At 43.7% G+C, this 138,351-nt stretch overlaps 3 protein-coding genes across 6 annotated transcripts; 2 read left to right on the top strand and 1 right to left on the bottom strand.

Annotated features, from left to right (window-relative positions):
• The first annotated feature begins 40,453 nt into the window (after positions 1-40,453).
• PGAM2 (phosphoglycerate mutase 2) lies at positions 40,454-43,666 on the top strand. Its single transcript, XM_082632865.1, has 3 exons — positions 40,454-41,011; positions 41,103-41,298; positions 42,728-43,666. Exons 1-3 carry the CDS (start codon positions 40,598-40,600, stop codon positions 42,892-42,894), a joined length of 777 nt encoding a protein of 258 aa, XP_082488991.1. The 5' UTR covers positions 40,454-40,597; the 3' UTR covers positions 42,895-43,666.
• Positions 43,667-43,771: 105 nt separating this feature from the next.
• On the bottom strand, positions 43,772-56,478 carry DBNL (drebrin like). Of its 2 annotated transcripts, none has more exons than XM_082632863.1 (13): positions 56,321-56,478; positions 52,598-52,653; positions 50,383-50,495; positions 49,695-49,769; positions 48,549-48,695; positions 47,675-47,752; positions 47,220-47,371; positions 47,064-47,112; positions 46,549-46,642; positions 45,851-45,946; positions 45,636-45,748; positions 45,306-45,402; positions 43,772-44,826 (listed from the first exon to the last, which is right to left on the bottom strand). In XM_082632863.1, exons 1-13 carry the CDS (start codon positions 56,401-56,403, stop codon positions 44,687-44,689), a joined length of 1,293 nt encoding a protein of 430 aa, XP_082488989.1. In that variant the 5' UTR covers positions 56,404-56,478; the 3' UTR covers positions 43,772-44,686. The 2 variants fall into 2 exon arrangements, with proteins under 2 accessions (XP_082488989.1, XP_082488990.1); XM_082632864.1 differs by having other exon boundaries at positions 47,064-47,109.
• An 11,163-nt stretch (positions 56,479-67,641) lies between these two features.
• On the top strand, positions 67,642-137,181 carry LOC309810035 (up-regulator of cell proliferation). 3 transcript variants are annotated; one of them, XM_082631723.1, is made up of 6 exons: positions 67,642-68,270; positions 78,910-79,033; positions 119,067-119,137; positions 131,818-131,850; positions 132,069-132,107; positions 133,856-137,181. In XM_082631723.1, exons 4-6 carry the CDS (start codon positions 131,835-131,837, stop codon positions 136,447-136,449), a joined length of 2,649 nt encoding a protein of 882 aa, XP_082487849.1. In that variant the 5' UTR covers positions 67,642-68,270; positions 78,910-79,033; positions 119,067-119,137; positions 131,818-131,834; the 3' UTR covers positions 136,450-137,181. The 3 variants fall into 3 exon arrangements, with proteins under 3 accessions (XP_082487849.1, XP_082487850.1, XP_082487848.1); XM_082631724.1 differs by lacking the exon at positions 78,910-79,033 and having other exon boundaries at positions 68,112-68,270; XM_082631722.1 differs by lacking the exons at positions 67,642-68,270; positions 78,910-79,033 and adding an exon at positions 103,983-104,135.
• The last annotated feature ends 1,170 nt before the right edge of the window (positions 137,182-138,351 follow it).

Genomic DNA, 138,351 nt, shown 5'->3' with positions numbered 1-138,351 from the left:
TTATTTTGAAGAGAGGCCATTTTAGACCACTGATAACCTTGGGAAGACTCAAAATACCAATCAAAATAAGCATTCCACTCAGTTCTGGAAAACTTTAATCTATTGTAGTCCAGTTTTTTTTTTAAGGAAATTAAGGTTGGAGATTTCAAAAGTTTCCCATATGGCCACTGATATTCTAAATTGCCTTTGGTCCCATCAGTCCATTTAGTTAGAAATGCACATGAAGAAGGGCCACGTTTTTTTTTTTTTCAAATAGTGTGTGCATAACTAAGATTCAGTTTCAAGCCAACTGGAACATAGAATCCGAATATTAATAACTCTTTTTTTAAAAACATCTTTATTGGAGTATAATTGCTTTACAATGGTGTGTTAGTTTCTGCTTTATAACAAAGTGAATCAGCTATACATATACATATATCCCCATATCTCCTCCCTCTTGCGTCTCACTCCCACCCTCTTTATCCCACGCCTCTAGGTGGTCACAAAGCACCGAGCTGATCTCCCTGTGCTGTGTGGCTGCTTCCCACTAGCTATCTATTTCACATTTGGTAGTGTATATATGTCCATGCCACTCTCTTCACTTTGTCCCAGCTTACCCTTCCGTCTCCCCATGTCCTCAAGTCCATTCTCTAGTCTGCATCTTTATTCCTGTCCTGCCCCTAGGTTCTTCAGAACCTTTTTTTTTTTTTTAGATTCCATATATATGTGTAAGCATACAGTATTTGTTCTTCTCTTTCTGACTTATTTCACTCTGTATGACTCTAGGTCCATTCACCTCACTACAAATAACTCAATTTTGTTTCTTTTTATGGCTGAGTAATATTCCATTGTATATATGTGCCACATCTTCTTTATCCATTCATCTGTCGATGGACACTTAGGTTGCTTCCATGTCCTGGCTATTGTAAATAGAGCTGCAATGAATATTGTGGTACATGACTCTTTTTGAATTATGGTTTTCTCAGGGTCTGTGCCCAGTAGTGGGATTGCTGGGTCATATGGTAGTACTATTTTTAGTTTTTTAAGGAACCTCCATACTGTTCTCCATAGTGGCTGTATCAACTTACATTCCCACCAACAGTGCAAGAGTGTTCCCTTTTCTCCACACCCTCTCCAGCATTTATTGTTTCTAGATTTTTTTGATGATGGCCATTCTGACTGGTGTGAGATGATATCTCATTGTAGTTTTGATTTGCATTTCTCTAATGAGTAAAGATGTTGAGCATCCTTTCATGTGTTTGTTGGCAATCTGTATATATTCTTTGGAGAAATGTCTATTTAGGTCTTCTGCTCATTTTTTGATTGGGTTGTTTCTTTTTTTTGATAGTGAGCTTCATGAACTCCTTGTAAATTTTGGAGATTAATCCTTTGTCAGTTGCTTCATTTGAAAATACTTTCTCCCATTCTGGGGGTTGTCTTTTCATCTTGTTTAAGTTTTCCTTTGCTGGGCAAAAGCTTTTAAGTTTCATTAGGTCCCATTTGTTTATTTTTGTTTTTATTTCCATTTCTCTAGGAGGTGGTCAAAAGGATCTTGCTGTGATTTATGTCATAGAGTGTTCTGCCTATGTTTTCCTCTAAGAGTTTTATAGTGTCTGGCCTTACATTTAGGTCTTTAATCCATTTTGAGTTTATTTTTGTGTATGGTGTTAGCAAGTGTTCTAATTTCACTCTTTTACATGTAGCTCTCCAGTTGTCCCAGCACCACTTATTGAAGAGGCTGTCTTTTCTCCATTGTATATTCTTATCTTCTATATCAAAAATAAGGTGACCATATATGCATGGGTTTATCTCTGGGCTTTCTATCCTGTTCCATTGATCTATATTTCTGTTTTTGTGCCAGTACCATACTGTCTTTTTTTAAAAATGATATTTTATTTATTTATTTATTTATTTAATTTATTTTTGGCTACTTTGGGTCTTCGTTGCAGCGCACAGGCTTTCTCTAGTTGCGGCGAGAGGGGGCTACTGTTCATTGTGGAACATGGGCTCCAGGCGTGCGGGCTCAGTAGTTGTGGCTCACGGGCTCAGTAGTTGTGGCTCATGGGCTCTGTAGTTGTGGCTCGCTGGCTCTGGAGCGCAGGCTCAGTAGTTGTGGCACACGGGCCCAGGTGCTCCATGGCATGTGGGATCCTCCCAGACCAGGGCTTGAACCCGTGTCCCCTGCATTGGCAGTTGGATTCCCAACCACTGTGCCACCAGGGAAGCCCCATACTGTCTTGATTACTGTAGCGTTGTAGTATAGTCTGAAGTCCAGAAGCCTGATTCCTCCAGCTCTGTTTTCCTTTCAAAGATTGCTTTGGCTATTCAGGGTTTTTGTGTTTCCATACAAATTGTGAATTTTTTTGTTCTAGTTCTGTGAAAAATGCCATTGGTAGTTGGATAGGGATTGCATTGAATCTGTAGATTGCTTTGGGTAGTATAGTCATTTTAACAATGTTGATTCTTCCAATCCAAGAACATGATATATCTCTCCATCTGTCTTTGTCATCTTTAATTTCTTTCATCAGTGTCTTATAGTTTTCTGCATACAGGTCTTTTGTTTCCTAAGGTAGGTTTATTCCTAGGTATTTATTCTTTTTGTTGCAATGGTGAATGGGAGTGTTTCCTTAATTTCTCTTTCAGATTTTTCATCATTAGTGTATAGGAATGCAAGAGACTTCTGTGCATTAATTTTGTATCCTAATACTTTACCAAATTCATTGATTAGCTCTAGTAGTTTTCTGGTAGCATCTTTAGTATTCTCTATGTATAGTATCATGTCATCTGCAAACAGTGACAGCTTTACTTCTTTTCTGATTTGTATGCCTTTTATTATTTCTTTTTCTTCTCTGATTGCTGTGGATAAAACTTCCAAAACTATGTTGAATAATAGTGGTGAGAGTGGACAACCCTGTCTTGTTCCTGATCTTAGAGGAAATGGTTTCAGTTTTTCACCATTGAGAATGATGTTGGCTGTGGGTTTGTCATATATGGTCTTTGTTATGTTGAGGTAAGTTTCCTCTTTGCCTACTTTCTGGAGAGTTTTTATCATAAATGGGTGTTGAATTTTGTTGAAAGCTTTTTCTGCATCTATTGAGATGATCATATGGTTTTTCTCCTTCAGTTTGTTAGTATGCTTTATCACACTGATTGATTTGCATGTATTGAAGAATCCTTGCATTCCTGGAATAAACCCCACTTGATCATTACCATGATCCTTTTAATGTGCTGTTGGATTCTGTTTGCTACTAGTTTGTTGAGGATTTTTGCATCTATGTTCATCAGTGATATTGGCCTGTAGTTTTTTTTTTTATGATCTTTCTCTGATTTTGGTATCAGGGTGATGGTGGCCTCGTAGAATGAGTTTGGGAGTGTTCCTCCCTCTGCTATATTTTGGAAGAGTTTGAGAAGGATAGGAGTTAGCTCTTCTCTAAATGTTTGATAGAATTCGCCTGTGAAGCCATCTGGTCCTGGGCTTTTGTTTGTTGGAAGATTTTTAATCACAGTCTCAATTTCAGTGCTTGTGATAGGTCTGTTTATATTTTCTATTTCTTCCTGGTTCAGTCTTGGAAGGTTGTGCTTTTCTAAGTATGTGTCCTTTTCTTCCAGGTTGTCCATTTTATTGGCATATAGTTGCTTGTAGTAATCTCTCATGATCCTTTGTATTTCTGCAGTGTCAGTTGTTACTTCTTTTTCATTTCTAATTCTATTGATTTGAGAATTCTACCTTTTTTTCTTGATGAGTCTGGCTAATGGTTTATCAATTTTGTTTATCTTCTCAAAGAACCAGCTTTTAGTTTTATTGATCTTTGCTATTGTTTCCTTCATTTCTTTTTCATTTCTTTTTGATCTGATCTTTATGATTTCTTTCCTTCTGCTAACTTTGTGTTTTTTTTTTTTTTTTTCGGTATGTGGGCCTCTCACTGCTGTGGCCTCTCCCGCTGTGGAGCACAGGCTCCGGACGCACAGGCCCAGCGACCATGGCTCACGGGCCCAGACACTCTGCGGTATGTGGGATCCTCCCAGAACAGGGCACGATCCTGTGTCCCCTGCATTGGCAGGCGGACTCTCAACCACTGCGCCACCAGGGAAGCCCACTTGGGGTTTTTTTGTTCTTCTTTCTCTAATTGCTTTAGGTGTAAGGTTAGGTTGTTTATTTGATATTTCTTGTTTCTTGAGGTAGGATTGTATTGCTATAAACTTCCCTCTTAGAACTGCTTTTGCTGCATCGCATAGGTTTTGGGTTGTTGTGTTTTCATTGTCATTTGTTTCTAGGTATTTTTTCATTTCCTCTTTGATTTCTTCAGTGATCTCTTGGCTATTTAGTAGTGTATTGTTTAGCCTCCGTATCTTTGTATTTTTTACAGATTTTTTTCCTGTAATTGATATCTAGTCTCATAGCATTGTGGTCAGAAAAGATACTTGATACAATTTCAATTTTCTTAAATTTACCATGGCTTAATTTGTAACCCAGTATATGATCTATCCTGGAGAATGTTCCATGAGCACTTGAGAAGAAAGTGTATTCTGTTGTTTTTGGATGGAATGTCCTATAAATAGCAATTAAGTCCATCTTATTTAATGTATCATTTAAAGCTTGTGTTTCCTTATTTATTTTCATTTTTGATGATCTGTCCATTGGTGAAAGTGGGGTGTGAAAGTCCCCTACTATTATTGTGGTACTGTCGAGTTCCCCTTTTATGGCTGTTAGCATTTGCCTTATGTATTGAGGTGTTCCTATGTTGGGTGCATAAAGGTTTACAATTGTTATATCTTCTTCTTGGATTGATCCCTTGATCATTATGTAGTGTCCTTCTTTGTCTCTTGTAATACTCTTTATTTTAAAGTCTATTTTGTCTCATATGAGAATTGCTACTCCAGCTTTGTTTTGGTTTCCATTTGCATGGAATATCTTTTTCCATCCCCTCACTTTCAGTCTGTATGTGTCCCTAGGTCTGAAGTGGGCCTCTTGTAGACAGCATATATATGGGTCTTGTTTTTGTATCCATTCAGCCAGTCTATATATTTTGGTTGGAGCATTTAATCCATTTACATTTAAGGTAGTTATCAATATGTATGTTCCTATTCCCATTTTCTTATTTGTTTTGGGTTTGTTATTGTAGGTCTTTTCCTTCTCTTGTGTTTCCTGCCTAAAGAAGTTCCTTTAGCATTTGTAGTAAAGCTGGTTTGGTGGTGCTGAATTCTGTTAGTTTTGCTTGTCTGTGAAGTTTTAAATTTCTCCGTCAAATCTGAATGTGATCCTTGCTGGGTAGAGTAATCTTGGTTGTGTGTTTTGTTTTTTTTTTCCCTTTCATCACTTTAACTATGTCCTGCCACTCCCTTCTGGCTTGCAGAGTTTCTGCTGAAAGATCATCTGTTAGCCTTATGGGGATTCCCGTGTATGTTGTTTTTCCCTTGCTGCTTTTAATATTTTTAATTTGTATTTAATTTTTGATAGTTTGGTTAATATGTGTCTTGGAGTGTTCCTTCTTGAATTGATCCTGTATGGGACTCTGTGAGCTTCCTGTACTTGACTATTTCCTTTCCCATATTAGGGAAGTTTTCAACTATAATCTCTTCAAATATTTTCTCAGTCCCTTTCTTTTCTTTTCTTCTTTTGGGACCCCTATAATTTGAATGTTGGTGCATTTAATGTTGTCCCAGAGGTCTCTTAGACGGTCTTCAGTTCTTTTCATTCTTTTTTCTTTATTCTTCTCTGCAGTAGTTATTTCCACTATTTTATCTTCCAGGTCACTTATCCGTTCTTCTGCCTCACTTATTCTGCTCTTGATTCCTTCTAGAGAATTTTTAATTTCATTTATTGTGTTGTTCATCATTGTTTGTTTGCTCTTTAGTTCTTCTAGGTCCCTGTTGCACGTTTCTTGTATTTTCTTCATTCTATTTCCAAGATTTTGGATCATCTTTACTATCATTACTCTGAATTCTCTTTCAGGTAGACTGCCTAATTCCTCTTCATTTGTTTGGTCTGGTGGGTTTTTACCTTACTTCTTCATCTGCTGTGTGTTTCTCTGTCTTCTCATTTTGCTTAACTTACCGTATTTGGGGTTTCCTTTTCACAGGCTGCAGGTTCGTAGTCCCCATTGTTTTTGGTGTCTGCCCCCAGTGGGTAAGGTTGGTTCAGTGGGTTGTGTAGGCTTCCTCGTGGAGGGGACTGGTGCCTGTGTTCTGGCGGATGAGCCTGGATCTTGTCTTTCTGGTGGGCAGGACTGTATCTGGTGGTGTGTTTTGGGGTGTCTGTGAACTTATTATGATTTTAGGCAGCCTCTCTGCTAATGGGTGGTGTTGTGTTCCTGTCTTGCTAGTTGTTTGGAATAGGGTGTCCAGCACTGTAGCTTGCTGGTCGTTGAGTGGAGCTGGGTCTTAGCGTTGAGATGGAGATGTCTGGGAGAGCTTTTGCCGTTTGATATTATATGAAGCTGGGAGGTCTCTGGTGGACCAATGTCCTGGAGTCAGCTCTCCCACCTCAGAGGCACAGGCCTGACACCTAGCCAGAGCACCAAGACCCTGTCAGCCACACGGCTCAGAAGAAAAGCGAGAAAAAAAGAAAGAAAGAAAAAATAAATTAAATTAAATTAAAAAGTTACTAAAATAAAAAAATTATTAAAAAGAAAGAAGAGAGCAACCAAACCAAACAACAAATCCAACAATGATAACAAGCACTAAAAACTATAGTAAAAGAAAGAAAGAAAGAAAGAAAGAGACAGACAGAACCTTAGGATAAATGGTAAAAGCAAAGCTATACAGACAAAATCACACAAAGAAGCATACACATACACACTCACAAAAAGAGAAAAAGGAAATATATATATATATATATATATATATATATATAAAAAATAAAAAGAGAGCAACCAAATCAGTAAACAAATCTCCCAATGATAATACACTCTAAATACTAAACAAAGATAAACATAAAACCAGAAACAAATTAGATGCAGAAACCAAACCCCAATTCTACAGTTATTCCCAAAGTCCACCGCCTCAATTTTGGGATGATTCGTTGTCTATTCAGGTATTCCAGAAATGCAGGGTACATCAAGTTGATTGTGGAGATTTAATCTGCTGCTCCTGTGGCTGCTGGGAGAGATTTCCCTTTCTCTTCGTTGTTTGCACAGCTCTTGGGGTTCAGCTTTGTATTTGGCCCTGCCTTTGTATGTGGGTTGCCCTCTGGTGTGTGTTCTTCACCCAGACAGGAGGGGGTTAAAGGAGCAATTGATTAGGGGGCTCTGGCTCACTCAGGCCTGGGGGAGGGAGGGGTACGGAATGCGGGGCGAGCCTGCAGCGGCAGAGGCTGGCGTGACATTGCAACAGCCTGAGGTGCGCCATGTATTCTCCCGGGTAAGTTGTCCCTGAATCCCAGGACCCTGGCAGTGGCAGGCTGCACAGGCTCTCAGGAGGGGAGGTGTGGATAGTGACCTGTGCTTGCACACAGGATTGTTGGTGGCTGCAGCAGCAGTGTTAGCGTTTGATGCCTGTCTCTGGTGTCTGCGCTGAGAGCCACAGTTCGTGGTTCGTGCCCATCTCTGGAACTCGTTTAGGCAGTTCCCTGAATCCCCTCTCCTTGCACACCCCGAAACAATGTTCTCTTGCCTTTTAGGAAGGTCCAGACTTTTCCCAGGACTCACTCCCGGCTAGCTGTGGCACACTAGCCCCCTTCAGGCTGTGTTCACGCAGCCAACCCCAGTCCTCTCCCTGCGATCTGACTGAAGCCCGAGTCTCAGCTCCCAGCCCCCGCCCGCCCCCGCGGGTGAGCAGACAAGCCTCTCTGGCAGGTGAGTGCTGGTCGGCACTGATCCTCTGTGCAGGAATCTCTCTGCTCTGCCCTCTGCAACCCTGTTGCTGCTCTCTCCTCTGTGGCTCTGAAGCTTCCCCCCTGCTACCTCCTGTCTCTGCCAGTGAAGGGGCTTCTAGTGTGTGGAAACCTTTCCTCTTTCATGGCTCCCTCCCAGAGATGCAGGTCCTGTCCCTATTCTTTTGTCTCTGTTTATTCTTTTTTCTTTTGACCTACCCAGGTATGTGGGGAGTTTCTTGCCTTTTGGGAAGTCTGAGGTCTTCTACCAGCATCCAGTAGGTGTCCTGTAGGAGTTGTGCCACGTGTAGATGTATCTCTGATGTATTTGTGAGGAGGAAGGTGATCTCCATGTCTTACTCCTCTGCCATCTTGAAGGTCTCTCCAACATTTTGTTAATTGTTTTGAGGTTATTTTTCTAGTTCTTTGTTGTTCCTTCTTCTTTTACTCTCTTCACTTGTGATTTGATGATTATCTTTTGTGTTATGTTTCAATTTCTTTCTCTTTTTTGTGTTTATCTATTATAGATTCTTGGTTTGTCGTTACCATAAGATTTATACATATAGAAAAACAAAAAATATAAATATATACATTATATTTATTATATATGTGATTATTTTTAGTTGCTGATCCCTTAAGTTCAAACATAGTTCAACAGTCTGCATTTTTACTCCATTTCTCACCACACGTTTACTGTTTCTAACATCATATTTTACATCTTTTTGTTTTGTGTATTCCTTAACTACTTATTCTTGATAAAGATGATTTGACCAGTTTTTAACTTTCCTACTAGTTTTGTAAGTGTCTGATCTACTACCTTTACTATATGTTTGCCTTTACAAATGAGATTTTTCCTTTTGTAATTTTCATATTTCTTGTTGTAATCTTTTCTGTTTAGAGAAGTCTCTTTAACATATCTTGTAAAGCTGGTTTTGTGGTACCAAACTCTTTTAGCTTTTGCTTCTTTGTAAAACTTTTGATCTCCCAATCAAATCTGAATGAGAGCCTTGCTGGGTAGAGTATTCTTGGTTGTAGATCCTTTCCTTTCATATTGTGTCACTCCCTTTTGGGGTCCAGAGTTTCTGCTGAAAAGTCAGCTGATGGTCTTTTGGGAGTTTCCTTGTAAGTAGCTAGTTGCTTTGCCCTTGCTGATTTTAATATTCTCTATTTATGTTTATTTTTTTGCCATTTAAATTACAGTGTCTTATGGTGTGGTCATCTTTGGGTTGATCTTGTTTGGGATTCTGTGTGATTCCTGAACATGGAGTGTGTGTTTTCTTTTCCAGGATAGTGAAGTTTTCATCTATTACATCATCACATATCTTCTCTGCTCTTTTCTCTTTTCTTTCTTCTTTTTTTTGGGATCCCTATAATGTGAATGTTAGTACACTTGATGTTGTCCCACAGGTGTCTTAAACTGTTCTCACTTAAAAAAATTATTTTCTGTTCAGCTTGAGTGAGATCCACTACTCTGTCTTCAGTTCACTGATTCATTCCTCTGTATCATCTAATCTACTGTTGATTCCTTCTAGTGAATTTTTAACTTCGTTATTGTATTCTTCATCTATATTTGGTTCTTCCTTATAGTTTCTAACACTTTGTTAGAAACTTCTAACTTCTCACTGTGTTATCCATTCTTCTCCCACATTCTTTGATCATCTTTATGATCATTACATTGAATTCTTTGTAGGGTAGATTGCTTATCTCTACTTAACTTAGCTCTTTTTCTGGGGTTTTACCTTGTTCCTTTGAAACATATTCCTCTGTCACCTCATTTTACCTAATTCTGTTTTTATTTCTATGTATTTGGTAGGTTGGTTATGATTCCTGAACTTGGAGAAGTGGCCTTATGTAGGAGACATCCTATGAGGCCCAGCAGCACTCTCCCCTTTAGTCACCAGAGCTATATGCTCTAGGTGTGTCCTCTATGTGAGCTGCACAGGCCCTTCTGTTATGATAGGCTGACTACTGTGGGCATGCTGGTTGGTGTGGCTGGTCTCTAGTCCTGTTGGTTGCCAGACCCTGATTAGTATGAAGTTTGTTGGTTGCTGGTGGGTGGGGGCAGGTCCTTTCACAGCTGTCTGCATGGTCTAGGGAGTCTCAGTCCTGGCACCAGCATGCTGATGGATGGTACCATAGCCTGGGGGGTCCTGAGGCAGTGTCAGCCTGCTGGTGGATGGAATCATGGCCTGAGGGTGTCACAGGGCTGGTGTTGGCCTTCTGGTAGGTAGGTCCAGATCCTGGGGTGGCTGTTTGTGGGGCCCCATGGGTCCTGGAACTTGTGCCAGCCCCATTGTGCATGGGGGCGGGTCCTGGGCCCTGTGGTGGGTGTGGCTCGGTCTCAGTGCAGCATGGGGCTTAGAGGTTCATACAGCAGCTAGTCTGCTGGTGGGTGGGGCTGTGTCACTGTCTGCCTAGTTGCTTGGCCTGGAGCATCCCATGACTAGTGCCAACAGGCTGATGGGCAGCACTGGGTCATGATGTTAATAAGCTAGAGGGAGGATTGCAAAATGGTGCTTGCTAACACCAGTGTCCTTGTGGTAGAATGAGTTCCCAATAATGACTCTCACCAGTATCTATGTCCCCAGGGTGAGTTCCAGTTGCCTCCTGCCTCTATGGGAGGCTTTTAAAGGTCAGCAGGTGAGTCTGAGCCAGGCTCCTTTCAAATTACTGTTTCTGTCTTGGGTCCTGGAGCATGTGAGATTTTGTGTTGCCTTTTAAGAGTGGAGTCTCTATTTCCCACAGCCCTCTAGTTCTCCTGAAAGTAAGACCTGCCAGCCTAACAACCAAATGTTCCGGGGACTCACCTTCCCAGTGAAGTACTGTTATTCCTGATTTTTCCTTGCTCTGAAATCTACTTTGTTTGATATTAATAAAGTCATTTCAAATTTATTTTGACTAGTGTTTGCATGATATATATCCCTTTCTTTCTAATCTATATATATTACTTTTTAAAAACAGCTTTATTGATAAATTAATTCGTATACTATATAATCCACTCATTTAAAGGGCACAATTCAATGGTAGTATCTTCACAAAGTCGTGTAACCATCATCACAATTTTAGAACATTTTTATTACCCCCCCCAAAACCACTTTGGCCATTATCTCTCAACCTCCCCAGCCTCCTCCAACCCCCCAGCCCTAGGCAACCACTAACCTACTTTCTGTTCCTACAGATTTGCCTATTCTGGACATTCTACATAAAGAATATACAACATGTGGTCTTTTGTGTCTGGCTTCTTTCACTTAGCATAACTTTTTCAAAGATTCATCCATAATGTAGCATATGTCAGGACTTCATTTCTTTTTTATAACTGAATAATATTCCATTGTATGGATGGACCACATTTAATTTATTCATTTACCAGTTGATTGACATTTAGGTTATTTTCACCTTTTGGCTATTATGAATAATGTTGCTATGAATATTTATGTACAAGTTTTTGTGTGTGACATCTTTTTATTTCTCTCAGGTATATATACCTACGGGTGGAATTACTAGGTTATATGGTAACTCTAATGTTTGCCTTTTTTGAGGAACACCCAGACTGTTTTCCAAAGTAGTTGCACCATTTTATATTCCCACCATCAATGTAGAATGGTTCCACTTTTTTCACATCCTTGTCAATACTTATTTTTTGCCTTTTTTATTATAACTGCTTTAGTAAGTGTAATGTATCTGGTGGTTTTCACCTGTATTTCCCTAATAACTAATACTGTTGAGCATATTTTCATGTGGTTATTGGCCATGTGTATCCATTCTTTGCATAAATTTCTATTTCAGCCCTTTGTCCATTTAAAAATGAATTAATTTTTATTATTCATTCATAATTTTTTTATTATATTCTGGGTAGTAGACTTATCAGATAATAATTTACAAGTATTTTTCTCCTATTCCATGGGTTGCATTTTCACTTTTTTTTTTGGCTGTGCCATGTAGCTTATGGGCTCTTAGTTCCCGACCAGGGATTGAACCCAGGCCCTCAGCAGTGAAAGTGTGAAGTTCTAACAACTGGTCTGCCAGGGAATTCCCATATTTTCACTTTCTTAATGGTGTCCTTTGAAGCTCAAATGTTTTAATTTTGATGAAGTCCGATTTATCTCATTCTTCTTTGGTTGCCTGTGTTTTGGGTGTCATATTTAATAAACCATTGCCATGATGACAAGAGTTTACCCCTAAGTTTTCTTCTAAAAGTTTTATAGTTTTAGCTCTTACATTTAGGTTCTTGACTTACTTTGAGTTAATTTTTTAAAATAAATTTATTTTATTTATTTTTGGCTGTGTTGGGTCTTCATTGCTGCGTGTGTGCTTTCTCTAGTTGTGGCAAGCGGGGCCTACTCTTCATTGCAGTGCACGGGCTTCTCATTGCAGTGGCTTCTCTTGTTGCGGAGCATGGGTTCTAGGTGCACGGGCTTCAGTAGTTGCAGCACGTGGGCTCAGTAGTTGTGGCTCACGGGCTCTAGAGCGCAGGCTCAGCAGTTGTGGCGCATGGGCTTAGTTGCTCCGCGGCATGTGGAATCTTCCCGGACCAGGGATTGAACCCATGTCCCCTGCATTGGCAGGCAGATTCTCAACCACTGCGCCACCAGGGAAGCCCGAGTTAATTTTTAATATGATGTGAAGTAGGGGGTCCCACTTCAGTATTTTCCATGTAGATATCCAGTTGTCCCAGCACCATTTGTTAAAGAGATTACATTTTCCCCATTGAATTTTTCTGGCACTCTTGTCAGAAATCAGTTGACCATAAATGTGGTTTATTCCTGTACTCTCAATTCTGTTCCATTGATCTATATGTCTATATCTATCCTTATCCTAGGACCATGACCAACTTGGTTACTGTAACTTTGTACAAAGTTTTGAAATTGGGAAGTGTGAGTCCTCCAACTTTATACTTTTTCAAAAATATTTTAAACTATTCTGGGTCCCTTGATTTTTCTATGAATTTTCGGATCAGCTTGGCAATATCTACAAAGAAGCCGCTTGGGATTGCCAACTACAAATTGGCACTTGCCATGGGCACTTGCCATCTACCTCTACAAAGATTAAATTGGTTGCCGCTGCACCTGATTACTTTCAAAACCCCGTGAAAGGAATTCAGGGTGGAGATCAGGAATGAGGCACTCTGTGCTCTGAGAAAAACTGGCAGAACATGTCTTCAGATAGTTAGATATTTTCAGGAGCTGATTTTATGAACCCAATTCTTGAATCTCCTCATATCTAGAAAAGCACTAAATTCCTTCATGGTGACATCTGCTTCTTGTGACTAGCAGTAACCCTCATGAGACCTTCTGCAAAAACTATGTGCTTGGGCTTCCCTGGTGGCGTAGTGGTTGAGAGTCCACCTGCCGATGCAGGGGACACGGGTTCGTGCCCCGGTTCGGGAAGATCCCACATGCCATGGAGCGTCTGGGCCCGTGAGCCATGGCCGCTGAGCCTGCGCGTCCGGAGCCTGTGCTCCGCAACAGGAGAGGCCACAGCAGTGAGAGGCCTGCATACCGCAAAACATACAAACAAACAAACAAAAAGAACTATGTGCTTGACTGCATGTACTCCCTCTTCACCAAAATCACATATGTACTGACCTTCCCCCCTACCTCTTTGGAGCAGTTTCTCAGAGCTATCTGAAATGCCATCTCCTGGGCTGTAGTCCTCATTTTGCCCCAAATAAAACTTAACTTGCAACTCTCATGCTGTGTATTTTTTTAAGGACTTTGGAAGATTTCATTGAATCTGTAGGTCAATTTGAGGAGTACTGCCATCTTAACAATATTGCCTTCCAATTCATAAACTTTTCATTTACTTATATCTCCTTTAGTTCCTTTCAGTGATGTTTTATAATTTTCAGAATATAGGTATCCCCTGCTTTTCAAGTTTGCTTTACACCACTGCACTTTTACAAAAGACATACATTAGTACCTGCTTTTGCTGACTAAAAGAAATTAAAGAGAATTTTTGCTTTTATTAAAAAAGGCAAAAAACAAAAAATAGTGTTCAACGTTTATTTTGCAGTGAGCTGTTATAGAAGCAACCTGAGCAGTCGGAGTAGCACTTCCAAGCTCCTCTCCCAGGAACTACACCCAGCATCTCAGCATCAAGCTACCACCATAGCTTTGATTATGTCTGTGAGCATCTGAGCTTTATCTCAATTTATTTTGTGCATCCACTAGCAAGACGTGTCCTAATGGATTGCTTCTTTGCTTTATGCAATTTCAGCTTATGAAAGGTTTCTACTTTTGGACAGTAGGGAAAATGTGTAAGTTTTGCATATTTATTAAATTTATTTATAAATATTTTATTCTGATGTTATTGTAAGTGGAATTCTTTTGTTGATTTCATTTTCTGATTGTTCATTGCTAGTGTATAGAGATTCGATCGATTTTTGTATTCTGCAACCTTGCTGAACTTATTAGTTCTTTTGGTGGATTCCTTAGGATTTTCTATACATAAGACCATGCCATCTGTGAAGATAGTGTTTTACTTCTACCTTTCCAAACTGGATGCCTTTTATGTCTTTTTCTTGCCCAGCTGTCCTGGTTAGAACCTCCAGTCCTATGTTGAATAGACTTGGCAAGAACAAATGTTTGTCTTGTTCCTGGTCTCAGCCTTTCACTATTAAATGTAATGTTAGCTACGGGACTGTTTTGTAGATGCCCTTTATCAGATTAAGGAGGTTTCCTTCTTTTCCTAATGTTGAGTATTTTTTTATCATGAAAGTGTGTTTGATTTTGACTGATGCCTTTCCTGCATCTATTAATTGTGTGTTGTTCTTGTCAAAGGACAAAATATTCTATTAATATAGGGTATTATATTGACCTTCAGGTGTTAAACCAACATTGCATTCCTGGCACAAATTCCACTTGGTCATGGTCATGGTGTATAATCCTTTTTATTTGTTGCTAGATGCTGTTTTCTAGTATTCTATTTGTTGAAGATATTGGTGTGTGTATTTATAAGAGATATTGGTCTGTAGTTTTCTTGTGATGTCTTTCACAGGGTGTGGTATTAGGATAACACTGACCTCATAGAATGAGTTATTAACTTTTACTTTAACCTAAATATATAATCATATTTAAAGTGAGTTTCTTGAAGAAAGTATGGAATTGGGCCACTTTAAAGTCCAAACGGGGGGCTTCCTTGGTGGTGGCACAGTGGTTAAGAATCCGCCTGCCAACACAGGGGACATGGGTTCTAGCCCTGCTCGGGGAAGATCCCACATGCCACGGAGCAACTAAGCCTGTGCGCCACAACTACTGAGCCTGGGCTCTAAAGCCCGTGAGACACAACTACTGAGCCCATATGCCACAACTACTGATCCTGTGCTCTAGAGCCCACGCACCACTACTACTGAGCCTGCACTCTACAGCCTGTGAGCCACAACTACTGAGCCCGTGTGCCTCAACTACTGAAGCCTGCGCACTTGGAGCCCATGCTCCGCAACGAGGAGCCACCGCAATGAGAAGCCCTCGCACCACAACAAAGAGTAGCCCCCGCTCACCACTAGAGAAAGCCCGTGTGCAGCCACGAGGACCCAATGCAGCCAAATATAAATAAATAAGTTTATTTTTTAAAAAAGTCCAAACGGATCATTTATCTTTTAATTGGTGTGTTTAGACCTGTGATACTGTGATATAATAATAAATAGATATTTTGGTCTTCATGCCCATCTCCTGGCAAGAACTCCTAAAGCCTTTGTAATTTACTAAGCAATAAAGGTGCTAGGAGTGCCTTTTGTTCTAATATTTGGTTTTTGACCCTGTTTCCTAATACAGAGCTCCTAAATCCCATGGAATTTCCTGGGTGAAAGGAGGGTCTTTTGTTCCAATAAAGCACTTTGGTGGGCTCCTGGATAGCTTCAGGATGGGGTCTGGTCACCAGAAAGACCAAGCCATGATTAGAAGCTTGGAACTTATGGCCCCACCCTTCATTCTCCAGGGAGGGGAGAGGAGCTGGAGATTGAGTTAATAATCAATCATGCAAATGTGATAAAGCCTCCATAAAAATCTCTAAAGTACTGCATTAAGAGAACTTCTGGGTTGGTGAACACAACCACATGCCAGGAGGGTGGATCATCCCAAATGAAGCTCCTGCACTTGGGACACTTCTAGATCTCACCTTATGTACCTCTTCATTTGGCTGTTTATTCGTATCTTTATCATATCCTTTACTATATAATAAACCAGTAAATGAAAGTATGTGTTTCCATGAGTTCTGTTTCTCTTGCAAATTATCAAACCCAAGGAGGGGGCCATGGGAGCCCTGATTTACAGCTGGTCCATCAGAGGTACAGGTACCTGGGACTTGTGATTAGTGTCTGAAGTGGGAGCAGTTTTGTGGTTCTGAGCTCTTAACTGGTTCTGATGCTATGTCCAGGTAGATGGTGTCAGAATTCTGTTAAATTGTAGGACACCCTGTCAGTGTCTACTGATAATTGGAGAATAGCTTGATGGAGAAAACCCCACATCTTTTGTGTTAGAAGTGGTGTGAGTAGATTAGTATAGCAGAGAGGAAACATAGTTCCTACTGTTGGTATACAGAAAATCATTCATTTTTCCTAGGCAAGACCATTTCTGTTTAAAGAAACTATTGACATGTTTTAGTTTAGGTCCACTGTTATGTCATTTGTTTTCTGGGTTTTGTTCTCTGTTTCTTCTTCCCTGACCTTCTTTTCTCCTGATTATATTTCTTTGTATATATACTATTTAGTGGTTGTTCTAGCAATTATAATATACAATATAGTGACTTTTCAAAGTCTACTTAGGATTAATATTTTACTACTTCAAGTAGAATGTAAAAACCTCACCACCATATAGGTACATTTACCTTTTTCCCTTCATGTTGTAGTTGTATTACATCTACATACATTGAAATCCCCATCAGACAATGTTATAATTATATATATGTGTGTGTGTATATACACACACACACACACACACATATATGAAGAGGCAAATAATAGTTTCATATTTACCCAGATTTTTTTTTTTTTTTACCATTTATGGTGTTCTTCCTGCATTCCTGGTGTTCTGAGTTTCCTTCTAGTATCATTTCTTTTATGCCTGAAGAGCCTCCTTTAACATTTCTTTTACAGCAAGTGCTCTGGTCATGAATTCTCTTAATTTGTCTTAATCTGAGAATGTCTTTATCTCACCTTCACTCCTGAAGGGTATTTTTGCTGGATATAAAATTCATGGACCACAATTCTTTCATTTCAACAATTAAAAATGTTCCACTTCCTTCTGGCCTCCACAGCTTCTGGTAATAAATCCATAGCCTTTTGAAGAATTGTTCTCCTACATGAAATGCATCATTTTCCTCTAGCTGATTTTAGAATTTTTCTTGGTGTTTAGTTTTCAGAAGTTTAATTATGATGTTTCTGGGCTTCTTTTTTTTTGGTTGTTTATCCTGATTGTGATTCACTGAACTTCATGAATTTATAAGTTTCTATCTTTTCCCAAACTATTGTTAAGTTTACTGACTCTATTTTCTGTCATTTCCATTCTGTTATTGAGCCTATCAAGTGGATTTTAAATTTTGGTTACTTTTATTTTTCAGTTCTAAAATTTCCATTTGTTCACCTTTTTATCTTGTTTCTTGGCTGATACTGTCTGTATTTCCATTCAATTTAAGAATGTTCTCCAATACTTGTCACAGCATGGTTACGAGATGCTGTAAACTCTTTATCTGATAATACCAATATCTATGTCATCTCAGGGTGGACATCTGTTGTCTATTTTCTTACATGTTGAAGTGTCCTTGATTTTCATATACTGGATAACTTTGGACTGTATCCTAGAGATAGAAAGACAGATATGTATCTATATATATTCATCTACAAACTTTTGTGAAGTATATCCATAGGTACCTTCCAGCTGTCAGGATACAAAGATAAAACATAATTCCTGATGTTAGGGAGATTACAGCTACAGTTTGTGAAACACTCAGACTGCTACAGTAGAATTAATCAGTGCTCTCAAGACACAGACTGGACATAGAATGGACAGCAATGCCAGATGAGCAGATGAGTTAGAGAAGCAGAGGTTTGGAAGAAGTAATATCAGGATTGAAATATGAGAGCTGAGCAGGGAATAGCCAGGAAGGGACAAGAAGTAAAAGAAAGGGTAGCATGGAAGTTAGAAAGTGGAGTGCTTCCTGGGGCCTGATACAAAGTTTATTTGTTTTGTGAAAACATTTAAGTTATACTTTCTAAGCAAACTTCAATTGTACAATACAGTGCTGTCAACTGTAACCACCATCTTTTACCTAAGATCCTCAGATCGTATTCATCTTATAGCTGGAAGTTTGTACCATTTTATCAAACTCTCCCTAATTCTCCAGCCTCTGGCAACCAATTTTCTACTCTCTGTTTCTATGAGTTTGGTTGTTGTTCTTTAAGTTCCCCAAATAAATGATACTATGCAGTATTTGTCTTTCTCTTACTTTTTTTGTTTAGCATAATGCCTTCAAGGTCCATCCACATTGTTGCAAGTGGCAGGATTTTTTTTTCTCATGGCTGAATTTTATACACACACACACACAAACACACCTTCTTTATCCATTGATCCACTGATGAACACATTTCTTTTGGCTATATACCCAGAAGGAGGACTGCTGGATCATATGGTTCTATTTTTAATTTTTCAAGGAAACTCCATACTGTTTTCCATTCTGGCTGCACCAATTTGCAATCCCACCACAGTGCACAAGGGTGTGAAAAATCTTCACATCCTCACTGACACTTGTTATCCCATGTCTTTTTGATGATAGCCATTCTAACATATGTGAGGTAATATGGTGATTTTGACTTGCATTTCCCTGATGATTAGTGTTGTTGAGCATCTTTTCATGTACCTATTGGGCATGTGTATGTCTTCTCTAGAAAAATGTCTATTCACTTCCTCTGTCTATTTTTAATCAGATTGTTTGGGTTTTGCTATTGAGTTCATGAGTTCCTTACATATTTTGGTATTAATCCCTTATCAGATACATGGTTTGCAAATATTTTCTCCCATTTCATAAGCTAACTTTTCCTTTTGTTGATTGTTTCCTTGGCTGTGTAGAAGCTTTTTAGTTTGAGGTAGTCTCACTTGTCTATTTTTGCTTTTGTTTCCTTTGCTTTTGATGTAGAATCCAAAATATCATCGCTAAGACAAATATGAAGGAGATTTCCCCCTGTGTTTTCTTCTAGGAGTTTTATGGTTTCAGTTCTTATGTTCAAATCTTTAATCTATTTGAATTTATTTTTGTAAAAGCTTTCTCAGACGGCTGGGGAAACTTAAGCACCTACCAAGACTTCCTTCTCAACAGTCAGGACTGAGGTATAGGCTTTCAGATAAACTTGACTACAACATCTTACAACTTCTAAGCCCTTGACTATGGTATCCTTGGCATCTCCTTGGCCAAAGCTGACTAGTTCTGACTTCCGGTCCAAGATAGTAACATAGGAGGTTCCTGAACTCAATTCCTCCTCTGAGTACACTCAATCTACAACTACACAAGAAGCAACTCCCTCTAAAAGAAATCCAGAAAGTAGCTAAGCAATTCCCACATCTCAGATGAACAAGAAAATACCCACATCGAAACTGCTCACCAGTCTCCCTGGAAAGAGTTTGTGCACACATCTGGCTCCCTAGTTTTGGCAGCTGCCAACCAAAGGACACACCCTTTGATCATCTGTCTCTGGTGGCCAGTGAGGCTTGCATTTGTGGGGTCCCACAGGTCTGTTAAAAGAAACAGGTTTTAACCAGCTATCTTCCCAAGGTTCAGCACAGAGAACGCAGATAGAAATTCCATCTTACAGTCTTTCCTTGAAAGAGGTTTATTTGCCTACTTTAAAATCTGCTGCCTGAGGGTCAGGCTTCTAAGTCAGCACATATCTAGGGCTGATCTTGGTACACTCTCAACTACTAGGAGCCACTAAGAACATAAGAAGATAGCTTGGACAATCACAAAGGTTTGAGAGAAAGCCAAGAGCTCAGGATAGGCTAAATGATAAGGTTCATCCCCTTCATGAGACCATTCTGTCAAGACTGGGAGAGATAACTATTTCATCTAATGCACAGACACCAACATAAAGAATGAAGGAAAATGAAGAAACGGAGGAATATGTTCCAAAAAAAAGTAAGATGTAACTCCAGAAACAGATCTAAATGAAATGGATGTAACTGACTTACCTGATAAAGAGTTCAAAATAATGGTCATAAAGATGCTCAGCAAACTCAGAAGAACAATGCATGAACTAAGCAAGAATTTCAACAGAGACAGAAAACATAAGTAAGTCATGAACAAAAATCACAAAGCTGAAGAATATAATAACTGAACTGAAAAATTCAGTAGAAAGATTCAACATCACACTAAATCAAACAGAAAAAAAATTAGCTAACTCAAATACAGGGAAGTGGAATTCATCTAATCAGAAAAGAAAGAAGAAAAAAAATGAAAACAAGTGAAGATAGTTTAAGTGACTTATGGGACAGTATCAACTGGGCCAATATAGGCATTATAAGAGTCCTAGAAAGAAGAGAGAAAGGGACAGAAAGATTATTCAAAGAAATAACGGCTGAAAATTTCCCTAAGCTGGGGAAACAAACAGACATCCAGATGCGGGAAGCCCATAAAGTTACAAGTAAGATGAATCCAAAATGACTCATACCAAGACATATTATAATTAAATTGTCAAAAATTAAAAACAAGGGGAGAATCTTAAAGGCAGCAAGAGGAAAAACAAAACAAAACAAAAAAACCTGTTACTACAAGGGAACCCCCATAAGATTACCAGCAGATTTTCATCAGAAACTACTGCTGGAAACCAAACAAAACAAAAAAGCCCTGACAGCCAAGAATATTCTACTTGTCAAAGCTGTCCTTCAGAATTGAATGAGAGATAAAGAATTTTCTAGATAAGCAAAAGCAGAGAGTTCACTACCATTAGACTAGCCTTACAAAAACTATTAAAGGGACTTCAAACTGAAATGCAAGGACGTTAATTAGTAACAAAAAAATCTGAAAATATAAATCTCACTGGTAAAGTTAAATACAAAGTTAAATTCAGAATACTCTAATGTTGTAATGGTTAAGGATAAATCAGTTAGAAATCTATAAATCACCTTTAAACCTAATGAAGGTTAAAAGACAAAAGTACTTAAAATAACCAAATACAATAATTTGTTAGTGAATACAAAATACAAAAAAAAAATTGTAACATTAAAAACAAAAACATAGCGGTGGGGGGGTATGAAAATGTAGAGCTTGGTCTGGAGGATCAAGATGGCAGAGTAGGGACTTCCCTGGTGGTGCAGTGGTTAAGAATCCGCCTGCCAATGCAGGGGACATGGGTTCAATCCCTGGTCCGGGAAGATCCCACATGCTGCGGAGCAACTAAGTCCCTTAGCCACAACTACTGAGCCCACATGCCACAACTACTGAAGCCCGCATGCCTCGAGCCCATGCTCCGCAACAAGAGAAGCCACCACAATGAGAAGCCCGTGCACTGCAACAAAGAGTAGACTCTGCTCGCTGCAACTAGAGAAAGCGTGCACAAAGCAACGAAGACCCAATGCAGCCAAATATAAATTAATTAATTAATTCTCAAAGAAATTAACTGGAAACTGGTAGAAGATCTCTTATACGACCAAAGCTGCAAGAAAGATGTCCATGTTAGTGGCTAGGACGGGAAAAAAAAAAAAAAAAAAAAGGCATCAGAATGGGACCAGTGCCCCTGGGAGGGATGTGTGAAGAAAGGAAGGTCCACACTAGCAGACCCTCGCCTGGAGAGCCCCCTTGCCTGCTGGGAGGTCCGTTGGGACAGACAGAGGGGCTGGAGGACCCTGGATTTTGCTTGCAAGGAGTGCACTCATGCTGGCTTGCTTGCAAGCAGGCCAGAGAGACGGGTGCTGGCAGCTGCCACCTCACTGCAATTTCCAGTCTGAAACATGCAAGGTGAGGGGGGCTGCTAGTACTTGCAGTGGCTAGACACTAAATCTTGGGTGGTTGGTCCCCGGGAGAGGACGTAGTCTAGTTGTGCAGAGACAGCCCAGAGGGTCTGGGGTGTGTTCCAGGCTGAACTGAGGAGCCCATTAGCATGGGCGTAGCAGGGATGCGTCTGGCCTCCAGCCCACTGTCAGCACTTGCACTGCGGGGGGCGGGTCCAGCTGTGGTGGGCTTTGTAGGAGCACATACCTGGTGCTCCTATAGAAACGTATATCTCCGTGGACAGGCCCTGGAGAGGAATACACAGCAGTTTGCTTCCCTATGGGAGCACTCCAGCTCCACCCACTATGCACTGCAACTTGGAGCCAGATCTGGGGCAGATAGGTCCTGGGAGAGGTCTGCCACAGAGTTAGCCCAGGCCCCAGGTGGAAGCAAAATCTCGTCTCTTAGAGCCACAGCCCTCAGCACCAGCCCACTCCACACCACAGCCTAATACTAGGCTTAGGACAAACACAACAGAGAAAGGGACTCAACCTTGGACTGCTTCTGGGCAGGACCGCAGATGCCTGCACAGGTTGTGCATAGGGTTTGCTGTGACCATATGGCCTTCACTTGCTTCAGCAGTCACCTCCTTTGGGACAGGGCATGCAGTCAAGGGCAATGGAGCCTTATCGAACCCAACCCTCAGGGCTTCTACTGCAGCAACTGCAGAGCAGACCCCACCCCCAACAGGGCTGTAGCAGCCACAGAGCAAAGAGGAGGCCCTGCCCAACATCCAACACAGTTTCTAGACTTCACAACAGCAATCACCCCTCTATCAAGGGGATAACAGCCAACACAGTCTGAGGAAAGACACGACTGGCAACCATGCCAAAAACAGCCTTTACACCAAAAATACTGGACTCACACAGTCTACACAGGGATGCTCCCACATAAGAAAACCCCTTCAAGAACACAGAAGATAACTGTTTCTCCTAAATTCATAGAGACTGAGAAAGTTACATAAAATGAAAAAGCAAAGGAACTACTCGCACCTAAAAGAACAAGAGAAATCCTCTGAAAGAACAAATAATAAAACAGACCTCACTAGTCTATGAAAACCCAAGTTCAAAAAGGAGGTATTAAAATGCTAATGGAATCAACAAAGATTATCAATAGAAATGCAGATCACTGTAACAAGGAACTAGAAATTATAAAGATGAACCAATCAAAATTAGACAATTCAACTGCCAAGATAAAAACCAAGTAGAAGCAATGAACAGCAGACTAAATAAGAAATAAGTGATCTGGAAAATAGAATAATGGAAATCACCCAACCAGAACAGCAGAGAGACAAATAAAAAAAGTGAAAGCAACATATGAGATCCATGGGATAAGTTAAAGCATGTCAACCTATGCATAATAGAGGTTCCAGGAGGATAAGAGAGAGAGAAGGGGGTCAAAAATGTATTTAAAGAAATTATGGCTGAAAACTTCCCAAACCTAAAAAAGAACACAGATACCCAGGTACGGGAAGCACAAAAGGTCCCAAACAAGATGAACCCAAACAGACCCACACCAAGACATATCAGAATTAAAACAGCAACATTTACAGATAGAGGATTCTAAAGGCAGCAAGAGAAAAACAGAGTCAGTTACAGGGTACCCCCCTAAGGCTATCAGCTGATTTCTCTGCAGAAACTTTTTAGGGCAGAAGGGAGTGGCATATATTGAAAGTCCTGAAAGGGAAAAACCTGCAACCTAGGATATTCTACCAAGCAGATTATCATTAAGACTAGGAGAGATAATTTAGAGATAAAGTCCTCAGACAAGCAAAAATGAAAAGAGAATTTAGCAATAGAAAACCTTAAAAGAAATATTGAAGGGTCTTCTCCAAATAGAAAAGAAGCAACAATCTGTAGGAAGGGGAAAATCACAATAGAAAAGGCAAATATATAAAGGGATTGAAAATCATTTAAATAAGTTAGTACATAGATTAAAAAACAACCAAAAAATTTTGTAAAGGTGATTATAACAACTATTAACAGAAAAGTATACATATGAAGATGTAAAATAGGACATCAAAATCTCAAAATGTGGGGGAGGGAAGTAAAAAAAAAATTAGATCTTTTAGAATGTGTTTGAACTTTTAAGACTATCAGTTTAAAGCAAGTAGATATAGTTATTGGTCAACATACTTGAAAACCAAGGTAATCACAAATCAAAAACATACAATAGATTCACAAGAACCAAAAGGAAATGAATTCAAGTATAATACAAAAGAAAATCATCAAACCAGAAAGGAAAAACAAAAAGAAGTCATAAACAAGGAAAAACTACAAAATCAACTGGAAAACGAGACTTTAAATGGAAATAAGTACATACCTATCAATAATTACTTTAAATGTCAATGGACTAAACACTCTGATCAAAAGACATAGAGTGGCAGACTAGATTAAAAAAACAAGAACCTACAATATGCTGCCTACAAGAGACTCACTTCAGGGCAAAAGACACACACACAGATTGAAAATGAGGGGATGGAAAAAGATATTTCATGCAAATGGAAACGACAAGAAAGTGGGGGTAGAAATACTCATGTCAGACAAAATAGACTTTGAAACAGAATCCATAAAGAAAGACAAATGAGGACATTATATAATGATAAAGAGATAAAAACAAAAAGAGGATATTACACTTGTTAACATATGAGCACCCAATATAGAAACACTTAAATATATAAAACAAATACTAACAGACAGAAAGGGAGAAATGGACAACTGTACAATAATAGTAGGAGACTTTAACACTCCACTAGCATCAATGGATAAATCTTCCAGACAGAAAATCAATAAGGCAACAAAGGTCCTAAATGACACTATAGACCAGTTGGACCTAATTGATATCTACAGGACACCACAAGCAAATACACATTGTTTTCAAGCCCACATAAAAAATTCTCTAGGATAAACCACATATGAGGTCACAAATCAAGCCTCAACAAATTTAAGAGGATGGAAATCATATCAAGCATCTTTTCTGACCACAATGGTATGAAACTAGAAATCAACCACCACCAAAAGAAAAACGGGGAAAGAACAAACACATGGAGCCTAAATAATATGCTACTAGAAAAAACAATGGGTCAATGATGAAATCAAAAAGGAAATCAGAAAATACCTCAAGACAAATGACAATGAAAATATAACCTTACAAAATCTGTGGGATGCAGCAAAAGCAGTTCTAAGAGGGTAGTTCATACAGGCCTTCTCCAAGAAACAAGAAAAATCTCAAACAACCTAACCTACCAGCTAAAAGAAAATACCTACCACCTACCACCTAGAAAAATAAGAAAAAACAAAAACCAAAAGGGAAGAAATAACACAGATCAGGAAATAAATAAAGTAGAGACCAAAAGACAATAGAAAAGATTAATAAAGCTAAGACCTTGTTTTTTTGAAAAGAGAAACAAAATTGACAAACCTCTGGCCAGGCTCACCAAGGAGAAAAGAGAGAGGACCAACTAAACAAAATAAGAAATGAACAAGGATAAATAGCAACTGATATCATGCAATACACAAAGAAATCAAAAGAGAATACTATGAACAGTTTTATGACAGCAAATTGGACAACCTAGAAAAAATGGACAAGTTTCTAAAAACATACAGCCTGCCAAAACTGAGTCAAGAAGAAACATAATTTGAATGTCCCAATCACTAGAAGTGAAATGGAGTCTGTAATTAAAACAAACAAATAAAACAAACAAACAAACAAAAACTCCCTGCAAACAAAAGTCCAGGATGAAATGGTTTTACTGGGGAATTCTACAAAACATATAAAGAAAAGCTTATACCTATCTTTCTCAAACTATTGCAAAAGATTGAAGAGGAGGAAACATTCCCAAATTCATTCTATGAAGCCACCATCACCCTGATACCAAAATCAGATAAAGACATTACCAAAAAAAAAAAAAATTACAGGCAAATATCTTTGATGAATATAGATGCAAAAATCCTCATCAAAATATTAGCAAACGAAATCCTACAATACATAAAAGGGATCATACTCCATCAAGTTGGATTCACTCAAGGTTTGCAAAGATGGTTCAACATACAGAAATCAATCATTATGATACAGTAACAAAAGAAAAGACAAAACCCACATGATTATCTCAACAGATGCAGAGAAAGCACTTGACAAAATTAAACATCCATTCATGATAAAAACTCTCACCAAAGTGGGTACAGAGGGAACATATCTCAACATAATAAAAGCCATTTATGAAAACCCACAACCAACATAATACTCAAGGATGAAAAGCTGAAAGCCTTCCCATTAAAATCTGAAAGAAGACAAGGATGCTCACTGTCACCAGTTCTATTAAACATAGTATTGGAAGTCCTGGCCACAGCAATCAGACAAGAAAAAGGAATAAAATGTATACAGATTGGAAGGGAAGAGGTAAAACTGCAACTATTTGCAGATGACATGATACTCCATATAAAGAACCCTAAAGTCTCCACACAAAAACCATTAGAAAAATGAATTCATCAAGGTAGCAAGGTATAAGATTAATAGGCAGAAATCTGTTGCATTTCTTTACACTAACAATGAAATATCAGAAAGAGAAAGCAAAAAAAAAAAATCCCATTAAAAATAATGTCCAAGGGCTTCCTTGGTGGTGCAGTGGTTAAGAATCCGCCTGCCAATGCAGGGGATACAGGTTTGAGCCCTGGTCCAGGAAGGTCCCACACGCCACAGAGCAACTAAGCCCATGTACCACAACTACTGAGCCTGCACTCTATAGAGCCTGTGAGCCACAACTACTGAAGCCCATGCACCTAGAGCCCGTGCTCTGCAACGAGAAGCCACTGCAATGAGAAGCCCATGCACTGCCACTAAGAGTAGGCCCCGCTCACTGCAACTAAAGAAAGCCCACACGCAGCAATGAAGACCCAATGAAGCCAAAAATAAATTAAAAAAAAAAAGGAACAACAACAACAAAAAATCGTGTCCAAAAAGAAAAGTACCTAGGAATAAACTTAACCAAGGAGGTGAAAGAACTATAAACCTAAGACTTTAAAACATTGATAAGGAGACCGTTCAAAGAAATGGAAAGATACCCCATGCTCTTGGATGGGAAGAATATTGTTAAAATGGCAACACTACCCAAAATACCCATGACATTTTTCACAGAAATAGAACAAATCATCCTAAAATTTATCTGGAACCACAAAAGACTCAGAATTGTCAAAGCAATCCTGAGGAAAAAGAATAAAACTGGAGGCAGAACCCTTCCAGACTTCAGACTATACTTTAAAGCTCTAGTAATCAAAACATTGTGTTACTAGCACAAACACAGACACATAGATCAATGGAACAGAATAGAGAGCCCAGAAAGAAACCCACACACCTTTGTTCAATTAATCTATAACAAAGGAGGCAAGAATATACAATGAAAAAGAGACACCAACAAGTGGCGCTAGGAAAGCTGGACAGCTCCATGTAAATCAATTAAATTCGAACACTCCCTTATACCATACACAAGAATAAACTCAAAATGGTTTAAAGACCTAAATATAAGACATGACACCAACAAATTCCTAGACAAAAACATGTGTAAAACTTTCTCTGACATAAATTGTAGCAATATTTTCTTAGATCAGTCTCCCAAGTCAAAAGAAATAAAAGGAAAAATAAACAAATGGGACTACATCAAACTTAAAAAAGCTTTTGCACAGCAATGGAAACCATCAACAAAATGAAAAGACAACCTACAGAATGGGAGGAAATATTTGCAAACGATGTGACTGACAAGGGAGTTAATATCCAAAATACACAAACAGCTAATACAATATCAAAAAAAAAAAACCTCAAGAAATGGGCAGAAGACCCAAATAGACATGTCTCCAAAGAAGACATATAGATGGCCAACAGGCACATCACTAATTATTAGAGAAAAGCAAATCAAAACCACAGTGAGGTATCATCTCACACCTGTCAGAATGGCTATCTTTAAAAACCTACAATAATAAATGCTGGAGAGGGTACAGAGAAAAGGGAACCCTCCTACACTGTTGCTGGGAATGTAAACTGGTGCAGCCACGATGGAAAACTATGGAGGCTCCTTTAAAAACTAAAAGGTTTTTAGAAAACTATGGAGGTTCCTTTAAAAACTAAGAATAGAGCTACCATATGATCCAGCAATCCCAGTCTTGGGCATATATCTGGAGAAAACCATAATTCAAGAAGAGTCATGCACCCCAATGTTCACTGCAGCACTACTGACAATGGCCAGGACATGGAAGCAAACTGAGTGTCGACAACAGATGAATGGATGAAAAAGATGTGGTACATATATAGAATGGAATATTACTTATCCATAAAAAAGAACGAAATAATGCCATTTGCAGCAACACGGATGGGCCAAGAGATTGTCATACTGAGTGAAGTAAGTCAGAGAAAGGCAAATATCATATAATATCCTTATATGTGGCATCTAAAGAAAGGGTACAAATGAACTTATCTACAAAACAGAAACAGAGTTACAGATGTAGAAAACAAACTTACGATTACTGGTCAGGGGGGAAGGAGGAAGAGGGGTAAATTAGGAGACTGGGATTGACGTGTACACACTACTGTATACAAAATAGATAACTAGGGAGATTGGATCAAGATGGCGGAGGAGTAGGAACTGGAGCTCACCTTCTCCCCACAGATACATCAGAAATACACCTACATGTTGAACAACTCTCACAGAACATCTACTGAACGATGGCAGAAGGCCTCAGACTTCCAAAAGGGCACAAAAATCTCCACATACCTGGGTAGGGCAAAAGTAAAAAAAGAGAGAAAGGAATCCAGACAGAATTTGCGTCTCTGGGAGGGAGCTGTGAAACAGGAAAGGTTTCTGCACACTGGGAAGTCCCCTCACTGGCAGGGATAGAGGGGGAGCTTCAGAGTCTCGGAGGAGAGTGCAGCAACAGGTGTGCTGAGGGCAAAGTGGAGAGAGACCTTCACAGAGGGTTGGTGCTGACCGGCACTCCCTAGCCTGAGACACTCATCTGCTCACCCACTGGGGCAGGTGGAGGCTGGGTACTGAGGTTCAGGCTTTGGAGGTCAGACCCCGGAGAGAGGATTGGGACTGGCTGTGTGAAGACAGCCTGAGGGGGCTAGGTTGTAGTGTGCCACAACTAAGGGAGTCCAGAAAAAGCCTGGGCCCGCCAGAGAGGCAAGGTGCCATTGTTGCGGGGCACACAAGGAGGGGGCGGGCCTGCCATAGGAGCTTCTTTCTCCAAGTTCACAGGCAGCAGGGCATCACCTACACGAGCTCCAGGGGCTGGCACAGACTGCTGCCGCTGCCACCGCCGAGGGTCCTGTGAGCAGGTGCAGGTCACTGCTCCACCTCCGTGGGGGCCGGGGCCAACCTCCCTGGGGGCGCATGACCCACCGTCACTGCCGCTGTGGAGGGACCTGTGACCGGGAGCCAACCACTGCCCCTGCCTTCCTGGGAGCCTACAGGAGCTGTGCACCTGCACACCCCCTATCAAGGGGATAACAGCCAGCACACACTGACGAAAGAGATGGCAAGCATCCAAACCAAAAACAGCCCTCATGCCAAAAAACATTAAACCCATACAAGCTACACAGGGACGTTCCCACTTATAAATAGCCCTCTAAGACTACAGTAGATAATTGTTTCTCCTAAACTCACAGACTAAGAGAAATATAAGTAAAATGAAGAAGCAGAGGAACCATCCTCAGTTAAAAGACCAAGAAAACTCCTCTGAAGGAACAATGAAACAGACCTCTTCAGTTTAATAGACACCAAGTTCAAAAAGGAGTTCAAATAAGAATACTGAAGGAATTAAGAAAGGCTATCAACAGAAATGCAGATTACTGTAAAAAGGAACTAGAAACCATAAGGAGGAGCCAAGAAACCTTAAAAAATTCATTTGCTGAGACAAAAGCTGAGCTCAAGGCAATGAACAGCAGAACGAATAATACAGAAGAAAGAATAAGTGATCTGGAAGATAGACTAATGGAAATTACCCAATCAACACAGCAGACAAAAACAAAAAAAAACAAAAAATGAAAAAAAAACCCAGCAGACAGAAAGCCAAATTAAAAAAAGAAATGAGAGCAAGATAAGATACCTGTGGGATAATATAAAGCGGGCCAATCTATACATAATAAGGATTCCAAAAGGAGAAGAAAGAGAAAAGGGGATGTAAATGTATTTGAAAGATTATGGCTAAAATTGTCCCCAAACTTAAAGAAGGAAACAGATGTCCAGATATAGGAAGCACAGAGGGTTCCAAAGAAGATGAACCGAAACAGACCTACACCAAGACATATTATAATAAAAATGGTCAAAGTTAAAGATAGAGAGAGGATTCTAAAGGTAACAAGAGAAAAACAAAGAGTTCTTTACAAGGGAACCCTCATAAGGCTATCAGCCGATTTCTCTACAGAAACACTGCAGGCCAGAAGGTAGTGGCAAAATATATTAAAAATCTTGAAAGAGAAAAATCTTCAACCTAGAATACTCTACCCACCAAGATTATCATTTAGAATAGGAGGAGAAATAAAGAATTTCTCAGACAAGCAAAAACTTCAAGAATACAGCAATACTAAACCTATCCTAAAAGAAATATTGAAAGGTCATCTCTAGATAGAAAAGCAGAAGAAACAGGAAGGAGGAAATCACAAATGGAAAGTAAATCACTTAAATTAGCCAGTATACAGATGAAAAAGAAAAAAACCTATTTGTGAAAGCAATGATAAACACAAGGAACAGCAAAAGGATAAACATGAAGATGTAAAAAGGGACATCAAAATCATAAAATGTGGGGAAGGAGGGTAAGAAAATGCAAATTCTTTTTCTTTTTTCTTCCTTTTTTTTAGAACATTTGAGCCTATATGGCTATCAGTCTAAAGCAAGCAGATATAGGAAGGGGTTAACATACTGAAAAACAGGGCAACCACAAACCAAAAACATACAATAGATTCACAAAAACCTAAAAGAAGAGAACACAAGCATAAAATAAAAGGGAATCATCAAACCACAAAAAAGAAAAACAAAAAGAAAAAGAAAGGAAGAAAGAAGAAACAAAGAATCAACTGGAAAACAAGGTTTGAAATGTCAATAAATACATATCTATCAATAAATACCTTAAATATCAAAGGACTGGATGCTCCAACTGAAAGACATAGAGTGGCAGACTGGATAAAAAAACAAGAGCCTACAATATGCTGCCTACAAGAGACCCACCTTAGGGCAAAGGACACACATAGATTGAAAGTGAGGGGATTGGGAAAGATATTTCATGCAAATGGAAATGACAAGAAAGTGGGAGTTGCAATACTCATATCACACAAGATAGACTTAAAGCAAAGGCTATCAGGAAAGATAAAGAAGGACACTATATAATGATAAAAGGATCAAAACAAGAAGAGGATTTTACACTAATCATCATATATGCACCTAATATAGAAGCACCCAAGTACATAAAACAAATACTAACAGACATAAAGGGAGAAATTGATGGTAATACAATAACAGTAGGAGACTTTAACACCCCACTCACATCAATGGACAGATTTTCCAGACAGAGAATCAATAAGGCAACAGAGGTCCTAATGATACAACAGAACAGTTAGAGTTAATTGGTCATTTTAATTAATTTATTTTTTTGCTGTGTTGGATCTTCGTTTCTGTGCGAGGGCTTTCTCTAGTTGTGGCAAGCGGGGGCCACTCTTCATCGCAGTGCACGGGCCTCTCACTGTCGCAGCCTCTCTTGTTGCAGAGCGCAGGCTTCAGATGCGCAGGCTCAGTAGTTGTGGCTCACGGGCCTAGTTGCTCTGCAGCATGTGGGATCCTCCCAGACCAGGGCTCGAACCCGTGTCCCCTGCATTAGCAGGCAGATTCTCAACCACTGCGCCACCAGGGAAGCCCCTAATTGTTCATTTTAAATAGTGATATTTTCAATCACTATTTTGTGTGTGTGTGTGTGTGGTACGTGGGTCTCTCATTGTTGTGGCCTCTCCCATTGCGGAGCACAGGCTCCGGACGTGCAGGCTCAGCGGCCATGGCTCACGGGCCCAGCCGCTCCACGGCATGTGGGATCTTCCCGGACCGGGGCACGAACCCACGTTCTCTGCATCGGCAGGCGGACTCTCAACCACTGCGCCACCAGGGAAGCCCTCAATCACTATTTTTGTAGTGACTTTTGGACACTACATCCAAAAAACCCAGAATATATATTATTTTCAAGTGCACATGGAACATTCTCTAGGACTGACCACATCCTAGGGCACAAAACTAACCTCAACAAATTTAAGAGTATAGAAATATTTCAAGCATCTTCTCTGACCACAATGTCATTAAACCAGCAATCAACCACAGGAAAAGAAATGAAAAAAAAAACCCAACAATTACATGGAGACTAAATAACATGCTACTAAGAAACCAATGGGTCAACGAGGGAATCAAAAAGGAAATTAAAAAATACCCTGAGACAAATGACAATGAAAACACAACCACACAAAATCTACGGAATGCGGCAAAAAAGCAGTTCTTAGAGGGATGTTCATAGAGATACAGGTCTTCATAAAACAAACAAACAAAAGAACCAAGAAAAATCTCAAGTAAACAACCTAACCTACCACCTGAAAGAATTAGAAGAATAAGGACAAACAAAACCTAAAATCAGCAGAAGGAAGGAAATAATAAAGATCAGGGAGAAAATAAATAAAATACAGATTAAAAAACAATAGAAAAAAATCAACAAAACCAAGAGCTGGTTCTTTGAAAGGGTAAACAAGATTGACAAACCTCTGGCCAGGCTCACCAAGAAGAAAAGAGAGAGAACCCAAATAAACAAAATAAGAAATGAAAAAGGAGAAATCTCAACAGATATCATAGGAATACAAAAAAACATAAGAGAATACTATGAACAATTATATGTCAACAAATTTGACAGCCTAGAAGAAATGGATAACTTTCTAGAAACATACACTAAAATTGAATCAAGAAGAAATAGATAATTTGAACAGATCCATCACTAGAAATGAAATAGAATCTGTAATTTAAAAAAACTTCCTACAAACAAAAGTCCAGGACCAGATGCCTTCACAAGAGAATTCTACCAAACATACAAAGAAGAACTTATACCTATTCTTCTCAAGTTCTTCCAAAGGACTGAAGAGGAAGGAACACTCTCAAAGACATTCTATGAAGCCACCATCACCCTGATACCCAAACCTGACAAAGATACCACCAAAAAAGAAAATTACAGGCCAATATCTTTGATGAATATAGAGGCAAAAATTCTCAACAAAATATTAGCAAACTGAAGCCAACAACACATAAAAAAGGTCATACAGGACTTCCCTGGTGGCGCAGTGGTTGAGAGTCCGCCTGCCAATGCAGGGGACATGGGTTCGTGCCCCAGTCCAGGAAGATCCCACATGCCGCGGAGCGGCTGGGCCCGTGAGCCATGGCCGCTGAGCCTGCACGTCCGGAGCCTGTGCTCCGCAACGGGAGAGGCCACAACAGTGAGAGGCCCACATACCGAAAAAAAAAAAAAAAAAAAGGTCATACACTACGACCAAGTGGGTTTCATGCCAGGTTCACAAGGATGGTTCAACATACACAAATCAACCAATGTAATACACCACATTAACAAAAGAAAAGTCAAAAACCACACGATCATCTCAATAGATGCAGAAAAAGCATTTGACAAAATTCAACATCCATTCATGATTAAAAAAACTCTTACCAAAGTGGGAATAGAGAGAACATATCTCAACATAATAAAAGCCATTTATGACAAACCCACAGCCAATATAATATTCAACAGTGAAAAGCTGAAAGACTTCCCACGAAAATCTGGAACAAGACAAGTATGCCCACTTTCACCACTTCTCTTCAACATAGTAGTGGAAGTCCTAGCCACAGCAATCAGACAAAAAAAAAAAAAAAAAAAAAGAAATAAAAGGTATCCAAATTGGAAGGGAAGAGATAAACCTGTCACTACATGCAGATGACATGATACTATATATACAAAACCCTAAGGACTCTGCACAAAAACTACTAGATCTAATAAATGAATTCAGCAAAGTAGCAGGATATAAGATGAACATTCAGAAATCAGTTACATTCCTTTACACTAACAATGAAATATCAGAAAGGGAATGTAAAAAAAAACAATACCTTTTAAAATCACACCAAGAAAATAAAATACCTAGAAATAAACCTGAGCAAGGAGATGAAACACTTATATGCTGAGAACTATAAAACATTAATAAAGGAAATAAATGAGGATTCAAAGAAATGGAAAGATATCCCATGCTCTTGGATTCCAAGAATTAATATCGTTAAAATGGCAATACAACACACAGCAATCTACAGATTTAATGCGATCCCTATCAAATTACCCATGGTATTTTTCACAGAACTAGAATAAATAATCCAAAAATGTACATGGAACCATAAAAGACCCAGAACTGCTAGAGCAATCCTGAGGAAAAAACCAAAGCAGGAGGTATAACTCTCCCAGACTTCAGACAATACTACAAAGCTACAGTAATCAAAACAGCATGATATTGGTACAAAAATAGGCATATGGATCAATGGAACAGAATAGAGAGCCCAGAAGTAAACCCACACACCAATTAATCTTCGACAAAGGAGGCAGGAATATAAAATGGGGAAAAGACAGTCTCTTCAGCAAGTGGTGCTGGGAAAGTTGGACAGCTGCATGTAAATCAATGAAGTTAGAACACACCCTCACACCATGCACAAAAATAAACTCAAAATGGCTTAAAGACTTAAACATAAGACACCATAAAACTCCGAGAAGAGAGCATAGGCAAAACATTCTCTGACATAAATCATGTTTTCTTAGGTCAGTCTTCCAAGGCAATGGAAATAAAAACAAAAATAAACAAACGGGACCTAATCAAACTTACAAGTTTTTGCACAGCAAAGGAAACCATAAAAAAATGAAAGGCAGGGCCTCCCTGGTGGCGCAGTGGTTGAGAGTCCACCTGCTGATGCAGGGGATACGGGTTCATGCCCCGGTCTGGGAGGATCCCATATGCCGCGGAGCAGCTGGGCCCGTAAGCCATGGCCGCTGAGCCTGCGCATCCAGAGCCTGTGCTCCGTGGTGGGAGAGGCCACAGCAGTGAGAGGCCCGCGTACCGCAAAAAAAAAAAAAAAAAAAAAAAAAAAGAAAGGCAACCTAAGGAATGGAAGAAAATATTTGCAAATGATGAGACAGACAAGGGCTTAATCTCCAAAATATACAAACAGCTCATGCAGCTCAACAACAAAAAATACCCAAACAACCCAATCGAAAAATGGGCAGAAGACCTTAATAGACATTTCTCCAAAGAAGCCCCTGCAGGCACATGAAAAGATGCTCAACATCACTAATTATTAGAGAAATGCAAATCAAAACTATAATGAGGTATCACCTCAGACTGGTCAGAATGGCCATCATTAAAAAGTCTACAAATAACAAATGCTGGAAAGGGTGTGGAGAAAAGGGGACCCTCCTACACTGTTGGTGGGAATGTAAATTGATGCAGCCACTACTGAAAACAGTATGGAAGTTCCTCAGAAAACTAAAAATAGAATTACCATATGATCCAGCAATCCCACTCCTGGGAATATACCCAGACAAACCTACAATTCAAGAAGATACATGCACCCCTATATTCATAGCAGCACTGTTCACATAACCTAAACATGCAAACAACTTAAATGTCCATCAATAGATGAATGGATAAAGAAGATGTGGTATATATATATATACGATGGAATACTACTCAACCGTAAAAAGAGAACGAAATAATGCCATTTGCAGCAACGTGGATGCAACTAGAGATTATCATACTAAGTGAAGTAAGTCAGAAAGAGAAAGACAAATACCATATAATGTCACTTATATGTTGAATCTAAGATATGGCACAAATGAACCTATCTACAAAACACAGACTCATATACATAGAGAACAGACTTGTGGTTGCCAAGGGGGAGAGGGGGAGGGAGAGGGTTGGACTGGGAGCTTGGGGTTGGTAGATGCAAACTATTACATTTAGAATGGATAAACAACAAGGTCCTAATGTATAGCACATGGAACTATATACAATATTCTGTGATAAACCATAATGGAAAAGACTATTAAAAAAAATGTATACATGTGTATAACTGAGTCACTTTGCTGCACAGCGGAGATTGACACAGCATTGTAAATCAACTATACTTCGATAAAAAAAATAAAATAGATAACTAAGGAGGACCTACTGTATAGTACAGAGAATTCTGGACAAAATACTCTGTAATGGACTATATGGGAAAAGAATCTAAGAGTGGCTATATGTATATGTATAACTCATTCACTGTGCTGTACACCTGAAACTAACACAACATTGTAAATCAATTATACTCCAATAAAAATTTAAAAAAATAAAATCACTTAAAATTATATATGTATGAGACGTAGAATGTCATATAAAGGTAAAAGGGTCAATCCAACAAGAGTAATTTCAAATATTAAAAAAATATTTTTGCACCTGCCATAGGGGCACCTAAATATATAAAGCAAACATTAACAGACATAAAGGGAATAGTAGACAGAAATACAGTAATAGTAGGGGACTTTAATATCCCACTTTCAACAATGGATAGATCATACAGACAGAAAATAAGGAAACAGTGGACTTAAAACTACACATTACATCAGATTGACTTAACAGACATATACAGAACATTTCATCCATCAACAGAATACACATTCTTCTCAGGCACACATGGAATATTCTACAGGATAGATAATATCAACAAAGCAAGTCTTAATAAATTTAAGAAGACAAATTATATCAAGCATCTTTTCTGACACAGTGGTGTAAAACTAGAAATCAATTACAAGGAACCTGGAAAATTCACAAACCTGTGGAGATTAAACAACATACTCCTGAACAATAAATGAGTCAAAAAAGAAGTCAAAAGAGAAACCCAAATACATCTTAAGACAAATGAAAATGGAAATACAACATACCAAAACATATGGGATGCAGCAAAAGCAGTTCTAAGAAGGAAGCTCATAGCAATATACACCCACATTAAGAAAAAGAAAGGGCTCAAATAAACAATCTAACCTTACACCTGATGGAACTAGAAAAGCCCAAAGTTAGCAGAAGGACAGAAGTAACAAAGATCAGAGCAGAAATAAATGAAACAGAGACTAAAAAGACAACAGAAAATATCAATGAAACTAAGAGCTGGTTCTTTGAAAAAAGAAACAAAATAGACAGACCTTTAGCTACTCTTATCAATTAAAGAGAGAGGACTCAAACAAAATTATAAATGAAAGAGGATACATTACAACTGATAAAACACAAAGGATAAGAAACTACTATGCCAACAAATTCAACAATCTAGAAGAAATCTAGAACTGTCAGAACTAGTAAACAAATTCAATGAAGTTTCAGAATACAAAATTAATACACAAATATCAGTCTGTTTCTATACACTAACAACTAGAAGAGAAATTTTAAAAAATCCTATTTACAATTGCATCAAAAGAATAAAACAACTAGAAATAAATTTAACTAAGGTGGTGAAAGATCTGTACACCAAAAACTAAGACATTGATGAAAAATCTGAAGATGACACTAATAAATGTAAAAATATTCCATCCTCACGGATTGGAAGAATTGACATGGTTAAAATGTCCATACTACCAAAAGCAATCTATAGATTCAATGTAGTCCCTATCAAAATTCCAATGGCATTTTTCTCAGAAAAAGACAAAACACTAAAATTTGTATGGAACCACAAAAGACCATGAATAGCTAAGGCAATTTTGAAAAAGAGGAACAAAGCTGGAGACATCACAGTTCTTTGTAACTATATTACAAAGCTATAGTGATCAAACAGTATGATATTGGCATAAAACCCACACATAGACCAAAGGACAGAATAGAGAACCCAGAAATAAGCCCACCCACATGTGGTCAATTAATTGACAACAAAAGAGCCAAGAATATACAATAGGGAAAGGACATTCAATAAATGGTTTTGGGAGAACTGGACAGTCACATGCAAAATTGTCCTAGGTATTTTGAATATTATTTTGAGAGTCTGTTTAAATCCTAAGGAGAATGTTGATCGTATTGTTTTGGCAGGTAATCAGGTCACCAGTGAGTCAGCCTGGGTCAGAGCCCAGGAATTCACCTGTAACTGTACTGCATCACTCACCTAATCTCCCTCCTCTTCATGCCTGACCTGATACTTGACAGCTCCCTGGGGCCTGCTTTCCAAGACTTCCAGCCAGAAATTTGGGGCCTTAGTTCCCGCCCCCCCCTTGCTGCACAGCCCCTGCAGCTGCATCCAGTCCTCAGCTGCAGGAGGGAGGAGAGAGAAAGCAGCGGGTGTTGGCCATACACTCTTGTGGCCTCACCTCCTCTGGTTAGAGGGTAGCTCTTCTCTCAGGGTTTCAGGTGCCTGCGTGGCTGACACTGCCACCTCTACATTACTGCCCGGGAGCTGTGGTGGGTAAGAAGGGGAAAAAGGGAAGGGGCCTGTAGGAACTTTATTTCTGTTCCTTGGACCAGAGGGATTCTCTGGAGCCCTTTCTGTCCACACTGGGGACACTTCTAGGTTTCAAGCTGGGCAATCCTGGGAGAAAAAAAATGGTAAACTCACCATGGAACTTGGAATCTGATCTGCTTCATCTGCCTGCTACTTACTTTTCAGCTCTCTGAGATCTGCTTTCTGCCTTTGTCCAGGATTTATAGCTGTGGTCACGTGGAGAGACCAGTGGAGGGTGCTCGCTCCACCCTCCCAGGACAGTCCTGTTGAAACAGCAGCCCTCCTGCCCCCCTGCTCGCTTCTCCATGGACCTCATCACTGCCTACCATGCCACACGTCACATGTTGTCCATCTCCCATCACTGGGATGGAGACCCCCATGAGCAGGGCCTTGCTTGCCCAGTGCTTGAACAGCGCTGGCACACCAGACATGCCCAGCAAATACTTTTTGAATGAGTAAGAGTCAGGCTGGAGCGAGCCAAGGCTTAGAAGCTGTGTCTATAGTCTTCTCAGGCTTCAACTCTCCTCTGAGGTCCCCGGCTCTCTCAACAGCCATCAGACAGGCAGGAAGGCATGTCCCGTCCCTCCCTCTGGCTGTCAGTAAGGCTCCAGTGGCCCCCCAGTCTAGCAGCTCCTTACCACGCCACCACCTGCACCCAGCCCAGGCCAAGCAGCCTTGTTCTCACCTAACTCAAAGCCACCACCTCTACCAGGGTCTTTGGCCTCCAATCCTGCCTCCACAGCGGCAAGTGACTTTAAAATATAACCATGTTTCAGACTCTCCAGTGATCCCCATTTGTCAGGACACAAGGCCCAGCCCCTCTATGCCTCTCTGACACGCACTTGTTTGCTGTTCTATGAGGATTGGTTCTTTGCTGGTGCAGCTGCAACTTGGCATCTTGACCCCACCGCTCTGCTTCGTTTCTTCACAGCCCAGATCGCAGTAGCCCTTGTCCCCCAAAACCTGAATGCAGAAGTCCTGGGCCTGCACCCAACTCTACACTGCCCCCTAGTCCCAACCTCGGCCTACCTCTGGGCACTCCTGATAAGCTGGGCACAGACCTAATAGTCAGTACCTCTGATTCTGGGGTTCCTTGGGGACATGAATCCTGGATTTTTCTTTTTCTTTTCAAAGGTGGTTTCAGCTGGGAGGAGTGAGCCTGGCTTGGGTGAAGGTAACTAGGGTGGGAGAGTGTGGCCCATGTGGATAAGAACTTGACAAAGGGATGAGAAGGCAGAAACCCTTCTGTTCCTCTCTGGCCCAGCAGCCAGGCCCCCAGCTACCCCTGGCTCTCCTGGAAGCCCAGCTCTGCCCAGCTCAGCCCTTGCCCTACACTGCTGCCACCTCCCACAAGGCCAGACCTCTCCCCAGGGCTACGGCGCTCACCAGCTCCCCCGCTCTGCCCACGGCGACCTTTCCTCCTCCCGTGTGGAGATGACGGCACAGCCCCTCCCAGCCTGGCTGTCAGCCAGAGGTTTCCACAGGGCTCATCCTGCGGGCAAGGCTGGGGCACAGAGCCTGCCAGGGCAGACGGACCTGAGGAGGGGGGTCAGGAGTCCCGGGGAAGATCCCCTGCCAATATACAGACCCCACTCACGGGGGAGCAGAACAGCGCCCCAGGGGGAACCTCCTGGCAGCTCACACGTACGCACGCAGGTGTGCGCACAGGCAACACAGACGAGCGCGAGGCACACGGACGTGTACATGCAGTAGGAGGTGCGCAGCACGTGCACGCGCACCTAGGCACGCACGTGTGGGTGGGCGGACACACGTGCGTACTCACAACCCTCGGCTCCCTCTGACACCAGGCTAGTGTACTTCCCGAGACGCAGGCTTGTCCCCGGTTGCGTTGAGTGACTCGGAGGAGGCAGTCAGGGTTTCCCCGTGCCCCTGCCCGACAGCGGCAGCTCCCGTGAGCAGGCGGCAAGCTGACGGGGCTCCGGGCCCCGCCCTCAGGGGGAGTCTTTCCCCGGCCAGCCCTTGCGCTCCCGCTAGCCCCCTTCTCAGGCTTGCTGGAGGCCCGGACTTCTGCCCTTCATGCCCAGCCCTGCTCGGCAGCCCCGCCCAGCCTGGGCTCTGGGCACGTGGGGCCTGGTGGCTGATGAGGCCATTTTTCCAGTCCGGCTCTCGGCCCGCCTTCCACCCAGCTCTGCTGCCGGCCACCTGCTGCCGCCCGTCAGGCCTGGAATGCTGACTGGCAGTTGGCTGGGGCGGGGGCTGGGCACCGTTATAAAGCTGGGGGCGCCTGGGGATCACCTGTCCCTGTCTGGAGCCCGCGAGTGCCGTCCACCGCCACCATGTCCACCCACCGCCTCGTGATGGTTCGGCACGGCGAGAGCACCTGGAACCAGGAGAACCGCTTCTGCGGCTGGTTTGACGCGGAGCTGAGCGAGAAGGGGGCTGAGGAGGCCAAGAGGGGGGCCCAGGCCATCAAGGACGTGAAGATGGAATTTGACATCTGCTACACGTCGGTGCTGAAGAGGGCCATACACACCCTCTGGACCATCCTGGACACAACGGACCAGATGTGGCTGCCTGTGGTGCGCACCTGGCGCCTCAACGAGCGCCACTACGGGGGTCTCACTGGCCTCAACAAGGCAGAGACGGCCGCCAAGCACGGGGAGGAGCAGGTGAAGATCTGGAGGCGCTCCTTTGACATCCCTCCACCCCCCATGGATGAGAAGCACCCCTACCACAACTCCATCAGCAAGGTGAGCGGCTGGGCTGCGGGGCTGGAGGGGAGGTCTGGGGACAGGGGCCCAGGCTGGGGGGGCAGGGGGCTGTCTGGGGAGTGAACAGCAGCACGGATGCCCCCAGGCGCGTCGCTATGCAGGCCTGAAGCCGGGGGAGCTGCCCACGCATGAGAGCCTCAAGGACACCATCGCCCGGGCCCTGCCGTTCTGGAATGATGAGATCGTCCCCCAGATCAAGGCTGGCAAGAGAGTGCTCATTGCAGCCCACGGGAACAGTCTGCGGGGCATCGTCAAGCACCTGGAAGGTGAGGCCCATCCTCACACAGGGTGTGGGCAGAGGCGGGTTGGGTGACACGTCCCCTTGAACCAGATAGCCCCCAGCTGCCTCACCGAGGCGGCTTCGCAGACATCCGCACCCAGGGCAGGGCCTCCAAACTGTGAACTGGACTGGGAGGGGCGAGAAACCACTTGAAAAAACAGCTCTGTAAGAAAGAACCATCCACTCGCCGTGTGTACTGGGACACTGTGTAACAGTTGAGTCTCCTTCTGAAGATTCTGGGTGAAAATGTGTGCTGCCACTGACACAGGGCCCAGGCCCTGCACAAGGGTCCACAGCTGGCCCGGCTTCCCGAACACAAGCCTCAGGTGCGAGGAAGGCAGGCCTGGGGGTGGCATCTTGCCCAAGGACACCCACCCCTGAAGAGGCTGAGCCATCTGGCTCCAAATCCCAGCTCGCTGAGTGACCCTGGTCAAGTCACTTCACTGGCAGCTGCTGGATATGGGACTGAGGGTGGGGCCCTGCCCACACCCCAGCTCACCCACTCGGGGCAAAAGACTAGTCAAAAGAAGGGTGCAGGATGCGGAGAACGCCAGAGACCTTAGGTTGGTAGCTTGGCTTCCGCTAAAAGGGGAGCAGCCCCTCCCAGCATGACAAGCTTCCTTCATGGAAGCCCCCGTCCGCCTTTCTGAGGACTTCCTGAGGCTGAGTCCACACAGACGCCTCACGGCTGGCACTGAGCCTCGCAGATGGAAAGACCACCTGCCCTCCCTCCCTTCTGGGGGCTCCCTGCAGCCTGGTCCAGGAGAAACGAATGCACCGAGGCAAACGTGACCAGGGTCTCCCACTGCCCAGAGCATGTTCCCTTAAGGCCTCCCTGCACCAGCGGGGTGGGCGGGCTGACAGGAATACCAAAGGTCGAGCTGCTATTCCAGGCCAGGTCTTCGGGAGGCCAGCAGGGTTGGGTCGGGTTTCCACAGAGAACTCTCTTCACTTGGCAGGGCGTCCCCTCCACCTCGGCCACGGGCAGTGCTTCTCGCCGTCCCTATCACACCCCCCCTTCTCAGGAGCAGCCCTGCTCCGCTGCTTAGGATGTCCAGAAACTAGAACTCTCTAGAAGCCAAGTGGTTAAGGTCTTTCCTGATCCCAAACACCCACCAGTCTGACCAGAGTTCACTTTGGGCCAAGGGGGCCAATGGCGTCACCCCAGATGAGGACAGCTCGGGCTGGAGCGAGGTCCTCGGTTCACCACAGCTATTTCTGTAGGCTGCCGTCTCAGTGCTGCCTTGACCTTCTCAAGGAGCATTTCTGCGGCCTTGCTGTCGGGGTGGGAGGGCTGCTGCCTGGCTGACAGCCCTGTGGCCCTTAAAGGTCACGAAGTTTGCTAAATGCGAGAGCAGGTGGCTGCCTGGCAGACAGGCTGGGAGGGCCTAAGGATCCTTGTTCCTCCGGTCCAGCGATGTCGGACCAGGCCATCATGGAGCTGAACCTGCCCACGGGGATCCCCATCGTGTACGAGCTGGACCAGGCGCTGAAGCCCACCAAGCCCATGCGATTCCTGGGTGACGAGGAGACCGTGCGCAAGGCCATGGAAGCTGTGGCTGCCCAGGGCAAGGTCAAGTGAAGGGTGGGCTCTGGCAATAAAGGCACATCCTCTCACTGCTTCAGGCCAGTGTGGCCCCAGGACGCCCGCCCCCCAGCGCTCACTCAGGGCTCACTCAGGGCTGGTTTCACGGGCCTGGAGCCCGGGATTCCACACACACAGCCCCGGGCCCCTGCTGCCTGCCCAAGCCTCCCCCACTGGGTGCAGGGACCCCAGAAACACGGAGGCCAAGAGCCTTCCTATCCCCGGCTATCGAGTGGCTCCTGACAAGCCCCTACGATGACCCGCAAAGCAGAAGAGCCACTTGGTAACCTTGCTCTAAATCCGAGTGCCCAGGGTCACTTCAGGAAGAGTCCAAGTGACCCAGCCCTCCCCATGGCGAGTGAGGACTGTGGCCAACACACCACTTCCTTCACACTGGTTTTCCTCTACTGTCCTGGCTGCCCCAGGGTGGGAAGGGCCCTGCCCCACGGGGGTCCCCTTGTCCAGGGGCAGACAAGCCCACAGGTAGCCTCAAAGCTGGCAATACCTGATTCATGGGGCTTTCATAGCTGAGGTGGGCCCTGGAGGCTGTCCTAAGAAATCAGGACATGGTGAGGCCTGCCTGCAGCTCAGCCTAAGAAGACAGGAAACGCCATCTGCAGCCAGTGGGGAGGGGGCACTGGGATTGGCCACCACCTGGGCCGACTGCCCCCTCAGCGCATCCTTTGCCCCAAGCTGCTTCCACCTGGCACCTCCCAGAGCGTAAGAGCTGAATTCCCCAGACGTTCTGTGGGTGCCGGTGCCTCACTGCAGGTACATGTGCACACTGGCTGTCCTGCGTGGGTGGAGGCTCCCCATGGCAGGGGTCAGGGGGGCCCTCGGCCCCTCCCCAAGAACTGAAATGCAGGAGGCTGACTTGCAGTCACACATTGACCTTTATGCCTCCTCCAGGTGGCTAAGGGTTGGTCAGAGGTCTGAGGATGCACACATGAGGGCTGCAACAGGGGGGATTGGAGCTAGGGCCGGTGTGGGGCAATTCTTACTCCAGAAGCAGACATGGATGGGCTGGGGCAGAAAGAAGGAAAGACAGTAGGAACAGGCCACCATGGTTACTTTCCCTAAACCGTATCAACTGAGGTGCACACCGGGGCCAGCAGACAAGAGTGAGCCACGTGGAAGGACATGCAGTGTCTGTTATGTTTTCACCTCTTCTTTCACATACTTAGATGGGGGCTTGGTTGTTCCTATCTCCACTGCCCAGAGCCCAGGTAGAGGGACAGAGAAATGGGGAGCACAGAGCAGGTTCCAGAACGACTGCTACCAAAATTGTCATGACCCACTCTGACTTTGGTCATAAACTCTAAGTTCACTGTTCCCAAGGGTCACTGACAGCTACAGACACCGTCCCTTAAAGCCAAGAGGAAAAGGAAAAAAAGGCAAGTGCAGAAGGAGACCTCTAGATGCCCCTGCTCAGAGCCACCCCCGCAGACTGGCAGTGCCATACTCCTTGGCAGAGGTCACTGAGAGGCTGGCTCTGGGCAGGGCTTGGCTCAATGTCTTCTGTTGGGGGTCAAGGACCAGGCTGGTTGGGAGGACTTGGGAAGCTGTTGGAAGCACGTCTGGAGATCACCAGGTTATTGCTGCATTTGGGGCAACAGAGGCCGAGCCACCCAAGCCAGAGGGAGCCCAAGGGTCTGCCCTCATCAGGGGATCCCATTCCCAGACAAGTGCCGTACACAACCCTCACGCCACCTCTTCCAGCAACGAGGAAACCGCGTCTGGGTGGGCAAGGGAAGGACAGCCCTCGGCCTCGGCCAGCAGTCGGGGGTCCTTACTCAATGAGCTCCACATAGTTGGCGGGAAACATGCCAAAGTGGCCGTCCGGCCCGTAGCCACGCCACCAGCCTTCGTCGATCACCTCAATGCCCGTGATGAGGTTCTCGGGGTCAAAGGAGATCTCAGTCTCGTCGGCTGCAAAGAAGGTGAGCCCAGATGCGGTGCTGAGGGCCCTGGGCCAGCCAGCCCACAGCCTGTGCTGACGCTGCTCCTGGGGCCACTCCCCCAGCACACACCTTCCGACAGGGCCTGGCCCTGGCCTCACTGTCCCAGCGAAAGGCTGGAGCACAGCACTTCCACACATCAGCCTGCTCCCCGAGGCCTCTACCCAGGGTCAGCAGGGGCACCGGCATCCAGGCCTGGCCCCTCTTCTCTGGTCACACTTTCCGGCACTAGAACAAGGCAGGCAACTGGGATTCACACCAGTGGACAGCAAGTAGCTGCCCGGAGCACGGGGGGAGGCCTGAGCTGTGCAGGGCACCCACCCACTCTCCCCTCTCCCCCTCCTGTCTTCACTTCCGACACGCCCCGGGCTCTCCCCTTGAGGGAGTCAGCAAATCCTGCCTCCTGAGCTTGGGCCCTGTGGTTTGAGGGGCAGGGCTGCAGCACGTTACCTGCCTGGTAGTCATACAGCGCCCGGGCACAGAGCCCTTTCCCACTCAGCCCCGGGTAGTGGTCAATGCGCTCAGAGCGGGTATCCTGCTGCTGCACCTGCCCACGGACGGGAAAGAAGAAGAGAAGTCTGGGATCGTGGTTACCCAGATTCAACCCTGCCTGTGACCAGGGCTCACGGCAGACTTGCGGGGAGGGCACACGGGGCACGGGATGCTCCAAAATTAAACAAGGTGATTCACAGGTAGGGAGCCACGGAATGGGTACGGCCAAGGAGCGCGTTTCCGGGCACGTGGGCCCTTCACCCATCTGCCCTGCTGCACAGAACCCACCACTGGAGGCTCCTCGTAGAGGGTCTCCTGCTCTGGGGGCTCCTCGTACACGGCCTCCTCTTCCGCCGGCACCGAGCACGGAGGGGCGCTGGGCACTGGCTCCTCGCGGAGATCTGCACAGGAGGACACGGCCCACTCTGACCCAGGGGAGGGGAGAGGACGTGCCACATCTCCCTCCCACCCCCAACCCCCCACAGGGCAGCTGAGAGCCTTGCCTGCCCTGGGCCTTGAGGTGGCGTGAGCTGACTCTCTGCTGAGGGGGGTCTCCGGCTGGGTGAGCTGCTTCTGCAGGAAGGGGCTCCTCAGCTTGCCTGCAAACCAACGGTAAACATCGAAGACCTCACACTGCTGGAAAGCGGGAAGAGCCGAGCCCTCTCTGCCCCTTCTGTGCCCTGTACTGCCCGGAGGGTGGACCTGCTCTGGGACAGTGGCTGTCACACAGGGAGCGAACAGGAACATGCAGCAGCTGCAGGAATGCCACCCGCTGTGCACACATCACATACACACACACATCGTACACTCCAAGCAGCCCCTTGGGGGCCACGTGCAGGGCTGGAGAGCTGACCAGCAGTGCAGTCCGATATAGCCTTTGGGGGCCAGAGAGGTGACTGATGCAGGCCCCTGAGACCCAGCTAACAGCCCAGCGTTGGGGGGTTTACAGGGCCGGGGCTGGAGGGTGTCCACTCTAGAGCCACACAAGGCCCCTCCTGTCCCACCAGGTCAAGAGCAGGAAGGGGACACCTGGGTCCCCGGCTCCCGGGCCAGAAGCGACACTCATGAGCACGGGCTCTCCTTATTCATCCCTTTCACCTTCTGAAACATCTGTCACTAAGTCAGGGGGCCCTGCCCTGGGACCCCAGGCTCCCCTTCAGCCTTCCCCTGCCTCACAGCTGGGCGCAGAGCGAAGTCTCACCTGGCTGGGGGCTGGAGGTGGACGTGGCGGCCATGGCCCTCTCCTTCTGCTTGAAGATCTCCCGTGGGTGTGCTGGCTGTGGACAGACAGGCTCCTGAAGGAGCGCGCACGGAGCCGGCAGTGAATGAGGATCCAGGAGCCATCGGCCTGCCTGGCTCCCTGCAGCTGTGCAGGGGGTCAGGAAGCAAAACACCGAAGCTGAGGGGCTCACAGGCCTCTGCCAGCACCAGGCGGAGGTCCATGCCGGCCTGAGCTTCTGCCCTCGGCTCTCCTCTCCACTGACGGCCCTGACACACCACGTGTCCCACGTTCTAATCTGCCCCAGCAGGCTGCAGGCCCCTCTCAGTAAGCGCCTCCCTCGGGCCTGCTGGGCGGGGCGTGTGCATCTGGAGGGACCCACGCGGCCACCACGGCTCACAGCAGGCAGCCTGCGCACCTGTCCCGGACGAGCCTCAGCAGATCCGGGACCCAGGTGCGTCACTCTGGCCCTCAAGGTGGGAGCGTCCGAGACTCACCTGCTCCTCTCTGCTCCTTGAAAGCACCTCCTGCTGCTCACCCTGCCTGCTGGGAGGGGCAGAGGGAAGAGCTGCAGCCCGGCCTCAGCCCGGCCTCCCCCGCCCTGGGGGACAGCCCTCAGGAGGGGAGAGGAGGAGGGGGCAGCGCCGCCTCACCTGGGGGGCCCGGCCTCGCTGTCCCGCTGCTGGTGGCGCTGCTCCCGGAGGGCGGCCTCGCGCAGCTCCCGCTCGCGGCGCTCCTGCTCCAGCCGCCGCCGCTCCTCCTCCACCCGCCGCTTCTCCTCCAGCTTGCGGTTCTCCTCCTCCTTCTGCGGGGAGAGCCACGGGCGGCTGACCCCTCGGCCTCGGCGCTGCCGGCGGCGTGGACCCGCCCAGGCAGCCCGCAGGGGCCACGGTCAAGCGTGGGCTCTACAGCAACACTCGCTGGCCTTGTTCCCTAACACCTCTGACCCCTAGTTCAACCATCTGCGAATGGGTGCTACCAGGGCCATCTGTTCTAGGAGCTCACGGTAAGGAAAACCGAGACACAGCAGGTAAACCACTTCCTGTCTGGTGCACACAGGACCAGCCCGAATGCCAGCTCTCATCCTCATGCCCTGGGCGGCACTTACCTCTGCCTTGGCCCAGAAGCTGTCTTTGCCAACCCTTTTGATCTCAGACACGGCGTTGGTCTTCTGGTACACAGAGCCCTGAGGCGGACAGAGAATTCACTGTAGGGTCATTGACAGGAGCACAGCACGCAGGTAAGAGCTGTTAGGGTGGCACCTGGCAGAGGGAGTGGCGCCTGGCCCAGTGACCCTTAAGGAGACTGATACCAAAAGGGCCTGAGAGGCCCTGGAAACCGCAAGTGGGGAAGCTCAACCCCAGACAACACTGGACGAGTCTCTGGCTGCACCAGGCCCCTGTGGATGGAAGCCAAGGCAGGAAAGGCCCCTTGGCCTGCCCGAGATTCCTGGAGGTGGGGCAGTTCTGAGGCAGGCCTCTGCACAGGGGGCCCTCAGACAGCTGACTGCCATGGCAGCACCCACAGGCTCTCCAAGAACCCCAGCTCCCATCCTGCACCGGACCACAGGCCCACAGGCGTCCATCTGCCCACAGCTCAGAGGGGCCTGCCCTGTCCACCACCAGAAGTTTCTCCAAAGCAACCACCGTCCAGGGCGGCACAGGACACTCTGGGGCCACGGCCTGGAGGGTGGATGGAATTTCCCTGCAGAGAACCTCTGAGCACACACAAGAGGCTCTGGAACTACCAGGCAGGGTCAAAGGCCACGCCTCATGCCCACCAGCACCCGCCTCACCAGCAGGCAGCTCTTGCTCCTGTCAGGCTCGGGGTCACCATCTGCACCTCAGTCCGGCTCCAGGACCGGAAGCCAGGCAGGGGGAGCCCAGCCCCTGAGGGAGGAAGCGCTGAGTGCGGGCCGAATCAGTCCGGCAGCTAGAACCGCACGCTCCTGCCCGGCCACCTCAGGCCCACAGGGCACTCACCACCGGGGCCTGGGGGCCCGTGTCCTGGAAGCGGCTGCTCTCTCTGTGGAAGGTGTAGTTGGCCCCGGAGGCCCTGGCCACCTTCTGCATGATACACTCGGGCTCCACGTCCTCCTCGGCCCTGGCGTTGATGGTCACATGGGCCCCCTGCAGCAGGAGCAGCACTTAATGAAGAAGCAGCATTGCAACCCCAGGAGAGGACAGGCCGCACACCTCGGTCTGCACAGCACAACGGCTGCACCACGCTCAGGGTCGGGAGACCCTGCCAGGAACCAAGGCACGCTCCCCCCAAGGCCTCCGGAAAACCGGCTGAGGGAAACCCATCATTCTTGTCCCAGCCCGCGTGGGAGGCCCCTGCCCTCCACGGTGTGGCCTGGTCTGTGGTGCTACAAGACAGCCCCGGCATTAAAGGGCTTCTTTCTAGTGAATGAAATCCAACTTTAAAAGTCACCTGGAAACAAGCACATTTTCTACAAAAAGCAAGTTACTGATTTCTTCTTGAGAAGTTAGAACTATGACCTTGTTGTTATGAAATACCAATAAGCTTGGGACCTTCTCTTTCAGCTCCTAGATGGAGAAACTGAGGTGCGTCTGAAGAAGCGTTGGCAGAACCAGAAAACAAAGTCCTGAGCCTCCTTCCCAGTAACCAAAGAAATGCAAAGAGTAAGCTGACAAGTGAACAACAAATGCTTTTTGATACAAAATGCTTTTGAAGTTAAACAAGGTTCCATTATACGATGTCTAAAATAAATACGTGCAGAAATGGACTAGAAAGACTGCGCTAAAGGGAACACGCACGTTGAGGTTGCGAGCAGGAGCAACTTTCCTTCTCGTCCAAATCCTGCTAGAACTGCTAGAAGTCTGTCCTCATAAAACAAATGCAGCCCGAGGCCTAGTCCCGCCCCAAGACCAGCTCCAGCAGGGCCTCCCCAAGGTCCTTCGTCCTTCCTTCCCACTGAAGCCAGCTTGCAGGTGGCTCTGGCTACCTCCTGGGCAGGAGAGCAGCCTCTGGCTATGCCCTGAAGTCCAGACAGAGCACAGGGACTCAGGCACACTTCCCACTCTGGCTGTGATTCCCGCTCACTCACACCCAGGAACCTAGGGACCTGGTGGACTCTGGGAGGCCCTGTGCGGAGCAGCCCTCACCTTCAGGAAGCTGGCCACGGTGCTGACGTGGCTGGCGCACGCTCCCTTCCGCACGTCGTTCACACCCTCGCCGGTCTGCAACACAGCACACCCAGTGTGACCTGCCAATTCCTCAGTGTGACCCAGGTCTCCCCGCAAAGCCACTGCCCACTCCAGGGACTCAGCAGTTTCCCTGTGTCCCGGAAAAGAGCAAACCACAACCCCAAAGCAGAGGACACGGTGAGCCCCCATACCTCCGAGTCAGGGAGGTTCCTGGAGCAGGACGGTCGCCAGCGTCCACTGTGGGGCGTTGCCTTAGGATTCCCTAGTCCCCACCCAGGGGGCTCCACTTCATTAGAGCCCGTCTCCTATACTCCCAGTGCCCTCCCAGCCCTAATCCAGGCACTCTGTTCCCTCAGGATGACTATCCTGAAGGGGACAAGAACAATGAGTGCCCTGTGATTGTGTGTAGTCCATTTCACAGGAGTAGTTCTGGGCTGGAACAGTGACTTCTGCACTAGCAAGGCCCTACGTATTCTTTGGGCCACACTGAATTAATCCACTCTCCTGTTCATTCACCGGATTCAAGCTGTTCTAAAGTCAAGTCCTCTTCTGCTCCAGTCACAAAAGGCAAAGCACGGAAGATGAAAAGGGAGTTTTTCCGGGTCTCACCCAGATGAGAACTCGGAAGCCCTCCAGTTCCACGTACCCAGTTGATGAGGACAAACTTGGGCAGGCCGGAGTTGGGGTCCTTCACTCTGCAGAAGGCGTACATCACCTTCCCGCTGTTGAGCTCCTCCACCATTTCCTCCAGGCCCCCCTCTGCAGCAGTCACAAGGAGAGTCAGGGGCAGCCCAGGCACCCCACGCCCACCCTGGCACCTGGTCCATCAGGAAAGGAAACCCCGGTGCCTCTAAACCAGGGTTCTCAGCCCCATCTGCATCTAAATCAGATTCCTAGGCCTACCCGCACTAAGCTGACTTATGAGAACTGGATGGGACCCAGGATCTGCATTTGTGAAAAGCACCTCAGCCCCGCTCACCACAACGAGAGAAAGCCCCTAAGAAGCAATGAAGACGAAGGAAGGGAGGGAGGGAGGGAGGAAGGAAAGGCACCTCAGGTGATTTTTTTAAGCCACACTTGTCTAAAAACCACTCCTGTAAACCCACAGGTAATTCTGGAAGCAAAAATGTCATTTATGCTACAAACCAGGCAGGCACCAGACCTCCAGATGGAGGGGCTCTGCAACAATTTTACCATTTGCCTGGACTCCACCAACTGCCCTGGAATAACACGTCTGCTCAGACTCCAGGGCCACCCAGAGGGTTCCAAGCAGATGTTAACTCTCCGCCATATAGGGCCTCAGCTCTTAAGACTCTCTGAGCAGGGATAAGGGAGTGATGGGGCACAGGAATGAACCACCCTATGCCGTTCTCCCCTGACACTCAGGCTGTGAGCCCCAGCATGTACTAGAGTTTTGGGTTCTCATCAGGTATCCCAAACCTCCTCAGACTGTGAGAAGGACCTGGATCAGGTATTTTAGCTAAAGGGCTCCAGGGAACCTGGGCAGTCCTGAGGCCCTGCTCTGGGCTCCTACAGCAGAGCCTGTGAATACCACTGAGGATGGTGGTATGACACAGCTGAACTCTGCAATTCTCAGTCCCCTATGGCGTCACACTGCACCTGAGACCACCGTCAGTGGCAGTCCTTCTAGAAAGAGGACTACCAAGGAGAGGCACTCGAAAGAGGGAAACCTTTTCTACCAACAAGTCACCAGAACCATTCATGGGGCAAGCAGAGAACATGCTAGTGAACATGCACTGAACAGTGAAGCCGTGTCACTCAGGTCAGGTGAGCCGGCCTTGAGAACGAGGAGTCAGGGGTATCAGGTGGGGGGCCTGCAGTTTCTACCCCTCTGCCCAGCACTGGCCAAGAGCCTCTTCTTCCCGAGGCACTTCTTATCACCCCGTATTTGAGTAGCACTTTTCCAGGTCACCCTGTCCCAGTGGACCATGTGCACTGATGTGACCTCTCCTGGCTGAGGGTGTGCCCTGCAGATACTCAGCCCACCGGGAAGAGGACAGAGGGAAGGATGTGTCTCACCTTCTCCTCCACCACCAGCACCCAGCTCTGTGGGACTGTTACCCTCCCAGCTGCAGCCCAGGACTAAGGATGCAGCACAGGCCAGGCCTTGGGCTGCCTGCAAGCTGGAGAGGGCTGGCCTATTTCCCATCTCAGCTCTTCCAACTACAACACAGACGGAGAGCAGTGCTGCCTTGCACCACCAGGCAGAGAAAGCCAAGGAGAAGGTATTTTCACTTAGAAACATCTGAGGGCTTCCCTGGTGGCGCAGTGGTTGAGAGTCCGCCTGCCGATGCAGGGGACACGGGCTCGTGCCCCGGTCTGGGAAGATCCCACATGCTGCGGAGCGGCTAGGCCCCTGAGCCATGGCTGCTGAGCCTGCGCGTCTGGAGCCTGTGCTCCGCAACGGGAGAGGCCACAACAGTGAGAGGCCCGCGTACCACCAAAAAAAAAAAAAAAAAAGAAACATCTGAAACCCAAAGCTGGCCAGAAGGAGCTGAGTGGCGGGGGGGGCCCACACTGCTCAGTGGAAGCCTCTGTCCTGCCTGGCTGGCTGCAGTCAGCCTGATCAGGGTACCAGGGAATTCCTGAACATTGAATGAAACTGATGTGGGGTAGGCTCACCCTTAGCCAGGGGAGGTGTCACTGCAGTCACGCCACATGCAGGGGACACCTATGCACCCTGAGTGCCCTTCCTCCCGCTGTGACGGCTGAAACGCCAGCAGAGATGGAGCACTGATGTCAGGACTCTCTCCCCTCCACGCACCTCACCCTCCCTCCCGGGCTTCTGCCTCCTGATGGTCCATAAGAGCCCATTTGCTTCCTCGCTTGACCATACTCACCCCCAGTGCCAGCCACACGGATGTCATTGCTGTTGCCTTCATAGGTAAAGAGGGCCCTGAAACAAAACACAAACAGGCTCTACAGCCAGTGCCCTGGTCACCATCTGCCCTCACTGTGCCCACCAAGGCTTCACGCTGCACCCCAAAGAGCTCAGCCTGACAGTAACCCTGTAGGCTGACACAGACCCCACTCTGAACTACAAGGCAGGACCTCAGTAGGCCGCTGGGCCTCCCAGGGCTGAGCTTTCTCAGATGCAGCCGGCCCGACTTACCAGAGCGGCCTATCGTGAGGACAAGCCTACGGAGACAGGGAGCACACATCTACTCGGAAGAAAACTAAGCTGTGAAGTTTTATGGCAACCGTCTACACATTTATGTGTGAAATACTCACCTAGCTACCATGTATGTGCATTTGAACAAACAAAAGATACCTGCATATTCCTGACACCAAAGCACCCCAAGGAGAAGCAGGAAGGAGAAATATGTGCATTTTCAATGACCCTGTGTATATCTGTGGTCTTCTGGGAAGCCTGAAGGGTTGGTGGAGCAGGTCTGTCTGGCCTGAGGCTCTTCCAGCACACACAGGCTTTTATCGGTTGCTTATGGCACTGGAAACCACAGGGGCCATGACTCAACGTGGAGTCAGGCTCCTCACAAGACAGGCTCCCTGGCTGGGCACGTGCTGTATCTAGCAGAGCCTTAGGTCTCTACAGGTGACCCTGGGTCACATCGCCCTTCTCCTGTAAGCCGAATTATTCATAAGAACTCTGGTAAAGATGTGGGCTTATAAATTACGGTAAATTGTATTAAATATGGGCCACAGAAGGTCCCTTGACCAGAACAAAGGTCGCTCAAAGAGAACATTCTAGAATAGGTTGCTTCTGTGCAGTCCACATGAAGCCCAGACATCTGCATGAACTCTGCAGCAGCTCAGCTCCAGGGAGTGCTGGCAGACCACAAGGTGAGGCTGCTAATCCATCGGACAGCAATTCAAAGGCAAAACCCAGTCTGGGGTATCATCACCCCATGCTCCACGGCACAGGCCTGCTGAGGCGCGCCAGACAGAAGCTCCAGGGTCAACAGTCTGACAGGAACTACGTCAACTTCCACTCAGCTTCAGGGGCTCGCTAATGCCACTGGGCAGAGCTGCCTAAGCCTGAGAAAGTCAGAAGAAATTAGACCCAGGTCCAGAGATCTGGCTGGGAGGGAGGACAGACGGCCAGGAAAGAACCACTGCTTCCCAGCAGAGGAGAGAGAGTGCAGAAGGAGAGAAACACTCAGAGAAACGGAAAAGGAAGACTTGGGTGGTAGCAGACATCCAGACTCTGGTGGCCAGAGTCCTGACCAGCCTTCCTCCTGGAGGAAAGAAGCCCCTGGCTGCAGAAGACAGGGGCACCGGACAAGCAGCAAGAAACAGAGATGGCTGCTCAGCTTAGCTTTTCCAAGAAGGGATCCAGCAGCTAGCAAAGGCCATGCTCCGTGCCTGCCACCTACCCCTCTGACTTCATTCCCCTCCACCCTGGGCTCCTTCTTGAATGTTCCCGGTTCAGAGGCTCATCCCACATTCAATCAAACAACCCTTCTTTCAAACCGACGTGAAAAAAAAAATGGTGTGTTGGCTTGTGCAGGCATATAGCACAAGGAGTATGGGGCACTGAGCCCCTTATAATTCAGTCACTTTCCAAAAACCTAATCTGAGAACCTGCTGCTTGCTAGCGATGGGAATGCAGCTACAAATAATCCCTAAGAGGCCCTGCCCGTGGAGCTTACTTTCTAATGGGAGACAAACAAAACAAAACAAAACAAAACACACACACACACACACACACACAAACACACACACACACACACATCAACACTAACGTACTGTCAGATAGTGCAGTGGGTGCAGGAAGTGAGCAAACATGCCACAATCTAGGGGAAGAACCACCTGGGGGAACCAGGAGAGAGAGCCGGTATGGAGAGTTGATGCTGTGGCTGCTCTCCATCCCAGCTGGCTCCAGGGCCTGGCCCAAGGCACCCACTCTGCATGAGAAACTTGCTATGACCCGCCACACCAGAGACCACCTGTTCTTGCTCTGATATCCTCTGCCACTTCTTCCGCACCGCTCTCAGGACCCCTACATCAGGGACAGGGATGGGGACCACCCCACCCTTTCTGGTGAAGAGCAAAGGTGATAAGAAAATCAGTGAGGGTGTCTGGTGCATGCCTGAAGGCAGTCAACCAGGGAGATGGGAAAATGTGACTGCAGCCAGGGAGACAGGAATCCAGAAAGGCCTCTCCAAAAAGGCAACATCAGAGCTGAGAAATGAAGTTTGGGGAGCTCCCTAGGATGATGTGGAAAGGCGCTCCAGGCAGAGGAAGCAGAAAGAACAAGGACTATGAGGAGAAAACTGCTTTGCAAGTTTAAGGAAAAGAAAGAAAGCTAGAGTGGTGGTAAACAGGTGTGACCACAGCACGGCAAACAGGAGGGGCGGTCAGGAGCCTGTCAGCCATGGCAAAGAGTACAGGCTGTGTTTATGATGCAACAGGAAGCCACTGCAGAGCTTAAGCAGGGAAGTGACATGGGTCTAGATATTTTTTCAGCTAGTGAATGGGGACCTGCCCACATTGACGTGGCCCCAGAGATTCTGCAGACCCAGGCAGCTGGTGTCCTGAAGCTCTTCCCTAAGAGGCCTGGGGGTGAAGGAAAGGCAAGGCAACAATGTCCTCAGTGTCACAACAGTACACTGTACAAAAGCCACTCTGTGCTGGGCACCAGGGAAAGTAGACATGCGAAAGCAGTAGCACCTGACAAGTGGAGAGAGCCACAGTAGCTCAGCCACGCCCAGCGGGCCCCTCCCTAGGCAATGGGAAAAGGCTCCCACCCCAAAAGCTGGTCACCTCACTCCATCGTACTCAGCATATTTCTTGGAAGTACAAGTTCTCAAAACTGGTCAGTGAACACAATTTAAGCAAAAAGGAAGGTAACAGAGAATTACCATGCAAAAAACAACCCCAGCTGCAGGACAGACAGCAGACCCTATGTGTGGGCTGCCCAGGGCTCTCCCAGAGACTTCAGATCCAGGCTTCCAGGACTATAAAGCCCCTAACACCGACAGCCTAGGAAAGGATGTCACTGGGAGGTGGACGGAAGATGGGACCTTTTTCCAAACACATAACCAGCATCGTCCTTTCCTTCATCTCCCCAAAGCTCAGGAATATGAAGTATATTCTTCTTGGAGAAGGGGAGGTTCTCGAATACATATTCACAGGGAACCAGGGACTTAAACTCCTCCACCTTCCTGCTTGACATCTCCAAAGCAAGGCTGCCAGACCACCCTCAGAGTGCCATCCCTGAACACAGCGTTTGGAAGACGCCGGGCGTAGCTTCCGCTTTCTCAAGGAGGGCTGTGGAGGGTCCCTTTGTCCACGGAAGTCCCCGGGCAAGAAAGGAGAACCTGGCGAAGCCCTCAAGCACAGCCAGGCACAGGATGCATCAACGAGGCCCGTACGGCAGAGACCGGTGGCCAGCGGAAGGGAAGGGCTGGGGACTCACTGGACCCCCACGCCGGGTTTAACCTGCCCACGCACGGTGGGGCAAGGGGTGACAGGGTGGGGACCGCCCCCCCCCGGGGTGTGGCGCAGGTACTGGGCAGACAGGGCTCCGCGCCCCCTGGCTCCCCGGCCCCAGCCCGCTCCCGGCCCGCCCCCGGCCCGCCCCTGGCCGCCTCGGCGCTCACCAGTCGGTCGGGGACTTCTCGTTGACCACTTGCTCGTAGGCCTCCTGCAGCGCCGGCCCATTCCGGCTCAGGTTCACAGCCATGGCCGACCCTGCGGTGCCCGCGCTGCTGCCGCCGCTTCCGGGCCCGGGCGGCCCAATGCCCCGCCCGTCGGCCGGAAGCCCCGCCCCGACCGCCGGAAGCGGAAGCGGTGCAGGCGGGGCCAGCTGGAGCGGGAGAGTGCTGGCTAGGCGTCTAGAGGGCTGCTGGGGAGTCGGGGCTCGCGTGCGGGTCGCGGTCTGCAGACAGCTGGACGAGGGGGTGGAGGGAGGGCGCGGCCTTCTGCGCGTCCCCGTGCTCTGTCCCGCCGAGCCCGGGCGCGCCTTGTGGGTCCGGCGGAGGGACCCCACCCAGTCCCCTGTTCGCTGCACTCACGGAGCACCGTGCATTTTATTCTTCAACTCTTGTTGCAGTTAAAGCACTTGCTTGAGAATCCTGGATTCATGACAGGCACGGGATCCCCCGACCCTCTGTGTGGACCCTCAAAAGAAATTTTATCTATGAATGAAGCAGGCATGAATTAATGAGAAGAATAAAAATGAACACTAAGTGATGGTCACACTGTCACAAACCTAACTCAAAGTGCTGTCGTGTTTCTTTGACTTCACCTGCATTTTATAGTGAGGTAGAGGATGCGGTGGCGGAGGAGAGATGAGAACCTGCCCCGTGCTGGTCCTGTTACCCAACCAAACTTGGGTCCACTGGCCCCAGTGCAGTAAAGCCAATCTACTGTCGTGAAGTTGTGGTGAAGGAAAAGTGCAGCATTTATTGCAGGGCGCCAAAGCAAGGAGTCCAGGCAGCTAGCGCTCAAAAGATCTGAGCTCCCCCCGCTGGCTTTCAGGGAAAGATTTTTAAAGATAGGGTGAGGCAAGGGGACTGAAGGGTGTGTGATCAGCTTGTGGACATTCTTCTGATTGGTTGGTGATGAGGTAACCGGTAATCAACATGGTCAACCTTCTGGTTCCAACCAGTCTGGGTTGTGGACGGCACGCAGTCAACTTCTTCCACCTAGTGGGGTCTTCAGTATCTGCAAAAAATAGCTCAAGGATATGGCTCCAAATAATATCTATAGCCTTTGAGGAGGCAGTAAAGGGCCTTGACTTTGTTTAGTGGCTAAACTATTATTATTTTGTCTTGCTTGACTGTTTTCCTTTGTTTCTGCGTTTTCTCACTTCTCTGATTAAATTTATTCTTTGGAACTTAGGGAAGGCCTAGGAGGCTAAAGTTTTTCTAAAGACAAGAGGCAGGCAGAGGACATGGTGGCAGGGGCGGGGTGTCTGCCCCGGGAAGGCCCCATAGGGTCCTGCTCCATCAAGGTCCTGGTTCTTTCCAGGCCCTGGCTGACTGATGGAAGGGGCCCACCATGCCTCAACCTGCACCTGACTATGACTGACCTACCTGGAGGGAAACAGAGACACATGTCCGGCCCACATCAGCTCACAGCTTCCTTCTCTGCCCTAGAGAACTCCCCCACTTCCCTAAAATTCAGATCCACAGTCCCATAGCCCCTTAGAATTCCATGCTTTGGAATTCAGAGTCGTTCAGCTTTAAGAAAATATCGCATATACCCTTTATACTCTATAAACTCTACCACAGGAACCCGAGCAGAGTCTGGTAATCAAACGTGTTCATTTTTCTGCAGTGACGTCTGAAAAATCAGTTAAATGGGTTATAGAAAGACTCTAAATAGCCTCATGGCAGTTCAGGTCAGATTTTGCTGCCAAATCAGTTACCAAAATCTTAAGGTGTTGGGGTCTGGACTGTGCATTTAAGGGCTTGTAAACCTTATTTGGGCACAAATACTTTTCATTTGTTATGTCCATTTTCATTTCTGTTCACATCACTGTTGCTTGTCTTACAGGCAGAAACTCTTGACATCTCTCTGATGGGCAGAGCTGTTACCTGGTCCCACCCCGGGGAAACCTTCGGTCCTGGCCAAATACTCCTTGCCTTCAGCAGCTCTGTCTGCGGCCCTCCTTACTCCCCAACCACCCTGGATCTTCTGCAGTGTACAGGTCTCCTCGTTTCTCCACTTTGACTTTGCTAATGTGTTTGCATCGGAAAAATGAACTCTAGTAAATGGAGGCCTCCCAGCTCTCCCGATTTCTAGTCTTTTTTTTGTCTTCAGTAACATCTCTGCTGTCATTTTTTTCCTCAGACTTGACCTTCAGGTGACTTTCTGATCCACCCCAGTTCCTTTAGCCTCCATATTCCAGGGGAGTTCAACCCACAGACAGCCGTATTGTTCTTGTTCCTTATTTTCTTTGGCTCCACGTGTCTTTGTTTTCTCTTCTTTCCCTGGGAATGTTCCTATTTAAACACGTCCTAGTTGCCAGTTTCCTTCATCCACTTGGTTGCCAGTCCCCAGCCTGGGGGTCCTAGATCCCAAAGGCCTACTAGAGAGCACTTTTCAACACTTTAGTCAACTGGGGGAGGCCCTACCTTGCCTGAATCAGGCTGTGCAGACCAAAGAGGCAGGTCTCTTTGTTCTGGCACTAGATCAGCTCAGTGTGGTGACCCGGTCCATCCATACTGATGAGGGAAGAGCAGGGAGACCCAGGCTCCACTGAAAGAAGGCTGAGGGGGTCCCTGGTGTGGGAAGGTGGGGACATTAGGATTCCACTTCCTGCTCTAGTGTGTGGTAGCCTATTTCAGCTTGACAGATCAGGGAAGGCCTCCCAGAGGTAACACAGGAGCAGAGACGGGATATGGGGGTGGGAGGGTGGGGGACCAGCTGTGGAAGATCTGGAGAGAAGTGTTCCAGGCAGAGGGAACAAGAGGTGCTGGAGCTCTGAGGTGGGAGCCCAGAGAAAAAGAGAGGGAAGGAGGCATGGGTGCGGGTTGGATCCTGTAGGACCCTGTGGGTCAGGGGGAGGACTTTATTCTTAGGTGTGATGGAATCCCTGGAGGGCTTTAAACAGAGAGGACATAACCTAGGGATGTTTTTGTGTTTACTTACTTATTTATTGGCTGTGCCGGGTCTTAGTTGTGGCACGCGGGATCTTCATTGCCACACGTGGGATCTTTATTGTGGCACGTGGGATCTTTCTTAGTTGCGGCATGCGGGATCTAGTTCCCTGACGAGAGATCGAACCCGGGCCCCCCCTGTATTGGGCGCATGGAGTCTTAACCACTGGACCACCAGGGAAGTCCCTGATCTAGGGATGCTTTTAAAAATGTCCCTCTGGGGACTTCCTTGGTGGTGCAGTGGTTAAGAATCTGCCTGCCAATGCAGGGGACATGGGTTCGAGCCCTGGTCCAGGAAGATCCCACATGCCGCGGGGCAACTAAGCCCGTGCACCACAACTACTGAGCCCACGCGCCACAACTACTGAAGCCCGCGTGCCTGGAGCCCGTGCTCTGCAACAAGAAAAGCCACCGCAATGAGAAGCCGTGCACCGCAACGAAGAGCAGCCCCCGCTCGCCACAACTAGAGAAAGCCCATGCACAGCAACCGAGACCCAACACAGCCATGAATAAATTTATTTATTTATTTATTTATTTATTTATTAAAAAAATATATCCCTCTGGCTGCTGTGTGTAGATCCTGTCCACGCCCCTCTCCCTCCCACTCCTGCTTTTCCTGAGTTCCTATTTCCTTTTGGCCATCTCCCTCTTTTTGGTTTTTCCTTGGTTTGAGAATGTGAGATGTCTCCACAGGTCATTCCTAGGACTCTTCTCTCCTCTCCTTAGCAAATTGCTCTGTCATTCACACAAGCCTGTATACTCTTCTTGCACGTGGATAGACTCAGATCTTCTTTACTTCTTGATGCTCTCCTGGTGCGTTTGGATAACAGATCCAGGGCAGGAAAGCAGGGCTCCAAATGGTCAGTGTCTTTCACACTCTGAGGGCAGCTGTGTCCTGAAGGCATCTGGGCCCAAGTGTGGAGGGACCATGCTGGTAAACGCCTTCCGGAGCCCACTGCCTAGGAGTCAACAACGTTAAGAAAAAGAATTGCCACAGTGGTGTCCCCCAGGGTTTCCACCCATTCGAGCTGCTGTAACAAAACACCACAGACTGGGCGGCTTACAAACAACTGAAATTCATTTCTCACAGTTCTAGAGGCTGGAAGTCCAAGATCAGGGCACTGGTACATCTCGTATCTGGTGAGAGCCCACTTCCTCGTTCACAGATGGCCGTCACGTGTCCTCACATGGTGGAAGGGGCAAAGGAGCTCTCTGGGGGCCTCCTGTATAAGCACACTAATGCCATGCCCTCTGTTAGGACCTCCTCACCTCCCAAAGGCCCCACCTCCTAACGTCATTACCTTGGGGGTTAAGATTTCAACATAGGAGTTTTGAGGGGACGCAATCATTCAGACCACAGCCATCAGTAGGAAAGAATAGGTGTTTATTCAAAGTCTTCCTCCACAGAAGTGTCAATTAGCAAGAAAAGCATTTTCTTAAAAACCACCAGGATCACATCTCTCTGCTCCAGCCACACATGGCCACATTACTACAGAGTTAGAGAAATGAAATCGTTGCTTTTCCTGCCCTAAAAAGAAAACTTATTTATGCTGCATGGTAAGTGGAATCCAGTAAACAAATACTTCACATCTTGAGAGATTAAAAACCAACCAACCAACCAACCCAAACCTTTCTAGTTGAGTCCCTGTTATGATTTAAACAGGGAGTAAGCAGTCAGTAGCAGGAAGGTGGGAGGGCTGCAGTCCCGACCTTGGTCTGGGACCCAGGCCCTCAGGTGGGGAGTGACCAGTGTGGTCTGCTTGTCATGTAAGGCTTGGCTACGAGGGGCAGCCACAGGTCGGTACGAGGTGGCTCACAGGAGGAGCAGTGCTCTTTCCTGCCACCCTAACCATTTACAAAGGCCACAGAGAAGGCACGCTTGCTGCTCACATCACTCTTGCTGTGAGGGCCTCCAGCTTCTCAAGTCTTGCCTGAGGCCTCGGCCTCATAGACCTGGAGACATACATGCATCAGCCAAGCTCCCTGTTGTAGATGGCCCACAGCAAGGAGTCAGCAGAAATTCCATAAGGCTCAAGGAAACAGAAGACACTGGTGATGGGGATTTTGCGGTTTAACTACAACTTTGCCGACATTTTTTTTTTTTTTTTGGTACGCGGGCCTCTCACTGTTGTGGCTTACTCCCATTGCGGAGCACAGGCTCCGGACGCGCAGGCTCAGTGGCCATGGCTCACGGGCCCAGCCGCTCCGCGGCATGTGGGATCCTCCCGGACCGGGGCACGAACCCGCGTCCCCTGCATTGGCAGGCGGACTCTCAACCACTGCGCCACCAGGGAAGTCCCAGAGGGTTGGTTTTTAAACACCTACCAGTATACCACCGGTCAGTTCTTAGCTAGTATCTAATGTATCTAAATAGGTTGCACTTGGTAAGCACTCAGTACTCAGCATTGCTAGTTGTCACAACAGAAATGAGCTTGGGGAACAACTAAGGTCATGTGAGGGGACCAGAGGACAAGCTCAAAAATGCAGTATGGCTCCTGGAACCTCAGAACAGTTCCTTTCCTGCTTCCCTCTGCTTTGTGTCCTCCACACCTCCACTACCACTCTGTAGGGGATTGTTTATACCCTCTGCACTAAGGCAAATCCCAGAGAGACCAGATGAGCAGTCAGGGGCAGGAAAAGCTAGCAGTACTGGCCAATTCCCTCCCAACTCAGCAGGTTTCTCCACACCTGCAGGCATTCGCGTGGGCTGTTCCCTGTCCCTAGAGCGCATATACCTCATAAAAGGTGTGGTGAAAGGTTACTAAGAGTTGATGATTCCTGAAGGCCCAGAAGTGGGTCTCAACTGACAGATTCCAACTAGCACCAAGGAGTTTCAAATGCTAACTGGCATTTCAAGGAAGAACAGTGTGATTTGAAAGAAACTAGTTCACTAATATATTGCATTCCTGTGTTTTCCCAATAGCGTCTAGAAGACCCAGGTCTGAGTCCCAGCTCTGTCACTGGGAAAATAACTTTGACCTCTTTGGGCCTCAGTATAATTATCTGTTCAGTTGTAATTATAACACGTGCCTGCCAACCGGCCAGCACTAATGTTTGGCTATAATTTTGTAATGTGTATAACCGTTCCCAAGTATACCCAGTAGAGTCAAGGCTGACAGTGCACAGAGGATGCAGTCATTACTATTACAAAAAGGAAGAATGAGGAATGGGTAGAGATATCTAGTACTGGAAGAGTACAGAAGAAACTAATAACACTGATGACACCCTGGGAGAAAAACTGGATGGCTGGGGACAGGAGTGGATGGGAGACTTTCCCCTGTAGACCCTTTTGTATTTTTTGAATTTTGAATCATGGGAATTTCTTACCTATTCAATAAACACATAAAAATATATTTTATAAATTGTAAAGGACTAGGCAGGTTAAAATTGTGTAATAATTATTGTTATAAATAACACTGATGATAAAAGTGAGTCCTGAAAAGGGCAAAGGTTAAAGCATAGCAGATTACCAGAGGAAAATAGTTAAGCAAACCATTACACTTTAAATAGTTACACACTCAATTATGTTACTGTTTCACTGAATCCAAGATCTCATTCAATGTACGACCATCTTATATACAACTAAGAAAGAAAACACACTGGCAATTAAACTAAGACCAAATGCATTCTTTTTTTTTCTATTCTTAATTGGACAGTCTTTTATTGTTGAGTTGTAAGAATTTTTACATATTCTGGACACATGTCCCTTTTCAGATATTTGACAAATATTCTCCTTCATTCTGTGGGTTGTGTTCTTGCTATCTTTAGAAAAAATCTTTTTTAATTGAAGTATAGTTGATTTACAATGTTGTGTTAGTTTTGGGTTACACCAAAGTGATTCAGTTACACATATATTTATTTTTCTTTTTCAGATTCTTTTCCATTATATGTTATTACAAGATATTGAATATAGTTCCCTGTGCTACACAGTAGGTCCTTATTGTTTATTTTATAGTACGTATCTGTTAAACCCAAACTTCTAATTTATCGCCCCCAACCCTCTACCCTTTGGTTACCATAAATTTGTTTTCTATGTCTATTAATCTATTTCTGTTTGGTAAATAAGTTCATTTGTCTCATTTTAAAAAAATTCCACACACAAGTGATATCATATGATATTCTTTACACTTAAAACTTTTATTTTAAAACTCAGCTTTAAGCTCACCTGGGCACATGCTTTTGTTTTTCAATCACTCATGCATACCACACACAAAAAAAAGGAAAAACAAGTGAAATAAATAAATTGATTCTTCCCGTTTAGAGTCCAATACTAACCCTGGGTCACGGATGTCCTCACGATCATCCTCTGTGCCTTTCAGGCAATGATGATGTGGCAATTCTTAAACAGTCCTCCACTATACTGCTTCTGGAGTTTTCTTCCAAGCCATTGATACCCATTCCGCAAAGGCCCACAATACACAATCTCTTTGCACAAACCTCGGTGAATAAAGGTGACCCAGCCTCACCGACCTGAGGGTAGGTGGAACCTTCCTTTCTGTGGTCTATGAAGCATCTGGCTAGCTTGGCGTGGAAACAAAGAACTGCAGTCCTTTCTCCAGCAACATTTATTCCATTGGTATAAAGCTTACTCCCCACTGTTCTGCTTCTGTGCCTGTGTCCACAAAAGCTTTTATTTTCAGCATTAAGTCACAGTATCTTTTTTTTTAAACATCTTTATTGGAGTATAACTGCTTTACAATGGTGTGTTAATTTGTGCTTTATAACAAAGTGAATCAGCTATACATATACATATATCCCCATATGTCTTCCCTCCTGTGTCTCCCTCCCACAGTATCTTCTTGAAGACATTTTTAAAGCAATTACTCAACACACCAACAATGCACTTAACCTCAATATACACTGCTGGGACATGGCTTTCACATACAGATGGTGAAAACCAAGTTACAGCTGCTGCCGGGCTGACAGCGATTTTAAGCAGCATCCCAATTTCAGAGATGTGAAAATGTAAAAAAAAAAGTTCATCTTAGAGTAGATGAAATAGGGTATTATCTATACTTTCCTGATTTTCCAAGTTCTCTCTGAAGAACAACTAACATTCATAGTCAGAAAAAGAGTTAACTTTTTCTGAAAAGCTAAATCAAGTATTATGCAATCATTAAAAATTATAGGGCTTCCCTGGTGGCGCAGTGGTTGAGGGTCCGCCTGCTGATGCAGGGGACACGGGTTCGTGCCCCGGTCCGGGAAGATCCCACATGCCGCGGAGCGGCTGGGCCCATGAGCCGTGGCCGCTGAGCCTGTGCGTCCGGAGCCTGTGCTCCGCAATGGGAGAGGTCGCGTACCGCAAAAAAAAAAAAAAAAAAAAAAAAAAAAAAAAAAATTATAGTTTCTAAAGACTACAGGAGTAAAAGTCATGAAACAACATTAAGGTAAAAAGAGGGGGAAAAGGCAGAATATAAAACTGGATGTACCATGTGACTATGAGAATCAGAAGCATACATTCACACTGAAGAGACTGGAATGAAATCTTATCAAAACGTTAACCATAATTATCTCATGGGGCTACAGATGACTTTTTAAAAGACTGCATTTTGGGGTATTTTCCAAATTTTCTCTAAAGGATACATATTACCTTAAAAAGCAAAAAATAATCATTAATGTAAACATAAATATAAAGCTGCCACATAAATTCCTGTCCCTGTTGAAGACATTTAGAAATGTTACACTGACTCATATTCAGATTTTTAAATGTGAATTCTTGTTTAATTGAAGGAAATACTTTATCAATAAACTGAACGTTCATGCACAAATACTCAACTCTTTGGAAAAATCTTTTAAAAAAGGTATGAAGTTGGTTGGCAAGGGCTGTGGGTTGGGAGCTAAGGGGACAGCTAGTGCAAGGCCACCTACTGATCAGGCCTCATACTGCTGGCATCCACTCCTCTTCCTCTGTCTTAAAGAGCTCCTGTTCAGTTCCAGTCCCTCAGGAGAGGCAGACTCACCTTCAGCCCCAGGTCTAAGAGGAGCTGCACCCCTTACTATCCACCGGTTCAAGAATGAGCATGTGAAATGATTCATAACAAGGGGTAAAGGAAAAAAAAATGATTTGCTGGGCTTTCTGAGAACTTCTGGAAGCCAACGCCTCCTTGTCTCCCAGGGTATGTCCAGTGGGCTCTGAGGCCCAGAGCTACTCAGTCCAGAGAATTTCACAAAAACAGAGGAGCTCCAAAATCACTTCCAAAGCTCTATGGACCTTCAGTTCTGTGAGCAAGGGTGGCTGGGTCTCTGTTACTTGCAGCCAGGGCTTCCTAACTCATCCCAGTGATGTCTTCTGACCACTGTGGGCTGTTTCTTCCAGGTCTTGATACAGAATTTGCAGGGTCCTCATGCAAAATGAAAATGCGGGGTTTCTTGGTCAAAATTATTGAGAATTTCAAGACGGTGACTGCACAGCATTAAACCAAGGGCAGGGCCCTTCACAAGGGGCCCTGTGAGACCTTATGAGTCACATACTGGTGAAGCCAGCTCTGCTTACTTCCTTTATTGGTTCCTACCAAGGAAAGTTCTCCCTGGCCTTGTGACCTCAATTACCTTACATCTACGGTTCCCATGTCATCCTCAAGGTCCAAGCTTGTTACTCCTAGTTCTCCTTTTTGTAAATCTTACCAGCCTACATGTTCACACATGTAAGTTCAAACCTACCCTCCTTATCTCCCGCACCCTGCTCCCTGCCCTCACAATGTCTGATTCCCCAACACAGGCAATAATACTACCATCCAGCCAGCTACCCATCTTGTGCACCTCCCTCTCTCACTTTCACCACATACTCTTTTTCAAGTCTTGTCAGTTCTGCCCTTCCACATCATCCAAGTATAGTTCTTGCCTCGGTATCCATTCCATGGTCATTCACTCGGATGAAGCCTTTGCTGGACTTTCACAATACCCTCCACTCTCCCTTTGTTCCAGTGTCTGGCCCACTTCAGGCCACATCAGAGCCAGAAGGCTCTTTTTACAACACAGATCTGAGCATGTCATTCACCTGTCTCAAAGTCCTAGGATAACAGATGACCTCTTTCAGAGAATAATTTGCCGAAAACATTCTTTTTTGGAGGGCTGTTTATTAAAAAGGAGCCATACCCTTAGAGATCCTGCAATCTCACCTCTGGCAATCAAGCCTAAGCTCACCACACAATGATGCTTATTACAGCATTATTTACTTTATATAAAATTTAGAATAACAGGGGCAGTTAACTCATACTGAGCACTTGATATATGCCAAACATGTACTAAACATGTATCATCTAAGTCTCAAAAAAACACCTGTAAAAACATGTGGACACGGAGGGTGGGAATGATTAAGTGCCTTGCCCTCTGACATCCATGTCCAGTGTGTTTATTCACTACAGGTAATGATTAAATAAGTTACTGGTAATGTACTTACGGAATGCTAATGTTAAAAATTACAGTTATGGGGATTCCCTGGTGGCGCAGTGGTTGAGAGTCCGCCTGCCGATGCAGGGGACGCGGGTTCGTGTCCCGGTCCGGGTAGATCCCACATGCCGCAGAGCGGCTGGGCCCCGTGAGCCATGGCCGCTGAGCCTGCGCGTCCGGAGCCTGTGCTCCGCAACGGGAGAGACCACAACAGTGAGAGGCCCGCGTACCGGGAAAAAAAAAAAATTACAGTTATGAATACTATTTCACAACATGAAAAATGCCCACGTTTAATGCTATATGAAAAAGCAGGATACAAAATATAGCATAATTTATTTTAAGTATAGGTAAAAGATTGGTAGTAGATATGCTAGAATGTCAACAAACAGAAGTGAAATATGGCAGAAGTGAAAAATACCTTTTCTTTCTTCTACTGTTGTGCATTTTCCAAATTCTAGTTAATATATTAAACGCCTGCAAGGACTCCCGATTACTTACAGGATAAAAAAGTTATCCCAGCACTGCCCCTAAGGCCCACCCACTCCCATCCCCTGCTCCAGCAGCGCTTAAACCCCAGTCACCCCCTCCCCGCTCCAAGCCCAACCACGTCGTCTCTCCCGGGCCACGAATGCCCTTGTCCCTTTTCTGCACCTGCTGAGATCCTACTCATCCCTTAGGGCCCAGCTCCAAACTCGACTCCTCTGCTCAGCCCTCCAGACCCCCCGACAAGAGGATACTCTCCTTCCTCTGGGGCCCGCCGCCGTCACTCTGCCCAGGAAGCCCGCGCACATGGCCCAAGGCGTGGCGAGTCCGCAGCTGGTTCCAAGTGCCGGGTCGAGACGCTCCGCTCGCCCCGCTCCGCCCCACGCTAGCCACGTGACCTCGCCCCGCCCCGCACGCAGCGCGGTGCCCTTTTAAGGCCGCACGGGCGCTGGTTCTGCTTCTCTTAGTGGCAGGTGAGGCCGTACTCCGTTCCTTCTCAGCTGCGTTCACTTGGCGGCCGCGCCACCCCCGCCCGCGAATCGACGCTTCGGACTAGCAAAGAGCCTGAGGGCGGGAAGACTCCTTACCTTCTGGATCCGCTTCAGCGCCATCCTGCCCCCGCTGCTGGGGACAGGGGCGTCCGGCCCGGGGCTGCCAGAGGCGGCCCCCAGCCGGCTCGGCCGCCGCGCTGGGCTGCAAGCTGGGAACGGCCGCCTGCGCGTGCGCGCCGCGGGGCACTATGGGGCGGCGTTCTGCCTGTGGTGCGTCGTGGTGCGTCCCGGCGCGTCCCGGCGCGTCCCGGCGCCGGCGAGTGGAGCAGGCCCTGGCGACCCGGAGCGGCCGCGCCGCCGGTTGCCTCTCCTCTGGTCTCTGCCGCCCCGCGACCCTACCTCCCGGGTCAGTGAGGGTCTAGGGAGGCTGGCGGAGAGAGGGGCGGTCGTTGGTTTAACAGGGACCCGCCGAACACCCAGGAGGTACCGCGGCCGTGCCCTCTGACCCACCCCCGCGCTGTGTTCCATCCCAGGCTGTCACATACTCCTGAAAGTAGTGGTTCTGCTTTGAACTTAATTCTGTAAGTATTCATCCCCTTTCATGTGTTATTTGTCAAATATGTTACAGCTCTTTCCATAGAAATACACGTAGTAGAGCTTTATATGCAGTGGACCTGAAGATGTGCATTTTCAGTAATGCTTTAGTTGATTTTGATGCACTGCCAAGGGTGAGAACCACGGCCTTAAACTGTACATATCCAAACTTAACTGTCTTCTTCCCCCTTTTCCCAAGACCTGACAGGCATCTAGGTCAGAGTTTTTGGGCTAGGAGCTATTAGTGTGTCAAAGTCAGTTTAATGGGTTGCAACCAATATATATATATTTTTAATGAAAAAAATAGAATGCAAAATCTCAGTGCATTTCGCATAATAAAGGTGAGAATTGTGAAAGTTCTGTTGTGTGTGTTTGTGTGTGTGTGTGTAGATGATAATATTTATCCTCCAAATTTGGGCACTTTTGAGTGAAAGGGGGTGCAACTCTAGGACCAAAGGTGTAATCTGAGGCTGTCTCCGACCAACCAGGACGTATGGTCATCTGCATGTGAGTACGCAGAATATAAAATATATCTCAGACATTTCCATGGTCCCCGGCCATGTCTTTGTCCAGAAGTCTTCAAGGATGCCCCGTGGCCTGCATGGATTGCATCCCATGCCATGGAAGGCCCTTCAGAATCCAGTGTCATCCAGTCTGGCTTACTATCAGGGGTTTACATCACTGCTCCGTTGACATTCCTTTACTCCTGGTTGCCCTCTAGAAAACTTCACTCTCTTTTTCCCCTAAAGCACAGCCATCACTCACCTTGTAAAGCCAGTTCAAGCCATCGCCCTCTGAATGGCCCTGGTTGGGCACCACCTCTCCTTGGTGTAGCATGGCAACACAAATTCCTGTTAGTCCATGAGTCATCCATCCCCACATTGTTTACATGGCTCTCCCCTCATAGAACAAATGATCCTCAATTTTTATGAATGTTTATACGTTTGTGTGAGACTATAAATTTCAGTGACAGTGATGGTTATCCCTGGATGGTGAGTTTACTACATTAGTTTACTAATGTTAATTTCTAAAATTTCCAGAGAATTTGCATCACTTGTATAATCTAGAAAAAAGAAAAGAAACAGAACTGTATTGAATAGCAAATGAAAAATTCCATTTCTACTTCCTTTTGGTAGTCTAGAACATAGTCTTTTAAACTTTTTACATAGATTTTTATAGTTTTTTTATGTTGAAGTAATTTTAGATGCACTGAAGTTTTGCAAATATAATAAGAGATATGAAAGTTGACAAATTGGACTTCATAAAAATGTAAAACTTTTGTGCTTCAAACAGCACCATCAAGAAAGCAAAAAAGAATGAGAGAAAATACTTGCAAATCATATATTTGATAAGGATTCAGTATCCAGAATATATAAACTCTTACAAGTCAATAAAAAAGATAAACTCATTAAAAACTAGGCAAAGGATTTGAGTAGAAATTTCTTCAAAGAAGATATAGAAATGGCCAATAAGCACATAAAACAAAAAAAGCTCAACATCCTTAGTCATTACAAAAATGCAAATCAAGGCCACAATTAGATACTACTTCATACTCTCTTGGCTATGATCAAAAGGACAGATAGTAACAAGTGTTGGTGAGGATGTGGAGAAGTTGAAACCCTCACACTTCACTGGTGGGAATATAAAATGGTGCAGCTACTTTGGAAAATAGTTTGGCAGTTCCTTGAAAAGGTAAACATACAATTATATGACCTGGCAATTCCATTCTTAGGTATATACCCAAGGGAAATTAAAACATGTCCACACAGAAACTTGTATGCAAATATTTACAGCAGCATTTTTTATGCTAGCCAAAAGGTCAAAATAACTCAAATGTTGAATGGATAAGCCAGATGTCATACAGCCACACAGTGGAATAATTTTGGCAATAAAAAGGAATGAAGTACTGATAATATGCATCATGAATATATTCGATTTCTGGGGTTGCCATATCAAAGTACCAGAAACTGGGAGGCTTAACAAAAATTTATTGTCTCATAGTTTTGGAGGCTGGAAGTCTGAAATCAAGGTATTGGCAGGGTTGGTTTCTTCTGAGGGGTGTGAAAGAAAATCTTTTCCATGCCTATCCTCTAGCTTCTGGTAGCCTCAGGCATTCTGTGGCTTGCAGATGGTGTTCTTCCTGTGTCTTGACCTCATCTTCCCTCTAAGTGTATCTATCTCTGTGTCCAAATTTCCCCTCTTTACGAGGACTCAATCATTGGATTAGGGCCCACCACAGCTAATGACCTCATCTTTACTTGACATCTGCAGAGATCCAAATTTCAAATAAAGGCACATTCACAGGTACTGGGAACTTCAACATCTTTTGCGGGTACACAGTTCAACACATAACAATGGATGAACCTCGAAAACATTATGCTGAAAGAAAGAAGTCGGTTACAAAAAGCTTCCATTTCCATATGATTCCATTTATATGAAAGGTCCAGAATAGGCAACTCTAGAGACAAAGTGTATTAGTAGTTGCCATGGGCTGAGGGAGAGCAGGATTGCTAGTGGGTAAATTATACGTCTGTAAAGTTGTTTGAAATATAACAATACTCAGAGTTCTTGTATACCCTTCATCCAGCTTTTAATGTTAGTATATTACATAACTGTAATATAATTATTTGAGAAAATTAACATCTATACAATACTCTTTACTAATTTACAGTCTCCATTTAAATTTCATTAGTTATCTAAACATGGATACCAAGGGGGAAAGGGGGGTGGGATGAATTGGGAGATTGGGGTCAATATACACTATTGATACTAAGTATAAAATAGATAAATAATGAGAACCTATTGTATAGCACAGGGAACTCTACTCAGTGCTCTGTAGTGACCTAAATGGGAAGGAAATCCAAAAAAGAGGGGATACATGTATACATATAGCTGATTCACTTTGCTATACAGTAGAAACTAACAACATTGTAAGGCAACTATACTCCAATAAAAATTTTAAAAAATAAACAAAATAGTTCAATAAAAGATGGTTCTTAAAAAAAAATTATCCAAGCAATGTCTTTTTTTCTGGTTCAGGATCCGATTTAGGATCCCATGTTGCGTAGGTTTATCCTGTTGCCTTAGCCTCCTGGAATCTTAGACAATTTTTAGTCTTTCTTTGTCTTTGATGATCTTGACACTTGAAGAGTATGGGAAAATTATTTTGTAAGATGTCCCACAATTGGGGTTTTCTGATTGATGAGAAATCAATCAATTTGGGTTTTCTGATTGACGCATTTTTGGCAAGACGATTACAGAAGTGATGTGCCCTTCTTGGTGCATCATATTAGAGGTACGTGAAATTGGTAAGTCATTACTGGTTAAGTCTGATCATTCTGTTAAGTTGTTATTTATCAGATTTCTCCACTGTAAAGTTAAAAAATTTTCTTTTTAAATTAATAAGTAGCTTGTGGGGAGAAACTTTAAGACTTTGCATTTACCTTAGAATTTCATCCAGTAGTTTTAGATTTCATTCTTGCTCACAGCAAGTATTACTGTGGTATTTACCAAATGGTGATTTTCTATTTCCTGTTTTCTTTCTACCTTTGTTAAATGGAATTCTACTCTAAGGAAGAGCTGTCCTTTCCCCTCCATTTATTTACAGACAGTCCCTGACTTACAGTGGTTTGACTTGTAATTTTTTGATTTTACGACAGTGTGAAAGCAATAGAAGTTGAGTAGAAACTGTACATCGAATTTTGAATTTTGATCTTTTCCTGAGCTAGTGATATGTAGTATGATACTGTCTTGTGATGCTGGGCAGTGGCAGTGAACCAGTCAGTCACACAGTCAGGGAGGTAAACAACCAATACACTTAGAACCATTCCGTACCCTTACAACCATTCTAGATTTTTACTTTCAGCATAGTATTCAATAAAATACATGAGATATTCAGTAGTTTATTATAATATAGGTTTTGTGTTAGATGACTTTGTCCAACTTTAGGCTAACGTAAGTGTTCTGAGCACATTTAAGATAGGCTTGGCTAAGCTATGATGTTCCATAAGTTAGGTGTATTAAATGCATTTTCAACTTATGGGTTTATCAGGACATAACCCCATCATATTTTGAAGATCTGTATTTATTCAATTACTTTGTTTATAACAGTATGGACTCATGGATGTTTATTCTATCAGTATTAATCCATTAGTGTCATTTATTATGCTGCTCAAATTGTCCCAAATTTGGCCATTGAAAGCTTGTAGAGAGCCTCTAAGATGGCCTCCAACAATACCTATCTCCTAGTATTCAGGCCCTTTTTTAATCTTCTCTCCTTGAGTGTGGGCTGGATATAGTGACGTTTCTAATGAATCGAAAAGGTGATGGGATATCACTGCTGAGATTAGGGTTAAGTAAAAGACTGGCTTCTCTCTTGAGCAGACACTCTTGCTTTCTCATTCTCTTGTTGCCTTGCTCCTTCACTTCCTCACTGTGATGGAAACCAGCTGCCATACTGTGAGCTGCCCTGTGGAGAGGCCCCTGTGCCAAGGAACTGAGAGAGGCCTCATAGCAATAGCTAGTGAAAAACAGGCGTTCAGCCCAACACCCCACAAGAAACTGAATCCTGCCAACACCATAGTAATGAGCTTGGAAATTCATCCTTCCTTATTTAAGCCTTGGGATGATCCTGGCTGATAGCTTGACTGCAACCCCATGAAAAACCTTGAGCCAAGGGAATCTGTATTAGTTTGCTAGGACTGTCATATGTACCACAGTCTGGGTGCCTTAAACAGCAGAAATTTATTTTCTCACAGATCTGGAGGTCAGAAGTCCAAGATCAAGGTTCTGGCTGACTTGGTTTCCAGTGAGGGCTCTCTTCCTGGTCCTTCTCACTATATATTTACATGGTCTTTCCTTGGTGCATCTACATAGGGAGTGGGGCCGCATGGGGAGAACACTAGTTCTCTGGTGTGCCTTATAAGGACACTAGCCCTATTGGATCAAAGCCCAACGTTATGACCTCATTTAACCTTAATTACTTCCTTAGAGGCCCCATCTCCAAATACAGCCACACTCAGGGGTAGGGCTTCAAAATATGAATTTGGGGGGGGAATAAGGACCAGGAAAGAGGCAACTTAGCAAGACAGAAAACTTACAGACAATAACTGCTTTACTGCAGCCAAACACCATGGAACAAAATGGGCCGTAATCCCCCTCAGCAAAGATTAAGTGGGGAACCTAGACTTCCATGATTGTTTTGCTGGGATGATTTCAGAAAAGACCAAGAGAAGCTGGGATTGTCATGGCCACCCAATGATAATGAGACCTTTCATCCTTCATAGTGTTCATGAAAGTCATGAACATGACATAGTGTTCATGAAAGTCATGAACATGTAGGGAGCAGTTACAAGGCACTCTCCCCTCTTCCCCCCACCCCTCATGCCTCGTATTAGGGTTCTCCTGAGAAACTAGAGGGAGGTGGGAAGAAGAGATGAACCAGGAACACTAAGGGCAAGAGAAGATTGATATCAGCTCAAGCATTTGCACTTGAGCTTTTGTTCTGTTCAGGCTCTCAATAGATTGGATGATACCCACCCACTTTGGGGAGGACCATCAGCTTTACTCAGTCCACCAATTAAAATGCTAACCTCTTCTGGAAACACTCTCACAGCACATCCAGAAATAATCTTTATGATCAAGGCATCCTATAGCCCAGTCAAACTGACATATAAAATTAATCATCATACCCTCCCAGCCAGGGTGATGGAATTTCACCCCCACTTGGTAGAATTGAGGTGGGGTCTTCCTTTCTGTGCTGATGTGATGTCAGAGGAGCCTGTAAAACAGAAGGTTTAAATAGGATCTGAGTCTCAATTCAGTAATCAAAATGTCCAGGGTACAACTGAAAATCACTCATTATACCAAGAACCAAGACTATCTTAACTTGAGAAAGACAAGATAATCATCAGACACCAAACCAGAAATGACACAGAGATGGGCATTTTCTTGCAAAGGTTTTAAAGCAGGCATGATAAAAATACTTTAATTAAAAAAATCTGAAAATGATTGAAACAAAAAACTAGAAAGTCTCAGCAAAGAAATACAAAATATAAAGAGGAACCAAATGGAAAATTTTAAACTGAATATTACAATAAAGGAAATAGTAAACTCACTAGATGGATTCAGTAGCAGAGTGGAAATGATAGGGAAAGGATTGGTGAAAGTAAAGATAAAACAATAGAAATTAACCAACAGAGAAAAATAGATTGGAAAAAAAAAGTGAATAGAGCCTCAGGGACCTGTGGTAGTATAACAAATGACCTAATATTTATCTCATCTGCATCCCAGAGGGAGAGGAGAAGGAGGGTGAGGTTGAATACATATTTGAATAAATAATGACTGAAAAAAAAATTTGGCAAAAGACATAAAGCTACAGATTCAAGAAGCTGAGCTAACCCAAAATAGGATGCACCCCCCAAAATATCATGCCAAGATACATCATAGTCAAAATTCTGAAAACTAAAGATGAAAAATCTTGAAAGCAGAAAGAAAAAAATAATACTTTACCTATAAGTAAAAAACAATTTGAATTACAGCAAGTTTCTTATCAGAAACCAAAGAGGCCAGAAGGAAGGGGCATCACATTTCCAAGTGCTGAAAACAACTATAACTAAGAATTCTATATGCAGTGAAAATATTCTTCAGGAATAAAGTGTATAGATATCAAGACATTCTCAGATGAAGGAAAACTAGAAGGGTTTGTCACCAGTAGATCCACCCTATTTTTTTTAAAAAAAAAGGGCTGAAGGAGGTTCTTGAACTGGAAAGGAAATGATAAAAGAAGAATTCCTGAAACATCAGGAAAGGAGATAGAACAATAGAAAGAGTAAAAATATTAGTTAATACAATGGAATTTTTTCTCTTAAGTTTTCTAAATTATATTTGGCGAGTGAAGCAAAAATTGTAACATTGTGGATCTCAAAGCATGTAGGGGAAACATTTAGGACAATTGTATTATAAATGACAGAGGGTAAAGGAACTGAAAGGATAGAAAGGTTTTTACACTTGACTCAAACTGGTGAAATCTTGACACCAGAGGACTATAAAAAGTTATGTGTGCATAATATAATACAACAACTAAATGTCTATACAAAGAGATACATTCAAAAGCACTATTGATAAAGCAAAATGGAATTCTAAAAAAAAAAAAAAGGTACAAGTAACCCAAAGGAAGGCAGAAAAAGAAAACATAAGAAACAAAACAAAATGAAACAAAAAACCCTGCTGAAGTCCTAGCATATCAATAATTATATTACATGTAAATGTCTGAATATACCAACTAAAAGAGAAGAACAGAGTAGATAAAAAACAAGACCCTACTATATGCTCCCCACAAGAAACTCAGTTCAAAATTAATGGTATATGTAGGTTGAAAGTAAAAAAATGGCAAAAGATATGCAATGCAAACAATCAGAAAAAAGCTGTAGTGGCTACATTAATGTCAGATAAAGTAGACTCTAGAGCAAAGAAAATCACTGGGGTCAGAGAGGGGCATTTCATAATACTGAAAGGGTCAGTCTATCAAGAAGACATGGCAATCCTAAATTTGTATGTACCAAACAGAGCTGCAAAATACTTAAAGCAAAAACGGACAGAACTGAGAGGAGAAATTGACAAACCCATGATTATAGTTGGAGACTTCATTGCCCCTCTTTCAATAATTGACTGAACTACATGGAAAATCAGCAAGGTTACATAATAACTCAACAGTACCATAAATTAACATGATGCAGCACGCACACACACACACCACTTCACCCAACAACGGCAGAATACACATTCTTTTCAAGTTCCTGTGGATAGTTTACCAAGATAGACCACTTACCATGATAGGGCCATAAAACAATCTTCAACATATTTAAAATAATTGAAATCATACTGTGTGTGTTCTCACCACAAATGAACCAAGCTAAAAATCAGTAACAGAAAGGTAACAGGAAAATCTCCAAACAGTTGGAAACAAGTTGCTAAATAATCTTTGAGTCAAAGAGGAAGTCTCAAGGGAAATAAAAACAATACATTGAACTAAATGAAAATGAAATTAAAACATACCAAGATGAGTGGGCTATAACTAAAGTAGTGCTAGAGAAAAATTTATAGCACCAAATTCTTACATTAGAAAAAAGGGAAAGTCTCAAGAAAATCATGTAAGCTCTCACTTTAGGATCCTATAAAAAGAAGAGCAGGGTAAACCCAGAGGTGCAAGTTGAAAGTAGAAAAACAATAGAGAAAGTAAGCAAAAGATGGTTCTTTGAAAAGATCAATAATATTGCCAAATGATGCAAATTAGCAATATCAGAAATGAAGTGGGATACCACTACAAATCTTGTAGATTTCAAAGGAGTGATAAGGAAATATAAATAATTTTACATACCTAAATTTGACAACTAAAGTGAAATGGACTAATTCCTCAAGAATCATCCAATATGGAAGACAAATTTTTATAGTTCTATAAATATTAAAGAAATTGAGTTTTTAATTTAAAACCTCCCAAGAAGGGACTTCCCTGGAGGTCCAGTGGTTAAGACTCCATGCTTCCAATGCAAGGGGCATGTATTCAATCCCTGGTCAGGGAACCAAGACCCCACATGTCATGCAGTGTGGCCAAATAAATAAATAAATAAAATAGAAATAAAACATTAAAACTCCAAAGAAAGAATCAGATGTTTTCAGCAGAGAATTCTACCAAACATTAAAAGAAGAAGCAATTCTATACATTATCTACCAGAAAGCAGAAAAGGAGAAATTCCCCAACTCGTTTTGTGAGGCCAGTGTTATCCTGATACCAAAACCATACAAAGACCATTCAAGAAAGGAAAACTGCAGATTAATATCTCTCATGAATACAGATGCAAAAAATCCTCAATGAAACATTAATAAGTGGAATTCAGCAATATATAAAAAGAGCTTTGGGATTCTGGGAAGACAGAGTAGGAAGTGCCAGGAACCTTGTCTTCTTTCCTGGACAATTATACTGGCAGAATCTGCTTGATATAGCTATGTTGGAACTGTGGAGTCTATTCAGACTTGCAACTTCAAGGAGAAGGCTTGAATGGGAAATTGCAGTTAATTTTGGTCAATTTCAGCAATTGCTACCCATCCCCCACCCTCAGCTCTGAGACAGTCAGTTGTGCATTTGTACCAGGAGCAGCTTACATGCAGCTTGCTGACCCAAGGTGGGCAATAAGGACCCTGTCCTCCAAATATCAGGGACCTGTTTTCTGATTGTTGATTGCTGCTTCTGATAATGGAAGTACAGACATAGAAGTGGGCAGTCATTGCTGCACCACCCCTCCCATTGTTGCAAGCCCCAAGCCCTACAGCTGAAACAACTTCTAGGAGATTTAAAGAGCTGGCACTTTTCTCTCCATCTTTATTTATCTTTTTTCCTTATTTTGGGAGCCAGACATTTAAGGACTAGGACATTCAAAAGCAACCCATGTACAGATCACCATACATGTCTAAGGAAAAACACAGACTCAGACCTGATAAGGCCTTAAGTTTATACCTCAGGCTGATTCCTGGGAAAGAGAACATAAAACAATAAAAATACTAATAAAGTAAACAAAAATGAAAGGAAACCCTTGAGAAATGGAACAATCTGATTTCCAGACTTACTACATTGTTAGATTCAAATATTAAATTTTCAGGGAAAAAAATTATAGGATGTGCAAAGAAACAGGAAAAAATTTTTTTCCATGCAAAGAAAAAAAAATCAACAGAAACTGGTGAGAAAGGCCATATGGCAGACCCAATAGACAAAGAATTAAAAAAAAAAAACCTGTCTTAAAGATGCTCAAAAAACTAAAGGAAGACACAGAGAAAGTCAAGATAATTATGTATGAACAAAATGGAACTATGAATAAAGAGAAAATATAAGACCACACCAAAAAGAGATTCTGGAGCTGAAAAGTACAATAACTTGAATGAAAAACTCACTAGATCCCAGTCAAAAGCAGATTTGAGTAGGAGAAGAAAGAATCAGTGAAGAAGAAGATAAAACAATTGAAATTGTCAAGTCTGCAGAACAGGAAGAATAAAGATTGAAGGAAAGTGAACAAAGCCCAAGGAACCTGTGGAACATCTTCAAGAGTATCAACATGCATTGTGGGAGTCCCAGAAGAAGAGAGAGACAGACAGGAGCAAAGGGATTATTTGAAGAAATAATGCCTAAGAACTTCCCAAATTTGAAGAAAGACATGAACATAAACACTCAAAACCTTAATGAACTCCTAATAAGATGAATTCAAAGAGGTCACACTGAAGACACAGAAACTGTTGAAAGCAAAAGAAAATCTTGAAAGCAGCAAGAGAGAAGTGATTCATCACATAAAAGTGATCTTCAGTAAGATTATCAGCAGATTTCTCACTTGAAACTTTGGAGGCCAGAGGTCAGTGGGCTGGTATATTCAAAGTGCCAAAAGAAAAACACTGAAAAGTGTCAATCAAGAATCCTAAATCTGCCCCAAACTGTCCTTAGAAGGGAGGGAGAAATTAAACCAAAAGCTAGCACCAGGAATAAATAATAAAGATTAGAACAGAGATGATGAATGAAATATAAATTAGAAAAATGACAGAGAAAATGAATGAAAACAAAACTTTTTTTTTTTTTTTTTTAAAAAGGAGGCTTCTGGGAAGATGGTGGAGCCAGAAACAACAGGAATCTGTCTACCCAGCTAGGCAAAAATTGCACCAGCAGAATCATCTGATGTAACTGTTTTGGAGCTCTGGAGTCTGTTGAACACAGGTAACTTTTATGGGAACCCTTGGATGGTAAATTTCTGTCAATAATCAGCATTTGGCACAGTAGCAGCTACCAATTCCCAACACACAATCTGTGTGACTGTGTTCCTGGAGCAACTTGCACCCAGCTTGTGAGAGTCAGGGTGGGCAACAAGTACCCTTTCTTTCAAATGTCAGGGATCTGTTATATGATTGTGGATTGCTGCTTCTGATCACAGAGGTGCAGACAAATAGAGCTAGAGGGGAGCCATTGTTGCACCTCCTCCCATTATTGCAAGCCCCTACCCCATCTGGCTCAAGTGTCTTTCAAGATATTTAAAGGCCAGCACTCTTCACCCCCCACTTCATTTTTTGCTTTTCCTCTTTTGGGAGACAGACATTAAAGACTAGACTATTAAAAAACAACTGCATATATGGATAAAATTAGAAAGTGATTACGCATGCCTAAGAAGAGTCTCAGGAAATACATAAGCCCTTAACTTTACACCTTAGGCTGATTCTCAGGACAGAGACAGCCTATGGCAATCAAAAACAACAACAACAGCAAACCCTGGGGAAGGGGGAAGAATCTGATTTCCAGAGCTACCACATTATTAGATTCAAATGTCCAGTATTCAACAAAAACATTAGGAGACATACAGAAAAACAGGAAAGTGTGGCCCATTCAAAGGAAAAAATATATCAACAAAATCTGTCCCTGAAAAGAGTTAATGGAAGGAGAGGAGGCAAGATGGTAGAGTAGAAGGATGTGAGCTTACCCCTTCTTATGGAAACACCAGAATCACAACTAACTGCTGAAAAACCACTGACCAAAAAAAAAAAAAAAAAAAAATGCTGGAACCTACCAAAAAAGATACCCTAAATCCAAAGTCAAAGAAGAAGCCACAAAGAGATGGTAAGACAGGTTCAATCACCATAAAATCAAATCCCATACACACTGGGTGGGCAACCCACAAAATGGAAAATAGTTATACCACAGCAGTTCTCCTACAGGAGTGAAAGTTCAGAGCGTCATGTCAGGCTCCTCAGCTTGGGGGCCTGGGAATGGGAGGAAGAGCCCCCAGAGAGTCTGGCTTTGAAAGCCACTGGGGTTTGACCACAGGACTCTCACAGGACTGGGGGAAAGAGAAACTCCATTCTTGGAGGGTGCACACAGGGTCTCATGTGCACCAGGACCCAGGGAAAAAAGCAGTGACCTCATAAGAGACTGGGCCAGACTTAGCTGCTATTGTTGGAGGGTACCCTGCAGAGGTAGGAGGCAACTGTGACTCACTGTGGGGAAAGGGACACTGGCGGCAGTGGCTCTGGCGAGTGCTCATTGGCATGGGCCCTCTAGGAGGGTGCCATTTTCTCACCAAGACCTGGCACCACCCAACAGCCTGAAGGCTCCAGTGCTGGGACACCTCAGGCCAAACAACCAACAGGACTGAAACATAGCCCCATGCATCAGCAGACAGGCTGCTTAAAGTCTTCCTTAATAAACAGCCACCTGATAATGCACACACACTCAGACACGACCCTGCCCACCAGAGGGACCAGACACAGCTCCACCAACCAGTGGGCAGGTACCAGTCCCTCCCACCAGACAGCCTCAGGTGGCAGACAGCAGAGGCAAGAAAACTACAACCCTACAGCCTGTGGAACAGAAACTGCAATCACAGATAGTTAGAAAAAATAAAATGGCAGAGGAATATGTCCCAGATAAAGGAACAAGATAAAACCCCAGAAGAACAACTAAGTGAAGTGGAGATAGGCAACTTACCTGAAAAAAATTCAGAGTAATGATAGTAAAGATGATCCAAGATCTCAGAAAAAGAATGAAGGCACAGATCGAGAAGACAAAAGAAATGTTTAACAAAGACCTAGAAGAACTAAAGAACAAACAAACAGAGATGAATGATACAATAACTGACATGAAAAATACACTAGAAGGAATCAGTAGCAGAATAACTGAGGCAGAAGAACGGATAAGTGACATGGAAGGCAGCATGGTGGAAATCATTGCCGCAGAACAGAATAAAGAGAAAAGAATGAAAAGAAATGAGAACAGTCTAAGAGACCTCTGGGAAAACATGAAATGCACCAACATTTGCATTATAGGGGTCCCAGAAGGAGAAGAGAGGGAGAAAGGGCCTGAGAAAATATTTGAACAGATAATAGCTGAAAACTTCCCTAACATGGGAAAGGAAACAGTCACCCAAGTCCAGGAAGTGCAGAGAGTCCCAGGCAGGATAAACCCAAGGAGGAACACACTGAGACAGATAGTAATCAAACTGACAAAAATTAAAGACAAAGAAAAAATATCAAAAGCAACAAGGGAAAAGCAACAAACAATATACAAGGAACTCCCATAAGGTTGTCAGGTGATTTCTCAGCAGAAACTCTGCAGGCCGGAAGGGAGTGGCACAATATACTTAAAGTGATGAAAGGGAAGAGCCTACAACCAAGATTACTCTACCCAGCAGGGCTGTCATTCAGATTCAACATAGAAATCAAAAGCTTTACAGGCAAGCAAAAGCTAAGAGAATTCAGCACCACCATCCAGCTTTGCAACAAGTGCTAAAGGAACTTCTCTAGGTGGAAAAGAAAAGACCACAACTAGAAACAAGAAAATTATGAATGAAAAGCTCACTGGTAAAGGTAAACATACAGTAAAGGTAGGAAATCATCTGCACACAAATATGATACCAAAATCAGCAATTGTGAGAAGAGGAGAGCACAAATGCAGGATATCGGAAATGCATTTGAAATTATAGACAACCTGTATTGTCTTTATTGAATTCAAACAATCTATATTGTTGTTTATATACAGATGTCTATATCAAAACCTCATGGGAACAGCAAACTGAAAATCTACAATAGATACACACAAAAAAGAAAAAGCAATCCAAACACAACACTAAAGTTAGTCATCGAATCACAAGAGAAGAGAATGAAAAAGGGAAGAAAAAACACAAAAACAAATCCAAAACAATTAACAAAATGGCAATAAGAACATACATATGGATAATTACCTTAAATGTAAATGGATTAAATGCTTCAACCAAAAGACATAGACTGGATGAATGGATACAAAACAAGACCTATATATATGCTGTTTACAAGAGACCCACTTTAGATCAAGGGACACATACAGACTGAAAGTAAGGGGATGGAAAAATGTATTCCATGCCAATGGAAGTCAAAAAGCTGGAGTAGCAATACTCATATTAGACAAAATAGGCTTTAAAATAAAGACTGTTACAAGAGACAAAAAGCACACTACATAATGATCAAGAGATCAATCCAAGAAGAAGATACAACAATTGTAGATATATATGCATCCAACATAGGAGCACCTCAATTTATAAGGCAAATACTAACAACCATAAAAGGAGAAATCAGCAGTAACACAAAAACAGTGGAGGACTCTAACACCCTATTTTCATCAATGGACAGATGATCCAGACAGAAAATCAATAAGGAAACACAGGCCTTAAATGACACATTAGACCAGATGGACTAAATTGATATTTATAGAGCATTCCATCCAAAACAGCAGAATACACGTTCTTCTCAAGTGCACATGGAATATTCTCCAGGATTGATCACATGCTGGGCCACAAAGCGAGCCTTGGTAAATTTTACTGATTATTGACCCAGGGATTTTTGCAGAAAGTAATGCCTTTAGCTGGTGATTTTTACTTTGGCTGGCCAAAAATTAATTCTGTTATTTCACTAACACTTTGTGGATTATTGCCTTCAACGGAGACACTTGACATACCTGTAAAATCTTCTAATTTTCATGAAATGTTGTTTTCAATTCACTATTCTGTAGAAGCAAAGGTGCATTCTCCAGCACCCTGAGTTTCATTTTCACTTTTTGTATCAGAATCAGTCACTATTTTTTAAAATCTTTTTATTGGTCTAATATTCACATCATCTGAATCAGAACTGTATTCTGAAAAACTGTCATCTTCTGAGACACTAGTACATATGTCGCTCAGACAGTCAGAGAAAGTATCTGCATAAAATGGACTGAAAAATTCTTCTTCACTCAAACTTTTGCAATGCGTCATTTTGGAAGATTTTACGTATATAATATATACAAGGTTGGAACAAAAACTTAATGGAGCAAAATATGAATGATAACGATAATTGTAAGTTGTATAAAGAACCTTGATCAATTTAAGCTCTAACAAATTGCACAGTGATGTTAATTGTAGCACTCTCTAAGAACGTATTGATACATCTCTGGTCAATACCGTTCGGGTAACAAAAGATGTATTAATACGTCTCCGGTCAATAATGTGTTAATAAAATTGAAATCATAACAATCATCTTTTCTGACCACAATGCTGTGAGATTAGAAATCAACTACATGAAAGAAAAAAAATGTACAGAACACAAACACATTGGATGTTAAACAATAAGCTTCTAAGCAACCAATGGATCACTGAAGAAATCAAAGAGGAAATCATAAAATACCTAGAGACAAATGAAAATGAAATCATGATAATCCAAAACCTATGGGACACAGCAAAAGCAGTTCTAAGAGGGAAGTTTATAGCAATAGAGACTTACCTCAGGAAACAAGGAAAATCTCAAATAAACAACCTAACCTTACACCTATAGCAACTAGAGAAAGAAGAACAAAACCCAAAGTTAGTAGAAAGAAACAAATCATAAAGATCAAAGCAGAAACAGATGAAATAGAGATGAAGAAAGTAATAGAAAAGATGAATGAAACTAAAAACTGGTTCTTTGAAAAGATAAATAAAATTGATAAACCTTTAGCCAGACTCATCAAGAAGAAGAGGGAGGGAACTCAAATCAATAAAATTAGAAATGAAAAAGGGGATGTTACAATGGACACCACAGAAATACAAACGATCATAAGAGACTAGTACAAGCAACTATATGCCAATAAAATTGACAACCTAGAAGAAATGGACAGATTTTTAGAAAGGTACAACCTCCCCAAACTGAACCAGGAAGAAACAAAATATGAACAGACCAATCACAAGTACTGTAATTGAAACTGTGATTTAAAAACTCCCAACAAACAAATGTCCAGGATCAGATGGCTTCACAGGCAAATTCTATCAAACATTTAGAGAAGAGCTAACACCTATACTTCTCAACTCTTCCTAAAAATTGCAGAGGGAGAAACACTCCCCAACTCATTCTACGAGGCCACCATCACCCTGATACCAAAACCAGACAAAGATATCACACAAAAAAATTACAGGCCAATATCACTGATGAACATAGACACAAAAATCCTCAGCAAAATACTAGCAAATGGAATCCAACAGCACATTAAAAGGATCATGCACCATGATCAAGTGGGATGTATCCCAGCGATTCAAGGATTCTTCAATATATGCAAATCAATCAATGTGATGCGCCATCTTAATAAACTGAAGAGTAAAAACCATATAATCATCTCAATAGATGCAGAAAAAGCTTTTGAGAAAATTAAACATCAATTTATGATAAAAACTCTCCAGAAAGTGGGGATAGAGGGAACCTCCCTCAACATAATGAAGGCAATATATGACAAACCCACAGCAAACATTATTCTTTTTTTTTTTTTTTTTTTTTTTGCGATACGTGGGCCTCTCACCATTGTGGCCTCTCCCATTGCGGAGCACAGGCTCCAGACACGCAGGGTCAGCGGCCATGGCTCACAGGCCCAGCTGCTCCGCGGCATGTGGGATCCTCCCGGACTGGGGCATGAACCCGTGTCCCCTGCATCGGCAGGTGGACTTTCAACCACTGTGCCACCAGGGAAGCCCAGCAAACATTATTCTTAATGGAGAAAACCTGAAAGAATTTCCTCTAGTATCAGGAACTAGACAAGGGTGCCCACTCTCACCACTATTATTCAACACAGTTTTGGAAGTCCTAGCCATGACAATCAGAGAAGAAAAAGAAATAAAAGGAATCCAATTGGGGAAAGAAGAAGGAAAACTCACTGTTTGCAGATGACATGATACTATACATAGAAAATCCTAAAGATGCCACTAGAAAACTACTAGAGCTAATCAACAAACTTAGCAAAGTTGCAGGAAACAAAATTAATACACAGGTATCTCTTGCATTCCTATACAATAACAGTGGAAGATTAGAAAGAGAAATTAAGGAAACAATCCCATTTACCATTGCTACAAAAAGAATAAAATACCTAGGAGTAAACCTACCTAAGGAGGCAAAAGACCTGTATGCAGAAAACTGTAAATACTGATCAAAGTAAGTCAATGCAAATAGATGGAGAGATATACCATGTTCTTGGATTGGAAGAATCAATATTGTCAAAATGACTATAGTACTCAAAGCAATCTACAGAGGCAATGCAATCCCTATCAAATTACCAATGGCATTTTTCACAGAACTAGAACAAAAAATTTTACAATTCGTGTAGAAACATAAAAGACCTTGAACAGCAAAAACAATGTTGAGAAAAAACAAACAAAAAACAGCTGGAGGAATCAGGCTCCCTGACTTCAGACTATACTGCAGGGCTACAGTAATCAAGACAGTATGGTACTGGCACAAAAACAGACATATAGATCAATGGAACAGGATAGAAAGCCCAGAGATAAACCCACACACGAGAATAAAGATGCAGAGCTACTAGAGAATGGACTTGAGGATATGGGGAAGGGGAAGGGTAAGCTGTGACAAAGCGAGAGAGTGGCATGGACATATATACACTACCAAGCGTAAAATAGATAGCTAGTGGGAAGCAGCCGCATAGCACAGGGAGATCAGCTCGTTGCTTTGTGATCACCTAGAGGGGTGGGATAGGGAGGGTGGGAGGGAGGGAGATGCAAAAGAGAAGAGATATGGCAACATATGTATATGTATAACTGATTCACCTTGTTATAAAACAGAAACTAACACACCATTGTAAAGCAATTATACTCCAATAAAGATGTTAAAAAAAAGTGAGTTTCTTAATTTCTAAATAGAAATATTATTAAGTTGTCTTATTAATTTCTAGTTTAATTGCATTGTGGTCAGAGATGTGGTCCATATTGTTTTAATCTGAAACATTTTGAGAATGACTTTATAGACATATATATGGTTAATTTAAAAAATTGATTTAAAATTCACATATTGTAAAATTCAACACTTAAAAGTATACAATTCCATTGTTTTTAGTATACTTAAAAGATTATGCAAACATAACCTCTAGTAATTCTTTAATTTCAACAATATATTTAAAAGACTCTGAGATATGTAATTGATTCTCTTATAATTTTTTTGTTGTGGTAACATATATATGCATAAAATGTACCATTTTAATCATTTTTAAGTGTACAATTCAGGGGCATTAACTACATTCATAATGTTGTGCAACCACAACATCACTATATCTATTTCCAAAAAAAAATTTTTATCATCTCTAGGGACTCTGTAACAATTAAGCAATAACTCCCCATTTCTCATGCCTCTGGCCCCTGGTAACCTCTAATCTACTTTCTTTCTCTATTAATTTGCCTGTTTTTGTTATCTCATCTAAATGGAATCATACAATATTTATCCTTTTGTGTCTGCCTTACTTCACCTAGCATGTTTTCAAGCTTCATCCATGTTGTAGCATGATTCAGAATTCCATTCCTTCTTATGACTGAATAATATTCCATTTTATATCTATACCATATTTTGTTTATCCACTCAGTTGTTGATGGACATTTGGGTTATTTCCATCTTTTAGCGATTGTGATTAATTGCTGCTGTGAATATTGGTGTGCATGTATTTGTTTGAGTCCCTCTTTTGAATTCTTTTGAGCATATACCTAGAAGTTGAACTGTTGGATCATATGGAATTTCTATGTTTAGCTTTTTGAACAACTGCCAAACTGTCTTCCACAGTGCCTGAATCACTTTACATTCCCACCAATGGTGTCTGAGGGTCCCAATTTCTCTACATTCTCATCAGCACTTGGGTTTTTTTGTTGTTTTGATTGTAGCCATTTTAGTACGTGGGGAGTGGTATCTCATTGTGGTTTTTATGTGCATTTCTTTAATGACTAATTGTGTTGAGCATATTTTCATATACTCGGAGGCTTTAAGTATATCTATCTGCCTCGGAGAAGTGTCTAGCCAAGCCCTTTGCCCATTTTTTATTGGGTTGTTTTTTTGTTGTTGAGTTGTAGGGTTTCCTTATGAATTTTGGATATTAATCCCTTATCAGATATGTGATGTGCAAATATCTTCTCCCAGTCTATAGGTTGCCATTTCACTCTCTTTTCATAGTGTCCATTGATGAACAAAAATTTGAAATTTTGATGAAGATCAATTTATCTATTTTTTCTTTTGTTGCCTGTGCTTGCAGTGCCATATCCAAAATATTATAGCTAAATCCAATGCCCGGAAGCTTTTCCCCTATGTTTCTTCCAAGAGTTTTATTGTTTTAACTTGTATGTTTAGGTCTTAGATTCATTTGAGTAATTCTGTATATGATGTGGGGTATAAGTCCAACTTTAGTCTCCAGTATGTGGATATTCAGTTTTCTTAGCACCATTTCTGAAAAGACCATCCTTTCCACATTAAACGGCCTTAGTATTTAAGTCAAAAGTATATTGGGCCAAGGGGGACCAAGATGGCAGAGTAGGAGGACATGGAGCTCACCTCCCCCAACAAACACATCAAAAGTACATCTACATGTGGAACAATAATCACGGAAAACTAACTGGAAACTGGCAAAAGAACTCCTATACAGCCAAAGCTGGAAGAAAGATGTCCATGTAACTGTGCAGGATGGGGAAAAAAGGCATTGGGTCAGAACCTGCACCCCTGGCAGGGATCTGTAAGGAACAGTAGTCCACATAGGTGAATTCTCACCCTGGGGAGCAGGTTGACTAAAAATATGGGCATCCCAGTTCTGGGGTCCTGCAGGGAGGAGACAAGCCCCCTTGTCTGCTGGGAAATCCGCTGAGACAGACAGAAGGGCTGAGGAAGCCTAGACTCTATTGTGAGCAGTGCCTGCATGTTGGCTTGATAAGAATCAGGGTGGAGAGAGCCTTGTACTGGCTGCTGCTACCTTGCCACTCTTCCCAGTCCAAAAGGATGAATACCCCACTCCTGCTCACTCCACATCACAGCCTGGCACAAGATCAGGGCAAAGATCAGTCTAGTTATGCAGAGACAGACCAGGGCACCTGGGGTGTGATCTGGGTGGAACCACAGAGACCACTGTCAGCACATGCACTGGGGCACCAAGCCTAGCTGGGCAGACATTGTCAGCGCACACACTGGGTGATGCCATAAGAATGCACAAATGCTAAGCACTGACTCTCAGGCAGACTGGCCCTGGGCAGGAGTACACAGTGGTTTATGTCCTAGCATGAGTGCTCCAACTCCACCCACTCCACACCACAGATTAGCACTAGACACACCACAGATTAGCACTAGATCTGGGGCAGACAGGTCCTTGGAGAAGTCTGCCAAAGAGGCAGCCCAGATCTCAGATGAAGCACAGTCACCTCAGTTCCTGCAGCCACAATGCCCCAACCCCCAGTCCCAGCCTACTCCACACCACAGCCCTGCACTAAATGTGGGATGAACATAACAGAGAAAGGGACGGAACCTTGGGATGCTTCTGAGTGGAACCATGGACACCTGCATGGGTGACCCATAGGTTAGCTGTGACCACACAGGCCTCACTTACTTCAGCAATTACAAACTTTGGGGCAGGCGACACACTCGAGGGTAACAGAGCCTGATGAAACCCAACCCTCAAGGCTTCTATTCCAACTGGGAAATTGACCCTGCCCCCAGCAGGGCAGTGACAGCCATGAACAAAGAGAAAGAACCACCTCATATCCAGCACAGGCTCTAGACACTGAAACACCAACCACACCCCCTATCAAGGGGATAACAGGCAGCACACTCAGAGGAAAGATGTGGCTGGTATCCATACCAAAACCAGCCCTTGCACCAAAAATATTGGACACACACAGTCTACGCAGGGATGCTCCCACATAAAAATTCCCCTTCAAGATCACAGTAGACAACTGTTTCTCCTAAATTCATAGAGATAAAGTTAAGTAAAATAAAAAGGCAGAGGAATTATTCCCAATTAAAAGAACAAGAGGGGCTTCCCTGATGGCGCAGTAGTTGAGAGTCCGCCTGCTGATGCAGGGGACATCGGTTCATGCCCCGGTCCGGGAGGATCCCACATGCCACGGAGCGGCTGGGCCTGTGAGCCGTGGCCGCTGAGCCTGCGCATCTGGAGCCTGTGCTCCGCAATGGGAGAGACCACAACAGTGAGAGGCCCACGTACCGCAAAAAAGGAAAAAAAAAGAACAAGAGAAATCCCTTGAAAGAACAAATAATGAAACAGACCTCAGTTTACTAGAACCCAATTAAAAAGGAGGTATTAAAAATACGAAAGGACTTGGGCTTCCCTGGTGGCGCAGTGGTTGAGAGTCCGCCTGCCGATGCAGGGGATGTGGGTTCGTGCCCCGGTCCGGGAAGATCCCACATGCCGCGGAGCGGCTGGGCCCGTGAGCCATGGCCGCTGAGCCTGCGTATCCGGAGCCTGTGCTCCGCAACGGGAGAGGCCACAACAGTGAGAGGCCCACGTACCGCAAAAAGTAAAAAAAAAAAAAAAAAAAAAAAAAAAACCCTAAAGGACTTAAGAAAGATTATCATTAGAAATGCATAGCATTGTAACAAGAAACTAGAAACTATAAAGATGAACCAACCAAAATTAGATAATTCAGTTGCTGAGATAAATACCAATCTAGAAGCAATGAATAACATACTAAATGACACAGAAGAACGAATAAGTGATCTGGATGACAGAAAAATGGAAATCACCCAGCTAGAACAGCAGACAGAAAGACAAAAGAAAAAAAAAGCAATATATGAGATCTATGGGATAATACAGCACATGTCAATGGATGCATAATACGGGTTCCAGAAGGAGAAGAGAAAGAAGGGAATCAAAAATGTATTTGATGAAATTATGGCTGAAAACTTCCCAAGTGTAAAAAAGAACACAGATATCCAGGGACAGGAAGCACAGAAGATCCCAAATAAGATGAACCCAAACAGACCCATACCAAGACATATAAGAATTAAAATGGCAAAATTTAAAGATAAAAAGAGGATTCTAAAGGCAGCAAGAGAAAAACAAAGAGTAGGTCACAAGGGAACGCCTATAACACTATCAGCTGATTTTGCTGTAGAAAATTTGCAGGCCAGAAGGGAGTCAAACAATAAATTCAAATTCCTGAAAGGGAAAACCCTACAACTTTGGATACTCTACCCAACAAGATTATCATTTAGAATAGAAGAATAGATAAATAATTCCTCAGACAAGCAAAAACTAAAAGAATTCAGCAATATTAAACCTAGCCTAAAGAAATATTTAAGGGTTTTCTCCAAATAGAAAAGAAACAAGGGGCTTCCCTGGTGGCACAATGGTTAAGAATCATCCTGCCAAGGCAGGCGACATGGGTTCGAGCCCTGTACCGGAAGATGCCAAATGCCATGGAGCAGCTAAGCCCATGTGCTACAACTACTGAGCCTGCACTCTAGAGCCCATGAGGCACAACTACTGAGCCTGTGTGCCACAACTAATGAAGCCTGCACGCTTAGAGCCCATGCTCTGCAACGAGAGGCCACCACAATGAGAAACCCATGCACCACAACAATAGAAAGCCTGCGAGCAGCAACAAAGACCCAACACAGCCATAAATAAATAAATAAATAAATAAATATATTAAAAATGAAATAAAAGAAACAAGAATAGAGGAAAGGGGAAATCACAATAGGTAAGGCAAACATATGAAAGGATTGAGGATTGCTTAAAAAGCAATTAAAAATCTGTAAAAGTGATGATAACTACAATTAACAGCAAAAGAATAAACATGATGTTGTAAAATAGGACATAAAAATCACAAAATGTGGCAGAGGGGTATATAAAAAGGTACATCTTTTAGAATGTGTTTGAAGTTGAACAACTATCAGTTTTAAGCAAATATATATAGTATGGGTCAACATACTTGAACTCCATGGTAACCACAAATCAAAAACAGACAATATATTCACAAAAAACAAAAAGAAAGGAACTCAAGTGTACTACAAAAGAAAATCAACAAACCACAAAAGGAAAAACAAAAAGAAGAAATGAACAAAAAGAACTACAAAGATGACTGGAAAACAAGGTTTAAAATGACAATAAGTATGTACCAATAAATAATTACTTTAAATGTTGATGGACTAAATGCTCTGATCAAAAGACATAGAGTGGCAGACTGAAAAAAAAAAGACCCTACAATATGCTGCCTATAAGAGACTCACTTCACAGTGAAAGACACACACAGACTGAAAGTGAGGGGATGAGAAAATGTATTTCATGTAAATGGAAATGACAGGTAACTGGGGATAGAAATACTCATATCAGACAAAATAGACTTTAAAACAAAGCCCATAAAGAAAGACAAAGAAGGACATTATATAATGATAAAGGGAAGAATAGTATGTTACACTCATTAACATGCACCCAATAGAGGAGCACCTAAATACTAAAACAATAATAACAGACATAAAGGGACAAATGGACAATAATACAATGATAGTAGGAGACTTTAACAATCTACTGACACCAATGGACAGATCTTCCAGAAATTAAATCAATAATGCAATGGAGGTTCTAAATGACACAATAGACCAGTTGGCCTTAACTGATATCTACAGGACACTACATCCAAATACATATTCTTTTCAAGCACACAAGAAAAATTCTCTAGGATGGACCACATAGGAGGTCACAAAACAAGCCTCACAAATTCAGGAGGATAGAGATTACAACAAGCATGTTTTCTGACCATAATGATATGAAACTAGAAATCAACTGCAAAAAGTAATATGGGGAAATAACAAACATAAGGAAACTAAACAACATACTGCTAAAAGATCCAACAGGTCAACAATGAAATCAAGGAGAAATCAGAAAATACCTCAAGACAAATGACAATGCAAATACATTACACAATCTATGGGATGCAGAAAAGCAGTTCTGAGAGGGAAGTTCATAGTGATATAGGCCTTCCTCAAGAAACAAGAAAAATATCAAACACAAAACCTAACCTACCACCTAAAAGAATTAGAAAAAGAAGAATAAACAACACCCAAAGTCAGCAGAAGGAAGGAAATAATAATGATAAGTGTGGAAATAAATAATATATATATTAAAAACAATAAAAATGATCAATGAAACCAGGAGCTGTTTGTTTTCAAAAGGTAAAGTCAACAAACCTCTAGCTAGGTTCACCAAGAAGAAAAGAGAGAGGACCCAAATAAACAAAATAAGAAATGAAAGAGGAGAAATAACAACATATACCTCAGAAATACAAAAAAAAAATCAAAAGAGAATACTATTACAGTTATATGCCAACAAATTGGACAACCTAGAAGAAATGGACAAGGTTCTAGAAATATATAGCCTGCCAAAACTGAGTCAAGAAAAATCAGGTAATTTGAACAGGCCAATCACTAGAAGTGAACTAGATTCTGTAATAATAATAATAATAATAATAATAATAACTCCCTACAAACAAAATTCCAGGACTGGACAACTTCTCTGGGGAATTCTACCAAACATACAAAGAATTTACACCTATCCTGCTCCAACTATTTCAGAAAATTGAAGAGGAGGGAACACTCCCAAATTTATTCTATGAAGCCACCATCACCCTGTTACCAAAACCAGACAAAGACACTAAAAAAACAGAAACAAAAACAAAAAAAAAGGAAAAGAAAAGAAAAAGAAAATTATAGGTCAATATCTTGATGATTATAGAGGCAGAAATTCTCAACAAAATATTAGCAAACTGAAGCCAACAAAACAAAAACAATCATACACTACAACCAAGTGGGATTCATCCCAGGTTCACAAGGATGGTTCAACATACACAAATCAATCAATGTGATACACCACATTAACAAAAGGAAAGACAAAAAATATATGATCATCTCAATAGATGCAGAAAAACATTTGACAAAATTCAACATCTATTCATGATTAAAAACTCACCAAAGTGGGTATAGAGGGAACATAATTCAACATAATAAAATCCATTTATGACAAACCTACAGCCAACATAATACTCAAGGGTGAAAAACTGAAAGCCTTTCTGCTAAATTCAGGAAAAATACAAGGATGCCCACTCTCACCACTTATATTCAACACTTCTATTCAACTTCTACTGGAAGTCCTGGCCACAGAAATCAGACAAGAAAAAGAAACAAAATGAGTATAATTTGGAAGGGAAGAAGTAAAACTGTCACTATTTACGGAGGACATGATACTCCATATAGAGAACCCTAAAGTGTCCACACAACTATTATTAGAATAAATGAATTCAGCAAGGTAGAAGGATGCAAGATTAATATACAGAAAGCTATTGCATTTCTTTACATTAACAATGAAATGTCAGAAAGAGACAGCCAAAAAAAAAATCCCATTTAAAATCATGTCCAAAATAATAAAATACTTATTACTCATTACTTCACTGCCTTTGGGGACACAATTGTCAACGAGACAGCCAGCCTGGCCCTCGGGGGGCTCACCACCTGGTGGGGGAGGCAGAAGTGGAGATCCAGTCATTGCCAAGGTGGTGAGCGCTGTGGGAAAGGACAGAGCATCACCTCACATGTACCGGCGGGTCCACAGTGGGCAGGGGGTGGCAAGGCCTCTCTGAGGAAGTTACTTCACTGCTTTAACCAAGGCAGTGAAGTAACTATACACTGAAGAGTCTAAAACATTGATAAGGGAAATGAAGACCATTCGAAGAAATGGAAAGATATCCCATGCTCTTGGATGGGAAGAACTAATATTGTTAAAATGGCCATACTATCCAAAGCGATCTACAGATTTAATGTGAGCCCTATCAAAATACCCATGATATTTTTCACAGAAATAGAACAAATAATCCTAAAATTTATTTGGAAAAACAAAAGATGCAGAGTTGCCAAAGCAATCCTGAGGAAAAAGAATAAAGCCAGAGGCATAATCCTCTGGACTTCAGACTATACTACACAGCTCTAGTAATCAAAGCAGTGTGATATTGGTACAATAAGGGATATATGGATCAATGGAGCAGAATATAGAGCCCAGAGATAAACCCACACACCTATGGTCAATTAATCTGTGACAAAAGGGGCAAGAATATACAATGGAGAAAAGACAGTCTCTTCAACAAGTGGTATTGGGAAAGCTGGACAGCTACATGTAAATTAATGAAATTAGAACACTCCCTCACAGCATATACACAAATAAACTCAAAATGGCTTAAAGACCTAAGTATAAGACATGATACCATAAAATTTCTAGGAGAGAATACAGGCAAAAATTCTCGAACATAAATAAATTGTAGCAATATTTTCTTAGATCAGTCTCCCAAGGCAAAAAAATAAAAGCAAAAGTAAACGAACCGGACTACATCAAACTTAAAAGCTTTCGCACATCAACTAAATGAAAAGACAACCTACAGAATGGGAGAAATATTTGCAAATGTTGCAACCAACAAGGAGTTAATATGCAAAATATACAGACAGCTCATACAACTAAATATCAAAAAAAAAAAAAAAACCCAAGCAGCCCAATGAAAAAAATGGCAGAAGACCTAAATAGACATTTTTCCAAAGAAGACATACAGATGGGCAACATGATAAGGTGCTCATAATCGCTAATTATTAGAGAAATGTAAATTGAAACCACAATGGGTTATCACCTCACTCAGGTCAAAATGGCAATCATCAAAAAGTCTACAAATATCAACTGCTGGAGAGCATGTGGAGAAAAGGGAACCCTCCTACACTGTTGGTGGGAATGTAAATTGGTACAGCCACTATGAAGAACAGTGGAGGTTCCTTAAAAAACTAAATATAGAGCTATCATATAGCAGCCCCACTCCTGGGTAGATACCCAGAAAAGACAAGAACTTTAATTCAAAAAGATACATGCACCCCATGCCAAGACATGGAAACAACCAAGTGCCCATCAACAGACAATTGGCTTAAGAAAATGTGATATATATATATATATATATATATATATATATATATATAGGACAATGGAATATATATATATATATATATATATATATAGGACAATGGAATATATATATATATATATATAATGGAATATTACTCAGCTATAAAGAATAATGAAATATTGCCATTTGTAGCAAAATGGGTGGACCTAGAGAATATTATACTTAGTGAAGTAAGTCAGACAGAAAAAGACAAATATTGTATGCTATCACTTACATGTGGAATATAAAAAATAATACAAATGAACCTATACACAAAACAGAAAGAGACTCACAGGCATAGGAAAACAAACTGATATTTACCAAAGGGGAAGTGGGGAGTGATAAATTAGGAGTATGGGATTAACAGATACAAACTACTCTACATAGAATAGATAAGCAACAAAGATTTACTGTATACCACAGGGTACTATATTCAATATCTTGTAGTAACCTATAATGGAAAATAATCAGAAAAAAATATATTATATATAATATATATATAAATGAATATTATATATATATAAATGAATCACTTTGCTGTACACCTGAAACTAACACAATACTGTAAATCAAATATACTTCAATTATATATATGACAATATATTTGAGATTTTCTGGACTCTATTCTATTCCATTGTCCTATATGCCAGTACTACACTGTTTTTTTTGTTTTTTTGTTTTTTTCTGTGGTACGTGGGCCTCTCACTGTTGTGGCCTCTCCCGTTGCGGAGCACAGGCTCAGCGGCCATGGCTCACGGGCCCAGCTGCTCCGTGGCATGTGGGATCTTCCTGGACCGGGGCAAGAACCCGTGTCCCCTGCAGCGGCAGGTGGACTCTCAACCACTGTGCCACCATGGAAGCCCTACACTGTTTTGATCATTGTAGATTTGTAGTTAGTTTTCAAATCAGGATGTGTGAGTTCCAACTTTGTACTTTATTTTAAAACGGTTTTGATTATTCAGTGTTCCTTGAGATTCCTTATGAAGTTTAGGATGGATTATTCTATTACTGTAGAAAATGCTTGGGATTTTCATAGGGATTTCATTGAATCTGTAGATTGCTGTTAGTACTGACATCTTAATATTAAGATTTCCAATGTGAAAATGGGATGTCTTTCCATTTATATTTTCTTTAATGTTTTTCAATATTGTTTTGTTGTTTTCAGTGTTCACATGTTTTGCCTTTTTGGATAAATTTGTTTCTAAATATTTTTTCTTTTTGATGCTAATATAAACAGAATTAGTTTCTCAATTTCTTTTTAGTTATTACTCATCTTTAGTGTATGGAAATGCAGCTGACCTTTTCTTAACCTCTTGATTATGATTGACTTAAAAATGCTGTATATGTCTGATGTATACAACTTGATCAGCTTGGAGATAAGTATACACCTGTGAAATCATCACCACAATCAAGGCCATAAAGTTATGCATCACCTCCTAAAGTTTCCTCTCACTCCATTCATTTATTAATTTTATTATTTATTTATTTGTTTACTTATATATTTATCATACATTTTTTTTCTTTTGTGGTAAGAGCACTTAACGTAAGATCTACTTTCTTTGCAGATTAAGTATACCATATATTATTGTTAGGGCTTAAGTTGTGTAGCAGATCTCCAGAACCTACTCATTTTGTGTAACTGAAACTTTGTGCCTTTTCACCAACCAACACCTCTTTATTTTTCCCTCCTATCAGCCCCTGGTAACCAATATTCTATGCTCTGGTTCTGAATTTGATTATTTTAAATTCCTCATAAAAGTAGGATAATGTAATATTTGTCTTTTTATTTTAATTTTTTTGGCTGCGTCGGGTCTTAGTTGCGGCACATGGGATCTTTGTTGTGGCATGCTGGATATTTCGTTTTGGCGCATGGGCTTCTCTCTAGTTGTGGTGTGCGGGCTTTAGAGAGCGTGGGCTCAGTAGCTGTGGCACACAGTGTCCAGAGTACACGGGCTCAGTAGTTGCAGTGAGCGGGCTTAGTTGCCCCTGCAGCATGTGGGATCTTAGTTCCCTGACCAGGGATCAAACCCGCATCCCCTGTGTTGGAAGGTGGATTCTTAACCACTGGACCACCAGGGAAGTCCCAGGATTTGTCTTTCTGTGTCTGGTTATTTCACTTAGCATAACGTCCTCCAGTTACATCCAGGTTGTTCCAAATGGCAGAATTTGCTGCTTTTTAAAGGCTAATATTCTGTATTTATATACAACATTTTCTTTGCCCATTCATTTATTGATAGTCATTTAGGCTGTGTCCATATCCTGATTATTGTGAATAATAATAATGTAATGAATATGGGAGTTCAGATATCTCTTTGAGACTCTGATTTCAATACTTTTGGATATATACCCAGACGTGGGATTACTGGATCATAAGGTATTTCTATGTTTAGCTTTTTGAAGAACCTCCATAGGTTTTCCATAGTGGCTGCAAAAATTTACATACCTAGCCACAGTGTACAAGGCATCCCATTTCTCAACATCCTCACCAACATCCTCACCATCCTTGTTATCTTTTATTTTTATTTTTAATTTTTTTTGGTAATAGCCATTCTAACAGGTGTGAAGTGATATCTCATTTTTTAATTTATTTGCATTTCCCTGATGAACACCTTCTCATATGCCTGTTTGTATAACGGAAGACATTTGTTTGTCTTCTTCTGGGAAACATCTATTCAGGTTCTTTGCCCAATTTTTAATGGTTCCTTCTATATTTTGGGTATTAACCTCTTATCAGATATGTCTTTTGCAAATATTTCTTCCATTCCATAGCTTCCCTTTACATTTTGTTATTTATTTCTTTTGCTGTGCAGTAGCTTTTTAGTTTGATATAATTCTCCTTGTCTATTTTTGCTTTCGTTGCCTGAGCTCTTGGTTTCATATCCAATAAATCATCGCAAAGTCCAATATTTTGCTTTTTTCATGTTTTCTTCTAAGAGTTTTATGTATAAACGTTTCATGTTTATGTCTTCAATGCATTTTGAGTTGATTTTTCTATATGGTGTGAGACAATGATCTAACTTCATTCTTTTGCATGTGTATATCCAGTTTTCCCATCACTGTTTATTGAAGAAACTATCCTTTCCCAATTTTGTATTATTTATTTATTTATTTTTTGGCTGCACCACCTGGCTTGCGGGATCTTAGTTCCCCAACCAGGGATTGAACCTTGACCCTCGGCAGTGAGAGCACAGAGTCCTAACCACTGGACTGCCAGGGAATTCCCAGTATTCTTGATACACTTCTCGAAGATCAGTTGACTGTAGATGTGTGGACTTATTTCTGAGCTCTCTACTATGTTCCATTGTTTTATTGCCAGGACCACAGCTTTGTAATATATTTTCAAATCAGGAAGTGTAATGCCTCCCACTTTGTTCTTCTTGTGTAAAATTGCTTTGGACATGCAGGGTCTTTTATGGTTCCAAGTGAATTCTAGGATTATTTTTTCTATTTCTGTAAAGAATGCCATTGGGACTTTGATAGGGATTGCATTGAAACTATAGATCACTTTGTGTAGTATGGATATTTTAACAATATTCTTTCAATCCATGAACATGGGATGTCCTTCCATTTATTTGTGTCTTCTTTAATTTCTTTAATCAGTGTTTTATAGTTTTTAGTGTGCAAGTCTTTCACCTCCTTGATTAAGCTTATTCCTAAGTATTTTATTCTTTTTGATGCTATCCTAAACGAGATTTTTAGTTTTTTTACTTTCCTTTTTGGATAGGTTTTTATTTGTGTATAGAAATGCAACTGATTTTTATGTTGACTTTTGTATCCTGCAAATTTACTGAATTCATATATTGGTTCTAACAGTTTTTGGTGGAGTCTTTAGGATGTTCTACATAGAAGATCATGTCATCTGCAAACAGAGATAATTTTACTTTTTCCTTTCCGATTTGGATGCCTTTTTTTTTCTTTCTTATTGCTTAATTGCTCTTTCTAGGACTTATAGCACTATGTTGAACAGAAGTGGCAAAAGAGAGCATTCTTTTTTTTGGTGGTTGTTTTTTGTTTCTGATTTTAGGGAAAACCTTTTAGGCTTTCATCATTGTTCTGGATTTTTCATATATGACCTTTATCATACTGAAGAAGTTCCCTTCTGTTCCTAGTTTTAGTGTATTATGTTGTGAAAGATTGTCGAATTTTGTCAGATGTTTTTTTTCTGCATGAATTGAGATGATCATGTGGTTTTTTTTCCCTCATCATATTAATGTGATATATTACACTGATAGATTTTCATGTTTTGAAGCATCCTTGCATTCCAGGAATAAATCCACTTGGTTATGATGTATAATCCTTTTCTATGTTTCTGTGTTCTGTTTGCTAGGATTTTGTTGAGGATTTTTGTATCAATATTCATAAGGGATACTGATCTGTAGTTTTCTTATAGTTTCTTTGTCAGGCTTTGGTATCAGGGTAATATTGACCTCGTAAAATCGGAGGTGCTCTTTAACATTTTGGAAGAGTTAGAGAAGTATTTGAGTTAGTTCTTCTTTAAGTATTTGGTGAAATACACCAGTGAAGCCACCTGGTCCACAGTTTTCTTTGTTGGGAGGTTTCTTGACTACCAACTCAATGTCATTACTTGTTATAGATTCATTCAGATTTTTTCTTTCTTCATTATTGAGTTATAGTTGATAGTGTGTTTCCCAGAAATTTTTTTCATTTAGGTTATCCAGTTGGTTGGTGTACACCTGTTATAATGTTCTCTTAAAATTATTTTTGTTTCTGTAAAATCAGTAGTAATGTCCTCACATTTATTTCTGATTTTAGTAATTTGAGTCTTTCCTCCTTTTTTCTTAGTGAGTTGAGCGAAAGATTTGTTAATTTTGCTGATCTTTTCGAAGAATCAACTTTTTATTGCATTGATTTTTCTCTATTGTTTATCCTCTAGTCTATTTTTTCTCTGCTCTAAACTTTAATGTTTCCTTCATTTTGCTAGCTTTGAGTTTGGTTTGCCTTCATTCTGTTGTTGTTGCTGTTGTTCCTTAAGACATAGAGTTAGGTTATTAATTTGAGATCTTTGTCTTTAACATAGATGTTTACAGGTATAAAATTCTCTCTTAGCCTTGACTTTGCTGCATCACATAAGCTTTGATATATTGTGTTTTTATTTTTAGCAAGGTATTTCATAATTTCCCTTATGATTTATTCTTTAATCCATTGGATTTTTAAGAGTGTGTTAATTTCCACATATTTGTGAATTTTCTGGTTTTCCTTCTTTTGGTATTGTTTCATTCCACTGTGATCAGAAAAGTAACTTTGTAGTATCTTTAAAGATCTTTAAAGATGATTTAAGTCTCTTAAAATTTATTAAGACTTGTTTTGTGGCCTAACGTATGGTCTATTCCAAACAGTGTACCATGTGCACTTGAGAAGAATGTGTACTCTACTGTTATTGAGTGGCGTGTTCTGTATATGTCTGTGTGGACTGCCATACCAGTAAACAAAGTATGTTGCAGCCACCAAGCCATCAGCCCCTGCAGCCGTGCCAGACTGTGTACCCCGAGGAAATTCAGGATCGTTAAAAACAGGATACTGGCCTTAGATAGTTAAGGTGCATATCAAAGGAATGATTTCAATGAGTCCATAGTTTTGCATCTTGCCATACATAGAAAAGTGCTAAATTCATTAACTTGATATGTCTGGATTTTCTTTAATTAACAGTAATCTTTTGATGTTCCAATTACCTGGTTTTTGTTGCAAAACTTCTATGTATCCTGGTTCCTCCCTTACCCTTTCAGAGCAGCCCCTCAGAGCTATCTGAGGGGCTGTCTTCTGGGCTTAAGTCCTCAGAAAGTCCTAATAAAACATAATTGTCAGCTTTTAGGATGTGCATTTTTTTCAGGTGACATCTGTTAGGTACAATTGACTTGTAGTATTGTTTAGGTTCTCTATTTTCTTATTGATCTTTTGTCTGGTTCTCCTATCTACTATTGAAAATGATTATTGAAGTATTCAACTATCTTTGTGGAATGATTTTTCCCTTCAATTCTGTGAATGTTTGCTTCATATATTTGGGGGCTCTTTTTGGTACATACATGTTTATAATTGTCTTGTTGGATTAACTTTTGTTTAATATATAATGTCTCTCTTTATCTCTTGTAAGTTTTTAAACTGAAGTCTATTTTGTCTGAATTAGTATAGCCTACCCAGCTTTCTTTTAGTTAATATTTACAGGGAATATGTTTCCATCCTTTCACTTTCAATCTTCTGTCTTTAGAGCTAAAGTGAGTCTCTTACAGACTGTATATATTTGGATCATTTTTCTAATCCATTCTGCCTATCTCTACCTTTTGATCAGACAGTTTAATCTATTTACGTTTAAAGTAACTACACTTAAGGAGGAACTTACTACTGTCACTTTGCTACTTAATAAAAAAGTCTTACAGCATTTGTCTTTATTACTGCCTTCTTTTGTGTTCAGCTGATTTTTTTTTTGTAATGACATGTTTTACTCTACTACTCCTATACATTTCTGTTTCCCCTTCATGTTATTAATGTCACAAATTATACCTTTATATGTTGTGTGTCTAGTAATATAGATTTATAATTTATAAGTATTTTAATGTATTTGTCCTTTAGGTCCTGTTGGAAATAAAAAAGTGGAGTTGCTACCAAAATTAAAGTAATGCTGCCTTTTATATTGCCCATGTATTTCTTTGTCAGATCTTTCCATCTTCACACTGCTGTGAGTTACTGTCTAACATCCTTTCCTTTCAAACTGAAGGACTACCGTTACCATTTCTTACAGGTCAGGTAGTGTACAAATAAGGTCTGCTCTGCTCCTTCCAGTTCAAGGTGACAGGACCGTGGGGACTGGGAAACAGGATGCTACCTTCTCAAGAACAAGACCACTGCCACACTGGGGAAGGAGTGGGGCGATGGCAAGTGAAAATGCCACAAAACTTTGCTGTCATTTTTAGGATGGCTTTTTCTTGCTTGAATGTTTGCTTGGTTGCTGTAAACCTTTAACTTTTTTAGAGACACTACAAAATGAGTTCAGACAGTTTCTGGTTGTTTTCTTCATGTTTCCGTGGGAAAAGGTGAGCTTGGAACTTCCTAGCCTGCCATTTTGCCAAAATACTGTTTTTTAACCTATCAAATTTGCAGTGATAAAGAAACTGTGAAATTTATTGAGATTTTTGGCAAACTGGCGCTATCATCAGTGTTGGTGACTATGCTGGGACAGCAGTCTCTATGTGTGTATATATACGTGTGTGTATACGTATACATGTATGTATATATGTAAGTATATGTGTATATGTATATTAGTATATATGTGTTTGTGTATGTGTGTATAAGTACACAAACACATACAGAGATTATATATGTATCTGAAAAGACTTAAAATACTAGTATCGTCTGACTCCTGGGAACTTAGCTTAAGGAAATACTCATGGATGTATATGGGGAGTTTTGGCTGTAAGAATATTTACTGTCCACATTCTTTATAATAATGAAACACTGGCAGCAAAATTTTGTCTAATAATAGGGGTTGGTTAAAACATATGATGGTCCACCATGCAGTGAAATGCTACATACCTAGTAAAACTCATACTGAGGAAGAATAATTTCATTGAATTAACACTATTCATTATTTCAAAACATGTTTTAAAACCAACAGCTTATTTTTAAAAAGTACCTGACCTCCCCCACTCCAATGGCAGTCATTACTGCCTTGCATCAGGCCATTTAGCAGTTGCCCACTCCTCAAACTCTTCCTTAACCCTGGTCCTCTTAGATTTATACCTACTTTAGGTCTCACAAACCCCCGTGGCTTTACTTATCAGCTCACATTTACAGAGCATTATCTTCTGAACTCAAGGCAGCAATTCTGAGATTCCATTTTACTGAAGGAAAGAAGGATGTGATGGATTCACGGGAGGTTAAGAGGCCATTTACCAGGCAATGTATTAATCACTCTACAAATATTAACTCATTCAATCCTCAGAGAGAGGAAGGGACCTATTATCCTCATTTTTCAACTGAGGAAACTACAGCCCTGGGAAGCTTCTATCTTGCCTGAGCTTCCAGAGCTGGTAATTGGTTAAGAGTTCAGATTTCAACCCAGGTAGTCTGGCTCCAGAGCCAAGGCTTTCAGTCACAGCTCTACTGTCTCTTGTTCTTATTAGTAGTAAAAATAAGAGTAATGATTATTAATAATATTTAATATAACACAGAATGTGATCAACAGTGGTTTTCATTATCCAGAGCTTTTTAAGTGTTTTTACTTACAAGAGCTCACTTATCTCTGAAAACTCATTTTGCCGAGACAGGAACTGAGGCTCAAGTACCCATCGCTGATGCTGTGAAACCCACCGCAGGAATTACAGACTCATTATTATTGGTAAATAATATAATGTAAAGGCTAATAAAAAGTGCCTCCACAGTCCTTAGGGCTTCAGTGTGATTTGACACACCTTTTACAATGGGTAACCGGCTCTGAGAGGCCAGCAACTCGGGCAAGGCAGCATACCAAGTAAGATAGAGCAAAGTTATCGTTTTGCTTACTAATAATAACGCCTCGTCCTCCAGAGCTAAAGAAAAGGCTTTTCTTAAGGAAATCAAACTCATCTCGCAGGGAGGTGGTGACTTCACCTGGGTCCTGCAGCTGCTTCGTGGCCCCCGGGGCAGTTTCTCGGCTGGTGCGGCACCAAAGGCGCCTCCCGGCGAGTCCCGGCCTGCGGGCACCTGGGCACCTGGGCAGGTAGGCGGGTCGGGGCTGCGGGTCGCGGACCGCCCCCGTCCCCGGTGCCTGCCCCGTGCCGCCCGCGCCCCCGCCGCCCCCAGGCAGCTCCAGGCCGACCCCGGGCCCCCTCCCCGAGTCTCCACCGCTCCCCCACGCTCGGAGCCGATACCCGGCCTCACTCTCCTCCGGCTCCGGGCCCACTCATACCCGTCTCCGGCTGACCCGGGGCCCTTCCCGCGCCCCCGCCGCCTGGAGCTGCCCGGGCGGGCGGCCGGCGGCCGGTGCGAGGCCCCTCCCCGGCGGAGTCGCTCAGCTCGGAGGAAGCGGAGGCGGCGGCAGCGCCGAGACCTCGCCGCGCTCATGGCGTCGCCCGGGTGAGTGCGGCGCTCGCGGCCGCGCCGTGGCGGGGGGTTGCGGGGTGGGGGCTGCGGGCCGCCGCTGGCGGCCTTCCCCGGCCTGCGGCCCCGGACCCCCGCCCGCCCACCAGGCCCCGCGGCCCTCTCCCGCCGGCCTCGGGCGGAGGCGGCCCGGGCGGGGGCGGGCTGAGGATCTCGGCTCCGGGGGCGGGCTCCGGGGCCCGGGGCGCGGAGGCCGGCGGCGGGGGGCGGGCGGAGCGGGAGGGCGTGCGGGATCGGCAGCCCCCCACCTCCCAGCGGCGCCCCCGGCCTGGAGCCGCGGCGTCTGGTGCTCGCCCGGCGTCTGCCGCCCTGCCTTCCGCATCTGTTTTCTCCACTTGCTCGCGTTGGAGTTGATGCTGGGTTCTCACCGCCGTCGGGATGCAGCCTGGATGTCCCCGAACGTCCGGAGCAGGGGCCGGGGCAGACCCTGCCTCGGCCTGGTCCGGGCCTCCAGCTTGGGCTGGGCCGCGGGCCCGGGTACAGTGGCTGCTCCTATTCTGACATCACCTCCATTCCACTGTCTTGGTGTGAAAATGTTCTTTCTTTTAGGAAATGATGGTGACCCACTGAGTTTGTAATTTTAAAAAAAATTTTTTTTTTTTTGCAAAGTAAAACCTCAGCAATTCATTATGATTACTTTTTGTTTTGGTAATTTAGTTGTGAAAGCTGGGAATGACAAGAGTTAATGCAACAGCTACACTTCACAGAGGAGGAAAATTAGTGTCAAGGTCATTGCTTAGTTGGTAACAGGCTTCATTTGACTGCTGTCCACCATTCAGTGTGTCTCAGACCTAGTGGTTATGGTAGCAATTCGCTGCGCATCCTTGCACATCACAGAAGGCTTTTACTAGCGCATGGGGTGGGGTGGGGGGAATGGTGGGCTGAGAGGCAGAGAAGATGGATATCAGGCCCCTTACAGGTGAGGGAAGTTCACTGCAGTGAAATGGCTCAGTGCAGTGAGCCTTGATGGAGCGAGCTGGGTTTTGACTCCAGCCAAGTCATGGGTATTTCCCATCTACCTGCTGTCTGTCTAGGTTTGGGGAGGAGCGGTCAGAAGTACCCAGTACTTTGAGCTTGTAATTAGAATAAACAGCTCATCCCTGAGAATGCCAGGCTGTCACCCAGAGGTTCAAGGTCCCACTGGGTTCCTGGCCCTCGTATCAGGAAAAGGTGAGGCAGGGCGCACCGGAGGCAGTAGTGGGTGGCTGAGCCTGTGTGGGGCTGCCTTGAAGCCTTTAAAAAGTGCTGGTGCATTGGGTATCCCAGCCCACTACATTAAGTCAGAGGCGGACTTAATGCTCGGCTGGTGTGCCCTTCTGTGGGCCAGTAGTCCCTAAACTGTGTCTCTGTGGAAGGTCATGTAAGTGCAGATTTGATATTTGCAGTCCTGACTATTTTTGAGGGATCTCATGAGTCTGCAGTTGGTACTTATTTCTGAGGGGTACCCATTGCAAAGCTGAGGTCACCGCGTTTTTAGTATACTTTACGTCATTTCATGGAACGAACTATGTACTTATTATGGTATATACAAATTTGGGGACAGTCTACATCTCCATATGTCTGCAGGCTTTGCTGGTAGACCAGAGTCTAGCCAGGGAGACTTGGTTTCCTAAGCTTCTGTGGCCTCTCCAAGTCAGCAGACATACAGCCTGTAAGACTAGGTGCTGCAGGAACAAGTCCAGAGATTCAGGGCCGGGATGGGAGGGGAGCCGTGATTTCTGCTGGGCTGTTCATGGAGGAGCCTCCAAATCTGGTGTTCTTTTCTAAGTGACAATTTCCATAAGAGAGTTGGGAAGGAAAGAAGAAATTCTGACAGTTTTTGAGGAGCTTACCAATGTGCTAGCCCTTATGGGAAAGAAAAGGACAAGAATGAAGGCATCAAAGGAGAAGATATATTTGAGAATTTGAGATGACTCACAGCCCAGTGCGTTTGGAATTAAGGAGAGACAAGGCCAGAGACGGAGGCAGGGCCAGACTACAGGACCTGGCCTCCTCTTGTGGGCTTACTGCCCACTGTTCACTGAAGGATATTTGTCATCAGGCTCTTGGGGAATCCATATGACAGCAGTATGGAAGAGGCGGAGGCGACAGGGGAGATGGAGCTCATCAGCCTGCTACCGTCTACCCTCTTCTGCGGGCCTCCACTCCGGACGGCCCCCATCTCTTCTTTACTCTGCCTGCTTCTTCATTGCTGGGGTTTCCTTGGGTTCCGTAGCCCATCTCTGCTAATTCCTACCTAGCACACGTTCTCTGCATGATTGCATCCATTTCTGCAGCTTTAAATGTCCAAATCAGAGGTTCTTAACCTGGGGTACACGACTGGGTGGGCTTCCAGGGTCCTGCATTCCCTGAAACCGTATGCAGCATTGGGGTCCGTGTGCATTTTCCGGGGACCAAGGTCTATAGTCCTCACCATCTGCAGCCTGTCTCGAAGGGGCTCCTAGCCATAGCAAGTTTACAGTCATCCATCCATACCCACCTAGAGGGATAGCAAACCTAGTTAACTGTGCAAAATATATATATATATTTCAGATTGTTAATGGTAGATAATTTGAAAAACAAAAAAAAAGTATAAAACAGAGAATAAAAATCAAGTGTAGTCTGACTTTCTGTAGACCACCACTTTAAACATTTTGGTGTCTTTTAAATTAGGCCATTATTTTTATCAGAGAGATATCCTTACAGATACAACTAGAGTCCCCCCCCACCCCCGCTACCCCCCAACCTCCCTGCCTATCTTAGTTAGGCAGGTATCCCGACAGACATTTTCTATTGCATTTACATGTTATATTTGTTCTTTGCTCTGTTTTTCCCCCAAATTTTAAAATTTATTATTTTACACATAACGTAAAATTTGCCACCTTAAACACTTATTTGCTCCTTTTTTACATAAATGGACTCATACTGTTCTGCAGCTTGCTTTATTCACCCAGCAATATGCTTTGAAATGCTTTTCATGTGAGAACAAAGAACAGATCTACCTAAAATTTGACATTTATATAATATTCTGGGTCATGGTTATGTTATTTAGTTAAGAATGTTTTCAGTTTTCTTTGTAAGATAATGCTGCACAATTGGTGTCTCCCTCTGGACACGCACAAGTGGTTTTCTGAAGTAGATACAAAGAATTGTGGTCAGAGGGCCAGCCCATTGTTTTAGCTGATACTACCAAAGTATGCTTATCAATGATTGTACCACCTTACCCTTCCACCACCACATTTTAAGGGCTCTCTCCACCTCTCAACATGTGAGGACATCAGACTTTAAAAGTTTTGCCTGTGTGGTGGAATTATTGAGTCAAGAAATAGGAAGCTAATGGCATCTTTATTCACCCCATGTTCAAAGATAGAAACTTCCTCCCTGACTCCTATATTTCTTCAGAAATAGTCAGTCCTCATTTCTTTGATCCGGTTGCTAACATCGAATTCTTACCATCCATATCCTTAAGTAAACTCTTACCTTCAGGTTTTTTTGTTTGTTTGTTTTGTTTTGTTTTTGCGGTACGCGGGCCTCTCACTGCTATGGCCTCTCCCGTTGCAGAGCACAGGCTCCGGACGCGCAGGCTCAGCGGCCATGGCTCACGGACCCAGCCACTCCGTGCTATGTGGGATCTTCCCGGGCCAGGGCACAAACCCGTGTCCCCTGCATCGGCAGGCGGACTCTCAACCACTGCGCCACCAGGGAAGCCCCACCTTCACGTTTTTGTTTCAGAAAATGTGGTCATCGTAGCACTTAAGTAGTCTCTGCACTGGGCCAGGAGTGATGTAATGAGACCTGTCCTGGACTCAAAGTGTGGGAGGCAAGGAGCCCCGCCAAGCCCCTCACCTGCCTTCCTGGTCACTCCCGCAGGATTCATCTCTCTTGGAACTGAAAGCACTCCCATTAACATCCACTGGACATTTAAAAGTACCCCGGACTTAACTTCAACCTTTCGTCTTCCCTGTCCAGGAAGATTCTCTCCCAACACCAACATTTTGTGGGGAGGGAAAGGATCCTGGGCTTCCCCTTCTGGGAAGGGCTCAGCTTTCCCACTGAAGCCCAGCCTGGTCCAAATGGGCCACAAGAGCTCCAAGCTCTTCACAGTGGGTGGAGGATGGGTCCTCTAGCCAGGCCAGGGGTGGGGAGGAAAAGGCCCACAGATCACACTGCGGGGAGGAGACACTGAGCAAGTCAGGCAAGGTATGTAACTGCTTCTGGGTGAGGTCGAACAGGAGCCCTTGGCCTCTGCTCAGGAGCTGCTGTGGCTTCCAGAGAACACACATGGCTTTGCCAGCGGGATGCAGACCTTGCTCTTACCCAGTAGATCTGGGGTTGCCCAGTGAGCCAGCAACCACCCGAGTGTGTCCCCACTGGAGAAAACGAGAGAACTGGGAGGGGTGTTGTAGCTGAATCATCCCTGGCTCTGCAGAGCAGCTCACCAAAGCCCACTTACCTCCTTGTAGGTGACAGATGTGCCAGTGCTTCATCAGATGGAGTGCCGTGTGGCGAACCTCTCCCCCAGCTCAAGGAGAGCCTCTTCTTATCCACAACCATGAGCCCCTGGCAGGGGCTTTCCAGCCCAAGGGAATGTTCTTTTAAACTTAGATCCTGCCTACTTCCAAAGAGTGTATTGTTAGGCCCTGTTCTAAGTGCTTTTGCTTATAATATGGTATTTAATCTTCACGACAACGCTATAGTAAGTACTGTTATTATCCGTATTGTATGGATGAGGAAATTGAGGCCCACCTAAGCAGTTTAAGTTAGAACTTGATGCCAAATGACCCCATTATGGATAGTGGGTTTAAATTTGGTTACTGAGGCACAACAAAAATGTTGGACTCAGTACTTTGTTCTGATCACAAAGCACATGCCCTGTCTCTCCCGCACGCTCGGGACGAAACCGAAGTAAGAATGTATTCACTTGGTTTGTTGTATTCACTTGGTTTGTCTGTATTAGCAGAGTGGTTGTACTTTCAATTATGCTTTTACGAAATATGGCTGAACATGGAATAACCTAGAGGCGGCTCTTTCTTTTACAGAAGAATTCCCTCCGGGAGTTCTGTATATTCTGAGCGAGACCACCTGCATGTAGTTCAGAAGTAGTGGTTCTGTCCTACATTCTCCGCGTTGTAACTTTTTATAAAATTGTTAGTTGCCTTACTTTTAAAAACGAGTAATATATGCATATGGTAAAAATTTCAAAAGGTATAAAAGGAACATAAATGAAATCTCAGGCACCTTGCCCCCTGTTCCTGTCTGAGAAACTGGCATCCTCCTTAGAGAAGCATCCTCCCGGGAGGCAGGGCACAGTGTGGACTGGTGTCCTCCTCCTTGTTCTGTTTTAAACCCAGGATGCCTTTTGGAGATGCCTTTTATTACTCTGTTTCTGTTTAGATTCTTGGCTCCATCTCATGGATTTGTAGATCTTTGTACATTGAGAAAACGAACTTTCATTGTTTGTGTTACAAATGCTTTTCCTTTGTTATTTACCTTTTGACTGTATGAAGCCTTCCCTGCTCTGAGATCTTTTTTTTTTTTTTTTTTTTTTTTTGCGGTACGCGGGCCTCTCACTGCTGTGGCCTCTCCCGTTGTGGAGCACAGGCTCTGGATGCGCAGGCTCAGCGGCCCTGGCTCACGGGCCCAGCCGCTCCACGGCACATGGGATCTTCCCGGACCGGGGCACGAACCCGTGTCCCCTGCATCGGCAGGCGGACTCTCAACCACTGCGCCACCAGGGAAGCCCTGAGATCTTTTTTTAAGTCTTTAATATTTCTTTCAGTGCATTTTTGGTTTCATTTTCTAATTTACTTCTTAGATCCAGGTAGTTTTCATTTTGGTGAAAGGAGTAGTAGCGATTTACCTTTATTTTTTCCATGTTGTTGAAATTGAATAATCACTAGATACTTAGAGCTGCCTGGATCAGGGACAAAATTCCCACCTGTATTTGGGCCTGTTTCTAGGCTCTTCTTTGACTGAACTCTGTCTATTCATGAACCAGTGCTACAGCCTTAACTTACTGTGGCTTGTACTATGTTTTACTGTCTCGCAGGTTTTGTCCGCCTTCATTACTGTTCTTTTTCAGAATTCTCCTGATTATTATTGCACAGATATTTCTGAATAGAATCAGCTCCTCTGTTTTCAAACCTAAATTCACTTATTGGTTAATTTGGGGAGAATTGACTTTAAAATTATAGTGAGTTTTCCTTTCCCCAAAGGATATGGCTTTTCATTTGTCCAAGTGTTTTATATTCTTTAGTTTTTAGAAATTCTTTTCATATAGACGTTGCACATTTATATGTGTATTCTTAAATTTTTTCTTGTTGTTACTCTAAATGGGACTCTTCCTTTCACATCGCTAAACTTCTTTGTATATAAGAAGACAATTGGGTTTAAAAAAAAAATGTTTGGTATGTCCCCGGCTTACTGAATTCTCTCATTGCTCACAGCAGTTTTCCAGTTGATCTCTTAGCTTTTCCACATCATCGTTTCTTTCTGTTCTCATGGATCAATAGCAAGGTGCTCTGCCTTTGTTGTGGGCAGACTGTGTGTCTGTAAGAAGGGAGCCAACAGTGGTCTTTTGGATACATTGTGGAGTGCTGCCCTCCCTAAGCGGCCCCAGCCCTTTGCGGCCCCTGTGCCGCTCAGCATCTCCACGGAGGTCGTCCACGGGTCTTGGGCCAGAACATGAGCACTAGCTTGCTCATGGTCCCGTCATGCTCATCCACAGCCTTCCCATTCGAGACAGTGGCAGCTCTACTGAACCTGAACATTTGGAGGTTTCCTGGACTCCGTCTTTCTCACACACTCTGTCCAGTCCTTCACAGAGACTTTCAGAGCCCAGCCCTGTGTTGTCGCCTCTGGTGCTGCCACCCAGGTCTGATCTTTGTCATCTCTAATCTGTTCTCAACATCAAACAGGCATGCCGACTTGCACTCAGCCCATCCTCCAGAATAAAAGCCAGAGTCTTTGCTATGGCCCAGATAGTTCGGTCTTATCTGGCCTCTCTCTTCTACTGCCTTCCTCCTGCTCACTCCATAACGGCTGCACCGGCCTCCCACGGATCCCTGAGCGCCTCCGGGGCTGCGTGGCACCTGGAACGCTCTCCCCAGGGAGCCGCGTGGCTTACACCCTCCTCTCCTACCAAGCCTGCCCTTGCATGTCCCCTTCTCCAGGAGGCTCACCCTGACCTAATTACAGCAGTCTGTGCCCCACATGCCCGGTCCCCGGTCACCACATGCCCGGTCCCCTGATCCTAGTGTACACTTTCTTTCTTCCAGAGCACTTAACACCTCCCAGTGTATCTTCTATTTAAAACTTTCAAAAATTGTTTCTTGTCAGTTTCCCCCCCCCTCACTGAACGTAAGCTAAGAGCAGAGACATTTATGTCCTTCGCCGATATATCCCAAACTCCTAGAAAAGTTCCTAGTGGGAAATAAATGTGTGGATAAATCCAAGAGAACGCTGCCTTATATAAACTTGCTTCACATGTGTAAATCTCTCTGGGTCCCTGTAGCAACCTGATTAGGTGTTCAGGACAGGGACGGCCAGCTTTGTTTTAAAGATTAACATACCTGGGGCTTCCCTGGTGGTGCAGTGGTTGAGAGTCTGCCTGCCGGTGCAGGGGACACGGGTTCATGCCCCGGTCCGGGAAGATCCCACATGCCGCGGAGTGGCTGGGCCCGTGAGCCATGGCCACTGAGCCTGCGCGTCCGGAGCCTGTGCTCCGCAACGGGAGACGCCACAGCAGTGAGAGGCCCGCGTACCTCAAAAAAAATAAATAAATAAAAGATGAACATACCTGCATTTTGTAGAGTTCATGTAATGAGTGTTCATAGTATCTCTCCAACCTAACCCTAGTATAAACTCCTGGAGGACTGGGGCAGCATTTTAGAGCTGTTTCCTCTTGTATGGTGAATCTACATGGCACGAACCTGGGACCAAGACCTGTTGCTCATTACACTGCTTCTCTCCTTGCAACACTCTTAGGTTGGGGTGTAGCAATGATTTTTGGCCCAGGGTCCTGCTGGAGGGGCATCAGCAGTAGGCAGGACACCTTTGCCTGACATAGGAGGTGGGTGTCCTTTCTCAGTGTGCTGCCTCTCCTGCCTTCAGGAAATTCTAGGTGCATAAAGGCAGGACTGCAGTGGGTCCCTCTGCCACGCTCCCTGCATGTGCCAGCACATTTCAGGGACTAAAGTGCCAGGCTTCACGGTGCTTGTCTATTACCTACGTCATAATAACTGACATCTACTTGTCCTCATGTGCTGTTTGATGGAAACTTTTCATGTATGTTTTCTCAGCCAGTCCCCACTGCTGCACAGTGAGTTTTAAACTTTTCAAAGTGTGTGGTCACCTTGCAGAGGTGGGATGGCCCCTAGTTTTGGCTCCGATATTGTGGACAAATTGTGTTCCCTTCAAAACATATGTTGAAGTCCTATCCCTTAGTACTTGTGAATGTGATCTTTTTTGGAAATAGGTTCTTTGCAGATGTGATTACTTAATTTGAGGTTGCTCTGGGTGAGGGTGGGCCCGAATCTAGTGACTGGTGCCCTTAAAAGAAGCAGAGAAGAGACACAGACATGGGACTTCCCTGGTGGTCCAGTGGTAAAGAATCTGCCTTCCAATGCAGGGGACCTCGGCTCGATCCCTGGTCAGGGAACTAAGATCCCACATGCCGCAGGGCAACTAAGCCTGCGTGCCACAACTACTGAGCCCATGTGCCTCAACTAGAGAGCCCGTGTGCCGCAAACTACAGAGCCCACATGCTCTGAAGCCCATGCGCCACAACTAGAGAGAAGCTCACGCGCCGCAACAAAGAGCCTGCACGCCACAACAAAAAGATCCCGCGTGCTGCAACGAAGATCCTGCGTGCCACAACGAAGACCCAATGCAGCCAAAAAAATAAATAAATAAAAATATTTTCAAAAAGAGTGATATGTGGACACATACAGGGGAGAACCCATGTCAAGAGAGGCAGAAACTAATACAGCTGTCAAGAGCCACACATCCATTGTCTTCATTTGGTAGGGATGCTAAAACAAAGTACCACAGACTGGGAGGCTTAAAAAAAACAGAAATCTTTTTTTTCACAGTTCTGGATGCCAGGTGTCTGAAACTAAGGTGTCAGCAGAGTTGGTTCCTTTGGGAGGCTGTGAGGGAGAATCTATCCCAAGCCCCTCTCCTACCCTTTGGTGGCTGCCAGCAATCCTCAGTGTTCCTTGGATTGTAGATGCATCATTCCAGTCTCCACTTCCATCGTCACATGTTTTTTTCCCTGTGTATCCAAATTTTCCTCTTATAAGAATACCATTCATTGCATTAGGGGCGCACCCTACCCCTGTATGACATGATCTTAATTTAACTAATTAGATCTGCAAAGACCTCATTTCCAAATAAGGTCCCATTCATAGTAGCGAGTTAGGACCTGAACACATGTTCTGGGGAAACACAGTTCAACCCACCAAGAGGGTTTGAAAAAGTTTATTACTAATTTAGTGAGGCTTTCTGGGTAGAGCAACTGGCCTCAGGTTTTGTTTTGTTTTTTGTTTTGTTTGGGGTGTTGTAATGGGGTGAGGGTCCCTAGCTAACACCAAAGAAAGGAGCCCTTAGGCTCTCTTGTCTGCTGGCCCAGATGTGGGGCAGGTCAGGAAGTGGAAGATCTTGAAAGCTATTAGCATCAAACAGCAAAAATTGGGTCAAACTATTATCCAAAGTTATTAATAATATACTGTCAACTACATTATGGTAAGCAGCTGCCCCATTTTTAGTCTCCTTTTGTTAGATTTTCTATGCCATCTTGTTTTATTGGCACCACCCAATGAAGGAGCCAGGTTTGTTGCTAGGAATTAGCCCTGCTCGCAAGGTTTGGACAGTTTATTCTTGGCCTTGAGGGGCACTGTCCAAGGAGTGCCCAGCTCTGAGGTGGTAGCAGGCATCTCCCTTTCAGAGATGGGTCTCCTGAATCAGAATCTCCGGGTAGAAATAGAAAAGCTCCTCAGGTAATTCTGTTGTGCAATGGAAAAAGAGAATGAAGGACAGAGAAAGTGTGCCTTGTCCTGTGTCCTAGGACTGACATCCAGTGAGGTGGATGGCCCAGGGTTGTCAGGGTCTTGACTCTGCCTGCCAGACTTGAAGGGAGCCCTGTGCACAAACCAGGATGTCTGCTTCCTAACTTCGTGAGAAAGAACTGCTGGACACGCTTGGCCCTCAGGGTGGCATTCAGATCACTTCTTGCCCTGGAGAGAAGTCTGTGTGGGGAGGTGCCCCCAGAAGGGAAGTTGAGCCGTGATGCCACGGCACCGAGGCTACAGGCCTGGGCGGCATGGAGACCAGGAGCCCATGCCTGGGCCGGACCTCTGTGCTGGCGGCCCCCAGGCAGGGCCTGAGCTGGGTTCCACTTTTGGCTGTATGCCCTGGGGTCTTGAAAGGACCCACATGGGCCTCAGAAGACCAAAATCTAAATAGCCCTTAATGAGGAAGAAAAACGGGATGCAGAGAATGTAGTCCTATATATCAATTAATGCAATGAGCTACAGCAACATGAATAGGTCAGAAGTAGGAGGCAGGGGTCGGGGAGGATCGGTTAACATATTGAGTAATTGTTCAAAAGAGCAAAGGCATTTTCTTGGTACTTTTCTGTATATTTGTCTTATTTTTGGAATCAGAAATAGACATTAGCAGTTTGCAAAAACTGCTTTGTAGAAGGCCGCTCTGCTCACGTCTGGGGCCATTGGAAGCACTGCTTGTTTTCACTCCCTTGGTCTTGTCTGCCTGTGGAGGCAAGAGCAGGCTTGGCAAGACTTGGAGTTGGCAGATGGGCTGTTTTTTGTGGTTTTTGTAATTACCAGCTATAATTATAAGTTACCTAAAACCTATCTGAGCCTTACAAATAGTGAGCCAAAAGGGAACCAGAAGATTCACGTTCGGGTTCTGGCCCTGTGCTTCCTAGCTTGGTGATGTTGGGCTGCTTAGGCTGCCATAACAAAGGACCACAGTCTGGGTAACTTGACATTCGTTTCTTGCAGTTCTGGAGGTTGGGAGTCCCAGATCCCAGTGCAGGCAGATTCAGTTTCTCCTGAGGTGTCTCTCCCTGGCTTGTAGATGGCCACTGTCTCACTGTGTCCTCAGCTGGCCTTTTTCTGTGCACCTGCAGAGAGAGAGCAAGCTCTTGGGGGTCTCCTCCTCTCATAGGACGCCAATCGCATCAGATCAGGGCCTTACCTTTGTGACCTCATTCAACCTGAATTACTCCCTTAAAGGCCATATATCCAAAAGGGTTTCAACATAGGAATTTGAGGGGACACAATTCAGGCCATACAGGTATTGAAAGCAGAGTTGTAAATTAAAAAGCATTGCACAGAGGTGACATTCTATTGCTGTTCTCTCTTGCAAGACTTGCCTCTGCTTCCAGTTTACAACACAGAGACTCAATTAGGTGTGAACTTTGTTGGCAAGAATGAAGAACAGATTTATATGTATATTTTCAGAAATTAGCACAAACTCAGGGTTGTCCCTGTGATCATTTCACTCTTGTTTTCTACTTTCTTGCATGGAAAATATAGGGTTGGAGTTAAGCTCCCCTCCTGGGAAATTCTGGCGAGTGTGTCCTGAGAGCCTGTGTGCAGTGGGAAGAGGCCGGGCAACGCCCTGGGTGTAACTACTTGTCCTCTGCCCTTGTCCTACCTGGGTCTCAGCACAGGGCTCCATGCCACCACCAGGGCGGGCCTGCTTCTTCCCCTCTGGGAAACTATTTTTAACCAGTCATGTTTTCTTTTTTTAAGGTTACCTTTTTTTCTTATTACAAAAGCAATATATGTTCGTTTCAGAAAAACGAAGAGAAGACAATGAAAAGTCCCATTTTTATCAGCATCAGGGTCAGATTAAGTCAGAGAGTTGCCTAGTACTCTGCACTGATAAAGTGGCTAAAACAGCCGTGAACACAGTGACCACTGAGGTTACTGCAACTCCTTTCGGAGAGGGCTGAGGATGAGACCTTCAGGGAACACGCTGGAATAACAACCAAGCGTCCTGAAATCCTTCTTTCCTCTAGGAGGGTGGATTTGATTAACACAAAACAGTTCTCTTTCTGATGAATTAAATGGAACTGGATTGCTTGTCTCTGAGGGGGCCTGCCACAAACTAAAGTTTAAACCTGTACACTCTTGGAAGAACATTGGTTTGAAGGGGTGCCCGATTACCAAGTTTTCTTGGGGCACACACATATCTGATTCTGGCCCTGACCCTGACTAACAGCATTACTTTAATAGCTCATTTAGTTTTATTAAATCAATACATGCCTCTTCTATTTAAAAAATTCAAATAAGACAAAATAAACGGGTATCATACTACCCAGAAATAACTAATCACTATTAATTTTAAAACATTTTATTTGGAAATAATTTCTACTTAGAGATAAATTACAAAATGAAAAAGGCCCCTTATACAGAATCTCCTATTCTTAACATTTTAGCTCATTTACCATTCTCATCTATCATTCTTTCTCTCTTGCTGTCTCTCTCTATGTGTATGCATGTGTATACACACACACACATAAATACACATGTATATAATTTTTTTCTTAACCATTAGAGAGTAACTTGCATACATCATCACCCTTTATCCCTAAATCCTTCAGTGTCTTATTTCCTAAGAATAGAGATATTCTCTCACATAACCACAGTACAGTTATCAACATCAGTAAATGTGACATTGACAGCACCTATATTTCAATTTAGTCAGTAGACCCCCAATTGCCTCCTTCTAGTTCAGGATCTAGTCTAGGGTTAGGTATTGCATTCTTTCTTGTCTCTTTAGCACCCTTAATCTGGAACATTTCCTCAATCTTTTTTTTTTCTTTTGTGACATTCATACTTTGAGATAATATTGTTCTCCCCCTCTAGCATAACATTTCATTTTGGGTTTGTCCTTATGATGAGATCAGGGTTCTACATTCTCAGCCAGAATGCTGTATAGGTGATGATGTGTCCTTCCTCAGGGTACCACAGCTGGGGGCACACATAGCCATCTGTCCCCATGGTCACTGGCTTTGATTACCCAGCCAAGTATAATTGCTAGGTTTTATTTTTCTTCCAGCACCTATTAAGCAATCTGTGAGGAAACATTTTGAGCCTGGGCAAGTATCTTGCTCCTTGTCAACATTTTACTGCAAGAATTGGCATTCATTGGTGTTGCCAGCTTGAACCATTCTTGATTAGGATGATTCTGAAAGTGATGCTGTGCCAGCTGCAGCACCCTTCACATTAGCATTCTGTTATAAACAAGAGCCCTCATTCCCCCCCCCATTTGTTTATCTATTTGTTATCTATACAGGCTCATTAATACCTGTTTTTCAATGGTGTTAAATTAATTACTGTATTTAATTATATTCAGGCCCAAATTGACTCACACTTGGTAGTGGGAGCCCCTTCAAGCTGGCTCCTGTGTCCTGTGACATGCCCCAGCATTTTCTTTTTTCTTTTTTTGAGCACTTCCTAATTTTCTGAAATAAGATGCTCAGGCTCATCTTGTTCTTTTGCTGCTCCAGCCCTGGAATCTGTAATTTCTCCGAGGAGACCTGGTATCTGTTAGTGTGGAATGATATTAAAGGGTGCTTGGTATGCTCACTGGTACTATAGTGTCTTTGCTTCGTGGCCCTTTCAGACAGAGCTAAGAAATGTATGCACGTTTACACAAATGGATACACATGTATACAACGAGCTTGCATATAGAAATCATGAGTACACACCAGGACCTCCAGTTCCAGCGTAGCTCTGTGAATTCTTTTTCTAACTTCTTCCATTCCTTATTTGTACACCCTTTCTTCAACAATGGAACCCTGACTTCTGATGAAATCAACACATTTACTCATTCCTATGATATACCTAAAATAGTTTATTCTTAAATAGACTGTACTTATCAAGCCTACTTAAATTAATTCAGGATCATCCCTCCCTGCCCACACTATTAACTTTGATGAACATCCTTCTAGATCTCCCTGTATACACGTATAGATAAACAGACATAGTTTTATTAAATAGTAATCACACTGTACATACTCTTCTATAACCTGACTTTCCCCCACTAATGAACATATCATTAACATCATTCCATAACATATCATACAACATCTTTTTGTCCACAAAATGAGATCCATAGAATATTTTTTAATGATTGCAGAATAAGACTGTACCATAATTCCTATTATTGTACTTTGATTTAAAAGCCATCCAGGGGACTTCCCTGGTGGCGCAGTGGTTAAAAACCTGCCTGCCAATGCAGGGGACACCGGTTCAAGCCCTGGTCCGGGAAGATCCCACATGCCACGGAGCAGCTAAGCCCGTGCACCACAACTCCTGAGCCTGAGCTCTAGAGCCCGCGAGCCACAACTACTGAGCCCACGTGCCACAACTGTTGAAGCCCACACACCTAGAGCCCATGCTCCGCAACAAGAGAAGCCACCGCAATGAGAAGCCCGTGCACCGCAACGAAGAGTAGCCCCCGCTCGCTGCAATTGGAGAAAGCCTGTGCACAGCAATGAAGACCCAACATGGCCAAAAAAAAAACCATCCAGTTTTTCACTATTATATATAAAGTTGTCATCCACATATTTGTAACTAAATTTTAATTATTTCCTTAGGGTAGAAGTGGAATTACTGGTCAAAGGATATGTATAGTTTTATGTTTTTCTGAATGGCTGTTTGCTCTGTCTCACAGGTTTTGAGAGTGCTGGTTTCTCTAGACCAGCGTGGGCACTTTTAAAAGCAGAGATGCCCAGGCCTGGCTTTGAGATTCCAGTTTTGAGGATCTGGAGTGTAACCAGGATTTGTAGTTTCCAAAGGCTCCTCAAGAGATTTTGATGTGCAGCCAATTTGATAGGTGAAAGTGGTATTTCATTAATTTAATTATAATTTTCTTCTGAAATTGTTTCAGACACTCAGATTTGGGAGAAGTGGTCCCAGAAATAAAAGCATCTGAGAGACGAACAGCTGTGGCCATTGCAGGTAAAGTTGGGCTTGTGTCTATTCGGAAGCAGATTTGTTTCTTCTGGCCCATTGGGATTCTGGATTCTAGCACCACCCTGGGCTGTGGATCATGGACCTCAAAAATAAATAAGCGTAAGGTTTTTATTTTCCCTTTTACAAGAAGACCCATTTAAGGGTCTTTTAAGCTCCCCTCATATATTCAAAATAGGATTCACTTTTAAAAAGGTATTTACTACACAGTTTTACCGGGAACACATCACTCCAATTTCAGCACGTTGCTGTTCCTGCCATTCTGAGCTGTGTTGAGGGCAACTGTCTAGTTTCTAAACTGGACACACCTGAGAGTGAACAGTGTGTTTTGTTGGGACAAGAGGTATGAATTGGGACTGTCCCTAGGAGACTGGGACTTATAGTCTTCCTGATCATGGTCCTTATAATCTGGTTTTTCTTTCTTTGGGGATTTGGAGGGGTGGGGCTGTAGCTGCCCCTCATGACTTCAGCTTTAAGGTGTGGTGGCCACACTCTAGACATCTTAATTTCTCTTAATAACTCATTTTGGATCTATCTTTCATATCATTTTGGATCTATCTTTCATCTATCTTTCATTAGTTTGGTGCTTCTCAAAATGAATGTGTTCTATTGGATATTAATAGTGTTATGCAAAAATAACCCCACAAAAATATGCAAGTACGTTTGGGTTAATCCAATTTTATTTTACTCATTCAAACAAATATTTATTGACTATTTACCATGTGCTGGCCTTGTTGTAGGGATTGTGAATATAGGAAACAGTAGTGAATACAATGGCCAAAAGTCCTGGTCTTCATGGAACTTAAATTCTAGAAGGTTGGCACTATGGGAGTTCATGGTCAAGGCTCATAGCAAAGTTGGGATCAAGCAGTAATTGCCCAGGGCCCTTCAGTGTCTCAAGATCTTGGCTACTCAATACAGTAGCCACTAGGCACACACTTTAAAATTAAACAAGATTAAAAATTCACTTCCTCATTCACACTAGCCATATTTCAAGTACTCAGTAGCCATACAGCGAGTGGCTGCATGTTTAACAGTGCAGAAATAGAACATTTGCTCCATCACAAGACGTTCTATTAGAGGGCATTGCTATAGAAAACCAGGAAAGAAAATTTGAGAGTGGGCTGAGGAAAAGAAACGACCTTACTGGCATACTGTGAGCTAGGTTGCCCTATTACAACAGCCTCATAAGATAGTTATTATTGGTCCTTTGTTTCATTTGAGGAAACTGAGGCTCAGAGACCTTCTGGTCCTTCCCCCAAATTCTATCTTTGTGTGTCTCTCCAGTGAATAAGCCTTGTGTAATTATTTTTAAAAAATTTCTTCCTGAGGTATGTGAATTCCTCTTCAGTACATATTTTATTTTTAAGACTTAAAGTAAGCTCTTCAACCTATAAGATTAAAAAAAAGTTGTATTGAAGTATAATATACATATGGAAAAGTGCCCATACTGTAAGTGCATAGCTTGATAAAGTTTCACAAACGTGAACTGACCTGTGTTAACCAGCATCCAGGAGAAGAAGCCAAACGAAAACATCACCTAAGAAGTCCACCTTCTAATCACTTCCTACCCTGCCTCTGCCAGGGGTAACCACTCTCCAGACTTCCAAAAGCATAGATGTAGGGTTAGTTTTGCCTGGTTTGTGCTTTATATAATCATCCTATAGAATGTATTTGCCTTATCTCAAGTCTGAGGACTCTAATTACTTCATAACTCATTCTTTTAAAACATTTATTTTAAATCATTAAAGAGAATTCTGGAAGATGGCACAGGAAGCACCAGGAATCCCTCTCCCCACCTGGACAGCAGTTGTGCTGGCAGAATCTGTCTATGTAATTATTCTGGAACTCTAGAGTCTGTTGAAGGCTTGCAACTTCCAGTGGAAGAATTAGAGGGTAAACTGCAGTTAATTTTGGTCAGTTTCAGCTCTAAACACAGTAGCAGCTACCCATCTCCCACTCCCAGCCAAGTGGCACGCAGCTGTGCACATGATCTTAGAGCAACCTGACACAGATTGTGGGAATGAGGGTGGGCAAAAAACCCCTGCCCTCCAAATATCAGGTATCTATGCTCTAATTGCTGATTGCTGCTTCTGATCACAGAAGTGAAGACAAAGAGGGGGGCAGCAGTTGTCACACCTCCAAACATTGTTGCAAGCCTCTCCCCCTCCAGCTGAAGTGACTTACAGGGGAATTAAAAGGCCAACACCTTCTCTGCATCATTTTTTGCTTATTCCTCTTTTGTAAGCCACACATTAAAGACTAGAACATTCAAAAACAACTGCATAGGGGCTTCCCTAGTGGTGCAGTGGTTAAGAATCTGACTGCCAATGCAGGGGACACGGGTTCGATCCCTGGTCTAGGAAGATTTCACATGCCGCGGATCAACTAAGCCCATGCGCTGCAACTACTGAGCCTGTGCTCTAGAGCCTGCGAGCCACAGCTACTGAGCCTGCGTGCCACAGCTACTGAAGCCCACGCTCCTAGATCCTTCGCTCCACAACAAGAGAAGCCACTGCAATGAGAAGCCCGCTCACTGCAATGAAGAGTAGCCCTTGCTCGCCACAACTAGAGAAAGCCCATGCACAGCAACGAAGACACAACACAGCCAAAAATAAAAATAAATAACTAAAAAAAAAAAACACCCCCCCGCAAGAAACAACTGCATATATGGGGAAAATTAGAAAGTGATTGTGCATTCTCAGGAAAATGCTCAGAAAAGACCAGAGAAGACCTTAAGTTTACACCTTAGGCTGATCCTCGGCACAGAGACAGCCAATAACAATCAAAACCAAAAAACAAACAAAAAATAACAATAGCAAACCCTGGGTAAGGTGGAAGAATCTGATTTCCAGAGTTACTACATTATTACATTCAGAGGTGTTCAACAAAAACATCATAAAGCATACAAACAAACAGGAAAGTATGGCCCATTCAAAGGAAAAAAATCTATCAACAAAATGTGTCCCTGAAAAGACTATGGCAGATATATTAGAAAAAGGCTTTAAAACAACAATCCTAAAGATGCTGAAAGAACTAAAGGAAGATATGGAGAAAGTCAGGAGAACGGTGAGTGAACAAAATGGGAATATCAATGAAGAGATAGAAAACCTAAAAATAAACCAAAACAAAATTCTGGAGCTGAAGAGTACAATAACTGAAATGAAAAATTCACTAGCAGGATTCAAAGGCAGACTTAGCAGGCAGAAGAATGAATCAGGGAACTTGAAGATAGGACAATGGAAATGATCAAGGCTGAGGAACAGAAAGAGAAAAGATTGAAGAAAAGCACATAGAGTCTACTGGACATCATCAAAAGGACCAAGATACTCATGTGGGAGTCCCAGAAGGAGAAAAGAAAGAGGCAGAGAGAATATTTGAAGAAATAATGGCTGAAAACTTCCTGAATCTAAAGAAAGACATACATGTAATCATTCAAGAAGCTCAATGAACTCCAAGTAAGATGAATTCAAAGAGACCTACACCAAGACACATTATCATTAAATTTTTAAAAGAAAAAGAAGATATCTTGAAAGCAGCAAGTGAGAAGCAAATCATTACACACAAGTGATCCTCAAAGAGATTATCTGCAGATTTCTCATTAGAAACTTTGGAGGCCAGAAGATAGTAGGCAGATATATTCAAAGTGCTTTAAAAAAAAAAAACCTGTCAACCAAGATTCATGTATCCAGCAAAACTGTCCTTCAAAAATGAGGGAGAGGGACTTCCCTGGTAGCGCAGTGGTTAAGAATCTGCCTGCCAATGCCAAAAATAAATAAATACATTAAAAAAGAAAAATGAGGGAGAAATCAAGACATTCCCAGATGAACAAAAGCTGAGGGAGTTTGTGACCACTAGACTGGCCCTGGAAGAAGTGCTCAAGGGTGTGCTGCAAAGATGAACATTAGACCATAACCCTAAGCTGTACGGAGAAATAAAGATATTGGTAAAGGCAAATACATGGGCAATTATAATAGCTAGTATTATTGTAACAATGGTTTGTAGCTGCATTTTTTGTTTTCTAAATGATTTAAGAGACCAATATATTTAAATTAAAAAATCAATGTAATAGCTAGCATTACTGTTGGTTTATAACTCCAAATCTTGTTCTGTATGTAATTTAGGAGACTAATGCATTTAAAGAGTAATTAGTTTATGTTTGGGCGCATGCATTATATAAAGATGTAATTTTGTGATATCAAAACCCAAAAGCAGTGGGGACAGAGTGTAAAGGAGCAGAGTGTTTGTATGTTGTTGAGGTTAAACTGCTATAAATTCAAATTAGAATGTTACAACATTAGGACATTAAATGTAATCCCCATGGCAACCACAAAATAAATTGTTATAGAATATACACAAAAGGGAATCAAGAAGGAATTCAAACATTTCACTACTTAAAAATCAACTAGGGCTTCCCTGGTGGCGCAGTGGTTGAGAGTCCGCCTGCTGATGCAGGGGATACGGGTTTGTGCCCCGGTCCGGGAAGATCCCACATGACGCAGAGCGGCTGGGCCCGTGAGCCATGGCCGCTGAGTCTGCGCATGCGGAGCCTGTGCTCCACAACGGGAGAGGCCACAACAGTGAGAGGCCCCCATACCACAAAAAAAAAAACAAAAAATCAACTAAACACAAAAGAAGAGAGGAATGCAGGGAATGAGGGACAAAAAGCTATAGGTCTATAGAAAATTTGTTTCTATAGCACAAACACAGAAATAGGTGCCTCCTTATCAGTAATTACTTTAAATGTAAGTGGATTAAACTCTCCCATCAAAAGACAGAGATTGGCAGAATTGATAAAAACACATGGTCCAACTACATGCAGTGTATAAGAGACTCACTTTTGAGATCCAAAGACACAAACTTGTAAAAGTAAAAGGATGGAGAAAGATATTACATGCAAATAATTACCAAAACAGAATGGCAGTGGCTATACTAATTTCAGACAAAATAGGCTTTAAATCAAAAACAGTTACAAGAGACAGAGAAGGACATTACATGTTAACAAATATTTCAAAACAGCAAGAAGATATAATAATTATAAGCATTTATGCACCTAATGTCAGACCATCAAAATATATGAGACAAAAACTGACAGAATTGAAGGGGAAAATAGACAGTTCTACAATAATAGTTGTAGATTCCAATACCCCACTCAGAATAATGGATAGAACAACCAGACAGAAGATAAGCGAGGAAATAGAGGGCTTCAACAACACAATAAACCAACTAGATCTAATAGACTTATACAGAACACTCCACCCAACAACAGCAGCATACATATTCTTCTTAAGTGCACATGGGACATTTTCCTGGATAGACCATATGTAGGACCACAAAGTAAATCTCAGTGGTTTTTTAAAAGACAGATATCACACAATGTATTTTCTCTGACCACAGTGGGATGAAATTAGAAATCAATAACATAAACTGGAAAATTCACAAAATTGCAGAGGCTAAACAACGTCCCTTTAAACAACCAGTGGATCAAAAATGAAATCACAAGAAAATCAGAAAATAGTTAAGAAGAGATAGATGAAAATGTAAACACACCATGTTAACAGTTATGGGCTGCATCAAAAGTGGTACTGAGGGGGAAATTTATAGTTATAAATGCTTACATTAAAAACAAGAAACATCTCGTATAAACAGCCTAACTTTACAACTTTAAGTCGTACTCGGACAAGAAGAACAAACTAAATGCAAAGCTAGCACAAGGAAGGAAATAATAAAGATTAGAGTGGAGATTAATGAAATAGAGAATAGAGAAAATCAGTGACCCAAAAGTTGGTTCTTTGAAAAGATCAACAAAATTGACAAACCTTTAGTTAGGTGGACTAAGAAAAAAATAGGGAAGACTCAAATTACTAAAATCAGAAATGAAAGTGAGGACATTTAGAAATAAAAAATAGAGTACTATGAACAATTGTATGCCCCCAAATTGGATAACCCTAGGTGAAATAGACAGTTCCTAGAAACACAAAATTTACAAAGAAACAGAAAATCTGAATAGACCTAACCTAACAAGACTAAATCACAAAAAAATAGAATATCTGAATAGACCTAAAAGGAGTAAGCAGATTGAATCAGTAACAATAATTTAAAAAAAAAAAAAAAAACAAAACCTTGCAACAAAGAAGAGCCCTGCTCCTGATGGCTTCACTGGTGAATTTTACCAAACATTTAAAGAAGAACTAATACCAACCCTTTTCAAATTTTTCCAAAAAATTGAAAAGGAGGGAACATTTTTTAACTCATTCCTAAGGCCAACATAATCTTGACACCAAAGCCGAAATGAAGACACTACAAGAAAAGAAAACTACAGACCAATATCCATCATGAACATTGATGCAAAAATCCTCAACAAAACACTAATATTAAAACATAATTCAGCAATATATTGAAAGGATGATACACCATGACCAAGTGGGATTTATTCCTGGATTGCAAGGATGATTTAACAATATGAAAATAGATCTATGTAATATACCACATCAACAAAACGAAGGAGAAAAAAACCCATGTGATCATCTCAACTGATGCAGAGAAATCATTTGACAAAAGTTAATGTCCTTTCATCATAAAAAAAAAACACTCAACAAAGTAGGAAGAGACGGAAACTACTTTCACATAATAAAAGACATATATGAACAACATTAATGGTGAAAACAGAAGCTTTTCCTTTAAGATCAGGAACAAGGGAATGATGCCCACTTTTACCACTTCTATTCTATCTAGTACTGGAAATTCTAGCCAGAGCAGTTAGGCAAGAAGAAGGCATCCAAATTGGAAAGGAAGAAGTAAAATTATCTTTGTAGATGATATGACCTTATACATAGAAAATCCTGAAGATCCACCAAAAAAGTTATTAGAACTAATAAATGAATTCAGCAAAGTAGTAGGATACAAACCCAACACACAAAAATCAATTGCATTTTTATACTAAAATGAAGAACCTGAAAAGGAAATTAAAAAAACAATTCCATTTACAATAGTGTCAAAAAGAATAAAATACTTAGGAATTAGCTTAAACAAGGAGGTGAAAGACTTGTACAATAAAATTATAAAACATTTTTCAAAGAAATTAAAGAAGATATAAATATGTGGAAAGAGTTACCAAGTTCATGGACTGGAAGACTAAATATTGTTTGTTTGTTTTATTGAGGTATAGTTGATTTACAATATTATATAAATTTCAGGTGTACAACAGTGATTCACAATTTTTAAAAGTTATATACTCCATTTATAGGTATTATAAAATATTGGCTATATTCCCTGTGCTGTACAATATATCCCTGTAGCTTATTTATTTATACATAGTAGTTTGTACCTCTTAATCCCCTACCCCTATCTTGCCTTTCCCCCCAGAAGACTTAACATTGTTAAAATGTCAATATTACCCAAAGCAATCTACAGATTCAGTGCAATTCCTATCAAATACCCAATGACAGTTTTTGCAAAAATATAAAATTCATTCTAATATTCATATGGAATCTGAAGGGACAGTGAATAGCCAAAACAATCTTGAAGAAGAACAAACTAGAGGCTCACAATTTCTGATTTCAAAACTTACTACAGAGCCACAGTAATCAAAACAATGTGATATTGGCATAAAAACAGATATACAGACCAATGGAACAGAATAGGAAGTCACAAATAAACCTTTGCATATACAGTCAAATGATGTTTGACAAGGGTGCCAAGGCCATTCAATGGATAAAGGACAGTCTTTTCAACAAATAGTCCTGGAAAAATTGGGTATCCTCTTGCAAAAGATGAAGTTGGACTCTTACCTAAAACTGTATACAAAAATTAACTCATAATGGATGAATGTAATCCTAAATGTAAGACTGAAAACTCGGTCTTAGAAGAAAACAGTGGACAAAAGCTTCGTGAATTTGGATATGGCTACAGTTTCTTGAATGTAACACCAAAGGCTCCTGCAACAAAAGAAAAAATATACAAATTGGACTTCATGGAAATTTAAAAAATTTGTGCATCAGAAAGACACTATCCACAGAGTATAAGCAGCCCACAGAGTGGGAGAAAATATTTGCAATCATATATCTGATAAAGGATTAATATCAGAATATATGGAGAACTCCTAAAACTTAACAATAAAAAAAACCTGATTCAAACATGGGCGAAGTCCTTGAATAGACATTTCTCCAAAGAAGATATACAAATGGACAATAAGCACTCTAAAAGATGTTCTACATCACTAATTATATTAGGGAAATGCAAATCAAAACTACAATGAGATACCACCTCACACCCATTAGGATGGCTACTATAAAAATAACAGAAAAGAACATGGGTTGGCAAAGATGTGGAGAAACTGGAACCCTTGTGCACTGTTGGTGGAAATGTAAAATGGTGAAACCACTGTGGAAAACAGTATGGAGGCTCCTCAAAAAATTAAAAATAGAGCTACCATATGATCCAGCAATTCCACATCTGGGTATATACCCAAAAAAATCAAAAGCAATGTCTCAAAGAGATATTTGTATACCCAGGTTCATAGCATCATTAATCACAATAACTAAAACATGGAAGCAACCTAAGTGTCCATCAGTGAATGTATGGACTACCAAAATGTGGTATATACATACAACGGAATATTATTCAGACTTTAAAAGGAAGGAAATTCTGACACATGCTACAGCATGGATGAACCTTGAGAACATTATGCTAAGTGAAATAAGCCAGTCACAAAAAGATAAATAATGTATGCATCCACTTATGTGAGTTAAGTAGTCAAAATCATAAAGTCAGAAAGTATAATATAATGGTGGTTGCCAGGGGCTGGGGAGAGGGGAGATTGAGGAGTTATTGTTTAATAGGTATAGAATTTCGTAGGTACAAGATGAATAGAGTTATGGGGATGGATGGTGGTGATGGCTATGCAACAATGTGAATATATTTAATGCCACTGACCTGTACACTTAAAAATGTTTAAGATAGTAAATTTTATATTATGTGTATTTTAACACAATTTTTAAAAAGGAAAAATATTGGGAAAACATTTTACAGCGAATAATTCTATGACATTTAGTACATTCACAAAGTTGTGAAATCACCACTTATCTATTCATTTCCAAAACATTTCCATCACTTGAAAGTAAAACTGGGTATCCGTTAGGCAGTTTCTCCCATCCCTCCTTCCTCCCAGTCCCTATAGGAACCACCAATCTATGTTAAGCCTTTGTTTATCTATTCTGTATTTTCCTATAAATGGAGTCGTACAATATGGGCCCTCTTTTGTTTAGTTTCTTTCACCCAGCATTGTGTTTTGGGGTTCGTCCATGTTGTTCCTTTTTAAGGTTGAATAATATTCTATTGCATGGGTAGACCACATTTTGTTTATCCATTCATCTGTTGACAGACATCTGGGTTGTTTCCACATTTGGGGCATTGTGAACAGTGATGCTATCTATGGACATGCATGTACCTGTACTTGTTTGAGTCCCTGTTTTCAGTTCTTCTGGGTATACACCTCTGAGTGGAATTACTCACTCAAATGGTAAGTCTGTGTTTAACTTTTTGAGGAAGAGCCAAACTGTTTCCCCAGCAGCTGCACCACTTACAGTCCCACCAGAAAGATACAAGGGTTCCAGTTTTTCCCCATCCTGTCAATACTTGTTATTTTCCATCCTGTTTTTAAAATCACCATCCTAGTAGGTGTGCAGTGGTATCTCACTGGGGTTTTGATTTGATTTCCCTAGTGAGTAATGATGTTGAGCATCATTTTATGTGCTTGTTGGCCATCTGTATATCTTTGGGGAGAAATGTCTATTCAAGTTCTTTGCCCATTTTTTTTTTTTTTTTTTTTTGCGGTACGCGGGCTTCTCACTGTTGTGGTCTCTCCCGTTGCGGAACACAGGCTCCAGACGCGCAGGCTCAGCGGCCATGGCTCACGGGCCCAGCCGCTCTGTGGCATGTGGGATCTTCCCGGACCGGGGCACGAACCCGCGTCCCCTGCATCGGCAGGCGGACTCTCAACCACTGCGCCACCAGGGAAGCCCTGTCCATTTTTTAATTGAGTTTTTTTTGTCTTTTTTGTTATGAAGTTGTGAGAGTTGTTTATGTATTCTAGATACTAGACCCAATCACATATGATGTGCACATATTTTCTCCATTCCATAGGTTGTCTTTCACTTTCTTTATAATGTTCTTTGATGCATACAGATTTTTACTTTAATGAAGTCCAGTTTATGTGTTTTTTCTTTTGTGGCCTGTGCTTTTGGTGTCATACCTAAGAATCCATTGCCAAATTCAAGGTTATGAAGATTTACCCTCATGTCTTCCTCTAAGAGTTTTATGGTCTTAGCTCATATTTAGGTCACTGATACATTTTGAGTTAATTTTTATATATGGTGTGAGGTAGGAGTTCAACTTCATTCTTTTGCATGTCGGTGTCCATAGCTCATTCTTTTTTTTTTTTTTTTTTTTGCGGTATGCGGGCCTCTCACTGTTGTGGCCTCCCCCGTTGCGGAGCACAGGCTCCAGATGCGCAGGCTCCGGATGCGCAGGCCCAGCGGCCATGGCTCACGGGCCCAGCCGCTCCGCGGCATATGGGATCCTCCCAGACCGGGGCACGAACCCGTATCCCCTGCATCGGCAGGCGGACTCTCAACCACTGCGCCACCAGGGAGGCCCCATAGCTCATTCTTAACACTACCAGCCCCAACGTGTCAAATAGTGTCTTAAATATCCATTTACTGCCCAATAACAAACATTCCAAAATGTGGTGAAAAACTCTACAGCATGAGTACTGGCTACTTTAATAATTGAAAAAAACAGTCATTCAATTTGATGGCTGAGATGGTTTTAATTGCCCCACTTAGAGTTCATTTCAGTGGTAGGTCCTGTCCACATTCTGCCCCTTGTGTTCCATTTGAGCCCAACATCCCCACTGGGTTGGAACCCAAGCCTGTCCCACCCTGACCAGTTCTTGTCCAACAGAAAATATAGTGGAGACCTTGGCCCACAGTACCAAGCCCTTGCTGGCCTCCTGTATTTGCTGCTGACTTGTGTCCTTGGCTGAAGCCCTGTGCCTCCTCTTCTGCCTCTTCTGTAGTCTGCTGGTGACCAATGGTTATCTTGGCTTCCAGTGTTCTCTACTCAGAAGCCCTCCCACGCCTCATCAGCGATTTCCTTCGTCTGACAGCGTGACCTTCAGCCACTTTGTGCTTGACTTTATCCGCCTATTTATCCACCTTTATCCACCTTGACTTTATCCACCTATTATCTCTCTGTTCCAAATCAGAGCTATCTCCTGTTACTAGCAAAGCAAGGCCCTGTCTTCTCTGGGTCTGAAGTTTATTCCTTGCTTCCAGCTCAAAACTACTCTCTCAGAGCCACCTTGATCCCATCTCAGGCTTCTCTAGGTGTCCCGTTCTCGTCTTTAACCATTGTACCTTCTCAGATGGCATTTTAGGCTCCTTGGAAGTATTCTTCTGATGTCTTTTGTCCACTGTGAATAAAATAATCTTTAGACTGCTCAACACTATGGTTCAATCTATATGAATCATCTGTGTTTTCTCTAGTATGTTCATGCTCATGCTCTCCAAAGCCCCCTTCCTCTTCTCTTGTTTTTCTCTTTCCAGCTCTTCATGTGTATCTCCCAGAGATATGATTAAAGAAGACTGAATTGTTTATCTATCTGATTATATGGAAATCATGAGAGAATAAATCTGGAACTGTCACAATTTTTTCCTGATTTATAAGCTTTTAAAAATACAATTTTAGGACTTCCCTGGTGGCGCAGTGGTTGGGAGTCCGCCTGCCGATGCAGGGGATACGGGTTTGTGCCCCGGTCCGGGAGGATCCCACATGCCGCGGAGCGGCTGGGCCCATGAGCCATGGCCACTGAGCCTGCGCGTCCGGAGCCTGTGCTCTGTAACGGGAGAGGCCACAACAGTGAGAGGCCCGCGTACCGCAAAAAAAAAAAATAAATAAAAAACAAAAATAAAATTTTAATTTTGAAATAGGTGATACTTTTACTTTGATCAAAAGTTGAAACAATAAAAATATGTACAGAGAAGTCTTGCTCCCATCATTCCCCTTTTGCTAGCAAATCTAGAGTTTTACGGTCTTTTTTCCCGATGTAAATATCTGAATAGCACTAAATTAAATAATTCAGTAATTAAAAGTACTTAGTGTTGATGAATACAGTATGCTGTTAGAGACTTTGAACAAGTATGTCTACTTGTAAGTTGTAGCTATTCCCCACTCTATGCCCTCCCCCCATACCTGTGCATCATTTTAAGTGATAACAGGAACTCCTTATGCTAGAATAAAAATAAAGTTTGTAGGAGGTAATCTTGAAATTAAACCAAAGAATTTATATCAACTTATATTTTAAATAGTTTCTAAAATCAAAGATTAATCTATGTATGTTTCATGAAGTTATTTATATTTTATTTTCACAAAATTTAGTAAATTTTACAAGGAGTATATCATAGAGCAAATCATTATTTTGTGTGTAGCTATTACAACTTTGTGTCATTTTTGGGGTTGTAAACAAATGAAATTTATGTAGGAAAAACCGAAGCTAATAATAGTATTCAAAATAAACATTAGCTACCAGCTCTTCACTTGAACTTTGTGGTAGAAGGGTCCTAACTTGCTGATGAAACTAACTGTGTGTGTATGTTTTTTTCTTCCAGATTTGGAATGGAGAGAAATGGAAGGAGATGATGGTGAGTTTCATTATGGAGGGAGAAACTACAGGATCTGGCAACAGATTGGATTGGGGAAAGAGGGCAAAGTGAACAATAACTGGGATTTTAGATTTTGAACAATTGGAAGAAGTTGCTATCTTAGTAAGGAAGAGAGAGGGTTCTGACACAAAATTAATTTGTGTCAATTCAAGCCACCTGATTTGATTGACACTTCATTTTCCTTTGCTTTTTTTTAGATGGTCCGAATGAGGCTCAGGACAGTGACTTTCCAACAGGTATGTTTCTTCTCTCTGCTCTCGTTGCCTGTCCGATTGAAGGAAGACATCATCTGGGCTGGTAGTTCCAACCCCTGACTGCATCAAAATCACTGCTAGTCCATTAACCCTTTATGTGCCATAAATAATATTGCCAGACAGACAACTCCCTGGGGACCTGTTACCATACAGAGTTAACACAGAGAGTTTGTATCTTTGGAAGTAAAGCTGAGAAATCTTATTTTTAACAAGTTCCCAAAGTGATTCTAAAGCACATCCAAGTTTGGGAATCTTTCGTCTGATCCAGTGATTTCAATAATAGATCTGCCAAGGGTCCCGGACTGGGCATGAGTGCATATATTAATAGGTTTGTTTGCTCTGGCTTTTCCCTGTCGCACTTAGCTACCATGCTACTGAAGAACAGTTGTTCTCTGTCTGGATAAGAAAAACAGTGTCCCTGGTTTCATTCAGGCAACACTCAGAAACTCGAGTTACGTATATGATGGATTTCTACTACAGTCTCTCTCCCCATAGAGTTCTTTTGTTTCTGCAACAAGTTTGCCAGCTCCTATACTCTCTGGGGTGGTGGCACAGCCCACAGAACTCTCTCAGCCCCTGTGGAGGGTGGAGTTTCTGAAGAGATACATTAGGCAGCAAGTGGACCCCTACAGGGGAATGAGACCCCTCTTTTCCAGTGCTTTGAGTCCTGCTGTTCACCAGGCATGGTCCTGAACCCATCATATGACTTCCTGGGAAACAAGAAGAGGGCTGATCACCTGCGCTTCCTCCTGTGGTTTATATCCACATTTAAGGTAGCATCACAGACATAGTAGCTTCCTCTTTTGAGAAAAGAATGGAGAGAATCCTGGAGCTCAGCAGGATTTGTATTGATTTATTTTGTTAATAGACTTACCATTTAAAGTTTACCAATTATATGCAGGAAATTATATGCAATGAAAATGGATAAGAGGCCGTGGCCAAGAACGGGGTCGGTGGATGAAACCTTTGCAGGTGGCCTTACTGTCCTGAGCATCTAGTGCTTGTAAGAATTCATACTGTATTGGATGTTATGGTTGAAAATCTGAACAAATAAGTACAGACTTGTGATAATCTCTACCAAATATGTTTATCAGTGAGAATTTAAAACCATATTATTGACCTCAGTTTTGCAAAATGTTATTTATCTGTGATTTCTGTTACTCTGTACCCAGTAGTAACTCCCTGTTTCCTTTACACATTTTCCAACTTGTCTGTAAAGAGCAAAGAACATTAACCAGAGAACCAAAGTGAATCAGTGATTGTGTGCCCTATGGGGAATTCCTGGTGACAGGGTTAGGGAATCCACTGCTGGGTCAGAAGCACAGGAGTATCTTGGAGGGAGTGGAGGCGTGGCCAGAGAATGGGGCCTGTGTTCCACATCTAGGGTGCACAGCTGCTCACTCCAGCCAATTAAATTTGGGCTTGGTGTTGCTCAGTCTCAGAGGTTTCAAGAGAAACCAGACATTTTTTTACATAGATCCTCCCAATTCTTAACAGTTGCCGCAGGCGTCCTTTTCTCTTCCCTCTCTCGTGTCACATGTTGCCGACCCCACTTGAATCTGGGGTGGGTGATGTTACTTCTGTCTTGGTCTCAGGTGGCTTGGGGGTGCCTGCATTTTACCCTGAAGGAGGCCACCTCCTACACGCCAGGCTGGGCTCTTCCCTCCCCACCTCTAACCTGGGTCCCTGACACGCAGGCTAAGTGCTGACATCTTCATTTCTCCCCACAGTGGAGAGGAGCAGACTACAAGAAATGCTGTCCCTCTTGGGACTAGAGACATACCAGGCACAGAAACTCAGCCTCCAGGACTCCTTGCAGATCAGTAGTGACAGCATGAAGAACTGGGCTCCACAGGCTCCCAAAGACTTGCCCTGGAATTTCCTCAGGAAGCTGCAGGCCCTCAACGCCGAAGCCAGGAACACCACCATGGTGCTGGACGTACCCCCGGATACCAGGCCTGTGGAGAAGGAGAGCCAGGTGGAAGAGGAGATCATCTACTGGGACACGGCCGACGACATCTCTGCGGACATCTATTCCTTCTCCGAGCTGCCAACACCCGATACGCCTGTGAACCCCTTGGACCTTCTCTGTGCCCTTCTGCTTTCCTCGGATAGTTTCCTGCAACAAGAAATCGTGCTCAAAATGTCCCTTTGCCAGTTTGCACTCCCTCTCGTTCTGCCCGACCCAGAAAACCACTACCATACGTTTCTGCTGTGGGCCATGAGGGGGACTGTGCGGACATGGGGGTCACAGCCCCCAAGGGCGGTGGGCAGCTTCAGAGAAGACAGCGTGGTCCTGTCGCGAACGCCCGCCTTCGCCTTCGTGCGCATGGAGGTCAGCAGCAACTCCAAGTCCCAGCTTCTCAACGCCGTGCTCAGCCCTGGCCACAGGCAGCGGGACTGTTTCTGGCATCGGGATCTGAACTTGGGCACCAACCCTCGGGAGATTGCGGATGGGCTGGTGGAGATTTCCTGGTTTCTTCCCAGTGGCAGGGAGGACTTGGACATTTTCCCAGAGCCCGTGGCCTTTCTCAACCTGAGAGGTGACATCGGCTCTCACTGGCTGCAGTTTAAGCTCTTGGCGGAAATCTCCTCGGCCGTGTTCATCTTGACCGACAACATCAGCAAGAAAGAATACAAGCTGCTGTGCTCCATGAAGGGGTCGGCCACGCAATACTACTTCATCCTGAGCCCCTACCGCGGGAAGCGAAACACAAACCTGCGGCTTCTCAACAGGTTAATCCCCGTGCTGAAGATGGACCCCTCGCACGTCCTGGTGAAGGTCAGCAGCACGGACAGCGCGGGCTTCGTGCGCCGGGTCCGCGCCATCGTGGCGCACGTGACCCGGGCCCCCTGCAGGAGGGTATCCGTGGAGGACATGGCGCACGCGGCCCGCAAGCTGGGGCTGAAGGTCGACGAGGACTGCGACGAGTGCCAGCGGGCGAAGGACCGGATGGAACAGATCACCAGGAAGATCCAGGACTCGGACGCCTACCGCCGGGCCGAGCTGCGGCTGCAGGGGGACCCGTGGAGAAAGGCGGCCCAGGTGGAGAGGGAGCTCTGCCAGGCCCAGTGGGCTGGGGACCCCCCTGAGAGGTGCAGGGCTGAGCTGAGGCATCGGCTGCTGGAACTTCGAACGCAGCAGAACGGCCACGACCCTGCCTGGGGGCTTCAGGAGTTCATCTCGGGCATCAGCAGCCCCTCTCTGGGCGAGAAGCAGTACTTCCTGAGGTGGATGGAGTGGGGACTGGCCCGGGCGGCCCAGCCAAGGCCAAGACCGTCTCCGGAGACGATGCGTACCCTGAGAGCAAAGCACCGTGGGGCCGTGGACGTCAGCGAGTCCCTCTGGCCGGAGCCCCTGGGGGTGGAGCACTTCCTGCGGGAGATGGGGCAGTTCTACGAGGCCGAAAGCTGTCTCGTGGAGGCCGGGAAGCTGCCGGCAGGGCAGAGGCGGTTCGCGCACTTCCCAGGCTTGGCCTTGGAACTGCTGCTGAAGGGGCTCCCCCTGGAGCTGATCGACGGGAACACCCTGAGCGCCCCCCTGCGCTGGGTCACGGGGCTCCTGAAGGAGCTGCACGTCCGCCTGGACAGGAGGTCGCGCCTGGTCGTCCTGTCAGTGCTTGGCGTGCCGGGCACAGGCAAGTCCACCCTCCTCAACACCATGTTTGGGCTGCGGTTTGCCACGGGAAGGGGCCGTGCTCCTCGAGGGGCCTTCATGCAGCTCCTGACAGTGGCCGAGAGCTTCAGCCAGGACCTGGGCTGTGACCACATCCTGGTCATACACTCTGGGGGCTTGATAGGCGGAGCCCTGACCGAGGCAGGGGAGAGCTTGGAGCAGGAGGCTTCCCTGGCCACTCTGATCATGGGGCTGAGCGACGTCACCGTGGTCAGTTTAGCCGAAACGAGGGACATCCCGCCGGCTATCCTGCATGCGTTCCTGAGGCTGGAGAAAACAGGGCACATGCCCAACTATCAGTTTGTGTACCAGAGCCTTCAGGATGCGTCTGCCCCCGGCTCCAAGCTGAGAGACAGGAAGCAGTTCCCGGACGAGCCCAGGGATGCGAGCAGAGCCACGGTACACATGGAGGATCAGGGCGGCGGGATCCGGACGCTGGCGGGCCTGGCCTTTTGTGACCCTGAGAAGCAGCACGTTTGGCACATCCCTGGCCTGTGGCATGGAGTGCCCCCCATGGCCGCTGTGAGCTTGGGCTACAGTGAGGCCATTTTTGAGTTGAAGAGGTGCCTGCTGGAAAACATCCGGAATGGCCTGTCCAACCAAAACAAAAACATTCAGCAGCTCATCGAGCTGGTACGACGGCTGTGAAGCATCGAAAGAAAAGGAGTCCAGCTGCCAGAGGCCCGCCGTGAGCCTATTCTGATGGGGGTGTCCACGTGGGGCTGTGCCCAGCTTCTGAGAGGGGAGCAAAGTGACGGACGGGGCCCAGGTCTGGAGTTGCCTACGCAGTGTCAGGGAAGGATGTAACCTCACAGATCAGCTCAGAGATGCTCTCGGGAGTATAAGAACCCTGGGGCAGGAGGTGTAGACACAAGCGGTAACTTGTCCTTTGTCTGTGAACTTCGAGTCCCCTGGTGGCTTGGCCTTTCGTACAGCTGTGCCCCATTCTCTGCCTCTGGAGTGGAGAGTGGCTCCTGAGCACTGCAGCCCGGGCAGCTGGTACCGGGGACAGGGTTGGGGCATTGCCCTGAGGAGGCAGAGGTAGGCCTTCCCTCCAGCGAACCTCAGCATCGGCCTCGGTGACCTGGTCCTGCCCACTGAGGAAAGGGCCCACCGTGGGCAAGGGCTACCGTGATACTCTGTGTGTTGACCGACCCTGCCTCAGGAGGGGTTCCTGTGGGCTTTTGCACGCCCACAGCGCTCCGTTCACACCTCTGCCGCAACACTGAGCACGCGCAGCGTGACTTACCTGTGCACGTGTCTGCCTCTCCCCTAGACTTGTGAGCTCCTTGAGAGCAGGGGCTGTACACTACCCAACTTTGTACCCCCAGGGCCTGGCGCACTGCAGGCACTTAATAAATGTGTGTTGAATGAATGAAACTAGTGAATGCACAAATGATAGTAGCAGGTGGCTTCCGCTCTGTGCCTTAATTTTTCTGTTTCCTCCAAGAGGATCACAGTGTCTGTCTGAGGGGGTTGCTTACTAGAACATCTGAAATAGTGGACACCTGAGAGAGGTGTCTTTAAAAATGCCACCACGTCCCCTCTCTTTAAGCAGAGATCCATTCTTCAGGCTGTTACTGGAAAACCGAACTAAGGATCTTCACAGGGGCTCCAAAACAGCTCCATCCTTACCCCATTTTAGAGACGAGGCAAGGAGGCCTAGAGCAGTTAAGCAGCTTGCCCAGCCCACAGACCTGCATCGGTAGAGCGGAGCTGATGGGGACGCTGGTGCCCTCAGCTCTGCGCCTCTGCTGCCCAGCCGTTCATCTTCCCCAAACTTCCACAGCTTCCAGGCTCACCCCCAGCCTTGCCCCCGGGTGTCAGCCCTTCATCTCACTTCCGTGCCTCCAGCGCCAGGCCTCCTCCCTGGCATCATCCGTGGCCCACTTGACACCGTGAGCTGGAACGTGGAGCTCCTCCTCTGCTGAGTCTCCAGCTGGAACCTTCGTCTGTGCTGGCCCTTACCGAGGGCCAGGGTCACCTCTCTGGCCTCAGACCCCAATCCCAGCTGTGTCACTAGTTCTGGGAATCTCTGCTTGGGCCCTAGGGCCTCCTCCCCTCTGTATATTGTGATTCCAGGAAAATCAGGCTCCCGGGTGGTAACCAGGAGCTTCTCTCTATTCCTTGAACTCCTCCTCCCAGACTTGAAAACGGAGCCCTCTGGACTGTAACCCTTTTTTGGGTTCCAAGGCTCTCAGCCCCTTCTCTGGCCCCAGGATGCTCTACCTACTGCTCCCCTGATGTCCAGAAAGTTGCCCCTGTGTTCCGGGAACCTGGCTCTGATGTGTGAAACGGAGGCTGGAAGAAGTGCTGGAACTCAGGAAACCTAATCTTTTTTTTTTTTTTTTTTTTTTTTTTGCGGTACGCGGGCCTCTCACTGTTGTGGCCTCTCCCGTTGCAGAGCACAGGCTCCGGACGCGCAGGCTCAGCGGCCATGGCTCACGGGCCCAGCCGCTCCGCGGCATGTGGGATCTTCCCAGACCGGAGCACGAACCTGCGTCCCCTGCATCGGCAGGCGGACTCTCAACCACGGCGCCACCAGGGAAG

The sequence above is a fragment of the Mesoplodon mirus genome (genome assembly GCF_964341445.2).
Source record: "Mesoplodon mirus genome assembly, chromosome: 9".
Classification (NCBI taxonomy): Eukaryota; Metazoa; Chordata; class Mammalia; order Artiodactyla; family Ziphiidae; genus Mesoplodon; species Mesoplodon mirus.
This window is presented reverse-complemented; position numbering and strand designations above follow the sequence as displayed.

Bases quoted from the DNA above. Each gene is read 5' to 3' on its own strand.
- PGAM2 (XM_082632865.1), top strand. From the start codon at position 40,598: ATGTCCACCCACCGCCTCGTGATGGTTCGGCACGGCGAGAGCACCTGG. The intron at 41,012-41,102 runs GTGAGCGGCTGG...AGTGAACAGCAG, and splicing joins ACCACAACTCCATCAGCAAG to CACGGATGCCCCCAGGCGCG. The intron at 41,299-42,727 runs GTGAGGCCCATC...CCTCCGGTCCAG, and splicing joins CATCGTCAAGCACCTGGAAG to CGATGTCGGACCAGGCCATC.
- DBNL (XM_082632863.1), bottom strand. From the start codon at position 56,403: ATGGCTGTGAACCTGAGCCGGAATGGGCCGGCGCTGCAGGAGGCCTAC. The intron at 52,654-56,320 runs GTGAGCGCCGAG...GTTTTGTTTCAG, and splicing joins GAGAAGTCCCCGACCGACTG to GGCCCTCTTTACCTATGAAG. The intron at 44,827-45,305 runs GTAACGTGCTGC...CCTTCTTTGCAG, and splicing joins GCTGTATGACTACCAGGCAG to CCGACGAGACTGAGATCTCC.
- LOC309810035 (XM_082631722.1), top strand. The intron at 119,138-131,817 runs GTAAAGTTGGGC...TTTTTCTTCCAG, and splicing joins AACAGCTGTGGCCATTGCAG to ATTTGGAATGGAGAGAAATG. The intron at 132,108-133,855 runs GTATGTTTCTTC...TTCTCCCCACAG, and splicing joins GGACAGTGACTTTCCAACAG to TGGAGAGGAGCAGACTACAA.